The sequence below is a fragment of the Brachionichthys hirsutus genome, chromosome 7 (genome assembly GCF_040956055.1).
Source record: "Brachionichthys hirsutus isolate HB-005 chromosome 7, CSIRO-AGI_Bhir_v1, whole genome shotgun sequence".
NCBI classification, from domain to species: Eukaryota; Metazoa; Chordata; class Actinopteri; order Lophiiformes; family Brachionichthyidae; genus Brachionichthys; species Brachionichthys hirsutus.
The window spans coordinates 7,486,307-7,627,304 of NC_090903.1; the positions used below are offsets into that span (position 1 = coordinate 7,486,307).

The 140,998-nt window shown below is 42.7% G+C and overlaps 11 protein-coding genes across 12 annotated transcripts in view; 8 read left to right on the top strand and 3 right to left on the bottom strand.

Annotated features, from left to right (window-relative positions):
• Nucleotides 1–12,505: 12,505 nt before the first annotated feature.
• On the top strand, nt 12,506–26,122 carry ercc6 (excision repair cross-complementation group 6). The gene is made up of 21 exons (XM_068741330.1): nt 12,506–12,689; nt 12,784–13,012; nt 13,125–13,245; nt 13,729–13,843; nt 14,490–15,198; nt 16,471–16,602; nt 17,061–17,219; nt 18,116–18,251; nt 18,426–18,596; nt 18,817–18,993; nt 20,208–20,324; nt 20,722–20,817; nt 21,542–21,760; nt 22,169–22,279; nt 22,779–22,898; nt 23,104–23,198; nt 23,650–23,795; nt 23,936–24,523; nt 24,621–24,789; nt 24,886–24,964; nt 25,060–26,122. The coding sequence occupies exons 1-21, from the start codon at nt 12,506–12,508 to the stop codon at nt 25,498–25,500; spliced, it is 4,314 nt and encodes a 1,437-aa protein (XP_068597431.1). The 3' UTR covers nt 25,501–26,122.
• Nucleotides 26,123–27,829: 1,707 nt separating this feature from the next.
• drgx (dorsal root ganglia homeobox) lies at nt 27,830–32,073 on the top strand. The gene is made up of 6 exons (XM_068741172.1): nt 27,830–27,887; nt 28,642–28,742; nt 29,240–29,341; nt 30,976–31,148; nt 31,476–31,588; nt 31,694–32,073. Exons 1-6 carry the CDS (start codon nt 27,830–27,832, stop codon nt 32,071–32,073), a joined length of 927 nt encoding a protein of 308 aa, XP_068597273.1.
• Nucleotides 32,074–38,458: 6,385 nt separating this feature from the next.
• On the top strand, nt 38,459–50,164 carry c7h10orf71 (chromosome 7 C10orf71 homolog). Its single transcript, XM_068741608.1, has 2 exons — nt 38,459–42,177; nt 42,739–50,164. Exons 1-2 carry the CDS (start codon nt 38,459–38,461, stop codon nt 49,238–49,240), a joined length of 10,221 nt encoding a protein of 3,406 aa, XP_068597709.1. The 3' UTR covers nt 49,241–50,164.
• A 1,318-nt stretch (nt 50,165–51,482) lies between these two features.
• vstm4a (V-set and transmembrane domain containing 4a) lies at nt 51,483–58,462 on the top strand. The gene is made up of 8 exons (XM_068741462.1): nt 51,483–51,531; nt 52,549–53,010; nt 55,631–55,684; nt 55,778–55,885; nt 55,979–56,012; nt 56,282–56,430; nt 57,290–57,357; nt 57,968–58,462. The coding sequence occupies exons 1-8, from the start codon at nt 51,483–51,485 to the stop codon at nt 58,115–58,117; spliced, it is 1,074 nt and encodes a 357-aa protein (XP_068597563.1). The 3' UTR covers nt 58,118–58,462.
• Nucleotides 58,463–60,365: 1,903 nt separating this feature from the next.
• Nucleotides 60,366–95,335, bottom strand: wdfy4 (WDFY family member 4). Its single transcript, XM_068741000.1, has 64 exons — nt 95,288–95,335; nt 94,427–94,678; nt 93,383–93,494; nt 92,632–92,759; nt 92,407–92,535; nt 92,060–92,249; nt 91,341–91,530; nt 90,958–91,118; nt 89,240–89,472; nt 89,027–89,166; nt 88,724–88,854; nt 88,457–88,555; nt 88,120–88,310; nt 86,532–87,238; nt 86,313–86,406; nt 86,019–86,233; nt 85,816–85,901; nt 85,434–85,662; nt 85,183–85,259; nt 84,888–85,106; nt 84,627–84,805; nt 84,310–84,541; nt 83,165–83,304; nt 82,976–83,087; nt 82,692–82,882; nt 82,445–82,597; nt 81,995–82,068; nt 81,562–81,720; nt 81,388–81,479; nt 81,178–81,274; nt 80,849–81,051; nt 80,434–80,600; nt 80,215–80,334; nt 79,947–80,120; nt 79,729–79,863; nt 78,861–78,987; nt 78,598–78,749; nt 78,158–78,396; nt 77,960–78,078; nt 77,640–77,831; nt 77,444–77,550; nt 75,048–75,125; nt 74,735–74,926; nt 74,587–74,653; nt 74,269–74,498; nt 72,581–72,729; nt 72,374–72,488; nt 72,050–72,135; nt 71,915–71,977; nt 68,882–68,924; nt 68,271–68,390; nt 68,056–68,179; nt 67,873–67,982; nt 66,784–66,934; nt 66,047–66,138; nt 64,960–65,169; nt 64,736–64,856; nt 63,248–63,405; nt 62,883–63,041; nt 62,608–62,787; nt 62,197–62,379; nt 61,650–61,737; nt 60,903–61,032; nt 60,366–60,703 (listed from the first exon to the last, which is right to left on the bottom strand). Exons 1-64 carry the CDS (start codon nt 95,306–95,308, stop codon nt 60,640–60,642), a joined length of 9,681 nt encoding a protein of 3,226 aa, XP_068597101.1. The 5' UTR covers nt 95,309–95,335; the 3' UTR covers nt 60,366–60,639.
• lrrc18a (leucine rich repeat containing 18a) lies at nt 71,010–71,795 on the top strand. Its single transcript, XM_068741001.1, has one exon. The coding sequence runs from the start codon at nt 71,010–71,012 to the stop codon at nt 71,793–71,795; it is 786 nt and encodes a 261-aa protein (XP_068597102.1).
• Nucleotides 95,336–97,421: 2,086 nt separating the features above from the next.
• On the top strand, nt 97,422–101,948 carry si:ch211-223a10.1 (uncharacterized). The gene is made up of 10 exons (XM_068741747.1): nt 97,422–97,542; nt 98,064–98,199; nt 98,305–98,415; nt 98,526–98,658; nt 99,089–99,267; nt 99,398–99,471; nt 99,625–99,787; nt 99,871–99,953; nt 100,230–100,420; nt 101,463–101,948. The coding sequence occupies exons 1-10, from the start codon at nt 97,422–97,424 to the stop codon at nt 101,946–101,948; spliced, it is 1,677 nt and encodes a 558-aa protein (XP_068597848.1).
• A 3,723-nt stretch (nt 101,949–105,671) lies between these two features.
• Nucleotides 105,672–113,752, top strand: arhgap22a (Rho GTPase activating protein 22a). The gene is made up of 10 exons (XM_068741167.1): nt 105,672–105,705; nt 108,194–108,390; nt 109,102–109,189; nt 111,054–111,182; nt 111,261–111,471; nt 111,550–111,682; nt 111,762–111,835; nt 112,210–112,331; nt 112,436–113,447; nt 113,533–113,752. Exons 1-10 carry the CDS (start codon nt 105,672–105,674, stop codon nt 113,750–113,752), a joined length of 2,220 nt encoding a protein of 739 aa, XP_068597268.1.
• Nucleotides 113,753–116,359: 2,607 nt separating this feature from the next.
• mapk8a (mitogen-activated protein kinase 8a) lies at nt 116,360–124,270 on the bottom strand. Of its 2 annotated transcripts, XM_068740961.1 has the most exons (12): nt 124,120–124,270; nt 121,437–121,596; nt 121,165–121,294; nt 120,986–121,044; nt 120,738–120,876; nt 120,195–120,360; nt 119,906–119,977; nt 118,968–119,150; nt 118,752–118,876; nt 118,573–118,636; nt 117,493–117,570; nt 116,360–116,535 (listed from the first exon to the last, which is right to left on the bottom strand). In XM_068740961.1, exons 2-12 carry the CDS (start codon nt 121,556–121,558, stop codon nt 116,360–116,362), a joined length of 1,314 nt encoding a protein of 437 aa, XP_068597062.1. In that variant the 5' UTR covers nt 121,559–121,596; nt 124,120–124,270. The 2 variants fall into 2 exon arrangements, with proteins under 2 accessions (XP_068597062.1, XP_068597063.1); XM_068740962.1 differs by lacking the exon at nt 124,120–124,270 and having other exon boundaries at nt 116,360–116,486; nt 117,495–117,570; nt 121,437–121,588.
• A 932-nt stretch (nt 124,271–125,202) lies between these two features.
• On the bottom strand, nt 125,203–127,799 carry LOC137896080 (zinc finger protein ZFP2-like). Its single transcript, XM_068741609.1, has 4 exons — nt 127,769–127,799; nt 127,352–127,378; nt 126,451–127,162; nt 125,203–126,366 (listed from the first exon to the last, which is right to left on the bottom strand). The coding sequence occupies exons 1-4, from the start codon at nt 127,797–127,799 to the stop codon at nt 125,529–125,531; spliced, it is 1,608 nt and encodes a 535-aa protein (XP_068597710.1). The 3' UTR covers nt 125,203–125,528.
• A 5,444-nt stretch (nt 127,800–133,243) lies between these two features.
• ptpn20 (protein tyrosine phosphatase non-receptor type 20) overlaps nt 133,244–140,998 on the top strand; it is an 18,108-nt gene continuing 10,353 nt past the window's right edge. Inside the window, exons 1-23 of the mRNA XM_068740994.1 lie at nt 133,244–133,367; nt 133,561–133,724; nt 134,583–134,648; nt 134,737–134,993; nt 135,078–135,151; nt 135,707–135,787; nt 135,920–135,995; nt 136,163–136,316; nt 136,446–136,517; nt 136,746–136,920; nt 137,039–137,174; nt 137,298–137,436; nt 137,549–137,701; nt 137,882–138,067; nt 138,146–138,308; nt 138,396–138,663; nt 138,744–138,814; nt 139,096–139,173; nt 139,262–139,369; nt 139,488–139,604; nt 139,764–139,972; nt 140,144–140,245; nt 140,542–140,635. Of these exons, the coding sequence (XP_068597095.1) occupies nt 133,244–133,367; nt 133,561–133,724; nt 134,583–134,648; nt 134,737–134,993; nt 135,078–135,151; nt 135,707–135,787; nt 135,920–135,995; nt 136,163–136,316; nt 136,446–136,517; nt 136,746–136,920; nt 137,039–137,174; nt 137,298–137,436; nt 137,549–137,701; nt 137,882–138,067; nt 138,146–138,308; nt 138,396–138,663; nt 138,744–138,814; nt 139,096–139,173; nt 139,262–139,369; nt 139,488–139,604; nt 139,764–139,972; nt 140,144–140,245; nt 140,542–140,635 (3,067 nt within the window). The remainder of the gene's footprint in view (nt 133,368–133,560; nt 133,725–134,582; nt 134,649–134,736; nt 134,994–135,077; nt 135,152–135,706; nt 135,788–135,919; nt 135,996–136,162; nt 136,317–136,445; nt 136,518–136,745; nt 136,921–137,038; nt 137,175–137,297; nt 137,437–137,548; nt 137,702–137,881; nt 138,068–138,145; nt 138,309–138,395; nt 138,664–138,743; nt 138,815–139,095; nt 139,174–139,261; nt 139,370–139,487; nt 139,605–139,763; nt 139,973–140,143; nt 140,246–140,541; nt 140,636–140,998) is intronic.

Consider the following 140,998-nt stretch of genomic DNA (forward strand, 5'->3'; position numbering starts at 1 on the left):
TTGGCTGGTGAAGTCATGGTGAAGCAGAGTGATCTGGGCTGGAGATGAGAATCAGGATTGTCTTTGGACTTATGTATGACTTCATGGTATGCTTTGCTGGACTTTCCTAAAAAATGCAAGAGCAAACATCATCCCTCCCACACAGTTGCAGTACTCTTCTACTGGCATTGTGTGTTTCTTGCCTGTACTTTATTATCTTCATTGTATTTGGCCGCTGTTGGGATGCTTCTGGGTGTGAAATCCGGAGAAAGATTTCTGATTCTCATTCAAAGGCCGGAACTGGCTGGAATAAGATATACAATCAACTGTGTTTCTTGCTGTCTGCAACTTTGAATGTTGTGTTTGCAAACAAGAATGGACAAATCTTGCATATACGTTCATGGTTCATCACCGAACACCGCTCTACAGTCAGAGTAAATGTTTACAGAAACAGAAATGGCTTAGTTGGCTTGCAGGAGAGTGTTATCAGTGTCTCTCCTCAAACCGAATTCCAGCTCAAAGCTGTTTGGCCTTCTGCTCAAGATGACTAGATTACAAGGCATTTTTTCAGTCTGACCTCCATTTTTTAAGAAAAGCAAACAAAGGTTCTGAATTACAGTGTAAGGGAAGTTTAGCCCTTTTGCAACGGGGAAAATGCATCATGTTAAGTGGATGCAGAAGAAGATGAGATTGGTACTTCTGGGATGAATCTCCTGCAGAGTTTATTTTGCCCCAGAGTCCATCCAGCCACACACGGCATGTAGCTTCTGTCTTGACAGACGACCACAAGCTTTCAGAGCCGGAAATGTTTCACAGCTGGTTTTTGCAACGATGCTTCACAGTCATCCAACAGCCACATCCAAAACCTACAGAGTGGTGATTAATCCCCACTGGAGAAAAGCAAAGCATTTGATGTTGAAATTGTTGAACACAGTCAGCACAAAGAACAAGAGAGGTCGAACTCGTGGCAGAGAAAGCTTGCAGCTGAGCGACTGACCTCCAGGAGATGGGAACCTGTCTCGTGTTCTCATGTTCCAGGGGAGAAAAAAAATACTCCACCAAGAAGGTTATTGGTTCACTTAATTTTATTGTAGCAGGATTTCACAAAAACCTCCAAACTTGTTTTGTCAACCAGACATTTTTTCTCTGCTGCCAACATATTACAGTATTTTGTTTTTGGTAGTTATCTGGAATCTTTATAGAACTAGCAATATGCATCATATACATGCAGCACATCATTATTTATTATATATTAAAAATACTATGATGGGAAATATATGAAAAACATCCTTTTCTCCAGTATGAAAACAGAACCTAAAGTTATGGCACTAGAATTAATTTACAATGTTGTTCAGTGATTGAAAACTAAAATTGATATGTGACATTAGGGAAATATTCTTCACTTAAATGTTTGCTTTTGCACTCATGTTTGCCTCGTCTGAATGAAAATCAGATGAGAAAATGACACGTTTATCAGATGCATTACTAACACTGTTCTGGAAGTGACCTGGTCGGCTTCAAAGCTAAACACGCTGCTACCTATTAAAGCCACATGTCCGTGCGTTTTGTATTGTGCTAACCTCTCTTGTATGATACTCCCAGTTATGACTGGAGAACAGAGGCGCAGGACTGCCCATTGCACCGGAGGGATGAACTCCCTGGGGAGGCCAGGTATCTGTGAAAACAGATATTAAGTTTGTTGTTGCAGCTCCAGGAGGGGGGAGAGGATCTGTTTTCAGATGTAACCGCGGGGTTGCTGTTGTGGATGTTTGTTTGTCTTTCTCAGAGAGACAAGCTGCTATCAGTCACTGAAGTTGAGGTCCGGAGGAGTCACTGACCACAATCCAATGAATCATCACCTGCAGAGGATGTTAGATACGCTGAACTGATGCCACCACACCAAATATGAACAGCGTACGATGCTGTGGGGACCAATAATCTGCTTTTACTTTCAATATCAATCATGATGCATCATAGAGGACTAAAGGAAACTCGGAAACATTTTGATCATGTGGTACAAAAATCACCACAAATGAAATAGCTGCATGCGGGAAGAGTCTAATGCTAATCGGAGACTGGGTGATGTTAATGGGAGATATAAAACACATTTCTTCCACTGTTGCATTTTCCAGGTTTTTGTCTCTCTCTCTCTCTCTCTCTATCTCAAAGAATCAATACCAAAATCAATACCTGCTCTGGGATATGGAAAACAGATCACATAAAGATATTATGGTAAGTGTTGCATTATGATATTAAATTGTAACCCTATACCGCTTCATGCCGGAGGAGCCTTGTCCAAACTGAGGCCGATACAAAAGGCCCGACCGGTTTACGGAATGTTTAGATGTTTCATCTCAGGACCAATAATCCCTTCAGGGAGAAGGTTCAGGACCCTGAAACCTCACTGACCTTTAACCTCTCAGAGGGGCCCTGAAAACATGGACACTCAAGCTTTTCATCAAAAAAAATAGACCTATAGGTTCTAAGTGTGAAGAAATGATGAAGGGAAGCTGAGAGGAAGAGACAGCAGGAGTCAAAGGGAGAGGGCAGTGGAGGGGAGAAGAGAGCGGGACAGGAAGGCCGAGTGGCCTGCAGTAGGTGTTAAGGATAATAAAGAAGAGGGTTTGAAAGCTGTTGGTGGATAACAGAAGTACAAATGAGGGGTCCTTTCCAGCAGCAACACTTGACTGACCCCAGCTGAGTCAACAACATCACTACGGGAATTCTGACTACCTGGATGGGTTTAGGATTAAGGGGGATGTTACCTCTTCACAACTGTGAAAAAATTCTTGTCAACATAGATAATGTTTATCCGTTCTGTGTTTTACAATCGATTAAAAATGAGCTACAGTGCATGGGAGGGAGGCATTATAGTAAAGAAAGTGTCACTGAAATAGCCTCATATATTATTCTTATCTATAGATATAACACTTCAGTGTTAGTGTGGAGTTGTCGGCAACGTGTCAGGAAGGCTGTACTTAACTTGAGAAATGTTGTAGATTATATCCCGCATTTCAGACGATTAAATCTCTCCTAAAGGTGTTGACATTTCCACAAGCAGAACTTCAGCCTGCAGATAATTCGTTCACACAAATCACACAAAACTAAATAATGGCCAGATGGGGTTTCCCCCCCCGAGGTCTGTAAATATCAGTAACAAATTGAAGTGAATGTATTTTTAATTTGTTTGAAAACAACAGAAATTCATGCAGTGCCAAGGATGTGATAACCCAAGGACTTCAAAAGGAAAGGTCGGCAGATTTAGTAGAGGCCATTTAAAAAAAAAAAGATGCCACATTTGTGCATTAAGATGTGGAGCTGCAAGCTACTTTAGCTGGGCACAGGAAATAGTGGAAACAGCTGGTCTGGATTTGCACAAAAGGTGACGTGTAAAATTCACAGTCCACCAGATTGACATCTCTGGCACATAAAACACATTATTTTTTATTTGCCTCTTTGAAAGAATCCTCTTAACTCAATGTCACTTTCAAAGTTCTAGAGGTAGAGATTATTAGAATGGTGTTAGTGTAAACCTGCTGTTGTAGACAGATACTGCCAGAAAGCAACTAGGAAATGTTCTCTTAATTCTCGTTTCCATGCAAAATACAAGCAAGGGTTATAGAAGGATAAAATACTTTTTGTATTATATATTTAATGCAGCACAATTCGTCCAAGACCCATTTAAGATCCAGTCCGAATTATAAATTGCCAATTTATTCGACCACTCAATCACCATCAAGTTTCTGTTTCCAATCCTTTGTACGATTTCTGGATGCTGTATTTCACTGGGCATCAAGCAGTGGCGATCCTTCCCTCGATCACATCATGAAGAGCGTCTGCCAACTCTATGAAGCAATGAGAACGCAGCGGCGCCAACATTGTCGTAGTCATACTACCACGTTATTAACTGACTAATAGACCTACAGAGACATGATAACTCACTGGGCCAGATCGCACTGCAGAGATGTGTGTGGCGATGATCCAGATCGGATCCTGGACTCTGGATCACTTTTAAATTTTCATTAACATTGCAGTCAATGGAGCTTCAAAATGTGTTCCTCAATATCTCTGTTGATATCTCGATGTTTATGGGATTTGAAACAGTCATGTAGGGTGGAGACCTCTATCTCACCACCGAGTTTCATCCGGACCTGATCCAAAATGAGATCAGGCAAATATTTTAACATTGAAAACCCCATTTATGGATTAAAAAATCAGTTAAAAATACACTTCAACTCCGATTCACTTTTACTTTTCAAGAACAATTTATAACCTTTTGGTGATGATCCAAATCACCATGTGGACTGTGCAAATCCAAGTAGGAGGGGAATGAGCTGCTTGGTGGAGGTCTGCGCTCTCTGAGTGCTTTTCTAGTTATTTATAAATCTTTTGTCATTCGTTTAAAATTAGCAGAATCTAATAGCAGTAAATCTTTTTAAATGCATATGTTTTTTCACATGCAGCAGAGCTCTGGCCAGTTTCTTCAGAGAATCACTGTTTATACTTTTGATGAAGTGATACATTCTTCTGTTGATCCCAATTCATCATATTTGTCCTTTTACCATGTGTCACCACCCTGAATGTTTCCACTGAACGGACACCAGGTCACCAGAAACATGTGGCGAGATAAAAAAAAATAAAAAAAGACCTCCAGTATCCAAGACCATGGCTTGCCTCAGGATATCACAAAATGGAGCAAAATCCTTTCTGGGAAAAACAAATGTCCCAAGACAGGAAACGCAGTAACCTGTGCCGAAAAGTGACAATAAAAATGTCATGACCTTGATGGCTCCTTACTAAACTTAGAATAAATGGATGGGTGTTAGAGTCACAAAGTCTGACACAATAAAGTTCAGTGTTCGCAAAAAATGTTCAAGATGTCAGAAAACAACAATAAAAGACAAGATAAAAGATAAAAGAAGAACCTCAAGAGAAACAAAATAATGATGATGCCTTATGCAGCAATACAAAAACGATCCTGTGATTCTTCACATTGTGAATAATGAAACTGCTTTCATTTTACCATAAGGCTTTTGCTGACAGTGCAGAAACACACATTCACGTTTTGTGTCTTGTGTGAGTTAAATAAGAAGTTTGGCACGTCTCTCGTCTTTTATACAATAAATAGGTGAATTTGCTGGGAGGCACAGAAAACATCGTCAAGAAGTATTTCAGATCAGTGGCTGCTGCTCAGCAGGTAACCTTATCAGCTGAACAGTGAGAATCAGGGAATGTTGTAGGGGTATGAAAATAACATGAAGTGAACCGAACAATGTGATTTCATTCAGCAATCAATAGCGATTGATTTCCAGCTCTTCTGCTAGTTTTCACTCAGAAGCGAGTCTCCTGCCCACTGCTTCAATTAATGATCTCCTTTAGCAAAAGTCAGCAGCGCTGAATGAGGACAGCCAGGAAGGAAGGGCAGTTGTGGGTAAGAAGAGGAAGGGGACTTGGTTGGCAGCAGAGGGGAAGTAGATTTTCCATGGTTGGATCCCTTCTCTGTATTAAAATGTAAAATGACGTGACCGCGGACGTGGCGGAGGAAAGAAGGTGCACAGAGGAACAACAAGAAAGAGAAGAAGCAGACATTTATTCTCTTGTTCTAAAAGCTCCCCGCTGAGCTGTATTACGTATAGAAAGCATTTATTTTTCCTCTCTGACACAACTTCTTCACTGACTCTTCAGCTCAGAACCATATCAGATTGGGTTGCGCTGCGGCTAATAGAATCTTGGCTCTCATGCATGGCACTTTATCTACTCCAGAACTGGACTTTCATTTTCCCAGCAATGCTCCTCGTTTATCTACATCTGTCTTTTGGTGTATGTACATAAATCTACGCAGCTTTAGTCTTGTGCACTCCTGGCAAAAGGTCACTTATCTGCCTCAAACGCTGTCATGAAGGGCCAAATGATTGTCACGACCTCAGCTGCTCTCGCACTGTATGTCCGGCTAATTCAATGTACTTTCCGTGCATTGATGGGACACAAAAGATTCTAATCAGAGCCTGGGGTGCTGTGGATTTGCCAAGTTTCTGTTGAAACTCTAGAAACCAGAACGCAGCACACATAACACTTCATATATTCATCGAATGTCCTGGGTTGCTTTACAAGCTTGGTCGTTGCCTCCCACACGATATCTTTGTGCAGCTGGAAATGTTTCTAACTCCACGATCTATAATTGTATCTCAGAAGACGTCGATATGTTTGATTTGGTCCATTAAAGGGTTAGGATTTTCTCGTTCCAATTTGTTTCCGCTCTCGGCTTTTCTCGACGGCACATTAAAAACTGAGCTATTGTTTCACATATTCTTTCACAAGTTTTAATTTATGGTGTCAAATATGGCTTATTTGAAACAGATTTATTGCATTTGTGAGCGTTGATTCTGTTTCTTGTCTGCTTTGGACAGCCAGCTTGGCTTCTTACTAGATACAGCCAATTACATTTACCCTGCAGCTCTGTTTGCTATGGGCTTCCTGGCGTGAGGTGCGCCTCTAATCACGCTGAGTGAGGAGAGGGGCTAAGTTATTGGGGATAAAGGGTAAGTGTAGCAGAGGGGCAAAGTGGCTAACAAAGCCTTTGGCTAATTTATGACTCCCAGAGCAGATGGGAGCCTGGTCCCGGGTCCTTGGCCCTGCCTAAGCACAACTAACTGTGATTCCCTGGAATAAATCAGCCACTCGAAACACTGACAAACTGGGAGCCAACCAAAGCACCAAGTGGTCTTCATGTAGCACCCCAGGCCTGGGGAGAATCAGCTGGGTGTCAGAGGGAGGGAGAGGCAGGCGAAGGGAGTGATGGAGAATGGACTCCCTTGAGTCCGACGTCCTGAGAGACACAAATCTCTCTGCTGTTTGTCGAGGTGCCGTTTTGTTGAGCATTCAGAGATACTCAATACCTGCCTGAATATCATTTTACACCTGGATAGTATAATTATAATGCCAGTTTGTATCTGGATTAATAGATCGTGACATCAGACGCAACAGCAGCTGTCAGGGTGCCTTAATCAATGAAAACCAATGGAGGGATTTTAAGACAACTGTTTATTCCTCCAATAAGCAATGTGTCATGTGTGTCATCTGCCAAATGACTGTAAAATATTTACATAACTACAGCCTGGATTACATTCCTATTGTTATTTTAATGTTATACAACTATTAAATAAGGCCAAGCCATTTTTAAAGGTCCTGAAAAGTTATAATTTGGCCCCTGCAGCAAAGACACACTCAAGTTTGAACATATTATTTGGTTCAATCTTGAAAAACGTCAAAAAGCTTTATAAAACAAGACAAATAATCTCCAGCGGGTTTCTCGAAATCGAGCAAAAAATTATTTCTGCTGCTGTGGGTCATTTATTTCTATAACCGGAGAATCCTAATTCTTTTAACCCACTGAACTTGGCAGCATAATTTAACGCTCCAGGGAATCAACCAACTGCATGTCATGGATGTGCTGATTTGGCAAGCAGTTCTGAGATACTTCCTGTTCCCAGCTACCAGAACATCCACAGTTTGTCTTAACTTAACTGGAAAGGAGCATTTTGAACTGGGGGCTTGACTTAATCTTTGTCACCCAGGCCTGACCTGCCTGCTGAGCTTTTTGGGTCAGAAGGATTTCTTAACCCAACTTGGATTCAATGTTATTAAAGAGCAAATCTGTTTTGTTTATTTCTTAAAAAAAATATTTCCTGGCATTATTGTTTCCCCCCCTCATGAATATCAGTGTGATTACATCAGCAATGCTCTTGGTTCAGCACATCATCACCTCTGATAGCAGTTTACATGAACTTAGGTGCGTTATCATGCCTGTGATGCTAATTTCCCAGTGAGTGAGGTCACCAATATGCAGAGGCCCTGTTTAAAGGTGTGTGTATTCAGCACACATCTCTGATTAGACGAAGAAAACAAACAATGAACAACAGAGCTGTTCAAATGCTTTCAGGAGATAAAAGCCAAAAACATGGGGCAACTCGGGCGGCTTGATATTCATAATATATATATATATATATATATATAGCAGGTCTAAATTTAGTGGAAGGCCCTTTTTACACTCAACTAGAATGCATTAAAAGAATTAAGAAATGATAATGACAGTCCTGGAGATAAATGATGATAGTTTGGGGGTGAGGATGATTGTTGCTGCACACACACGTCAGAGGGCAGCACAGCACAGCACATAACGCATGATCACTCATTCCTTCGAGTGAGATTAAACAAATGCACCCTCATCCAGACTTCACATTTGTGAAGAACAATGTGGCAGCTATACCTGTGAGTTAATGGGAAAGTCATTGCTCAGTTTAATACATTTGGAGATGGAAAAAATAGCGTAGACTGGACGTTTTCCTTCTTCAGGAGGGTTCCATTTAACTAAATGCACATTCATCTTCTCTCTGATGAAACCTACTAATCTGCTCCCTGCCTGCAAGACTCATTTTTACGGGAGACACCAGCCCAGAGTGCATCTATCATCAGCTCGGCAACTGGGTATGCGCTGTATGTTTTAACAATGTCTGAAACAACACTGGATAACAGGCCTCGTGAAAACGGGGACCAGGCTGGAATGTGAAGATGCCGACCAAGTGTTTTCTGCATTTGTTGCTGTGCATTCTGTCTGTTGGTGTCAGTTTGTATTTTGGGCGACGCTCTGTGTTGAGGCTCTGCTGCCAATCTGCATCAACGTAATGGTCTGTGGTCGACATCTCTGACTGCCTGGTCCCTGGTGCCCTCCATGCCAAGTTGGAGAACTGAGTGCATTTATCACTGGAGAGCAATGCATACACTGGAACATGTAATGTGTCACTGTACCACACAGACCTCATCCGCATTCTTTCTGGTGTGGTTTGCTCCAGTTGTGGCTGAACTACTTCATTCTGTATGAATGTGGATTTGAGAGAAGGTTGTTCCGGCCAGAACCGGTTTACATGCAGGTGTTTTCCTGTCTGCCCTCAGGATCACTTTGAAAGGTTTTATAGGGAGATGAAGATTTCCTCAAACTCAATCAACATCTTAAAACCGTTACCCTCCTAAACATTCTTTTTAATTTTATTTATGAGAGCACACTTGTGCACAGTTACCATGTGCCCACCAACGTGCATAAACACACAACTGCTGTTCCTCGAAATCACATGCAGATGGAGGAGGCGTCTACTGCAAGCAGCGGGCTGATGCTCCTGGATGAGAACCCCACCCAGCCATGTAATTGTTCCCAGACAGACAATGCACAGATATGCACCAAGTGGGACTGGGAGAGCACATGGGCCGCATTACTACCAATATTGCCACACATATAATATGGCTGTAATATGTATTAATACAGGCATGATGAGGCTTTACTCATGTTGACCCCTGAGACAAATGTCGCATTCAGCTGCACAACAGTGCAGATGTCACCTGTAGAAATGCCAACAGTGTTTGTGTGAGGATTTATGTTTGCTGTGACACATGGAAAAATTGTCACACAGAAACACTGAGAAGCACAAGTGTGCCATCAACCACAATTGTGTCGATGATATCAATGTTGAGATAATAATATTGTTGGGCTGCAACTTACAGACTTAATTGACAATCGCATAAATCAGGAAAAAAAAAGAAGAAATATTTATATTTTTTTGCTAAAATCGGGGGAAAATAAATCATATTGATTTCAAGGAGAGAAATGGCCACTCACTTTTCACTTTTACTGGGACAACCACTTCATGAGGTCTCTTAAACAACATGGGAGTAAAAATATGAACCCTCCTTCCCTGTCTACCAAGATCAAATGCAACAACAAGACAAATCACAGCCTGGCAGTGTTCATCAGTGTTTAGTGTGTTATAAATGTGAAGAAAATACTTCCTCTGGTAATACATTTTTTTGTAAACTGATTTCCCATGTAGCTGATTGTGGATATGTGGACTGACACCCCATTTGTCAAGGCGAGGGGGACAGTATACAAGCGATAACAGATTTAACACAACTTCACACTCCATACACTCCCTAAGGAATTGCGCTACATTTTCTCATTTTAGCCCTCCAACCGTTTATTCACATAGAAGCTCATGAATGTCAAAGAGCCACAAATCAAAAAGAAAATGCTACAAAGGCTTCTTTTATGCAAGCTCTGTCATCCTTTGCGCATGCCAACTAAACATGCAATGTTTTCTCCTTAAATCTAGTCCCAGTTATTATGGTGCTACCAGAACGTAAAGCAGCACAGAGCAGCAGTGTCAGCATCAACAGCACCAGCCGGGATTGGATTCTACCCTCTTACACCCCATGAAGCTATAGTTACCCCCTGCATACAGTGAGGCAGAGTTCACACATTAGGGCATGGACACACATAAACCTCAGATGGACATTAAATCCTGTGAATCTGCTGTGGTCTATTCATGATTTTTCTTAAATTATACACCTACACACTACAACCTTACTAGTTCCTCCTTTCCCGCTGTGATTACAGTTGTAAATTATTACCGGTACTTGAATAAACTGAAAATGGAGAACTACAGCCAGGCTTAGCGTTCTTCTCTGAAGTGCAACCCTACAGTCCTATCATTGCGGGACTATATAGTTTATTTCCCATCATATGTGATTCACGTGAAGCTTGTGGCTTTATTTTATTTCATATTCTGACTCCTGTTTCTGTGCCTTTATGGCAAATACACAGACAAAAAAACAATGACAAAGAAAGAATAATGATAACTGCTGGCGACACGATCAAAGCGCTGCACACTGTAGGTTTCTCTCAATTACACTATAAGTAAAGGCCTATTTCCTACCAAGAGACACGTTCCTTTACATTCAGTAAAGAGTGTCTCTGGCATGGTTCCAAATAAAACAGAACAGTGTCTCCATCTTTCTACATCGTGTGAGCCAAGGGTGAGAGCAATGTCTGCCCCTGTAAAGATATGTCTGTTTATACAAACATCAGTGTTTGGAAAGATTGTTGGCCTTCGCTCAGACACTGCAAATGGAGGCGGAGAAGATTTTTTTATTAATTTGTTCATTTATTGTTGCAAAACACTGAAAATAAACTTCCTGAGACAAAAGCACTTGGCACGGCTCACATTTGTGAGATCCGTGAAGGGCGGGGTTTTTTTCCGAAACTTGGACACAGAAATGTATTTAAAATAAGAATGTTAGTAAATAAGGAACCAGGCCCATTTCTTCTAAATGGAAAATGAGAATATAAAAAAGACCAAATGGAAATGCACTATTAATTAAAATATTTCTGAAATGTCACCCCTTCCTATCAAAGATCTGCAGTGATACATATTAGTGAAATCAGGCTTTTGTGGTTCTTTGAAAATAAATCAGTGTTACATGTTTGTTTTTCAAAAACACACATTTGTTTTATGATCAATTTTGCAAAGATATAAATATATGCTTAACTAAGTGATCTACAGTGCATACAATCTATAACTTCTACTAATTCATACTATATCTTGATTTTAATTTTTTTTTATAGCAGTGTCTCAAGCAGAGGTGCAATTTAAATATTGCAATTTAAAACGTGCAAAACACGTTTATTAAAAATGTAAAGGTTGCCTGGTATGCAGTCTGGTGATCGCTCTGGATACGGCTTTGTGGTTTGTTTTGTTTTTTGCTAAATATTGTTTGCAGCGGTTGCGTATCAAAACCTTCTCCAGCCCATTGTGCAGGAGATGTTTCACTACATTCCTTCGCTGTTATCTCTTTGTGAAAGGCTGTTTCGTGGCGCCATCTAGAGAGCAAGAGTTCGTAACCAACGGGAGGCTCTTAACCAATAGTTCGATCAATGAAACAGTATCTAAGGATCCTACTAAAGCGAAGCTATAACCCGCCCTATTCTGTCTGTGATTGGCTTACTCTGGCACGTCCTCATAATACTATCCAATAATCAGCCAGCTGCGCTAGTCTTGACCAACGAAAATAGCCATGGTAAGAATATTAACCAATCAGAGAAGTAAAAAGGGGTATGAAACACCTTCGCCATAGTATTCAGCGGAAATGAGGCTACGTTGCACACTGGTGGTAAACTGTAGCATAATTCAAGTCAGTGACATTGTGTCAAAGCGCGGCTTGTAAGTATTTCCCGTCATTGTCACCCCAACCCTTGGTTTAATGTACCCATATTAACACACAATGAGAACATAGTAACTTTAAGTGGTTGTAGTTTTTAATTTGTATTTTTGCACTAATTTAAGGCGAACTGCTCTTTTAAAAGATAACCGGCTCACAGTTAGCTTAGCGGGTTAGTGGAGACCGTGAGCGATGGACGGCCGAGAGATTCCTCCGGGTTTGATGTGGGCATGTGGCGTTAACGCTTGCTGTACAACTATCAATATCAATTCGTACATTATCTGTTTAGAATGGTTAGTGTATCCGTCCACACTGTAATTAGCTTAATCAAGCTAGCATACAAGGTAGCAGAGCTTTAACATTCAACGTACCTTTTATATCTGTTATGAAATTATTAGAGAGGGGTTATTAGAGACATGAGCCCTTTAGATTTCACCATCTATTTCACATAATAACCCACTGACCCCCGAACAGCTGCATCGCTATGCCTGTGGAGGGTTCAGAGGAGCAGATGCCCCCCACCCTATCCAGCCCTGCTACCCCCGGAGGGACAGAGGAGGATGGAGCTGCAGGAGGATCAGCAATCTGCGCTTTGCCTGAAAACAGTCAGGGTTCAGAGGCTGCTGCAGCCTACCGCGCCACCACTGGTCCTGGGGAGGGCAACAGCGGTGAGCCATGTAATTACTCGCACCAAAAACGGAGCAGGCAGAACACGATGAATGGCTTTGAGTCTCCGTGTACGGTCATTGTGGTTCGTTACAGCTGGGAAGAAGTCCGGCGCCTTGCTTCACATCAACCGGCAGCGTATCCAAGCAGCATCCGCCAGTTCTGGAGCTGATGAACTTCAGGGTCTTGGCGTGGCTGTGTATGACCAGGATGTCCTTGAGCAAGGAGTCCTGCAACAAGTGGACGAAGCAATCCATGAGGCCGGTCAGGTTGCTGCTAAAGCCGAAGCCGAGAAGGAATACCAGTCTGTGCTTGACGATGTCAGGTAAAATACATTAGCTCTCATAATTGTAACTCTCCGCTTGTTCTCTATTGATGCGTTCCCTCCATGTCTGATGACATATTTGCATTTCTCCTCATTTTGTTGTGTGTTTCAGGTCTGTAACGACATCTCTGAAACATATCAACAAGATTATTGAGCAGCTGACTCCTTACGCTGCTTCCAGTAAAGATATTGGTAGAAAGATTGAATCTGTCAAAAGACAAAAAGAAAATAAGGTATGATATTTAATATGACAGACTTAAGATAAAGTTATTTGTTTGATATACAGACGTACTAGTTTAACAAAGGCTCGAAGTCACGACGGGCTTTCGGAAATGTAAAGGTAATTGCTCTTAAGACGAGCGGAATTCACTGGCAGCGGAGTTGTGAATGAGTACTTACATAAGTACAGTTTAAATGGCCTATACGTGTGCAAAAAGAAAAAAAAATTCTATTCATTAATTTTTTCATGTCCGCTCATGAGTGTTGCTGGAGCCGATCCCAGCTTTTCTATAAGCAACAGGCGGGGTTCACCCCAAAAGCATCGGCAGTGCCATGCAGGGTCCTTGACCACATAAAAATGTTGGCCAAGTTGTCGGTCAATGGGGGTTTTGTTTAACTCCGAAATCGTTTAGCGTTTGGTGGGGGCCGCCTGTATGTGATAACGTTACATATGCCATTGCATCGACTGTGATTTTCATAAAAACACTTAAATTCAGGAGAAACAGCTGAAGAAAGTCAAGGCCAAGCAGAAGAGGCTCCAGGCCTTCCTGGGAGGAGAGGACATCCAGCGGGTTGAAGCTGAGCATTTGGCAGATGAGGACGGAGAGGAAGGTAAGTCTTCACTTTGATCTTGTGATTCCTTTTTTAGTGCCTCACTAACAGAGAAAATAGGCTGCGTCTCATAAAGCAAAAGATTTAAAGAGATTTGACAGATGCAGTTGTCTTCTGTTCAATTTAATTGCACTGATTATAACACTTCATGAAGAAGAAGACTGTCGCCTGAAACCTTCAGTAGTGGTACTTTGTATGGATAGACCAGTTCAGTGGACTGGGTGAGGTGATTGATGGGGCACGCATGGTGCCACATGGTTGAACGACAGACTTTGGTCCTTGCATGGTGGCCGTCGCTTCAGGTCCAGCTTGGCCCTTTGCGTATATGCATCCCTCTCTCTCGCTGCCATTTCCTGTCAGATACTGTATCTGTCCCCAAAAAATATTGTCTAAAAAACATTTTAGGTTTGTGGTACGAGAGGTTTTGACCGCTATAAAATAATTTCTGTCACAATCACAGCGGCGATCAGTTTTGCCATGTAATCGGACACTTGTGCGGGTTTGCATTGAATGTCGGCAGTTGTGATTTAATTAAAACAATAATTAAAGTTTAAAGCATGCATTTCATTTCAACACACTCCTTTAACACAGATTGCTTATTATTGCAATTAACAAAAGGTATGTGTGTGTGTGTGTGCTCTTCCAGAAGCAGGGCCATCCACCCTGGGCAGCATGCTCATGCCATCTCAGGAAACTGAATGGGAGGAGCTTATACGGACAGGTCACATGACTCCTTTTGGAACACGAATCCCGCAGAAGGAGGTAAAGAAGGAGCCTCGAAAAGTGATGCTTGCTGAGAACTCGGCCTTTGACGAGTACTTGGCAGACCAGGCCAAACTGGCTACGGAGAGGAAGAGAGGTCCTCTTCTGAAGAAGAAAAGGAGCGCTGGAGTTAGTCCTGATGGCGGGGGGGAAACCAACAGGATTACGTCCTCTTCCAAGGATACAAAAATTAGGAAGCGCATGCACAAGCTCCAGATGACTGCTCTGAAGGCCCATCCTAAGGCTCGGCCCAAGGCAGAGCCACGGCCGCCAAAGCCAAGAAGGAAGCACAATGAGGAAGAGGAGGTGGACAGTGAAGGGTCAGAGTACCTCCCCAGTGATGAGGGTATAGATCCCGACCAAGAGGAAAGACGAGGAATGGAGGAGGGCTTTGGGGAGGAGGGTGAAGAGGAGTATGAGTTGAAATCATATCAAAGAAAAACTGAAGGGAAGAGGAGGAATAAAGTAAAGCCAAAGGAGGAGAGCGAGGATGACTACTGCCCTGATAGTTCAGATGAGGATGAAGACGAGAAGAGGAGAGACAAAAAAGGCAAAGATGACGGCGATGTGGAGTGCTACAAACAGCGAATAAGGTAAAACTTGTGCAGATTACAGATCATTGTTGTAAAGGTGTGATACGTTTTCTTCAGCCAGCATAATGGTATGTAGCTGACATGCTAACACCACACTGGGCTTTTAACTTGGCATCACATGTTGCTACGGCAGCGGTGTGAATGTGCTATTTCCGTTCCCTTTAGCTGTGGAGGAAGGCAGTGGTGCTCTGCTGGCTCCATAGTGCAGAGAGGAGCGTTAATCCCAGATGAGATTGGCAGCTGTTTCTTGACTAAGCAAATTCGCTGCCTGCTCTTCTTCTCTCGCTGCCCTCGTACTGGCCTAATTATCCTCCTGCACATGGTTTTACACACTCACTCGCTCTAATGCTCAAAATTAATGGAAGAGCAGCCCTAATGAGGTTTCATATTTATAACTGCCAAATAAATTGTGTTGGCACGTGTCCTCTTTCTTCACGGCAGTGACTGGATGTCAATCCGACAGCAGACAAATGGGCATGGATGGTAGGCCTGGCTTATCTGAGGAGTGATATTATTAGAGAGGGCGTAGATGTAGATGGGTGGGGGGTTGAAGAGGGGCGGCAAAGTGTAATTAACGGAACCAATGCTTAGTCTTGACTTAATTAGAGCGCGTGGTCTCCCAGGCCCAGCTAAAGGACCAGCTTCATGGCAGGGTGACAGGCCCCGGCCCAAATGAAGATGGATTCTTATCCTCTCCACCTCGCACCTTTCTGGGGAACTTGCACTGCTAATTGTCTGTATCAATCTTCATTTCCTTCGTGACGACTGTGCCTCTAACTGCCCTCTCTCCTGCACCATTAGAACTTCTCCTTTACATTTCCCTTTTTTGCTGTAGATATTCCACCACTCAAGGGAATCGCGCGCAAATCAAAACATTTGCTACCCGTACACCTGTGTAGGCAAGTCTTTAAATAAATCACGGCGTGTAAGTGGCGCAAATGGAGCACTCATCCAGCCGCCCACCTGTCCATTCTCTGTTATGTGTAGCTGGGCCCAGTGCGCATGGCGCTGCAGGGTTCACCCTGGACGGGTTCCCATTCGTTCACTGGCCTCATCAATATCAGTGGGAATCCAATGTGGAACAAATTTATACTGATATATTTGTAATATTTATCTTGGATCCTCAAATTATTTCAAGTTTTATTCCGTTTTAATATCAAAACTTTCAAATGAGTATGCTTGTTATTTAAATTTTCTGAACCTGAGGATTTAGCAGCAGCTCAGTGGAGGCGCTTGAGCTTCATGAGCAGCATGCACTTGTGTTCCGGCCAGGAGGTGGAAGCGGCAGCGTCTTCGGGAGAGGGAGGAGAGGAGAGAAAGAGGCGAGGAGCTCACCGATGACAGTGATGAAGAATTTGATGAGGGCTTCAAAGTGCCCGGTTTTCTCTGGAAGAAACTTTTTAAGTAGGTTCAGCATGAAACGCTCGGCATTATGTCAATATCAGAACAATTAGTCACGACTGTTTGACTGATAGCTGTAAAACAAGCAAATCCTTGTACTTTGACTGGAATTGATAACTCACCAAAGATTAGTTGATCCAGAGACCATAAACTTAATTGAATGTTACTATAGGTCACTGCTGACTTTCATGACTTCTGTTTTGAGACGAGCTGCCACTTTGAGTTAAGCTTGTTTGGTAAATGTAGGTTTGCCCAGCCTACCTCTAAATATGATTTCATCTATTGAGAAAGTCTTGTGTTCTGTTCCTCGAGCTGGTGGGTTTAAATAGTTTGTTGTAGTGTCTGCTGTACCATGACCTGAACCCTAATTTTGTTTGAAATACGGCGTGATGATTGGGTCACCTTGTCCAGACTCTACACCTGAATGTGAACGCATGCTTACCTGTTCATCACATGGTCAGGTACCAGCAGACTGGCGTACGGTGGTTGTGGGAACTTCACTGTCAGCAGGCAGGTGGCATCCTGGGAGATGAGATGGGGTTGGGGAAAACCATCCAGGTCATCTGTTTTTTGGCTGGACTGAGCTACAGCAAACTAAGGACCAGAGGATCCAACTACAGGTACACAGACACGCACACACAAACAAATTGTGGCCAGAGACTGTGTGTCTGTGTAGTATGAATATTTGATTAAGGGGATTTCTGCTTGAGAGTGTTCATCTGAATTATTAAACATGTTTCAATTATCAGACTCTTCACTGTCTTATTGCAGACATCAGAGGAAACGCTGACACTCTTTGTGCGTGTGTGTGTGCGTGTTTGTGTGTGTGTGTTGCACAACAATTGTACTGGAATAAATGCGTCTTTGTGATAATCTGAAATGGGCTTTGGACTCGGTGGGTGTGGAGCAAGTCTGGGACAACAGATCAGGCCTGGAAAACACGACAGCGGTGGTGGTAATCTGGTTTTACTGCACAAACAACACTCACGTTTAGGAAGAGCTTCCCTTCATGGTCGATACTCTGTCTGCTATAGACGCCCACAAATTGATTGCTTGCAAACTCAATTATGGCCAAGTATCAATAGCTTCCACCCGGCAGAGCCCAGCCCATTAGTGTGTCCTTTTTGTGTGTTTGTTGTGAGACAAAGCTCTTAGAAATGTTCCGAGGAGCTGAGGATGTGTCCACGCACCTCCTCCGATTCATTTGTAAGGTGCAGGTCGTGAATGGAACTCTGTCCAGGGATGATGCTTCTGCTTTATGAGACCTGGACAACCTGCTTCCTCTGTTTCCCTTTTGTCTGAAGGTGTCACACATTCATATGAAAGCAAAGAACGTTTCTTCCTTAATTGGGCAAAAGCCTCTATTTTCTATAGTTTGTAGAGGAAATGATGAAACGGTAATATTCTAATGACGACTTAGAAGCTATCCAGTTAAGTGAAATGAACACGGAGTTTCTTTGTTGCCCTTCTGAACTCGAGATTGAGGCTAAATGTGGCTGTTCTGTATTTGTTTTAGGTACGCAGGCTTGGGTCCGACCATCATTGTGTGTCCAGCTACAGTCATGCACCAGTGGGTGAAGGAGTTCCACACTTGGTGGCCTCCTTTCAGAGTGGCTGTTCTTCATGAAACCGGCTCTTTCACCAGCAAAAAGGTAACTGATGCTCTGTGTTGTCTTAATAATTCACTTAGAGCTTCCTACAGGGCATTTCTTTCCTCTGGGGGGCACTAGAGATCTGTTTATGTGGTCTTGAGGAGAAATTGAGAAGGTTAGGAAGCAAATGTAAAAGTTACAATTACAAAAACCTGTAATTGTTCTCTGTTGCAGGCAAAACTTATTCCAGAGATAGCAACATGTCATGGTGTCCTGATAACTTCATATTCAGCTGTGAGGAACATGCAAGACATGTTGCAGCGCTGGGATTGGCACTACATTATTTTGGATGAAGGCCATAAGATCAGGAATCCAAGTGCTGGAGTTACCACTGCCTGCAAACAGGTATTGTTTAAGACAAATGTTCGTATTCTCAGTGTAACATGATCACCTTTCACCTTGCCTATGCACATCTGAAAAAAGCAATGCAAGCCTTTCCATTTATCAGACATTTTACATTCCAGCTCACCATACGAGCTTAAGGGCTTACCTTTGAGAAACTCTATATCTGGTACGCCACGCCAATCATTTGAAATATACAATATAAATTCTCTGTTCTGTCTAGTTTCGCACTCCCCACAGGTTCATCTTGTCAGGATCTCCCATGCAGAACAATCTGAAGGAGTTGTGGTCTTTGTTTGACTTCGCCTTTCCCGGAAAGCTGGGTACTTTGCCTGTCTTCATGGAGCAGTTCTCCGTACCAATTACCATGGGAGGATACAGCAACGCTTCACCTGTACAGGTACCGCAATAAATCTGCTCCCAAACCCATTTCTGTATTGAACAATGGAGGTTAGATTAAATAGGTTCGTTTAGTTAGACGACTGCATGGTGTTTTTATTTCAAGTTGACAATTTTTTAAACTGGCCAAATGACTTTAAAATAATAGTATGATTAACAAAAGCCCGCTAGAAGTTGCATAACACGCATACAGGCGGTTATTCAGAAGGCCTGTCAGTAAACCTCTAACTGGAGCACTGGGTGGGACTGATGAAGAGTCAAAGTGTCAAAAACACCAGTCACACGCGTATCCTCGTCATTTCGGAACGTTTGATGGGAGCGAATCAGAATGAGAGACAGCGGTGCACTGAAGCCATTAAGTGTGGGATAATGTAGGCCCATGCAAAGGAACTTCACTCCATCCCTAGTGTGAGAGAGGGAGAGGCTAAAGTGAGCTAAATCGTGGCCCTTTGTCATTAGTGTTCAGTCGTTAATAACCCACTGACTGTATGGATTTAATTATTTAAGCTTGCTATTGATGCTTCTTCCGCTGTCGATAATAAAAACCTTTACTAATTATTAATGTTATTAAATGGTCAGAGAGGGCTAAGCTCGGCTGCCTTATCCTCTTTTGGTAGTTCTCGGCGCAGCAGAGCGGGTCCTCGATGTTCATGTGCACAAATGAACAGTTGGAGGAGCTGGGCGAGCGTGTGGATGCAGGATCCATTACTGAAGCATGCGTTTGCACCCCCACGTGAATCCACTCAGCAGCCTGTGCACAGATCCCTGGATCATCTACTGCCCTCCTCCTCTTTTCCACTCTGACCTCCAGTGAGGTTATTGTCACCTCCGGCCTCACGGAGAGTGCCTTTGATCCCTCGGTGGGTTCCTGTGGAGTTGATGTTTGAAACGGCTAACAGGCCTTTAGCACTTACTCGGAAGGGAGGTGTAGCAGCACATTTACAGGGGGCGCAGTGTTTCTCAAGCAATCTTTTGGAGCTGTCCCATAGTAGAAATAGTAATAGATGAAAGGAGAGGGCTCCCTCCCACGAGACCAGCAGCACTCTGAGCCGTGTTTGATGGCTGTGCACTGCTGGGAGGGAGGGCTAAAGAAGGGGCTATCAAGCATCGAGAGACGTCCAGGAGAGTGGGGTGTTGATGTTGACGTTCTCTACGCTGAGATGACATTGTGTTTCGTTTTGAAAATGGTCTGTGCTCAAATGCCGTTTTTTCCAGGTCCAGACGGCTTTTAAGTGCGCAAGTGTGCTGAGGGACACCATCAACCCTTACCTGCTCAGAAGAATGAAGGCAGACGTGAAAGACAACCTCTGCTTACCCGACAAAAATGAGCAGGTAGCCATCATACAGGAAGAAGACGTTTGACCCAGTATGTCCAAGTATTGAAATCATAACTGGGGAGGCGTTTCTCCGATTGGACGTGACTGTCTGTGTTGTGTCTAAGGAGTGTATTTGATGAATGGCCCTCGTCAGGTGAAGCAAACTAATAACGTCTTGGTAAAGTAAAAGGAGCAGGTATTCATTAAGGTGGGCAGTCCCTGGTCTGTCCTCGCGCCTGACGCTGGTTGACTCATTAAGTCAGTCCCTCAGGACTGCAGTGGCTCCAAAAAACAAGTTGCTTCCCACTAATTTCTCCACACACACACACACACCGCTCTTCATCAGGGGGCTTTAAAGCAGATTTTCACTGCTCATTACAGACTCTTGCACTGTTGTGTGTGTGTGTGTGTAGGTTCTCTTTTGCAGGTTAACAGACGACCAGCGGCAGGTGTATCAGAGCTTCATAGATTCCAAAGAGGTCTACCAGATCCTAAATGGGGACATGCAGGTCAGGCGTTCTTTCGCTGATCCCATTTCCTTTGTGCCGTTTTCATTTTTGCTCTTTGTGGTGCATTACAAGGACAAGGAGGGTAAAACTCTCAGTCAAGGAGAAGGCTTCCAAGAACCAGATTTTCCTCATTCATTATTTAACCTGCTAACTGATGAATATCAGCTGATAAATATCCCTCTCACTCACGGGCATTTGTGTGTGTCCCCTTTATGCCCTCTTTTACACTTAAGGAACAGAAAACTCAAAGTGGAATTGAAGCGTGTGAATTTAGTTAAACCCTTAATAGTTTGAATCCCGTATTCTGGAAGAGAGTCTCTTTAAAGACTTTCAGTTGGTCTTCTCACATTAGCCAAACCCCGGAGAATGAGTCACGACCATTTATCACCACTGACCAAATGGACGTGGTTGGAGGAGGCAGCGGTGACCACAGCTGATTGCATGCGCACGCGCGCACACACACACACGTGCACGCACGCACGCGCTTGCAGTCAGTGGTCACTCTCGGTCCATTAACCACCATTACTAATGCAGTGACCGTTGGGCCTTCATCAAGAAACGTGGCCTTTAATGTCTGTAAATAAATTATGTAGCTCATTCCTGCAGACTAAAGTAAATGCGTTTATTTGTTTAAAGGTGCGACACAGAAAAATGCAGAAGGTTTCTGTGTTGGTCAACAAAAGCGTCTATAGAATTCTTGTTCTCTTTGTTTTGTGCCGTCCAGGTGTTCTCGGGGTTGATAGCGCTGCGTAAGATCTGTAACCATCCGGACCTTTTCTCTGGGGGCCCCAGGATGTTGAGGGGAATCCCAGAGGACCAGCTAACTGAAGAGGAACAGTTTGGCTTTTGGAAACGCTCAGGAAAGCTTATAGTCGTGGAGTCGCTGCTGCGTCTCTGGTTCAAGCAAGGCCAGAGAGTCCTGTTCTTCACACAGTCGAGACAGGTGAAGGTCAGGTCGGCGTAGAATCCCTCTGCAGCGTTAGTCACTTTTCAAATCAAACATTATTACTTGTGAACGTTGTCTCTGCCTGTACAACCCCTGTGCTTGTAACATTGGGTTGGTGTGTGTGTGTGTGTGTGTGTGTGTGTGTGAGAGAGAGAGAGAGCGAGAGAGAGCGAGAGAGAGGGAGAGGGAGGGAGGACCCAGCTGTTGCAGTCAATATCAATGAGATTATACCTCAGAGAGAACCTGAGACCCTCCCTGTCGGTATCTCTGTCCATGTAATATTAATCTGTGCTAATCCTTTTAGAGCTAATCCAAACCTTACCCCCCCCCCCCTTTCCTGGCTCTGTTTATCATCTCATCTTCCTTTACTCACCATCTATCTGCCGTGTTCTCACCCTTTTCCAGATGCTGCGTATTCTTGAGGTATTTGTGAGGGAGAATAACTACTCGTATGTGAAAATGGACGGCACCACCACCATAGCTTCCCGACAGCCCCTCATCGCTCGCTACAACGAGGTAAGGATTAGTCCTCTCTAATGGCTCTGAGTGTTTCCCAGGAAAAGCTTGTCCTAAGGGACGCAATACGTCAGTGGGCCGTGCACACCCTGAGGTGGAAATGCTAATTGGTGACAACCTGTTCAAAGTGGGCGCGTCGTATGGTCTCAGTCAATGTACATCTCCAGAGTGAGTTATTCAAGATCAGTTCATAGGTTTTCATCAAATCCTTGGATCATCTTCAAAGGCATGGCAAAATTGACAACTAAGGATGTAATGTGTTGTTATTTCAATGTGAACACGGTGTATCTGAAATGACTACAGTTCACTGCAGATCGAATTAAATTGAAGAGGTGATTTAATTCAAGATTCCAGATCAGCCTTTCATATGATAATATGAGAAATGATTGGTCAACAATTAACTAGTAAGCTTTATTGATGAGATCGTATCCCAAAGTGACTATGAAAACGAATGTAAAACGAGTTTCATTAAACTGTGACATTTTCTCAATTTTGACAGGACGATTCCATTTTTATCTTCTTGTTGACGACTAGAGTCGGAGGTCTGGGAGTCAATCTGACTGGGGCCAACCGAGTCATCATCTATGACCCAGACTGGAACCCTAGCACAGACACACAGGTTAGACACACACACTGGAACCCGAGTACACACATACACACACACACACACACACACACACAATGATTCAAGTAAAACCAAATTTATCAAGTGTGTCGTTATTTTTATGCAACTTGAAATCTACCTTTCCCAAAAACAAACCATGACATTGTGCTCCAGATCATTTATTGTGATCACATATGTAAACATTTTGCACCGCTCGTAGGCACGGGAGCGGGCGTGGAGGATAGGTCAGAAGCAGCAGGTGACGATCTACCGGCTGCTGACTGCAGGGACCATTGAGGAGAAAATCTACCACAGGTCACACTGCGGCTTTACGTTATGATGTTTGACTGCTAGCAATGCCTTCGGACTGATATTCAAATCTCGTCTTTGCAGTTTAGTTGTCTTTCCGTTGGCTTCGCGTGTCCATGAATGTTGGTAATAACATGACTAATTGCTCACATCACTGCTGTATTAATACTTGCACTCTCCCAGTTCTCAGTAATTGAAAAGCTTTCCTACATTATTAAATGGCCAATCTAGGACCTCTAAACTGTTGCTCTGTTTGGTTTGTGTCTGTAAAGTGCTTTAAAAAAGCAAGTTGGAAGAACGGCAGGGACTCTATTTTGGTACCGACAGTAGTGCGGTTAACTAATTTTCTCATCCATCAGCCAAAGTACTCTGTGGTGACAGATGAATGGCGTTGCCTGCTGAAGTAAACTAGTAACTCACAAGAACCTAATTCTGTATTTATTCCGTTGCAATTCAGGCAAATCTTCAAGCAGTTTCTTACCAATCGTGTTCTGAAGGATCCCAAACAAAGACGATTCTTCAAATCTAACGACATCTACGAGCTCTTCACCCTGTCTGACCCTGATGCCGCTCACGGGACGGAGACCAGTGCCATATTTGCAGGTCTGTGGATTTTACTTGTCTGTTTTAGTTTAAAAAAAAAAAATTAGCGTGCAGTTGTTGTATTTATTTAAAATCCCCCCGAAAAAAAAACAATTCACAGACTTCACCCAATAAGTTTTGTTTCTTTCTTTCTCATGCAGGCACAGGGTCTGATGTCAAGGCACCCAAGAAAACTGAGAGGCCAAGATCATCACACGCATTTAATCATGGCGGCCATGTGTATAGAAACTCCCCAGACTGCAATGAGGCTGGTGCAGACAGTAGACACTCCTCAAACCTTCCTGCAGTAAGAGAGGGACTCAATTCTTACAGTAAAAACCCTCAGGATAAATTAAATATCCCGATAGACTGTCAAAGCACCAAACAAAATTGTGCTGATATAGAGTCAGATATTTTAGCAACTACACAACTAACAGGACAAAATAATAGAGACTGGGATTCGGACAAACTAGTATTCAAAAGCCCAAAGTCATCCAGCTGTCGCCAGCACAGAGACAAGTCTCTCCCGACGCGTCCCCGGAAACACCGGGAAAAGAGAAAGCACTGCAACTCATCTGACCCAGACAAACACAGACATAAGAAACGCAAGCACACCCAGGATGCTCGTTTTGAAGGCCGCCGCATCTCTCACCTGGTGAAAAGAAGGACTCACAGCAAAGAAGACCACGAGCCAGGCGATCAGAAAAAATCAGACGATTACGTTTTGGCAAAGCTCTTCCGGAAATCTGGTAATTATTTTGCGCACGAAACTCACCAGCCTTACCAAATGTTTATTTTCTCAGTACGCTGAATTTATTTATTCTTCTCTTTCTTCATCTTCCTCAGGCATTCACAGTGTGATGCAACATGACACCATCATGGAGTCCTCCAACCCTGACTACGTTCTTGTGGAGGCAGAAGCCACCAGGGTGGCCAAAGATGCCCTGAAAGCTCTGAAGATTTCCCGCCAGCAGTGCAGGCTGCCCTACAACAGAGCCCCTCCTCCACCTGCAAGGTACGCGCTCTCACTCTCACACAGTGTGCTTCCTGAGAGCTTTACTTCCCTCACTTAAAACAAACGTCTCAATGGTTCCCTTGATTGCACTATCAGGAAGCGCTTCGGACAAAAGAAGAATTCTCTCCTGGTCGCGCCTCCTGTTCAGTCTGTCCCCACCCCGAGCAAATGCAAGGTAACTGCTGTGCTCCGGTGACGAAGAAAGGCGGCGTGGTTACAGGTCTTCTGTATTTGTGTTGACGTGCGGCTTCTTTTTTTTTTGTCTTTTAGGATGCTGCTATTATAAAGAAATCTGTGTCAAAGAAGCCTGGCTCAAGAGCTCATTTCAGTGGGGAGGGGCTGGAAAGTGAGTCAGACTCGGCCCCACTGTCCTCCTCCGCCCTGTTGGCGAAGATGAAAGTCCGTAATTACCTCAGTCTTCCCTCCAGCCAAAGAGATGAAGCAGAGGAAACGGACGAGACCCAAGGAACGAGCTCCTCCCCACCTCCAAACGCCGAGCATGATGAGCTGCTGGTGGATTTGCGCAACTTCATAGCCTTCCAGGCCAACGTGGACGGACAGGCCGCCACTGGAGAAGTGCTGGAGTACTTCAAACCAAGGCTGACTGAACAGCAGGCGCCTGTGTTCAGGGAGCTGCTCAGGAGCATCTGTGACTTCCGCAGGATGCCAGGGGAGGAGGGAACGTGGAGACTGAAGGAACACTTCCGCTGAGCGAAGCACGGACTGGACTCGCACAGCCGACTTTTATCAGCCATGCTTATCGGGATTCTTTGTGTTGCTTTGTTTTTTGTTTTTTTTTAAATATAGATGTTTGTCTGACAAATGCATCACACTTTATCACACTCAAAATGGGTAATCTAATAATACCGCTGTTTGTTACAAACAGTTATTTCCCTGTACAATAGACACCTGGTTGAGACACTAAACTCATGAGATTGTCAGTTAAGGTTTTGACAGTCCGCTGCCGTTGAATCAGTTAAATTTATGCTTCTGATTTTTTAATACGCTTAAATTCACATAACCTGTGCTTGTGTGAAGGCTATTACTGCGTTTCCGTGAGTAATTATTTACTTGAATATGTTTGTTCTCAACTTATGCTCCTCAACAGTGTAATTTGGGTCACGTTCTCAGAACATCTCCTTTAAGGTCGGGGATTATTTTTCACATTGTAAACCGAATCGCCATTGACAGGTAGATTTTGTAATGCTGACTGTTCTTAGACTGTGTGTAATTGTTGAAGATGTATTTAAATGATCTACCTCCAATTATTTGTGAATTATCGGCCACATTTAATGTTGCCACTTTTTCCATGTACAGTATTGTATTTAATAAACCTTTGTAATTGTTTCACATTTGGTTATTTTAGATTCAGCGTACACCAGATTATGTTCAACTATAGAGAGTTGATACTAGAGAGTTTGAAATCCTGCAAACTGAGGTTAAAATGATGTGCCAACCAAAATAACTGATAAATATGGATCTTTAAATGTGACCTCATTTAAGACTCCCAGACATTAGTTTTACTTGAGCGCTGTCCGAGGTCCTGAATTCTGGTCGCTGCAGCTGACAGGCGAAATCATGAAGTGAGATCACGGTTAACTTGTCAATTTGTTTCTATAACCAACGGAGATGAGTGTAATTGAATCGAGACACTTAAACAACCATCAGGATGGAGCGGAAAGGCGCTGCCGGGAAGCGGATTCGCACTGCGGGCCTTCATCTTGTCAGAGTTGTCTACGCCAAATATTGAGATAAAGTTATCAACCGTTATTTGATTTCAATTTTCTCCACGCACCTCGCCGAGGTCATAATAACAACTTTATTTTCAGTGGTGCATAAATTAATTACGCGCATTTAATAACTAAAATATCATTATATTCCCCCTTTAATAACATAAACGCTGCACGCCAGGGAAACCCTTAATAGCGCGGGGCCCTGTAACTGGCCATTATCCGCCTGTAATGATATTACAGAACCAATTACGCGCCATTAGAAGGGATTTTCTGCACTTTATGTGGTTTACTCCAATCCCGCACTCCTCTTCTAAATTTCAGCTGCTTCTCGAAGCCTCATTTTGCCTCCACCTCAGAGACGCATGGCGTCTGCGCTCTGCCGTCCCAGATGCGCTTTAAAACTAATTGAAAGGGTCCCGCAGCAGATCATTTATCTGAGGAAGCGAAATAAATCGCGGGACCCCTTGCTGTGAACAAAATCAAAAATTTGGCCTTGTGAGTGCTCAACGTGCGCAAGCCCTTGTAAAGCGGAGCCCCTAACGCACCCTGACGAGCAATTAACCCGCCCGACAGTCAATCTAAAACCCAAAAGCAGTCATCCTCCTTTTTTTAATATATGAAAGAACCAAATAAAAAAGTGCAGCGGGTATGTGTGCATGTTTATGGTTAGGGAATATGCCTGACTCTGGAATAACAATCACTTGTGATGATTTTTTTTTTTTTGGCACCAGAGAAGAGCTGCCGTTTGCCACCCTGGGTATCTCTCTCTCCTCCCTGTCTCTCTCTCTCCATCTCTCTTTTTCTATCTCTATCTCTCACACAAGCACATTTCTCTGGGAGTGTCCAGATGTCTCTATAACTGTCTACGGAGTGCATGTTAAGGCTTTCGGCTATAGTGTCGCAGAATCTCACGCCTAATTGGTCCTAATCGGATTAACACGGCTTTGTCTCGCTCACCCCCCAACCTCTGGTGAGTGCGTGTATATGTTTGTGTGGGTGGGAGTGGGAGTGGGAGAGAGAGAGAGAGAGAGAGAGAGAGAGAGATCTGGACACTCCCAGACAGTGCTTCACCCTCCTCCCTCCAGAGCGAGAAGTCACTCGCATCAGCATCCTTACTGCAGGTAGGATGCTGTCGCGTCATCTTTGAATCCTTCCAAACTTCCGCCTTGTATAAGTACGATTTAATTTGATAGATTTCCCACCATAGGTCTGAATTGCACCGCAGCAGCTGCATTCCATCTGCGGCTTCAGGGTGAAACTTTTCTCTCTGTTCTAGGTTCAGATTCGGAGCTCAGCGGCGCGCAAGGATGTTCTACTTTCACTGTCCGCCCCAGCTTGACGGAGAGTGCTGTCGCTCCAACACCTGTAAGTTTCTGCGTGAATTATTTGTCAGTTTATTTCCTTTTCCGCTGCAGTGCATAAAAAAAAAATCCTAAAGACGGATTGTGAAAAGTTTTGCGCCGTGCGTTTCAGCGCGTAAAGTGTCTGCTTGTTTAGCACATACTGCTCCATGCAGCAGCGGCCAGGCCCGAGAAGACGTTATCTTTTCTTTTCTTTCTTTCCCCCCCCCCCACGATGATCTTTAGTTAAAAAGTGGAACAGCCTAAATTGAAAGATTTCCACGCGCTGATCCGGTCCGTGATTTGATCAAAGGAAAACATTTCCATCTGCAAAATATCAAACAAAAGGCTATCTCTGTAAATATTTGTACCCTAACCCTCATCAAACTATATTTCCCCCTGAATCCAACGAGCATATGGAGGGTTAAGTGTTATTTTCGGCTCTGCGGAGTCAGCCTGCTGGTGGTTCGGCCCCGGGGCAGAGCGGCGTTTTGTCCCGGGCACAGATGTTAGGTGTCATGCCTCTTAGTCCGTCATGGTTCCCCTCAGACACCCGACATCAATGTTTCATGCATCTAATAGAGATTCAAATTGTGCCAGGAAATACATTTTTGCCAAAAAGCTTTCCCCCTGCTTTTCATTTTCAGACATGCAACCTATACGTTTTCTTTTATAGACACATTTAGCCTAATGGATTTTTTTATAGGCAAACATTTAAATAATAAACTTGATTTCGTGAATTGACAGAAATCTCTCTCTCCTTTTTCTTTTTCTTTTAGTGAATTCCAGCGATTTCGGCAACCACGCCCCGGCTGATTTTGATGATGGATTCCTACGGAGGAAACAGCGCAGAAACAGAACAACATTTACTTTGCAACAGGTCATTCTCCATTACAATTTTTTTTTTGTGAAAAACAAATAGGCTTAAAATGGGGCAGGTACATGTAAAATAAAATAAAATAAAGGCAAATTAATGTGAATATTGGTTGCCTGACGTTTTCAAATTTAAGGTTTATGACAGAGAGCTGTGAATTTACATAAATTATAAAAACTCCTTAATTGGTTCGATGGGGAAAAAATACTCAAAAAACAGAAATGCATTTAAGAACATCAATAATTTATCTTAGTATTTGTCTTTTTGATGATTTTGTGAGGGCATTATTTTATGACTTTATATATATGACATTTTGAATACTTTGCTTATTTTTCCACATCAATTGCATTTATAATATTTAAGAAAATATTTTTTAAACAAAATAAAACTGATGAGTAAAATAAATAAATAAAGAAAAGCCTGTCAAGTTAGAAAAATGATAAATAATCCAATGAAAAATGAATGTATTGATCCTGAAGTGTCGCTGCTTCGCCTCCGCGCAGCTGGAGGCTCTGGAGGCGGTCTTTGCCCAGACTCACTACCCGGACGTGTTCACCCGGGAGGAGCTGGCCATGAAGATCAACCTGACCGAGGCCAGGGTGCAGGTAGGCAGCAGGCTGCAGCAGCTTCGTGCGTCCTGGGCACGTTTGACCACGCGGAAGAGCGAAAATTAAGCCACTCTGTCATCCCCGCCTTACTTTAATAACATCAACATAATGATGAATATTAGATTAGCCTGATTAATCGGTCATTCATAATTAACTAGCGATAATGTTCCTCACTAATTTGTCAGCGTCTCAGGAACAGGCTACGTCATCCATGCTGACCCTTTTTTCTCAAAACCTGCAGAATCTAAAACTCCCCACACTTCCTCCTCTGTGTGTGTGCGTGTGTGTGTGTGTGTGTGTGTGCGACTCTCTGTCTCACACACTTCAAAACAGAAACACACACAATGAAAAAAAAACACGCACCTTAAATTTGCCAATTTATATTCCGCTTCTGCCCTCCACATATGCGCCTTATAAACTTGGCCAGATGTAATTAAGTTACGTGTCCTGTATGTAATTTCCTGCATTCCAGATTCGCTTTTGGGTTTTGTTGTGCGCGCAGATCTAATTGTGGGAAATATAATAGTTTGCCTTTTGTTCCCCAGGGTCATCTTACTATCGCGTAAACCCAATGGCGGGGTTGATAATGGAATCCAGCGCTGTAAATTAGGGATTGTAAACAAATTATTCCCCTCGTAATCCGATTACCACATTCCTATTATTAAATCTGAACATGAATCCGCCGCAGTATGCAGGGATATTAAACTTACATTATTATTAGAAAATAAATTTCCTTTCTGTTGTAGTGTTGTTGCCCCCCTTTTTGTAAAGTGTCAATGGGCCTCCCCCGCATTAAGAGCACGCAGCAAATTGAGATTAATGGAGCAATTATAGCCCATTCAGAGAGGTTTTGCGTGAGTGTGTGTGTGTGTGTGTGTGTGTGTGTGTGTGTGTTGGGGGGTGTATGTGTGGGGCGACTTCTAGCTGGAAGGTGCAGGGGTGAGATAAGTCCATTGGTTGTATTGTCCCTCCACCAAAACATTGTCCTTTCTTTATGCCGAATGAATGCATGTGTTTTGTTTGGCTATTGACATCATTTATACCACCGGTACAATGGGCGGGACGCAGGGCACATGCACACCGGCTCCAACCTCCATTCACACATCAAGATTAATGCCTGCTAGAACCAAGTCCTAATCGAATCTGATGTTGTCAAACAATCACTAAATAGGGAAATAAACGACTTCATCATAGCCGCCTCTCTCTCGGGCAGCACAACTGTCAGTGGGAAGTCATTAAAATATGATAATGAAAAATTGCTCAATTAAATGTTGTTATAGGCAGTGACCTTCACTCGATTAAGACACAAGAACTTGACTATATGTTCTCCTGTGCGGGTGGTGTTTTTTTTTTTTAGATAATTCAGGAACTGTGGGACGTTGCAGCGTTCATGTGACACATCCAAATGCCTCTTGGGGTGTGCAAACAAAAAAAGAAAATAAAGTTAAATAAAATGAAGAGTTGAATTGCATTTATGACATGCCTAACAAATAAGTATAGGAGACTATATTTTTTTTAAAGGCATGGATATCAATAAATAATGTAAATGGTTGCAGACCGATGAGGTTCAAGGAAATGTCATTTCTTTGATTGCTTTTTGTCTTTGGGTTCTTTTGAATCTTTCTGTGCAGGTTTGGTTTCAGAACCGCAGAGCAAAGTGGAGGAAGACAGAGCGAGGGAGCGCAGACCCCGAAGGAGGCAAAGAGCAGATGAGAGAGGGCACGCCTCCGTCTCGCAGCATCAACTCTCAGTCCCCAGTGGACCACGGCCGAAAACTGAAAGAACCTCTGGAGATGCAGCAGAGGTGAGTAAAATAGCAGTGATCGACGTAGGTGAGATCGTGGCGAGTGTTTTCGGTACGTAAGAGTAGCTGATGGGCGATGGAAATAATTAGGAGGCTGCAATCACAAAACTCTTACAGCCATCGAGATCTTTCTTCTTTTGCAGTATCCTTAATAAATTGTCCAAATTGAAATGTTGATGCAAAAAGCCACACGGAGAGAAAATGTCTATGCTCAAATGTTTAATATACACTAGTTAGAACCCCCCCCCCAGCTGTTGATGTTTCTAGTAATGCAGGTGCATCAAATAATGTATTTGTTCATTAGCAAATTGGTTGTGTTGTCTCCAGTATCAGCAGGACAGTTGGTCCAAGTGGACCGTTCTTCCCCTCCTGTATACCGGGCACCCTCCTCAACTCTGCCACCTACGCCCAGGCCCTCTCACAGGTCGCCACGCTGAAAGGTAAAAAGGATTCTCCTTCATCTGCAAATAGAGATGGCAATAAAAATGACGTAGAATCCGTTTTTCAAGGGTCTAAATGTAAATCCAACTTTCATTATTTCCCAGGTAATGGTTTGTGCTCCTGCTGCGTCTCTGACCCCATGGGCTTGTCCTTCCTGCCGCCCTACGGTTGTCAGGGTAACCGCACAGCCAGCGTGGCTGCCCTACGCATGAAGGCCCGCGAGCACTCCGAGGCTGTGCTACAATCTGCAAACCTGCTCAGTGCAGCGACCGGACCCGGAGCCGGCGTGGGAGTCCTGTCTGGAGTCGGGGCGAGCAACACCGGTGTGCCAAGGCCCACGCCAGGCCCTGCCATTGAGGGGCCTGGCACTGTGGGAAGAGGGGCAGACAGCATCAGTCCTTGCCCCGCCAACAAGGTCCAAGTCCTGGGTAGCAGTCCTGAAAAACACCCTCACTGCTCTAAGGAGTCACTGGCGAAAAAGTGAGGCGCTGCACTTCAATGTGGACGTACAGATACTCTACATCTGTGTGATTGTGCCTGTTGTTACTCCGGTCCTGCAAGTAACGAAGCACAACTACTGACTGACTCCAGAAACGGCCTGCGGAAGACTTTTGCTCACACCACAGCGTATGGATGAAAACATTAAATTATTTATTTGGCTGTAAATTATTATTGTTTGTGAGAAATGCTAAATATTTGAGGAGTTGTTATCTCCTTAGAAGCACAAGTGTGTCTTTGGCCGTGTCTGTGTATTTTGTGGACTCTTGGACTCTATTTGATGGACTAACATAGACGCAACATGTGTGCAACAAAGACCTATTTGATAATGTGAATATAAATAAATCCTGATGCATTTCCTCTCATTTTCATGAAGAGGATAGATGTTTACATTGTGAATGTTAATGCATGTAAACTTCAAGTGTTGAACTGATGGCAGGACGATGAGGATTTTGGCAATATAAAGCTTATTACCGTCAGGTTGGCAATGGGCTCAAACAATCTGTCATTGTTCTGATTTTTAAAGTGAAAGTGCACTTTACTATCAATCAGCCATTTTCCGTGTAAACGTGTACAGACTGCAGTGTGTTTGTGTGAATCCCGGGCAGGCGGAGGCAGACCCGGAGCGGTGGCTGTCCCCTCCGCTCTGTTAGCGCATCTGTAGCACCGGCAGACAGGGAACACACCCGTCCTGTTGTGACATGTTCTTTAAAACAATTAAAGATGTAGTCGCTCATGTTCCTCTCCTGTTGCCTCTCACTCCAGCCATCTGTTCTGATACATAATTGATCAGTTTCCCTTAAAGCCGGGAGAGGAGAGCAGCGGTGACTCTTATTATTTATTTACTTTTAAGAATGTGGATCGTCTTCTCTCTCTCTGAGCATTTTTAAAATAAAACCCATTAAGCATGATATATGCAATTTATTAATACGGAATGTAATCTTTTGTTGTAAATAAGCCCCATCACCTTGGGGCTCCTTGTGCAGCAGTTCATCACCAGCAGTACATGTGTCGATATATTATTCCTAAATATCCCTCCTGCTAGAAGGACTCTTGAATAAAGGAGCCACTGATCATATTGAGAATACTTAACCGCCGAGCGTACAACCAGTAGTTGGACTGATTCAATTTGCGTCCTTGAGGATTTTCAGGAAATTACTTTTGATAGTCAATAACACAATTAAGTAAACTACACACACATTACCATGAATAATTGATAAGAAATTATGTATTACCATGAAGTACCAGTTCAATAATTGATGAGGCGACACCCTGGTGACACAGAAGAAGGAGATAATGTCAGTGCCAGGCTGTTCACGGAGTACAAGCACTCACACTATGTGTGCGTGTTGTAAATACCGTACAAATATTCCAATAAAGTGATGCTTTCACTCACTATGAACCACCTTCTGCTGACTGACACATTCTGGGAACTGATGGGAATGCCATTTTATTGAAACACATTGTTTCCAAAGAAGAAAAAAATAATAAAAGAACAACAAATACAAATCCATAAAAATACATCCAGATTTTTGGGAGAAAATGTCAAAATACAGTTTAAATTAAAATCCAAAATCAAAGACTATTTTTAACATCTTTGCCATAATATCTTGCCTGCAATACAGCAGGTGCTGTATCTGTTCATACCCTAAATAATATTATCTAAAACATCATGTCCTAATATAATGATTTTCCTTTAAGTGCATGGAGAAAGAAAAGATGTTAAGTCCCCTGACATGGCAGGAAATGATAACACAATATCCTTACACAAATCAGGTCCTTTTCTAGAAATATTCCAATATGGATGACGGAATCCGGCCAACTCACACAAAAGATGCGAAAAAACATTCAATCTGCCCAAAATTGAATACAGTGGTTGTGGAATTTAATCATTAGCCAAAACAAAGGATGCTGAAGTTATAATGACTCCGATCATCATTAAGTTCTGCAATGGTGCCCATAATTCACTGCTTTAATATTTGATAAACAAGTCAAGTTGGTGTTGACATTCAGCTGTGCATGTGGCATCATTGATAATTTTCTGTCACCTAAAAAAAGTCCTGAGGCGGTTTTGTGGAGCATTGTTATATCAAATTAGCTGGAGAGCGGCCAGAAAAGCAGACAAACATAGTGAATATGGGGAACAGCAGTTGAACTCTGTTCTTACAGTGCAGTTAATGGACTTCTTTTGTTACAGTAATGAAATATTTTGCAGGGTTGTGGGGAAATATGTCCTGAAACAGGGAGATGCTGTGCATATGCAACCACAGACAATAAAAGGCACATGGAAAGAGACTGTCGGAACAAGAAAGACACATAAATACAATTCTCTTCTCGACACTGGGTGCAACGCCTAAATTTTAGTATTCAAGGACCCAACTGCCAAAGTCAGACATTTAGGGTTGGTACACTGAAGGGCCAAAACACTCTACAACATCTCTGCAACAAAGCTGATCGATCACCAAATCAGCTAGAATCAATTAGGCAACTCTCTGACCGGAGATAATACAAACAAAGCATGTCTTAATGCAGCAAGTAATGTCCCTGTCTGCTGCCTCCCACATAACCACAGCTCTGCACCTCCTTACTCAGCACAGGGAAGAGCATCCTCAGCGTTTGTGATCAATGCTTATACTTCTCAGTAACTCCACAATACAATTACGGATCGGAGGGGAAATTGGAGAGTTGCACTGTGCAAAAACTCAAATGTGATATAGATTAAAAAAAAAAAAAAAGAGTTACAATTCTCTTTTTTAGCAGATATCCAACTGATTTTGGACGTCTGCTCTCACATTGTCCACTAGAGAGAAGCAGTGAGCAGGACACTTGCAAAGAAATATTCAGCAGCCTTCACACTTCAGAGCCAAAGACGATATGAGCATTTAAGACAAACATGGTCCCAGTAATTATTGCAGATGGCGGTATTAGTAAATTAAATTTCATCAATCAAAAGCATTTTGTATAGGTGATAAGTACTGAGAGCCCAAAAATAAGAAGTAAAACAAGATAAGGCAGCAAGTTGAGAATCCCGAATGAGATCTGTCAAGGTAATTATTTCCTCTGTATGGAAGGAATCTCGTGATGGATGTTATACTGACTGACGAGAGTCCAGGGTGGAGGGAAAAACTGTGCATGAGAAGGGCCTGTGGGTGGAGGTTATTCAGAGGGGAGGGACGAGATTAGTTAAAAAGGGATTACCTCAGCCTTTCCCATAATTCAGTGAGCTGTATGCAAAACCATCTGTATGTGTGCAAGCTTGTGTGGGCATATGTGGAGGAGTGCGTCTCCATTAAGGCCCATGTGTGTGTGTCCATCATCCCACCAGGCCGCTCTGCACCCGCCAAGAATCCCAGGAAACTATTTGCTACAGCAATCTCCTATTATAGCAGTAGGCAGCAGGAGGAGAGGGAGCGAGGAGAGAGGACGAGGGGAGGCACAGTTCCTTCCCTTCCTCTGCCCTACGGCCTTTCCTATTGGAGGGTGATCGAAGCTGTAGCCGGGTAGATTAGACTTATTGTTTGTAATAAGTGAGATCAGAATATGTGTTGAAATGAACCTCATGAATAAATGGCATTAAATGGAAAAAACTAAAAGAGAAAGAGACAATTCCGCATTTGATAATGTGATCATATGCGCAACAGAAAGCTTTGTTCAAGTGTGTGATGATCACAGCAGGTGGCCAGTGACCCGGAGCCACCCGTCGACACGGCATATAGCGCTCGTCAGTTCAACAAAGAGGGTGGCACTGCCATATGAGCCAATCCAGTTATTTCTGTCTCTCAAAGGAGCACCCAAACTATCACCCAACCACATCCTACTCTCCAGCCCACCCCACTCACACTGAGAAAACTAATCTCTAGGAAATTATGTTTTCTCTCCTGGTTAGGATCCCCACAACGTACCCAGAAGCACTTTACCACTGACTGCTGGCTTTAGTTGCTAATGGCCAACAGTTAGCTGTCCAGATATATAAATAGTTACGAGGCTGTTTGTTTCATCTGTCTGACACTTGACACCGAGGGATCGTACACTTCCACTTGCTCACTGAAGCCCTCATTCTGTCCCCCAGCCTGGACACTCTCTTTTGGACTAGTCTTCTATTTCTGTCTGGTCTCCAGCGCCGAGTCCTGCTGCCTGTCTGTAGAGGCTCTGAGACCTGAACCCTGTAGAGGTGTTTGCTTTTGATTGTTGTCAATAGACAGCGCCAGACCGGCCAGCGAGGGCTTGTATAAGGTGACAGAGCGGGGATCAGATCAGCAAGTCTTTATTTGGGGGTGGGTCGGGGTGGAGAGACAGAGCATTTTGAGGAGTTTACAAAAATAAGGCCCAAATTATGGATTATAAAACTGAAGGTAAGAGATGCACTTGTTCTTTTTCTTATTCTGACTGCAAAAAGTTTGCTCTTGTTTTGTCCCGTTGTCAAAATGGACATTTGCTTAAAGTAAAAAAAAAAAAAAAGAACAAATGAAAGAATAGGACAAGAATCCTTGCATTAATCTGAAAAAATAAATGTGCATTGATTTACATAAGGTACAGACTGATATTTTATTCTATTGGCAGTTGTTGGCATAAAAAAATTAATCACTGAAATGACAGATTTGTTGCTTTTCAGTCTCCATTTTCACCACACTTCCTCTGAAAACCAAATCCCCTCGGTGTCAGGTTTTAGAAATCACATGCCTGTCACTAGACAAAAATAAACCCATCACATTCAAGAATGAACAGAAAGTCCCATGACAATTTGATGAGAATTTGTGTGCAAGGAAGGGCTCAAATTAGGAACAAATTCTTTCCGTATGATATGCAGATTAGTATCTCTTCACTGAAGAGACTGTGTTGTTCATGAAGGTTCTGCAAACTTGTTTAAGTAAAGGTCCAGCATGAGATTATTGGACTTCCTTTCATTTTTGCAGCAGTTGTATTTGACCCTGACATTGCCAGTTGCTGCAGGCCTGTATTTAGACGATGCATGTAAACTGGGTGGCTTCCAGGTCAGAGGATATTAATGAACTATTGGATATTCTGAGAAAGGTGACGGTTGACTGGGATATAATTTAACCATAATATACCCATGACGTTACCGTGATGCCTCTTAAAAAAAAAAAAAAATCATTATGAAAGCACAGAAATGCAGAGGGAGTATATGACAAGAAGACTTAACACGGATCGTTCCTCAGGTTGGAAAAGGCATGAATTATTACTGCAGTGTTTAGCATTATTGTTTTTCATCCTTGAGACTTGATTATTAGCTATGCATCTATCAATACTGTGAGCGATGAGTGGAAGTAACGAGGCAAGTCATGATGTCATCAAGCACAAACGTGTCACCGTACTCAACGTCTTTCACATTTAGAAATCTGAAAACATTGATTTCCGTCGTGAGAAGATTTTTGCACAGAACGTGTCACTAACTACATAACAAACGCAGATCAAAGTGTTGCACACCATTTATAATGTTAATGTTTTGATGCCGTCTAATTAGGTTTTTATGATCTCATGTCACATTTGAGCATTTTAGATGAGAGATAATGCACCGGTGCATAAACATTCTGTTTTCAATTATAGGATCTCAGTTTAGCAGCCATTGTTTTTAAGAATTTTTATAATTGGATTTTCTCTCTCTGCTTCAGTAAAATCAATGTTTTTTTCCACGTAGGAATAGATTACACTTTAATGCTAAGTTTGACTGATCCAAATCAGAGGTTTGAATCTTTGACTCAAAGATTGTCTAGCTTGTCTGTTCTAAAAATCACCTTAAGGCTTTTTTATATTTGGTAGGTTTCAAACTTGTAAGAATATCAAATGGCATCATTTAATGTGAGGGTCTGGTAATCATGCTTTTATAGATGCATCCTGCTCTCCCAAAATAAGTCACGTGAGACTGTGTTTACTGCACCTAGCAACTGTGCAGTTTTATTCACGATGTGTCTCTGAAGGTCACAGTGATTAAGCAGAAGGATTTACAGGGCTGTTTTCAGAACTACATACAGTGCATTATTGCTTCATGCAAAGGCTTCTTACCAAGGCCTGCAATCAAAAATGAAGTACAACGTCGTTTTTAAAGTATCTCAAATGATAAGAAATATATACGTACAGCTCATGTAGCATGCAAAAATGTTTATTCTATAAATCTAATTAATGGATTGAAGAAATAAGACAAGATTTAATAAGATCTAATTACGGGTTCTTTTCTCTTGTAGGAAAACGACTAACTCCAGGATTTTTTTGTACAACGCCCAATTACGAGGCACGATGCCTTAGGAACTACTAGCTGTACAAAACCCTGAGTTGGGCCCTGTAGCTTCAACAGCAGGCAGCGTGTGTAACTGAGGACAACTGAAGACAGAGCTCTGCACTAGCAAGCCTGCACCATGAACTCAGTTAAAAAGCGACGCAGCGGTCGAAAGAGTGGCAACCATCGGAAGCACAGTAATGGAGGCTACAGCGACACCTCTAGCGGGGGCTCCTTCCTGGATGAGACTGACCGGGAGGTCAGGAATCTGACAGATCGAGCATTCAGGAGTCTCTGCATCGGAGACGAGGCTGTTTATAACGACACAGACCCCTGTTCATCTTCACCATGTTCCCAGAGAGACAGACAACAGGCCTTTAGCCAGAGGGGTCAGGGCTGTGACAGGGAGGACAGAGGGAGGATGGACCTTAAGCGAGCCGCACATGAGAGCTTCAGCTTCAGGGTGCGGCAGTATGGGAAGGACTGGATCCATGGAGGAATGCATGAGGGTGGGATCCAAAGAGATCCGCATTGGGCGGTTTATGGGGAAAGGACACAGGGGAGGGTTTCTGCAACATTCCAACAGTCCTTTGCGGAAGCCTCTCAACAAGGGGAATCTCTGAGGGCAGAGCAGTCGTCGATCCTCACCAATGGAGCCCCAGAGTTGAGTTCGCAGCATCGTAGAAGTCGCTCCAGAGTTTCCTCTCTCATCCGAGCTTTTAACTCCGAGGGACACCAGGATGGAACAGAGTTAGATGGTAAATTCAAAGAGTGGAACGATGAGACAAGCTGGGACAAATCATATTTGATGAGCATCAAAAGGGAACTTTCTGAATTCTCAACATCGTACCAACAACAGTTTAAGAGCAACTATTTCCCGTCCGCTGGTCTGTTTTCATCCCAAGACACCAACCTGTACTCCTCAGAAGTAGCAGCAATGGCACACATGAATCCTGAACCCTCTTTTATTGGTTCGTCCCACAGAGAACACAGCATGTCTTCACAGGGCAGCTGCAACTCCAACTTCTTCATACACAGCGAGCTTAGTCCTTTCAAGGTATGGAGGGACCACAACAGGTTTCCCTTCCAAGAAAGAGAAGTTTCAGGGTTTGTGCCATGTTCACAGTTCCCGAAATGGTATGAAGCACCAATGTACAAGGATATTTCACTGGAGGCTCAACCACAAGGTCTATATAGGTTTGACGAGAGAAATATCGCACACCAAGGGACTAAGCTGGCATCAGCTTCTACTCCTTCTCACTCCACCTCAATGTTGCAGAAGGCCTTGGCTGTGGAGAAACGGTGCGAATCAGAGCTGGTAGGTCAATATCCTCACCGGAAGAATACCCGGAGCCTGGGAGCTAACAGACTCCCAACACGACGGCCATCAACAGCATCGCCTTCAATCGAGATGTCTCGGCGTGTCCAGGACACCATCAGCTCTGTCAAAGCCCTTCAGCAAAAAATTAAAATGATGACCAAGCAAAATATCGCAACTGGAATGACAACGAACCAACAAGAAGCATTTTATGGGAAAGAAAATGTTCCCTTTGACAACAATCTAAATCCAGTCCTGCCAAATGTCAGCCAACCCCTCGCACCTTCAGTCCATGGACGTCACAATGTGGAGACATCAGCGATCCATCAGCAGACTGCAGCTTCTCCCCAACCTGTAGAACATCCTCCAGTGAGAGCAGGCAGCAGGGGAGCCACTCCTGATGTTAGGATGTCCAGGTACAAAACCAGAGCCACTAATCTTCTCTTCAATCTCAAAGACAACAGGAAAAGAGTGAAAAGCACCTACAGCCCGAGCAAATTCAAAGGCTTGGAGACACTGCAGAAAGCCAAGCAACATTCTATGCAGGAGGCTAGAGACGTTGTGATAGATATCCCCGATTTTGAAGATCCAGAAATTCTGTTTTCCCATTTGGAAGAATCCAGCAGCACAAATGCTGCCTCAAATCAACATGCAGCCCAGTATCATAACCCTGGGTCGTCATCAGCAACATTAAATTCTCAGCCTGCAACAGAACGTAGAGGCAATTATTCAGAATACACTTACCAGCCATTTCAAATGCAAAGTGAAATGGTTCATCACGCTGGACTCACCAGCTTCAAACCTTGTCATCAGATGGCTAATGGGCAGAATCTAGAACAGGATGTTTTACCAGTTACTCCAGCTAAACAGGTCATGGCAGCTAATGCAGAATCTATGAGAGATAAAGACCCGTATGCAGCTTCAGAAATACCGAGGCGTAATGTTGACAACAGCCAAACCAGAGAAAATTTAGAAGGTCAGGTCAAAACTGAGCAACACATAAATGAAACTGCTCAAAGGGGATTCACAAATATGGACAAACATCAAGGACTCAAAAAGGATTACAGCAATGTGTCCTCACAGCATAGGTGGAGACAAAGAGCAAGCCAAGACATAGAAAATCCACAACTTCCACAGACTTGTGAAAGAGCAGGTACGATGAAGGAGGAACTGAATTCACCAAGAGGCAAAAGCACCGGAGAAAACCCGCAAACTGCAGGTATAGAATTTACTGAAGCAGATTCAAACAAGAGCGTTTGTGATGGAACTGCTCACCATAATACAGAGTCGGTCAATTTTAACATTTCAAACCAAATGGGACTGAATGCTCCATTTAGTAATGACACTGTAGAAAATCCAGCACATTATGGACAGCAGCAACATGGGGCTCTCGAAAACAAAGATCTTCTTCAAAGGTATCATGGACAGATTGTTGAGGTACGAGGACAGGCCATGGCTGAACACATACAACCGCAACACAGCCAATCAGAGCGGTCAGGAGAGCATGACGTTCAAGGGGAGTTGTCACAAGTGCAGTCGGCCAGGCTAATTTTAGCAGGGCAGACTGGTCCAGAGAAAGTTGAATCAGACGAGGCCCAAGAAGAACTAACACAGGACAAGAATGTAAACCAGGAAAAAGTAGAACGTGTTAAAGACAAGAAGGGAAAAGAAGAACGGGGAGAACAATCCACAGAAATGCAAGCAGATCCATGCAGAGAGGAACAGACTAAGAAAAAGCAATGCAGCGTAGAGAAGGAGACAGATGAGAAAAAAAATACAAGAGAGGAAATAACAGCCAAGCAAATAACAGAGGCTCAGGATGAACATGTGAACGCAGAAGAAGAGAGGCTAAAAGGAGAACACATAAAAACTGAACTGGCCAAGTCTGAGAAAACTGGGCAGTCAAAAATAAAGCAAACCAAAACGGAGGAGGGAAGAAGACAAGGGTTCAAATCAGAACAGCCTGAGAAGCTGGGGGGGAAACAAATGAGGATAGAAAATGTTAAAACACAACAGACTGAAGAAGATAGCAGACAAATAGAAATGATTAGACTAGAGGGCACATTAGATCAAAAAACTAAAGCAGAGCAGGACAGGACAAAGGTAGCTGAAGATGAGTCAGTTAAAGAGGGTCAAATAAATGAAACGCAAAAGAGTAATTCTCAAGACAAAAAGGTTGAAGCTGAGGAAGACGAGCCGTCAGCGTTGAAACAAATCAAAGACGAGGTAGCAAAACCAGAGCTGACAGAGGACTTGCAGGAAAGTCCAGCCAAACCTGCAGCAGAAATAAGAGAGGCACAACAGGTCAGAGGAGGGACTGATAACATTGAGCAAGTTAAGACAGAGTTAGCGAAAACTAAAGCAGAATTGGCAAAAATTAAGGAGAAAATGATGTTTGAACAGTCAGACAAAGTCAGAAATGCCGTTTTCACAGGTGAAGATGGGGCAAAGAAAGAGGCTCAGGTAAAACTAAACATCATCGACAAGGACAAGGCAGCACCAAAGCATCGGCAGAGTGAAGACTCGGTTGCTGACAGCAGGCATGACGTCTATCAAGTTCACAGAGGGGCTGATGATTACGATCGCCTCAGAGAGAAATATGGCTTTATAGACACAACCTCAACAAACAAAAAGACATTGCTGGCTGGAGGAATGTTTTCTTCAAATGTTAACAAGGAAACACAAGTTTTACCTCTTGATAAAGTTGAGGCAGTAAAAAACAAGCAATCACAGAACAAAAAACACAGTCCTACTAAAACACTTGCAACAGCTGACATAGATGAGAAAGAGGGGGGAGACACATTGAAACCCACTGAGGTGACAGCGAGTCAATATGTTTACAGCGAGTCATCCAAAGAATTCAAGTTATCCAGTACTGATGGATCACTGAATCATTTAGACAGAACAAATGCTAATGCCCCAACTGATAAAGTGAAGAACATCATTGTGGAAAAACTGGAACAAAGTGAAATGCTAAATCTTACTAACATTTCACAGCAAAGAGATTCTGGTTGGGATAAATCGCTCCCCCTTGAAAGAAAACTAAAGTCAACTGAGCACAGTTTAGGTCAAGGCCATGACTCAAATTTCCCCCCTGCAAGATCATTGTCCCTAAAAGAGAGAGCTCAAACCAAGCAGGAGATTCTAACCTCAAGGATCAAAGCTCATGCTGAAAAAGAGATTTCCGCAATGAAAGAAAGGGGCTTTGCGATGCGAGATGGGTTCATAACTAAAACATCAAATAAGCCATTAGCAGGTAGTCAAAGCACCAACATACGACAGAGGCCACCATCACAGGAAGTGTCTAAGAAGCAGGAAAGTACAATTTCAAATATCACTACAGCAAAACCGCAGATGGAGCTTCCAGGAGTACAGACAGCACCGGCCATGTCGGTTTTATCTCCCAGCCCTGCTACAATACCAGTAAAGTCTGCAGCAACCTCCAGTGATTTTGTAGACCATTCACAGAAAGAAGTTCTAAACAAAGAACTAATAAAGAGCCATGAATATGTAGAAAACACACCCATAAATGCAAAGCAGACTGGAAGTTCTACCATGGGTACAGAGGAAGGCAACCAGTCTGCAATGAAGTCACCCATAAAATGTAAGGAACAGGCACCAAAGAAGGAAGGAAGTGCAGAAGAAGACCACGGTCAAATCTCTGGAAAGCAGATCGAAAGACTTAAAGACAACATTGCTCTAAACAACAATCATCTCAAGAAGAAGAAAGAAGATCCACCACTATCTGCATCCCTGGTCAGAACTCAAAGCTCAAAACCTGTGGTGACTGAAAACAAAGTCGCTAAATGTGACACAGTTCACGAAGACTCAGCAGCTCAAGCCGAGGCCCCCGTGGCTAACGGCAGCGTCGAGTTCACAGGAATAATTTTAACTGAAAGAAGAGCACCTGCGAGCCGTGGCCAGATGAAGGACTGCACGCAAAAACATTTGAATGTGCAGCAGAAAGAAGCCAGCAATTCAGAGCTGGATAAATGTCACACCGACTCAGGTACAGAAGAAAATAAAGGAAATGCATTTTCAAGTGATGTTATAGAAGCAAAGGGAGAGGACATTGTTGTATACGATGCTCATCCCACAGTGACGGAAGCTCAAGCAGCAATTGATATGAATATCTATTCTGAGAATGTTCAAGAAACTTCAACCCAAGAAAAAATACTGGACAATGTATTTGAGAAGTTCACTGCGGCAGAAACTACTTTCCGACAGGAGAGTTCTGGCAATGAAAATGTCGACAACAGAAGAACCCAAAGAGAAAAACATAATCAAGAACCATCGGCTGAAAAAGGTGGACTTTCCACAGTCTCGGTACCTGTTGAGCGCTCAGCTGATATTCAGCCTGGTCTCTGCAAGCATAAGACAGCTCAAGAAGCCAAAGGCTGCACAAATGAAACTGGAAAGACCAGAAAGAAAGACGAAGTAAAGAATAATTCCGAGGAGAAAAACACACACATAAGGGAAACTGCAGAGGGCAGAGAGCATGTCATAACAGAACTAATGACCACAGGACTCAATTCTACAAATGATTCAAACAGAGGCCATGCTGAAATGCTGATGAATCAGGGCACCCAGCCATCAATGAACGATGATACAACTGTGGTCATGAATCCTGCCCAAAACGGGAGTATAGACTGCGAGCGTTTACTCCGGCTGGACGATAAGAGACATGGCATAACACCACCAGAATCAAGATACAAAACCAATCCTGCTAACCATTTAACTGGTAATGAGCATAGACATGTATCTGCAAAACATCATTATAAAGAGACTCCCCTCGGAGAAACGGACTCTGATGTGCACATTGGCAGAATTGCTATCAGAGTTGTACCAGCAGCAACTGAACATGATGACCTAAAAATGGTTGGAAACCAACCGCCCAGCCGTAGCACGACTGAACCATCTAATGTAGTTGCTGCTAATAACCATAAACCCCTTAATTCATTGATTCATGAGGAAAAGGCGAACACATTATACACTGAAGACAGAACCAAAGGATTCTCTCCAGCAAGCGACGAGAAGCAGATGAAAGATGGTGTGGAAGACAAGTTGGGAGAGCAATCTGTGGTATCTGCGGAGAAAAAAGTGGCTGATTCATTGAAAATCAGCAATCAACAGAACATGGTCAATGCAAACAATGATAACGCTCAAGTCCAAAAAGGAAACCCTGAATCATCTGATGAAAGTGGGAAATCGATGAGTGAATCAAAAGTCCAGCTAATGGAAGGGGATTACTTCCAAGTGCATGGAGCAGCAGAAGCCAACAACAAATCACACAATTGTACAAGTGATATAGATGCATCAGATGCTGTTTTAAAGACAGCAGAACTTCCAGGAGTAATCCCAACAAAGACAGCCATCAGCAAAGAGTCATGTAATGAAGGAAAACCGGACTCTGTCATGGATCAGAGCAAAATGAAAGCAGGAGAATCAAGTTCTATAAGTGATGAAGACACAAATAGGAAAGTCAGGAAAGCTGGAGAAGCTCCTACTTCAAATAAGAGCTCTGGACCAGAGATACAAAGTCAACTAAATGAGGCAGGTCAAGTTATTTATAACAGTAAACAACACAAAGAGAACCAATCGGCGAGGGAAAGACAGAGCCTAAGAAATCCCAACAGAACTCGAGAAACTTTGGTTAAAGAAAAACCCGAAGTTAAATCAAAACCAAAACAAAGGGCATCCACACATCCACCGGAAATATCAGCAATTGCAGACTATGCCAGATTAAAAGTGATTGTATCAGAAGACAGGGAATACACAATTCAGGAATTCCCACCCAACAAAGAGGAAGGATTCTTTCCTTTGATACAGAGTCGTCATAGCAGACGTCCAGTGTTTACTGTTGACCCACAAGACCTGTCTGTGAAAGAGAAAAGTGTGCCTAATGAGACTGAGATCAGCTCAAAGGTGAGCAAAGAACCCAAACCATTAGTATTTCCCATTACAGTGAAAGAACATCGAAGGACTGGGATGTTCAAACTTGGAGAGAAAGACAGACAAGAGAAAACCAACGACAACTCATTAGACAATGAGACGAAACATCTCCAAGAGAGGAACAAATTACCAACAAAGCATCTCAAACATCAGATAAGTGAAGATGCTGTGAAATTAGCTGATACCCAGAGCCTCCGTCTAGTAGATCATGTCCATCAGCCAAATAATCGTGATCTTCAGGCATCTTCATCTTCTATCGTCAGCAGGCCTAGAAACCCTCATACATCACAACAACCAAAGTCAACTGATAGCGCCAACCCACTCGGAAATCCTGAAGAACTTTCCTCAAAAGGTGAAACAAAGCCATATTTTGATGAAAACGGCCCTTCAAGACTCACTTCGGCACAAGAGGAAACCAACCCCACAAAGGTCAAAAAAGATATGAGGCACAAAAACACAGTGGGCAGGACTGGGGAAGATAGAAAAAACAGGCTTACATCTCAGCATGAAGATACCACAAAGCAGAGGAGAGCAAATGAGTTGGAGAAAGAAAAACCTTCTGGGATGGATGTAGAGAAAAGAGGTGAAGATGTGAGAATCAAACACATGATAAAAAACAGCAGAGCTTCTCTGGCTGAAGAAGAGAGGAGAGAAGCTCAAAGAGAAGTGGAGAGGAGAGCAAAAGAAAGGAATTCTATAGCTAATGAGATCAAAAAGAGGCGGGACAGTCAGAGAGAGGCAGGGAGAAGAGCTGAAGAAGGAAGAAATGCAAAACAAAGCAAGGAAGTGAATGCTGCTGAAAAAGAAAAGGTGATTGGCACAGTGCAAGAAGTAAGGAATATAAATGAAACTGAAAAGAGGAGAATAAAGATCGAGGAAGAAGCGAGAGTTCAACAAAGCGAAGAGGAAAAGCAAATAAATAAGGATGCAAAAGCACAGTTGTTGAAACATGGTGAGGAGGAGAGGGGTCATCAAGAGGAGCAGCAGAAGAGACTATCCCAAGAAGGGCAGCAAAGAAGAGCTGCTCAAGAGGACAGGCGGGGGACAGCTGCTCATCAAGAGCAGCAAAGGAAGACTGCAAACTTGATGGGGGACCAGAAAAGGAAGCCTGCTCTAACTGAAGAACAAAGGCAAAGGAGAGCGGTTCAAGAAAAGCACCGAAGCAGAGCTTTTCAAGAAGAAAACCAAAGGAGAGCTGTTCAGGAAGAGCAACAAATAAGGGCTGCTCAAGAAGCTCAGGAAAGGAGAGCATTTCAAAAAGAACAGCAAAGCAGAGCTGTTCATCAAGATGAGCAAACAAGAGCTTCTCATGAAGAGCAAAGAAGGGCTGTGCAAGAACAGCAAGGGAGAGCTTCACCGACTGAGGAGGAGCAGCAGAGCAGGACTGCTCGGACGGAGGAGCAAAGGCCAGCCAAACAAACAGAGTTTAAGATACAAGAAAAGAAGAGGAAGCATAGAGAGGCAGAGGCAGAGGCTCCAAAGGATGATATGATCTATCCCATCCAAGAGCAGGAGAAAGCAGAGCAACAGATGGAAGAGAGGAAGAGTGAAAAACAGAGAGCAGAGGACTGGTTAGGAACCCAGAGAGAGGAAGAAGAGAGAGAAGCTGTTCAACATGTTAAAGCAACTGTAAAACCAAGAGATGGGAAGAAACTCAACGAGGAGGACACCGGATTCCTTGAGGAAAGTCAAACAACACCAAAAGAGGGTACCAGAGAAGCAAAAGAGACAGATGATGCGATCAGGATTGAAAAGAGAGAAGAAGAAGAAGAAACGTTAGGAGATAGAACCACTCAGGTAGAGGAGGAGAAACAAGTGGCACAGAGGATGGATGCGCTCCAGTACTATGCCATCACCTCACCAGAATCTGAGAGGAAATGTAGAGAAAAACAACTTAGTTCCCCTTTACCTTCCCAACAAAGAAGCAATCCATCCGGACTCGAGTCACCTGAGGACCCCCACCCGAGGCCGGGGGGGGCACATACCCCAGCATCTCCTGCATCATCTCTGCCGCGATCCAACACTTCCTCCCCTGCTCTAGGAGCAAAGCCTTCATTGTTCAGGGTGAAGGATAACACCGTCCGAGGTTCCTCGTTCACCAAGTCAGTCAAACCACGCTTCCATAAGAACTTTGCAGGGGATTTCCGAGTGGGTTCACCCATGGGGGCCGAGAGAGCAGAGGAGGAGCAAGAGAAAATCAGACTTAGTGCTGCAACTCCTCATTCTGACAAAGGGTTAAGCAGACTTGGTGCTCTGAAAGAAACCTTGACTTTTCCTTCATCACAGAATTACTCAACGCCTCTCCCATATCACAGGCCTGGCACCAGAAGGAGCATTGCTCCGGATGAAGATGACTCCCGCTCTGTCATTAGTACCGTGTCAGAAGACGTGGAAAGCTTTACCACCAGTGTAGTAGACCTTGCAGATGCACATAGAGGCCTCTATGACGGTGACAGGCCAGAATCAGCCTGCAGCTTCAGCAGCGACGTGTCGCGTTCTTTGGGCAAGCCTCCAGTTGTTCCTCCAAAGAGCGAGAAAGCATTGCTCAAGGCAAAAAGGTTGGCAACACGGAGAATCAAGAAGGAGCTATCCAAAGTTAGAGAAGACAGTCGTTCTCAAGAAATGTCCAGCAATCCTTCCTCCTCCTCCACAGAGGTACGCCTCCTCAGTCACCATGCTGTGGCTTCCCCTCATGTTTCCTCACCTGTCTCCCTTGTTCATATTCCAAGATTGGAGTCCAGCTCATCTCCTTGCCACACATTGAATTCAAGCCCCCCCAGCTCTTCCTGTGCTTCCTCTCATTCTGCTGGTCCTAGCTCCCTCCCAGTTGCTTCAGCTCACGCTACTGCTCCTGTTTCACTCCCTGTTGCGTCACCTCATGCTACTGGCTTTACTAGCCACCCTGGTATCCCTAATGCAATTGTTGATGTTCACTCTTCTCCTACTCTCCATCATGCCAATCACACAGCTCCAGTGACCCAGTACCATGTAGCCAGTACCACCTATCCCCAATCATATCCGCTGACTCAGCGCAAGGTGCTGCAAGACCTTGGCTCTGGTCAGTATTTTGTAGTAGACGTGCCTGTTCAAGTGAAAATGAAGACATTCTTTGACCCAGAGACGGGCAAGTATGTTCAGCTTAACGTGCGCGAGTCTACCAAAAGCACTTCCCGACCCCAACCTCCGCTCCAACCTCAAATTCATGTAAATGCACATCAACAGACTCCCTCCCAGGACGCTGCAGCTGGGGAGACCCTTGCACCATTTCAAGGCTACCATGGGTATCCTCAAAGCTACCAACCTCATCACAGGACATTAGCCCCCGTGATTCTCCAGCAGACCCAACAGCCGGTCACCGAGACACACATCCACAAATATACAGTCCCGGATATTGGACAGAGGTCTAAAGTGCATCACTGCAGCCCAGAGAAGACCCCATATATGGACACAGTCAATGACACTGACAAAACATGTAACACAGTATACAAAACAGACGGCCCCCATCAGTCGTTCTCAGAGTGTGACGTAAACAGTCAGCTTGCAGGAAGCTCATTTTGTGAAAATGATAGCGCAGCCCATCCACGGTATCAGGCCCGCGATATAATATCCATGAGTGAACTGGACGATTTCATGGAGCCGTCCGACTGGTGACAACATGGGTTGATTAAATAAATAAAGTGCTTGAGCAAGTATAGATAGGATCAAACACAATATGAATGGATCATTATATGGGGAATATCAAGTGTTTGTAAATCTATTTTATTTTATTTTTTCAAAATGAAAATAGTCTCAATATTTTTTGATTTTTAGTTTCAAAAAGTCATAATGTTGTGTTGTTGAACTGCTGCTGTTGATTTTGAATATTCAGTATTAATTGTTATTTTACGGAGAAGTTCGCCATTCCATTTGACTTTTAAATGTGCAACATATTTCCTGTGTATACGTTATGATCAATGTCTATTGCCTCCTAAACTCAGAGTTATGTTATCCTAGCCTTCAAAGAAAAGCACGCCAGTTGTGTCAAGTTGCTGGTTTTTGCTTTAAACACTGGCAGCCCTGGCTAAGGTGTCCTTAAAAGTAGTCGTCCTACTTTTGATATTTTGGGATGCATGAAATAGTGAAAAGCAGTTTGTGTATTCACCCATTATGTCAAAGGGAAACCATAGCGCTGACATTATTACTCTTTTAAATATTTAATTTCATACAGTAGACAATTTTTAATGTTTGTTAGGTGTCTGTGTTGCTGTGACATGAACATTAATAGCACACTTCATTCAGTCATAGAATTTCTAACCACAGTGACAATGTTTCCGAATCACCTTATAAATGGTCAAAAAAGGAAATATAAAGTATTACAATAAGAAACTGATTTCATTTTATTTCTCAAAGGACTGTAATAACTATATAACTTTACTGTCATCATTATTCTGCTCTGATTCTTGAAATGTACCCTGGTCTGAAAATGAACAGTCGCTTCATGGAGTACATGATTATGTGTAACGGTATTAAGAGTGCATGACAATATTTCCTGAGAGACCACATTCAGGGAAAAGAAAATAACACTTTTTGATGACATTTGTGTGTCTATGTCCTTTTTTTGCTGTATGGATAAAACCAAATGCTAAAATTGTTTCCAACATCTAATCTATCATAACTAATATCCTATTACATTTAATGGATACAATGATAATACAGTGTGAATTTTTTTTTCTCGCTTTTACTAACCTTGATAAAGAATAGCATTTTAAATTGTCTCTGTTGCATGCAGCATAGACTCAAGCATCGCCCCTCCCTTGAGTAGCAGTAACCTGCTTTGGCCACTGCAGGGCAGAGGTGAGCGATTCCTGCACAACAGCAAAGAGCAAAGGGAGGCCTGAAGGAAATGATGTACAGTCGTAAAGAAGAGATCATATTTTACATTCATCAGAACAATCATTTTACAGATGATTCTACACTGACAAATCTTGCACTATGGCTCCAATATAACCTGTGGATATATGATTAATCATTAATGTAATTTCAAAACAAGTTGTCAAGTTGTTTAGGTGAGATCAGACTTTAGCCATCATTTTCCACTGGACCCATGTTTTTCAAGAGAATCTACATTAGGACCTGGAGAGTTAAATCTGTTGTGTAATTCCATTTAGCTGAGCTCGGACCGCCAGCAGAAGTCCTGCCTCAGCAGTTTAGCCTGCCCAATAAAGCAGCAGGCTTCATACCACTGGGACAGTCTGACAACCGCAGCCGGAGACAAGCCCATGCCACTCCGTCCAGCAGCCAGACGGGGAGACATCCCGACAAACACACTCATAGAAATATGCATTGACACACGTATAAACACAAGAACTAAGAGTTCAACAGACGAACATTTATTTGTATTTCCTCTTTACAAACCTGGAGGAGATACAGGATGAGGACCCCCCTAAATATTTTTGGAAAACACGTTCAACTCTTTATTGCATATGCTTGTCAAGATGACACAAAGTGTGACAGATGCCCCCCCCCACACACACACACACCCCACACCCCACACACACACGCAAATATTGAGAAGTGACCATTGCTAGAGGTCTGGGGTTTTTAGGACACAATCCAAGACTCCTCACAGCAACACAGGAAATCACATTTCCTACATGTTGCAGGGCAGAGTCGGGGTGGGGGGGGGGGTGCAGGGAAAGAGAGCAATAGGGAAAGAGAGAGAAAGAGAGAGAGAGAGTTAGAGGGAGTTTCTAAGTGGAAACAGAGCATTTACTGTTTCATATTACACAGAAAAGAGGAGAAAGAAGCAAAGAGTTGAAGTCTGGTGGGTTGTGCAGTCGGTCTCTCTTCAGTGTAGCTGCTTGTGTAAGTGTCGTGCAGTCGTTTGGGTTTATGGATTCGCTGACTGTGGAAAATGCACTTCTCTGTAGTGGTTCTTGTCCTGACTAAGGCCCTGGTCACAGGTAAGTTCACCTTGTTTTCAGCAATATAAACCAGTATAAAAGCGAACAAGCAGACAAGCAGACAGGGAATGTGTCTGAAGTATTAGCCAGTAACTGACTTTTAACATTTATCATAATGCAACAATAGTTTGAGTTTGATTTTGAGCTTTTGCACTGAGAATATGTTGTTTTTAAATGCAAGAAACTAACAGTCATTTATTTCTAAAAGTTGCAAGTTCATCAATGATTTCTAGATTATTTCAACATATTTAGAATGAAATGAAATACAATCAGTTGTGCGGTTAAGATTAAAAAAAGAAAAAAGAAAAGGAAAAACAGCAGGCCAGATGGTCCCTGTTAGCTCATTTGGCTTGACCCGGTTCAGGATGTACCGTATTACAGACGAATGTTTACCACCTGTAGATTCTCTTTGCGTGTCAGTTCACACATATTGCATCCAGACGCCATGACACAGCGGGCAGCAGGATAAAATACAAGGCTAGAAATAGAGCCACACAAATTATGCTTTATTTTTCCTTTTCTCGGGCCTCCTTCGCCGTTACAGACTGAATTCCCTTCCAGTGATGGAATGACAAATACAAGTAGGACCGGTGATTGTGAGCTCTTGCACCATAAATCCAAGCAGCCACTGTGGGTTTGCACATAAACTTGCTTTGTCTCAATGCTACGATTATGTTTAATTGGCAGGAAATCAAACATCTTGCAAAAATGAACAGAATACTTTTTTTTTCCATGCGGGGCACATTACCAGCTCTAGTTAATTACTAATATAAAATACATGGAGGAGTCACACATGTTACCAGATGATAGTACTCTGAGTATTTGTATATTTGTAAGTGAAAAGGCTTAATGGTTTGATTTCATCATGTTACAAAACACTACTAGAAAAATATGAATAATACACAAATGCTAATGTCCAGAAAGGAAGTCATATTCAGAGGAGGATAGCCTATGTAAAAAAAAATAAACAGCTGTACTGTACATGACATTTGTCCTTTTTGTGTCATGTGTCAACAGAAGTATGCCACGCCCTAAATGTCACCGTGACCCCCGGGCCTATCGTCACGGTACCAGACAGGGACAACATGACACTCTCATGCCTGGTATCTCAGAGGAAGAGGAGCGGCAGCGTCCTCATCCTCCGCTGGTTCTTCTCTCCTCTTTCTGTTCCCACTTACACACCGTCTCCCTCCTCTCCATCTCCTCCACCTCCCTCTTCTCATGCACTTGAACCTTCTCAATCTCTCATTGTGAAGATGGGCATAAAGAAAACGAAACTATATGGAAACTACACCCGCCGTTTCCCCCAGCACAAGTTTCGTTTGTATGAAGAAACGGAGGGAGAGGTGTTCTTGTTACGGATTGTCCATTTGACAGGAACTGACCAGGGTTTCTACACCTGCCGAGTCCAGGAAATTCACAAACATAGAAACACATGGAGAGCATCATCAAATGGAACCAGCACCACACAGCTGACAGGTAACTACAGCCCTCTACTCTTCATATACAGCTTTCTGCAAAAAGACTGTTTTAAGCATTGCGGCATTTCATGTAGACTTTTCAGATTGTGTGAACAGTTTTTTGTCAGGGGATTTTATTTATTATTATTATTTAAGATAAATATCTCATCATCAAAAGACACAAAAGTAAATTATGCTGCACATAATCTGACCTTTAACAAAAATTAAGGAAAAATTAGCTGTAAAATAATTATTTTTTTTCAATATATGAATAGTTTTGGTCATTGTCAAGAGAGGATCTAACAGAGGGGGGATTTCTTGGTCCAATTTTTTTTTTCCAGAGAATATTCCACTGACAGGAATTCCCTTACAGCCATAAACATTCAGCCGAGACACGTTTCATCTGACAGTGGAAATAACCAAATAAAGGAGAGGCAATAGCTTTTGGGTAAACAGAAATGTGTTCATATATGTCTTTGGGCTCTGAAGAAGCCATTTGCTGTAAGTGTGTGAGTGTGACCCCAATCCTCTGGCATTTCCATGTCAAAACAATGATGTCAAACGGCCAAACCACACTCAACAATATCACTCTGTGTGTGAGTGTGAGGAGTAAAAAGGTCGAGTGCGGCTGAGCTGGCTACTTTCAAAAACTGAAATACATGACGTCAGCATTCTGGTTTCACTTTTATGCAAGCCTCAGGAGAAAATTTACTGGGGAATTCAGCTGCAGTGGAACTTATTTAATCTTTCCCAGTATGTAGCCACAGTAAACAAGCTGAATAATTCAGGCTAAGAGCTCATTTAAATCACATGCAGTTTTTAAATATCTCTTGTAAATCTTAAAATCCTTTTTCTGATTTTGTTGGATTGATCACCAGGAAGGCCTTCTGTCCCTGGGAGGCCTTAGAGGCAGGGTTTAATTGAACTTTAAGATGATGCTATTCTGTGACAGATGTAGCTACACCTGACAGAATTACACAGTTTTAACTGTTACTTTTTTTAATGGCAGAAAAGTACATTTTTGAGTCAGACAGAGCCGTCAGACAACGCCCTGCCCTACATGCAGGGCAATGTCCCACTAAAGAAGCCACACAACCTCAGGCATCTCCAACATGCATCGGCCACTGCACCAGAAACACTCGAACTGACATTATGAGGGTAAACAAAGGGAAAAAAATTAGTTGCAACTGTAATGCAGGGAACCTTTCAGTCTGCAGCCATTGAGAAAATCCGTCTTCCTACATCTTTAAACTCCAAAAGTTAACATTTAGGTTCAGAGAATTCTGCTACTACTTGAACGAGTTAAGATCATCAACCAAATTGCATGATTAAGCCAGATCTGTACAGAAACTGATCAGTTGCAGGGCGTTTTTCTGCAGCTTGTCTTCAAAGCTGGGTTAGACAATAGCAGATTATGTCTTCGCTGTCTTTAAGGCTTTGCAGTGTGCTGCGTGTGCAACATCTTAGGCAGTCTGTGTACTGCAAGTACTAACAGCCAACCTACGACTGAATGCGTTAATCAGATGCGACGATCAGCATGTGGTTAACCACAGCGTAAAGGTCAGCTATGCGGTGCTTTAACAGTTAACTGTTCACTTTAACAAGAGATGGCTGTTATTTGCAGCCCGTCACTTCAACGTTTTAGCACAAATCTGCTGCAAATTGGCTGTTTTAAATCTTTTTTTTCTTTGGGTTTCATTACTTTTAGATTGTGGTAAACAGTGGGTGTAGCAAATAATAGGAAAGCCATACAATTTAATGAAGTCCAATAAAACATCCTAGATATTCAATAATTAGCGCAACATTGAACTAGAATGGCACACACCTTTGCTGAGGCAAAACAATCCCACACATTTCTGCTTAGCTTCCGTGATTCACATCCCACTCCTCCACAAAGTTTTGTGGAAATTGCTTTAATAGTTTTGGTGTAATTAGGGTAACTAAAAAAAAAAAAAGAGAAATTTGCTTTATCTCTTACTAACATTAATTCCTGGCTCCACCCTGTGATCTGGGTCCACTCTTTATTGGATTCTTCCTTGATGCCCGACATTAATTAACGTGATACTGCATTTGAAAATTTAGCAGCTCAGTGGTCTGGAAACAGGTAGTCAATTATAGTTAATATCTTATCACGCCTTTTAATATGTTTATCAACCGAGTTTCAAAGACATATTAAAAAGTCAGAAAGCAGACTAAGTAGTTCATGCACACGGCCTCTGTTCACTCCCCTCCACCTCTTTTTAAAAGCCCCTGATCCACAGGATACACAACCCATCATTCAGGAGAACATACTGACAGGTAGCAATAAGAATTCTACTAAGTTCTTAAAGAAAGCTGAAACATTTAGCGATAGTGAAGTGACTGACTAAAGGAAGTAAAGATGCAGAGCTGTGGGGAACCCCCCCAAACAATGTCCAAGAACAGCGTTACAGCTAGGCGTGTGTTTTTGTGGTGGGTTTGGCTGATGAAGCAGAATCTCCCTTCATGACAACAGTCCTGATATTTCTGGAAACCGCTGGCCACATACTGGGTTAGTATCTTCAGAAAACAGAAATGCATAAAGAAACCCAGTCTGGGCAGTTTGCTTCCCTCGTCATGCTGCCGTCTAACTTCTTAAAAACACTTTTTTTTTCCTCCAGTGCGTCTTACTCTTGCAGATGCCACTGGTGACGGACTGTGGCGTTTATTTGCAGGTACTGATTTAGCCTTGAGCCCAGCTCCTACTTCACTTCATCAAATGCAAAGTTTGCTTTGACAATGCCTCTGTCCTCATGTTTGGCTTGCAGATGTGTATCTGTGTGCTGTGATGATTTGCTCGTTGGGCCTGTTGTCAATCTTCCTGTTCACCCTGGTTCTCATTTGTCAGTACCTTCACAGAAGACACAGACTCAAGGGTAAAAACAACAGCATTTTCTCATCAAAAATATGTCTAGATGACTTTTATTCTTCCACATCAACCTGAATTATTGTTGTCCCTTCATTTACAGCAAGTTACCTTCTGGTCAAGTGTCCAGAAAGCAGGTAACTTTGAGTATTAAAGATATTGCTTAAGTAATTAATGGACTAAAATTGTGTTTGTAATTTTGGCAAATTGTTTACATCAATGCCAAACAATCTCATATTTGAGACCTTTTTTTTTACTTGACTGTAATTTGCCACAGAATTTCTCTTGTTCTGGATTGCTGATTATAAAACAGATCACATTTGGGTCTGATAACGTAATAAAATAGTTTTTCGACGTTTTAATGTGTGGTCGTTCAAACCTGTGTTTGTGTGGGTGTTCCATACAGCTCTGGAGAGACTGTAACCAGCTCCAGCAGCACCTCCAGTTCCTCACCAAGTGCTCAAAGGAGAGACACAAGACAGAAAATTGACAGGGGAAAAACTGTAACACCACCTAAACCACCCAGCGAACCTCCACCACACATTCCAGCCAAAGGTAAAATTATATTTACAAGGCAGGGGGGCAATCTCGCAGAGAGGTTAAATTCTTTGAAAGGTCAACTCAGCCTTAGAGTTGACAACCTTTTTGGGTGTTGACCTTAATATGAAGCGAAGTTTGACCCTTCATCCCAGGTTATGGTATTAGTATGGATATGAATTATGAGCCATTTAATCAAAGTATTTATAGGGATGAAGAGGTGAAAAATTGCAAAAAAAGAAAAGGAGATCCTGGCAGAGGTGACTTCTGAGGGATAAACAACAAATGTTGTGACTCCATTGATCATTGCAATCGATTATAGATATGATTAGAGCCAAGATATTTTCCTGGGCTAATATTCAAGAAGGCAACATTGTCTCAGGGCTTATTAGGGTCATCTCAAAGCAGGTCGGAGTCTTGTCCTTGTTTCTCTGCACACAGCTCGAGTTTCCTCTCAAATTCCAAACGCACTGGAGGCAATAGAATCACAGGAGGCCAAAAGAGCCTCCAGCTCAAAGAAAGAAAGAAAATAATCAAAATCAAAAAAGGGAGATATCCAGGATGTACCAAAGCCGAAAATGATATCTCCTGTATAATTCAATTCCTGTGACAAAAAAAACAGGATAGTTTGACTGGGAGGCGAGAAGAAGACGGAAATGAAACTTTACACTGCATTTGGGTAAAAATACTCCTGAGTATATTATCCGAGGTCAAATCCACAACAGCGTTGAAGATGACAATAGAAAGCGCTCATTTATTTTTAAAAATTACTGACAAATTTTCACATTAAGTGGTTCTGAATGGTGAATTTGCTCTCAACTGCACAGCCCACTTTTAGGCATTTGCCCATACTGAGAGAGGATGTCTCTGTTTTCAGTCCCCGTTGCTGCAAAGAGACCTCAGAAGCCCAGAAGGTTAAAGACTCGTCCAAAAGGTCCTGCCCTTGTAAGTCTCTTCATTCTCAGCCATCATTAAAGCAAAACAAACTACTTCTCGTGTAAAACTATGTGTCGAAAACCGTTCAACAGGTACATAAGTGTCGATGTTTATCAGAATAAAAAAAAACAAACAATGTTTTTATTGCGCACAGTATCATTATTGAAATCCATTCAAGGGGGAGCTTGTCCCACAACTGTATGAGTTTATTGCCATCTCCTCATTTAGTTACGAGCTTGATAATTATATTTAATTTTATTGCTTCTGAAACACAATTATTTATTTAGAGTGCCCCATTATTTTTATATCTACAATAAAAATGTCAAAAACAAACAAAAGAAAAAACTACATATCATCCGTATTTCTACTGACTTGAGTGAAGACATGAAGCTCTGGAAGTATGACCGTTTCATTTTTGTATTTTGGCATGACCATACCGTTTTAATGAGCAAACCAAGATTAATGATGTTGGCTAGAATTCTTATTCTATTTTATTAAATGTTTTTCAAGTGAACATTCACAGTATATTTTTCACACATAGTAGGGAAAATACAAATACTTTGACTTATCCGATGACAAGTTTGTTTATATTTATCTCACTTTTCCCTGCCTCCTCCAGCCTCGAGCATCACAGGAGAGTCTGACCTACGCAGAGCTCGAGCTGGTCAGACCTAGACCAGAGCCCCCAGCCTCCTCTGTCCCCGACCCCACAGCCACCAGCCCGGACACCGTTTATGCTCAGATCCTCTTCCAGGAAAAACAGTTCTGAACACGTGGATCATGGTCATGGTGTCTACTGATCAAGGCTCTCCAAACTGCACTACATCCAAATGACTATATTTCAAAGTGCTATGACATTTAGCATTCATTAAATTGTCATATGCTATAAAGATTTTTCAGTCTCAGACTTTCATGTAGCGACTTGCTGGTCTGTGAGCCAGATGCTTATTAGAAGGCTGTTACGCAACTTATTTTTGCATAAACTCAGGAGATTGTGTGAAACAATTGTGGCTTTCTTACTGTAGTGTCATAAGGCACTGCAATGCTTTTCAACTGTATTTATATTTACGGCACTACATTACAGTAAATAAATAAGCTTTTGTCTGACAATAATAAAGGTATTGATTTAAATTTAAAAGCTGTTTCCTATCATGTATTTCCAAGTGGAAATTCTAGTTCAGATTCACTTTGTCAGATTTTAAATAATCTGCCGGAGTAAAAAATAGCATTACGAACAGCTTCAGTGCATGCAGTACTTGATTTATGATTAATTGATTACTAGGTGAACAGGTTAGAAATTGTTAAAAATATAACAATTAGCCATATTGAGAGATTAAAAATTAATGAGATCTGTAAATCTTCAAGAAGTTTGTTTTATAGCTATTGTTATACTCTGCGCTCTCTGAGTGCTTTTCTAGTTACTATACATTTGTTCTTCAGTCCATTTATAGGAAAGGGTCCATATATAAAAGCGTAGAAGGGAAGTTTTGACATCCACAGCAACCAGAAGAAACTCCATCTGAGAAATATTCTATTGCATAACTCCCAGTAAAACTAGTGTTGCAAGTTTTTACAATCAAGCCCTTTAGTGCCAAAATGTTGTTACCTTCAGAGAGCTGGTTAGCTGCTTCCACCCGGATCCTCTGCTTCTCGTTTCTAAGTCGGATCATCATGTCATGAGCACAAAGAGCAAACATGAATTCTGAAGGCAGCAGACATGACACTCACGGATTCCAATAAAGGTGAAGGGTGGAGGTCATTTCATGAAGGTCAATGGCACAGACACACACTCGAGAAGATGGAGAATGACACACTTCCCTTTGTGAGTGGGAGACTCGACAGAGAGAGACCGTCATCCCCCACAGCTCAGGCTCACCGACTACGATGAACCTGCTAATGACTACATTTATTCAAATTAGACTAATTATAATCATGGTTAATAATTAGCTTTACAGTGCATTATAATTGGGTTAGGCTACAAGATGGTTCTGCCTAGGTGCAATAATTTATTTGATTTAATTATTCTGAGGAACCCAATGGTTTGACATTTCATATCATAAAACCAGCGGTGCAGAGAGAATGGAGATGGCCGTTGTCTTTAGAGAAGGTCATTGCTCGCTCTCTGGGAAAATTATGAGGACTATTTTCCACTCTATTAAGCTACTCCACTTAGCACAATTAGCCACACACACAAAGGTTAAAGAGAAAGACCTCTTCCTTTATGACAGAGGGAAGATGCACATGTGCGCCTAAGAGGCAAAAGAGGCGCCTCCACAATCTACTGCAATTTAAAACAGTATGTATCACTTATATTTGTAATTTTCTGCTTCCCTTTGAAAGAGCAGGATCAGCATTGAAAGGGTTCACTTTCATTTGATTATTAAAAAAACCAAAATCTTCTATGCAACAGAAACGATACCACAACAAGCAACAGGCACCCTTTACATGATCAATTAATGTCTTGAATAATAGTGAATAATTACAAACCAGTCAAATGTTCAAATACTGATGCCCTACTGGGAAACAGATTGAAAACACATTTTGCGACAAAACAAAGAAAACAATTACCGGTAACTATTTACCACTAACTAAACATCCTGCATTGCTCATACCACAAACATTCCCAAAGCAAAACACCACAATCCTCGCGGCATAAAAATGCTGACATGTGCATGCCATATTTTATGATAATGGAAGCTTCTTGTGCAGTTTGTGAGGAATGAACCGCGCCAGGTCTACAGCACTATTAAAAAGCTGCATTTCTCAGACAGTTTTGGCAGAGGATGTTTGTCATTCACATAATTCTCCTTGCCTGTAGCTCAAAGTTCCTCCGTTCAACCACACAGGCTTTTGTTGGTGATGACTTCAGCAGACTGCTAGTTCATTCTGCTGGCGCTGCAAGGGTTAATTTGAAGTTTTGAACTATAGCGAGTATCTTTCAGGTCTCACCTTTAAGACTTCAGAATAAAATAAAACATTTCAGCGATAAATCACCCAAAGGAGCACATTTATGCAAATAATTAGTTTTTATTCAAATGTGTTGACATTATGTATTTACAACAACAAAAAAAGGATCTCTAAATAAATAAGAGATTCTTTATTCTACATTGTCTGAGATATATAAAATAATGCAACACAGATATCCCTGAATGTTTGTATGCATCTGAACTGAAATATAGAGAATTAGATTAGGCATCATCAAGATACTGATTTGCAGTAACTCTAACCCAATTGAGAAGATTAAGTGAGTGTAGAAATGAGGGCCAGAGATGTGATTGCCCTCAAAGCCCGTCATTCACAGGTCCAGGTGAAAACTCTGCCCCAGGCATCGCCCACCAACAGAGTAGCATGACTCCTACATGGAAGACATGGCGGTTACGCTGCTGTAAAGCACGCACTAAATCTACATGATCAACATGAGCAAATTCAGTTTCCAATAAGTAGATGTTTAACATCTTAAAATCGAATTAATTAGTAAAGATACAGTTCATATTTTTCTGAAGCACAGCGTAAAACGTAGTTTGAAGTTGTTCTATTTGCAGTAATTCCTGTACCTGGAAATGGCCAGCGCTGTGATGGCCGGATTTTTCTTGTAGCGTCGTTGCGACACAGAATTACTTCTGTGCAGTTCTTGGCATAACACCAGATGTCTCTTCCAGCCTTCGACCTGGCCCGAGTCCCTCACTGTGAATAAATCATTTAAATATAATCAAAACAAACGCCGAACCGGATCAACAATAGGTGTGCACTCTGTAACCCTGGTCCAGCGGATCCTTGAAAAAAAAAAAAGAAAAAGTGTATTAACAGTGTTTGTTGTCAGCAGGCCGTTAGTGGTAGAAAAATCCCTCGAATAGAAATGCTTCAGTGTTATGTAAACTCTTGTCTCAATGTAATTTAGCAAGCATAAAACTCCTATGAGGTGACACGATGCTGTAACCAACGTATGCCAAATTGGATCGGGGTATTATTGCTTTCTAAATTATACAAGCACACACACGTCAGCAGAATTACTCATCAGTGTTTACTGCCTCTATGTTTAATAACTTTATAACAACATAATTCCTGCTAGCCCTAATGCTAGTGAGGGAAAGGGGTAAGCATTACAAGCTCTCTTCTGAAAACCACAGCATCGGTTAAAAATAATCATCTCGCTCTTAAGGATTCATCTAATTAGACTGATTCCGTTCAGTGTGTCTGCATCCTAGTCTCACACTGTCCCTTCTGTCAGCCGCTCCCATAATCTGGGCTGCTATGAACATAACACCTCTATGCATATCCCATTCTGCTGCCTGTAACATTACCATCTCTCTCCGTTCGGTCTTGCCCTGGGGACACAGGCTCTTCTGGAGGGCCAGGTAATTGTGTTCTGGTGTACTCCGTCTTCCATATCTGTATGAAAGACACGTAACGAGCGGGAAAATCAGCCAAAACTCAACATAATAGCAAAAACTCTCGGACACGCACCGGTGCACACATATCAACTAACTGAAGGTAATAATAAAGAAGTAATGCTATTTGTGTTGTTGATGCTGCACAGGTTCCGCGCAGAAGTGAAGCTCATTCTAGAGTTTGCCATTTTGATTGCGGAAAGGCAGCATAATGCGTATACGCAGCCACACACACACACACACACAACCCGTGTGCTGTTATTAATACCTTGTTGGACATCCAAGCTGCTATTTGTGATGCTGATGCCAAAGTAATGACTGCCACACTGGGATATATGAATATATGGATAAAACAACCACTGATCTCTTAGAGAGAGCTGCCTGACATTAACTTCAGGGTCATACGTTTTCTCATAAACGCACAACTAAAACAATACTGCACATATTACAAAAGCTTCACCCGTATGGTCCCATCTGCACAGCCAGTGACGACGACGTTCTTAGCATCCCACTCCCGTCGCTGTGTGAAGCTGACACACAGGATGTCTGGCTGAGGCCCAAGGGAAGCATCAGTGCATGTCAGCAACTGACCGTTCATGTTCCACAGGTAGAGTACCGGGCCGGCACATGAAGCAATCTCACCCTTGGACAAAATAATATGGTGTTGATACTCACACGGACGAAGATAAAGAAAGACATGTACAAAAAACCCCAAAAAAGGTCAAATGCATGCATAGAGGATGTGCATGTCAACAGTATGAATCCTTTCTTCCTCATACAGGAACAACATGGAAACAGGGAGCCAGAAAATGGCAACAACAAAAAAAGGCAGAAAGTGAGAGATTTTGAGAGATCAAGAAGCTGAACCTACAGTGAGGTCATTGATAGCCAGCGCAGAGATGTTGGTGATGTGTCCCACTAACTGAGTGATGTAGCTCAGCTCCTCCATATCCCACAGGATGCAGGTGAGGTCACTGGAGCCGCTTACAATCATGTTGTGCACCTCAGACACAGCAAGGCAAGTCACTGCGTCTGTGTGCCCATATAAAGGCTATGAAGCAAAATTGGATTAGTAGTTTGTAGTATTATATATTCTGCAAACATATTCTATAGATCTGTTGCACATAGACAAGCAGAGGAGCTGACCTGTCTGAGCTTCATGAAAGCGGCTCTGTCCTTGTCGAGCACTACGTCCCACACACACACCACTGTGCTGCTTCCTGCAGTGACGATGGTCGTCGGGTCGGGTGAGGCAGCACACAAAGTCTCCCCCCAGTCACATGAACTTTCACACACCGCAAAGGTCTAGCGATGGACATACAGGAGCAGATTATTGTGCATTCCCGACTACCGTACTTGTGCATAATTTCAGAGACAGTGAATGCATCATATGTGGCGACATTTGTTCAAATGTTGCAATGCAACTTAGTGTAGCTGGAAAGTTGTGGAATAAGACAATGACTGTAAAGTGGATGTATTGTATATCCTCACATACATGCGTACGTGAATACCTTTTCTGTGGTATTGTTTCCAAAGGCACAGCTGTTGTCAGGGAAACCCCAGCTGAAGGTGCATTCAAACTGAGGTGGCAGGGGCAGGCGGTTTTTCTCCAGCACCACAACTTCTTTTTCCAGACACAGTATCTGACCTACTGGGCCTCTGGTCAGCTCTGCAGAAAGGTTTACAGGGTTATTGAGCGGCAGACCAGCAAGACGTTGTGGAACAAAGTAAGAGGATGGCGTTTTAAATTGTCCCTCAAAACATATGCACCCATTATTAGGTAAAAATAGAAAATGGCCTCATTCTGCCATCTGTGTACTTGTATGAACTTGTAATATCTCTTCAAAAACATCACATTAAAGAGTTTTGTACCTCAGTAAACTTGTTAAGAATGTCATTGCTTTGACCATTAAAGACTGGGCAATTAAAACAGCTATTCCCAGGTTTCAACAAGCTGAGTCTCTGTCCTGGGGGGGGGGACACCAGCATCCCGGACAGCCGTAGCTGTTCTACTTTATGTGTATAGCGAGAGAGGGGCTGTAATTGTGCCTGTAATTGATCTATTCATGCAGGAGCAGACAGAAATCATTATATCCTAGAGTCAGTTCTGCCTCCAAAAAACACGGAAAAGGGTTATTTGTGCCAGTATTGCTTTCTGCTTCCTATTCATCTCTATCTGCTTATTGATCAGATCAGACAATCTCAGATTTAATATGAAATGTAATTTGCAGGAATCTCTCCCCGAGCATTCACAGATTCATCTCCTCTCCTTCAGCTGGCCTGTAGGGATATTCAGATTATTAAGTAGGGCTCAGCGGAAGAGTCGTCTCCATATTTTGGCTCTAACAGATAGCGCCTTCTACTCCTGGATCGTGTAAATTAATCTATGGATGCTCCCGCTCTGTTTCAACGATTCCCATGAGACCCGGGTACATTTCGTATCTAATAACTGACTACTAAAGGTGTGAGATAAAATAGGGGGGCGTTATAAAATTGTGTCAAAGGCAGATGACTCCAATTTATTGAATTTTGTTTACTCACCAAAAAAAACGCACTTATAGTTCAGTTGTTTGTAAATACATATTGGTTGAAAGATTACAATGTAATCCCAATAGCAGAACATACTTTATATAGTGATACATATTTTCTCTCTCTCATATATACATCATTTTAAAGCACACACATCCAGCATTCACAACTGAGCTATATTATTTTCCTCTTCAACATGTCATTAATCAGAATGAATGCGTCTCAAATGTGTACAAATGACCCCCAGAGGTTGTCAAAGGTGTCTTTTTATTTTGATAATTCTGGACAGAGCTTATCCAGACGTGACCCCCTTCCAGTCTTTGCAGTTTGCACTATGTTCATTATTAGCATCAGACGGTAGATTTATATCCAGCACACAGACGTAAGCGAGGGATTGGTCTTTTCACCAAACCTTTGGAGAAAAAGCATATATTTCCCAAATATCTTAAAACCAAGATGGCCTGGTTTACCTCTGAATGGCTGTTCACTGATCTTCAGTTTGTCCAATTTGAAAAAAAATGGAGTCGGATGGGACGATGACAATCTCTCTTTCTTTGAGCCACAACGAGGTGGATGCGGTTTAGTGAAGAGCTAAAGGGCGGACAGCAATGATGCAAAAAGATTTATTATTTTTACATAGGAGGTAATGTTTTTTTTTTGTTTGTGCTTCCACCAATTCTCATATTATTTTTACCTGTTTAGGAACCTGGCCGAAGTTGCTGATGTATCCCAAGATTGTGCTCTTGATGATGGGGTCCTTAATGTTTTGCCAGCCTCTTTGAGCGTAGAAGTAAGGGTGGAATGTGTTCACACTTTCTACAGCAGCAGGGCCTTGTTGGCGGTATCCAAAAATCAGGTCAATCCACAGATGGAGGTGGGAGCTCACATAGTCACTTTCCAGGGCCTACAGGAAACAGTACCACCAACAATTAAATATTACAAAACTACTGTGCAGTCTTAAAATACAGTGTGTGCTGCTCAGAGTTATTAAAATGGGAGAAACACCATCAGTCAAACTGTTAATGGGAGAGTTTAGAAGCACAAGAAACTTCTGTGAGGATGCACAACTAGCCAATCAAATTACTCCGGCACTGCATGATTTCTTCCAAAAGTCAATTTAGAAGGTGTTCGCATTACATAGCTGTACAGCTGTGGTATGAGCACAGCTCAATGTTTGAATTAAAGAAAGATCAGGGTGTAATTACCCACAGATTGGTTTTGAAGCGTTAATAAGCCAGAGTGGACATTATGACCACCATGCATATCCTTGCACCCAATCATATTAAACCCATACAAGGAAAACAGGAAAAAAAGAAGAAGAATATATTGGCTTGAGTTAATTTGTCTATGTAAGAAAAAACTATCTTCTAAAGTCACTAATTTTATGAGAATGGCAGGCAATATGAGTAGTTCAGTAGATTACAGAGGGGTAACTATTTTAGATGCCCCGGGAATAAAAAAAAAAAAAAAGGTAGGGCAAATAGAGAAAAAGAGAACAGCGACACACAATAACCACACAAAGGAAAGCTGAGAGAAGAGAGAAAATATAAATCCCATAAATAGCTGGCTGAAATATTACACTATTATGAAGCAGATGCTTCCGTCTGCCCAGAATAGTGTTAAATGGGCTTGTTGCTCTTCTTTATGTGATTTAGGCACTCAAACATCTTATGTGTACATACATCAGCTGTTATTGGCAAACATATTTAATTCTTTTGGGGAAAGTCTCAGTGAATAACAATCAAAAACAGACAGGCCTGGTGTGGTCAGGTGTCACTGACCTCTCGATGGATCCTAATGAACTCCTGGGGGTCGCCTTTTGCCCATGGAGGCAGCTCCACGTCTCCCAGAGCGGTACCATCCTCCCTGCAGCCTAGAGAGGATTGAATATGCAATCAGTGAAGTTCGCTGGATCACATCACAGTGTGCCATCCTTCAAAGGAAAGGAAATGTCCCCGGAAAGACTGATGCACAGGCCAAAAGCAAGAACACTGGCCATTGTTTTGTTGCGTTTAATGAGTTTGAAATGGTTTCAATCGTGAATAAAACAAAACATGGCACATAAAGGTTTACTCTGATAATATTTTTTAAATAAATACAGTCTTCGTAAAAAAATGTATTAACAGTTCATAAACTAATTACGCTTATTCCTCTGTGCCATTCACCTCCAATGTTGCTCGAAAACATTTAAAAACACATCAGCAAGACAAACTGTCCCATATGTTCCCTCATTATTATGAACATGGGTGCTGTACAGTTTGATTTTATGCCATGTTTTAAAAGGATCCTCATCATCATTATTTTCAATTCCAAATGCACCATTCTGTTGCTGTAAATACTCAGGAAGATCCAAATGTGTTTTAAATAGTCCAACAACTTCATTATCTAGTCTTCTATAAGTAAATAATTGCCAAAGAAATGTATTTCAAGGAATTATTTTATTGCTATACAATATATTGTTGACCACGCTTGTTGTCTATTAGCTGGAGAGCCAAAGAGGATGGTTATTGTGTCTGACCCATTTGCATGTTATTGGAGTTGAGCAGGAAGTCAGGCAGGTAGAAGAACTCTGGGATCAGCTCTCGGACATCCCCCATGTTGTCTCTGGAGGACGACTCCCACTCCTTCTTCACGCTGAAAAACATCCGCTCTGGTATATCGAATCCTCCCTGTGGGGGAGACGAGGCACAGTACTGTCAGACTCTCAGGTCACTGTTGAACCAAAACATGCAAGAGAAATATTAATAAAAGCAGTAATTCTGATTGAGTGTAATGATTTTATCATCCTCATTGTGTTATGTAAGCAGGAATTATTTGCAACTACAACATATTTCAAGGAAGCTTTTCGGCTTTCTGTGAAATTCTATAATCTTTGATATAAATCTCCTGAGAGAATACATAATTTACACTAAAACAATTACGGCAATGAATGAAAATAGCGTATACATACTGGCAAACGTGGTTATAGATGTAAATCCAGTTATGGATATTACTGCTGCACACACTAGTCACTTCAGAAGACGAAAATGCAAGGTAATTCACCAGACTATCATCTTTATTGCTTTATTCTGACTATCAAATATGCATGCCTTTTCATTATAATCAATTGGGTGCTGTATTGCAAATTGGCAAGATCTGTGGCTATTTGCATTTGTCTCTTTTAGATGTATTTATTTACATATATATTGAAATCTCCATATGATGTGCTTTCATACCAAAAACAGAATAGAAAGCATTTTTGGAGCGCTCAAGGTATCTAATATTAGGGTCATAATATTAGCAAGATTATGTTTTCAAAAATAAATAAATGACGGTGATGATGGTGTCAATAGGCGTCTGGAACACTAGGTTTATTGATTAGAAGACGGACAGACTATAAACGTAAATGACATTATACCTTCTAACATTTAATTGTCCACGTTTGCCCTGTATAACATGAGTTTTTGTTGACATGTTGCATGCATTTAACTGTGCATGGGCCAAGACTTCTGCAGAGCTACAGACAAGTATTTACATAAAAATACATAGATGTACTAGCCTCTCACACTCTAGCAAGTAAGATTTATTTAAATCATTAACTCGCCTCTTGAAGTGCTGAAGACCTCACCTGCAATGCCTGAAACGTGTGTGAAAAGGGCTCCATTCTGACGAGAAAGGAGGCTACAATCATGGCTGAGGAGTAGTGAGTGCAGTAGTGGCATTGCGTTGACATATCGCCTGCAAAGATAAAATAGGCCGAGTAAAAAAACTAATGTTACGATTAGGGAGATGACAAGTGCAGGACACAAACCTTCGTTCATGATGTTCTGTACTTCATCATATCTCTTTACGAACATCTCCCTCCTTTTCTCTGTCTGAGCTCCCATTGGCAGAGACAGGTCACGGAAAGTTTCAGGGTTTGACAGATGGAGTTTCTATCAATGGCAGAAATAGATACACTTAGTAGATTTTCATTACAGTTGCCTCCTAAGATATGAATGTTGGGAGTCTTGAGTGCAGTCGTACCTCTGACTGGTAGTCGGCCAAAACCCATGGGAAGACTGGATACTGCATCAGGTCATTGTATGTCCTCCCAGCGACGGTGTTTAGATGCATCAAGTACTCAAAGTTGCTTATTTCTCCTTTCTTGATGACAGACACATTGCAAAGCAAATCATTAGAAACAATAGTGGAAGGGGATTATTTATATAGCCAGCTGTTTTGTCTAATGAAAAGCTTCACATTACACAATGAACATTTTACTATATTTTAGATTTGGATGAACTGAAGTAGATTACCAGTATAGTATCTAAATGTTATTTTTAGTACATAATTAAAATTGGCTTTAATATTCACAGCAGTTAAACATGACATACACATTAATATTAATATTTAAAAAAATATTATCATTATCTCCTTGGTGGAGATAATGATTAAACAATGAAAGATAATATTTTACTGCACAATGAGTACTTTTACTTTCTGTACTTCAAATTCTACTGATAATATTGTAGTGGAGCGATTAATAGTGCGATTAATACTTTCATGTAAATTAAAGGTTGTGAGTGCCTCTGCTGTTCAGGCACAAATATCTTGAACTAAGCAACTAGGTTGACATTCCAGGTCCTTTGCATTACCTGCCATTCAACAAGGGATGCCTTTTCAACCACGGGGGCCTTCCTAAAGCACAATAAAGAAAACAAACAGCTTGAATATGCATCAGAGGCTGATCACTGAGCAGTCCTTGCCAATGCAAAGTGTTTTTTGCTTTCTCTGTTCCCTGGCAACCATTGTTGAAATAAAACACAGAGGCAGAGGTGTGTAGAAGCTGAGTGGAGGTGAGCGAGTGAAACTTGTATGTACAAAACTGGAGAAGCTGTTATGGGATTGAGCTGAGCTACAGTAGGTTGGAAAAACAGTGAGCAGGCATGTGGAGGAGGTGACGGATGGAGCCATCCGTCAGCGGTGAGGAAATGAACTGTTACACTCTGTTACTTGACTGACTAGACTGCAAAAGTGTCGTGAACCGCTTTAAACAGGAAGCAGTATATTTTCTTGTTGTAGATGTGGCGCAGAGGTGAAGAATTAATTAATAAGAACATCTTTGTTTCAAAATTCTGTCGAGGAATAAGATTCTATTGAGGAACTCTCACATTTGATTTCTTCCTAATAGCACAGCAAAAAGTAATCCTATTTCTCAATGACATGCTGACACTTGTAAGTTGTTTAACAAATTGTTAAATAATAATACCAAGAACAAGTAAAAGATCCAACTCAAACAAGAAGGATCTTCTAAATGTCAGTGTTGCTGAACATTTCATTGGTATTTCACTCATGGAACACCGGTTCTAAACTAGTTTAATCTAAATTAGGAAAGCACTAAACGGATCCTAAAATCTCTTTTCCCTCTGTGGCCAGTATAACGCTGCAATAAAGTCCTGGAGCTAAGCACCCCAGTTGCTAAGTAACGCAGTTAAACAAGAGGAACCTTGACTTTCCCCGTTTGGTGTAGGGATCCTAGGGTCTGATCTTTCCTCCTCATTGCAGAGCCTCGGTTTGTAAAATACAACAAGGTATTGTTAATAAAGCTTCTACATTAAAATGTAGGTTTAAGGTGTTCTGCGATCTCGGTGACAGAGGTTTTCATGTTTTCCTACATAGATGACAGGCTTTGTGCTGAATGGATGGTTCCCAGTAGATGGTATGAGTCTAAACCTGGAGACAATTTCATCACTTGATTAGCAACAACTGGGAGGAAAAGCGCACCGATTCTGGTGAGTATATGTCCTCATGTCCTGCATGAAAATGCAAACACAAGCTTTAAACTAAAACACATCAAACCATCTGGGGTTAAGAGAGCAAGCGGCGACAGAGTGCATTCAATTTCTAACACCAATAACTTCCTGACCAAATTATTTTTGTAAAGCTACACTAAATCAATCATTGCATTTGGCCCAGTATGTGTTATCTAATTGCTAGCAATAATTTCATGCAATAGTTTTCTATAGGAGGTTATAATAGGAACAAGCACCGGTGGATAACCCCTCTCATCCTGAGGATGATGAATGAGGCGAGAGAGGGCCTTGGGGTGTAACACAGACGCAAACAGACACACACCTTGCTCTTTTAGACAGGGAGGGGCGAAGAGCAAAGCCCTCATCACACTCCCAGCACTCCCCAACTATCATTTATCAAAGTCCTGATTTGACTCTTTATGTTTGTGGATAAGTGTTGTCGCACAGTAAAGCCATGTCTGTCAACACGCTTGCATGTCATACATGCGTGCACTCGTGCACGCTCACACACAAGCGCATGCAGTTCTTGTCTGAAGAGCCAAACAGCTCAATCAGTTGAATGCTGAGGGAGCATCGGCACTCATTTGTTTTTGCTGCATTACCCAGTGTCGCCTCACTCCTATTGTTCCCCTGCATTAGCCTTAATTAGAGAGTCATGCTCTTAAATACCCCCATGGGCAACACTGGTGAGCATGCATGGATGCTGACATAACACTGTGACACGCACACACACACACTTTAGAAACCATGATTTCCCTGCTGCCCCAGGCCATACAAAAGCTCTTGTATCTGAATAAATCACATCAGCCTTGTATACTTGCCTGTATAAATACAGCACATTTATTTGCTATAGTACTCTGAGTTGGTGCAGATTAGATAAATTATTATAAATCAGCCTCTTGGTGGGGCAACTATCATCAAAAAGAGGCTGAGTTGAAATTTATTCAGTAACTCTGTGCGTTGCAGTACCATGGCCAAAGGGAAAGAAGCCAAAGGAACACAAGTGACCCTCCAGACTGCCAGAAAGGCAATACGGATGATGCCGAATGGACAGCACAGACTCACCCTCAGTAACATGGGAATTACCATCTTCCCAAAGTGTCTCCTCAAACTGACTAACGTGGACGAGTTGGACCTCAGTCGCAATCTGATAGAAAAGCTTCCAGAGAGCATTGGGAACTTCTCATCACTCCGGCGGCTAGACCTCCACAGCAACAAGCTGGAGTCTGTACCAGAGTCCATCGGCAAACTGGTGGGACTGACCCACCTAAATCTCTCTAACAACTGCCTGACCTCAGCAGGATTACCCTCCACACTTGGTTCTCTCGCCAGCCTGAAGAGTTTCAATTTAGGGCTGAACCAGCTGGACGCACTGCCCCCCACTTTAAAGGGTCTTGAAAGCCTTCAAGAGTTGGGCCTGTTTGATAACTTCTTCACCATGGTGCCAGAGTTTGTGACAGATCTCCGCAACCTGACAAAGGTGAACATGAAACAAAACTGGCCATCACATTGTCAGGACGATGGTGAGGGGATGATGAAGAAAATCTCAGAATCAAAGGAAGAAGTGTTCCTGGTCCGTGAGAGCAATCTGTGTGAGACATGCCTTAAAAGATGTAAAGAGCAGGAGGAGAGGTTTACAGAAGGAGAAGGGAGTGATAAGATGGAGAATAAAAGGATAAGGACCTATTCAGGACTGATGGTGCCAAACTCAGTGGCTCGAGTCCATCAAGATGTGTGGAGAATAAGGCCTTACTAATACGGCTCGTGTCATAGTTCACTTTTAAAGTTGCCCCAAAAAGATTACTAAATAAAATATGTGATGGCATGTTTCCGTTTCTAAAAATTGGCATTTCATGACTGACTGTGGACACGTACCTGGCATTAGCGATGACCTCGGCTGCCCCTCTGCCTTTTAACGCAGGCACTACCGTGCACAACCTGCAGGGAAAGGCAAATGAGTAAGTACCGGAGTAAAATGCTGAAAATGAAAATTTCCAGAGTATGTTGTACCTCATGAAAGCAGAGACATGATCTCTATTCACAAACACCAAGAAGGCCGAGTGTCCATTTTTCATGAAGATCTCAATAGCATTATCCTGTGAGTTAGAGGCATAATGGCCTATGAGTGAGCTGGAAACAGTTATATGCATGTCAAACCTTGACTTAATAGTTTGTTTGATTTTCACAAATAATGTAAAACCACTGCAAAAGCACATAAAATGTACTCAGAGTAGACAAACTTTATAACTCTTTTCCAGCTGAATCCTGTGCAGTTATAAAATAATTGTTGCATGCATGTTTATTTAAAAAAAAAAAGCATTTTCCCCATCTAACCTCCAATAGAAAGCGTATGAAGCGAGCCTCCTTTATATCCCCATACAACCAGCGTTTGCACCTGGCTGACGGCAGCTCTGTACCCAGCATGCTGCAAATAAAGGGATCCTTAACACTAGAGAAATAAAAAGGACAGAGGATGACAGACGGAAGATTGAGATTGTTATGCACATGACATTTATTTGCTTCAACAGCACACAGCTGTACCTGCTAGGGTGGTGCGCCCTGCAACATACATCTCCAGCAGGACTGAGGGTGAATCCCTCACACAAGAGCAGGCTCTTCTTCCCAAACAGCAGCACCCCCTCTGTTACTTTGAGTCCACTCACCATCACTACACACATCTTAGCATTTACCTACAGAGGGTTAAAAACAGAGCTATATTAAGCCCCTAGAGAGAAGCACAATACACATCCGTACATTTCTCTCCCAGGACATGACATGGCAGCAATGCAACCTCTTCAGGCTTTACGTGATTGATCATTTTAATCACATTTTTAATCATTATTAAAAAGACACAGTTGAACACTTCATTATGCGACCTGATTGATTGGGAGGCTCAGCCCCTTTTTCAGGGTTGTGATTGTCTGTTTCATCAAGTGCCAAGGTGGACCCACATGCTGCTTCCTGCGCCGGCTGTAGCTAATGCTAACTGCATTGAGATAATGCGTGGCTAATTCTATCGTCTCCCCTCATTTCACAGTGAGTGTGTGCACCTGGCTTTCTCTGTGTGCTGGCACCTCTGCAGGTCCTCTGGGAGACGGCACCCAAAAACCATATGGGGCCCCAACATGGCCGCAGGGCCTTCACAATTTATACTAATCAAATCAGCCTCCCTGCCCCCAGACATGCAGTCACAGGCTTGGTGCAGAAGGAGGCCCTACCTGGCCATTATTAGGAGAATTAATCACTGCCACACACACAAAAGGAAACCTGCTAAGTGATCAGAACGTCTTTTCTGAATGCAAACATAGTGGCCTATTATGATAGATGATGTCACCTGGAATCCAAGGTGGAATCAAGAGGAGCGAGTCTCAGTCACATGGTATAAAATATGTCCATTGAGCTGTATCATGGTATGTTAGTAGTTTCCACCAGAGAACACAAACCATTAGCAGACACACTGCCCCTGACAATAACTAGATTTCAGGAAAAAAAAAGCTACATTTATTGTTATCAAAGATTAAATACATAACAATAAATGTGTTTCCTTATCTCTTTACTGTGCTCTGGACAGACGTGTGTTATCAGTCTGTGGGTGATTTAGCTGATGATGGGAAGGAGGAGAGAAAAGGAGGACTTTTATTGACTGAGAGCCTAATGTCAGACCATTGATTTCTCCCCACACACATTACTGTCATAATCACACTATTGGTGCTGGCAAGCTAATTATGAGTGGGTCTCCCTTTGTGTGTGCGCGTGTGTGTGTATGCCTGTGCATTTTTCAGAGTTAATGACTGTGTTCATCTGACAGGAAGCTCAGCAGGGCTCACACACTGAACACTGCAAGGCAACAGGACACACATCACACACACACTTACTAAGCAGATGCAAGACAGCTTGCATCACCACCTACTGTTTTTATTAATACTTCTGTCAGAAACATTAAAAGCCGCGGCTGGTTGCCGGAGCGAGGAGAGTCCCTGTCAACATGTGCCGTGGTTTCTAACTCGCTGGAAGAATGAGAAGAGCCGAGCTGGGCCTCAACATTAAAACATTACACTAATGAGGAAAGATGAAATTCTGATAGCAGCGCTGGGTTACTGGAATCCCTTAGTCTACATCAGATAATTATGATTGTGAATATTAGCAGGGCGAAGAGTTACGCTTTGTGTTTAGGCCTGTGGTTTACAGCCGAGCATACCCACACACCCTCCAGTGCTACAGTACAGTACCTCCTCTCCAAGGTGAAGCTGCTGCAGGATAATGCGTATGTCAGGGCAGTCTTTTGTGTGGGAGCAGGGTTCAGGGGTGACAGGGTTGGGAGGACCCTCGGTGACGGCAGGCATCTCATTCAGAACAGGGAAGAAAGTCAGATGGTTGCAATCTCGTGCTTCCTGGTCTTCAACCGCGTTAGCTTCTGCTCCAGCTTCACACAGGATCTTGGGATCTGCCATGAAGGAAACTAATGTTCCCACTTATGTGCTTACATTCGACAGCCACAACCTGGTGAAAGATTGTAAAAATTAAAAAGGAAACGCTTCCCTTCTTACCTTCTGCTCCACTTTTGTTCTCATTGGTCGTGCCGGCTGCTAAACCCAAACACAGCATTCCCCGCACCTGTTATGGCAGAATGAAAATAAGGATGAACACTGTGATGGATCGTACAACACGGATTCTTCTTAATCTGAAAGGACATACTCGTTTGGTCCGTCTCAGAGCCTTTCTGCGGATGCGTGATCTGGTCCGGTTGGGTCCTTCGGCAGCATCTTGTTCCCAGGCTTCACTAATCAGCACCCCTGGACCAGGACCAAACAAGGCCCTCTCCCTCAGCAGCTCAGCCTCCACGTTCAGCCAATTGGACCTCACTTGTTCCCACTCAGTGGCTTGCAACTGGGGCACAGACAAGGACAGGGGAAAGCATGAGACAAACATAGGCATTCTTAAAGATCTAAATGTAACATTTTGATAAGATTTTTATAGCATTAATGCAATTAAAACATTTCTGTCAAACCTGCAAGTGCTTTGTCCTCATATTCTCGAACATGTTGTAGCCTCGCTGTTGATGCGACTCCATGTAGGACAGAAACTCCTACAGACAAATGAAAATAAGGTGATGGGTACAAATGAAAAGAGCAGGCTCTTCCTCTGGCTCATATTGTGCACCCACAACACACATCATGTTCACAGAGGCTGTATATTCATAATGGTATTGTTGTTTCCTCATGCAATTACAATGCATTCACACAATTACATCCGTTCCAAATTGCATTCACTGGGCAAAATAAGCTAGTGGCTAGAATCTTACAATAACCCTGTCAGGAAATGTAATCATTTGTTGGTGTGATCAAATTAACATAAACATTAATATCACTGAGGCACGCCACAGTCAAGGGAAAGGTAAGTGTGCTTTTATTGTGCGCGAGTGAGTGTGTACACGTCGATTAAAAGAGAAAAGAAAATAGAACACATGGAAAAACCCAAAACAGAGCCGTACTGGCACTGCAGGATGCTCATGTTCAGAGGACTCACTGGGATCATATTCTGACTGTTAACTGCTTCATTAAGCCCATCATCACAGCAGTGCTCGCTGAGAGACTAGTGAAACAACATGTGTCCATTCTCACAGCTGACCCAGGAAAGCCATTTAATTGACTGAATGAACATGCAGTAAGTCTTTATATCTGGTCTTATTTACAGATGCTAATTCTGTGTTTTGTGGTACAACCCCATGAATGTAATAATTGATTCCAAGCGCAACCTGAAAAAAATTGTTCTGCAATACAACAGATGCAAATAATAAATAAAACACAAAAAAATCGACAAGATTTCAGAATAAAGCCCACGAGTAAAAGTTGACAGCAAACTTTGACAAGCTCTCTGGAGAATGAAAACTATTTCTCTAAATGTCTGACTGACTCTCCAATTTGTGCAGAGAAGAGAAAGAAAGGAGTAATTTGAGGGGAGATTATAGAAATATTACAGACAAAAAAAATAGGGTAATAATGAAGTTTGCAAACCCGAGCCATGTTGCCACAGATAAACAGCAAGTCGGCGTCATCGCCTCCTAATTTCATTCCTTCATTTGGACAAACATAAGTAATATATAGCATTAATTACCCTATTTAGCAGATAGGAACCTCGCCAGCTTCTTAAATGCAGCATTAAATACATAACTCATCTCTTCCCTCTGCAATTAACATCAGAACATCACACTCATTTCCATTTTAATGACTTCCCAACAATACGCCACCTTTGATGATAAGGCAACATAATGTCAACTTCATTCTGGGCAGGCGGTGAATGCGTAATGAACTTAACTTGATCATTAGTGCTGTTAATTATCTTTCTAATATGAGGACATAGATATGATTATGGAAACTGCATTCGGTGATGAAATAAATCTCTAGAAGGATTGCACTGAGGCTTGACTGAGGACACAGTCTTGCCTATCAGTCTCTTTATTCTTATTCATTACCTACAGTGGGCTTTACAACCCGACTCCGCTGAGGAAGAAGGCGACGTCTGCCCAGCAATCTGCAGAAAAACATTACTATGGATCCAAATACTGAAAGGAGACTCCCCACAAGCTTACGACTCTCCAACTAAAAAGGTCATAAGTTGATGATCCAGACATTAATTAACGAGTCACTTGTCTCTGGCTGACCACTGCTGATCATTTCAACATCAATTTCATGAACACTCGCTGCTTGCTGCTACCTACAACACACACCAGAGAGGGAGAAAGCAGACATCCCCTCTTCTCTGCCTCTCAGATGGAAAAAACAATTCATCACCCTCTCTGATAGCCTGTCAAAGAGTGATATGATAAAGAATAACACCAAATGAATAATGTTTTCATCAGATTGGTACCTCTATAATTGCCAACCCGATTTCTGTCGGCAAGAGATGTGAACAAACAAGAACGTACACACTTCGTGGGGGGTGAGACAGACACACAGACGCGGTAATTTCATGCCTGTGTGCCTGAGTAATATGTCCCCGCTCCCTGCTCCAGATGGCTCAACGTCTTAACCGTTGTGGGGGAACTAATGATGTGAGCCACGTGTTTCGGGGGTAAAAACAACAATAAAGTCGTCTTTAACCTTCAGCAGGAAACAGTGTGTTGTAGCGAGTGTTCCCATGGATAGGCCTAACAGATATCAATTACTAGGCCCACTCAGGGGTAATCAGCTGTGATAATCCAAATCCATTTAAAGAAATCATCAAACACCCCCATAGGGCTGGATGGCCCACAGCACAAACACAGGAGTGACTTTGGGAAGACTGTTTGGGCACAGCGGTCTGGGAGATGGCAACAACCCCAAACTCATCGAACAGGAAACCGTCACAGACATCCCCAAGTCCTGTCCCTTGTAAAAGCAGCCAAACATGAGGGAGCGTTTTTACCTCTACCGTTATTGACGCTCTGCCAGATCTACCCAAAGCTGAGCGAACAGCGCTGCTGATCATGTTAAACCTCGTAGAGCCGCTGGCTACCTTGTTCTTCTGAGAGTCTTGGAAGAGATTAAAAAAATGAACATTTTAAATGTAAGAATGTGTAACATTCAAACATTCTTCGCTTAGGAGTAAAGCGAGAGCCAACCTGTGTATAGCAGCCAGGTCTTGTGTGCAATTTCCTCCCACAGGGGGCTGATGTCAGTCATGCTGACAGGCTTGGTCTTCCCTGTTCGACTTGCTGACAGTTCAATCTTATATGTTTCTTCAAGAGTGTGTTGCCTCTCCATCAGGACCTTATACCAGCAGGACTCTGCCAAGGACAGTAGTTCTCCATCATCTGGAACACGGGAACACATTTGCTCTGAACTCTCCAGTGATCCAGGAAATCTCCCCAGACTTGAAAACTCCACAAAAATATACTATTGTGGTGAAAGTAAATAAACTGTCACATACTGGACCTCATACCTGCGGTAACGTCGGCTCCCTCAGTGAGGGGCACAGAATGTTTGGTTTTGGGAAGCACGTGGGATGGAGTTTTCTTGCCGTATACTTTTTGTGCTACACATCCAAAACCTTCAGGGTAGCTATAAGGGGAAAAAATGTGCGATTGCGTGAGCTACATGTTAGCACAGATATACATGCGGGTCTTGTTTTAGCCATTACCTGCCAGATCGTATCAGTGCCAGACAATGAAGAAGGCATGTAACAAAGTTGACGTTTGAGTTGTAAGTTGCCATGACGACATCCCAGCGGTCCATGAAAATGTGCAATGCCCTGATGATCTCTTCCTTTTCTTCTTGGGAACGTCGTGGTTGAGACAAGAAATAAAGTATGACTTTATTGCTGCAGGAGTAGAGGGCCAGCACGGCCCTCTCCCTGTGAGCTTGGCCTCTCTCCAGCGCCTAGAAGAACACAGCAGTGTGCATGTCAGTTAGCCATTCACTCGTTTAGGTTCAATATTAGAAAGCTGTGCATTGATTTTCACAATTCGGAGCTCTCAATAATTAAAGGAGATTATTAACAGATTGTGATTAACTTAAATTGACGGGTTAAATAAAGTGTGCAGCGCTCTATGTACAAGTCTCTCCAGGCTTTTGTCTCACCACCAAAATCTGATCCGCGAGGAAGTTGAGCAAACTCTCAGAGTCTCCTGAGAATGTTCCACTGTAAAGATTGTGCTGCAAGCTCTTACTGAAGACCACCACGTTCTCCAACATCACGCTAACCTGACCTTCAGGCCTCTCATCCTGGCAGTCTGAGACAGAAAATATGAATGGAGCACAATTCAAAGGGGTGATCATTTTGTGATGCATATATGTGGCCGGACCTGTTGGAGCTGTGTGTACAGCAGGCATCGTAATTCTACCTTGTGAGCTTAGATGAGTGAAGTTTTTGACCCCATGGCTGAGCATGTGGATGATGTCCATGATAAAATCCAGAAGCTCAGTCTGGAAGCTCTGTCTCTGTTCCAACGATGCACCCTCTGGTGAGAACTGTGGTATTTAAGCAGAATTTCGGTTTGTATTTTTAAAAAACCATGACCCTTTAATGTGAGGTTTTTTGTCGATTATGCTAGATAGCCTAATGCAGACATGGGCAAACCCAGGCCCGGGGGCCATATGCGGCCCGTTGGTCTTTTTAATCCGGCCCGCCGAACTTGTCCAAATTATATCATTAAATATAATTGTATTATAATTAAACCTCATTCATTTGACCTTTTCCCTGTAATGCTAGCTGTAAAAGGCCAAATCCTTTAATGCAATAGCTTTCATGTGTCATTTATATTCGCTCACACAAATACTCCATCCATATGTTCTTGGTCCGGCCCCTCTGTCAAATTTTAGAACCTATTGTGGCCCGCGAGTCAAAAACTTTGCCCACCCCTGGCCTAATGTTTCAAAAGTACTTGTTGGTGGTGGTGCGTCTGTGTGCATGCTGGTTTGGCGTATCCATCTTAAAATGCCTTCATAGAAAGCTGTAGCTGTTGGTCTACTGGTGATACATGATATCATTAGCAGCACTATTGGGTTTACCTCATTTAGAAACTGAGCAAAGAGTGGCACCTTCTGGAGAAATGAGTGTTTTGCAAGATAATAGCATATGGATCAATAGTATGTGCAATGCACTGCATTTTGTTCATTTGACGCACACGAGTTGATGACTGAATGCGATATGTGAACTAAAAAGAATGTAGTAACGAATGAATTATACTCTGTATGTGCGTGTGCATTCACCTCCAGCAGCACGATGAGGGGATGTGTGTTGGTGTTGGCAGACACGTTAAGAAGACTGTCCATCAGCAGAATACGGATGAAATCACACACCGGCTTCCCTTTTGTTTGACCCCTGAAGCAAGTCTCTACCTCTCCCTGAGGGAAGCAGACAAACTAGTGTCCATGACCAGAGAGATGAAAACGGTTTAAGCTCCCTGAACTCAGAGTAACAAACAAACCTCTGCACTGTCCAGAGGGAACACAACTCCAGCAAGTGTGTGGAGAAATTCTGTTGATGCCCACAGTGGGTCTCTGGGACGGAGGTTATGGAGCAGACAAAAGAACTGCATCACACTTGCTGGGATATGAAATTCCCACGATGCATCAGTGTCTGACATCTCCGTTGGTGGAGGCTGTTTGAACAGTTTAAATAATGTAATAATGCCCGATACATTTCATTAGAAAAAAAAAGTAATACTTAGAATATGTGCCATATAAAGACCTCACTTGAGTAATGATGACTTTGACCAATTCCAGCATTATCGTAGCAGCTTCAACACATAGCTGCTGAGAAGGAGTGTCTGCTTGGCTGTCAATCAATGACTGTAGGGCATCATCCAAATGCACCTGCAGATTGCATGTAATATATACAATATATTGATATAATTCATCATGACAGAGATGAAGAGGATGGTTCATGAAATAAATAAAAAAACAACAACTCACTTTTCCCTCTACTGTGTGAACAACTTTCCTGCCCAGCAGCAGAGCAGCCAGGGCTTCATACACCTCAGGCATGTAAGAATATCTGCTCAGCATCCTGTGCAGGATATCAAAGCCTGGACACGTGGTGCTGATGCACTCATAAGACCAGGAATGAGCTCGAAGGTTGTCTGGAAAGGCAAGAAATCAATAACATGATAATAATATTAATAATAATAATAATTTTGAAATACTGACTTGCATCTTTAACGACTGACTTCTGGATGCTCAATCACATGACTAAATCTATATTTTCATATCGTAGTCACACTTACTGTAGCTCAAACTAACATCACAATAAGTTTCCAACAAAAGAGGGAAATAAAAAAAAAAAAACATTTCCTGGCTTCACTGCAAAAAATAATAAAACTTTGTGTACCCATGACAGTAAAAGGCTCATCCGTTCTGTCTATGAATTTTACAGGGAGCACCCCGTCTCTGAAGCTGGTCTGCATGCCGGGGCTGAGCAGAAAGTGTGTAAGCAGGACGAGACCCAGTTTCAAGGTAGAGGGGTGAAGGTGGGGCTGAAGGAAGAGCAGGAACCAATCATTGTCCAGGGCTTCGAACATGGCCTTCTGCCGACTGTTGAAGGGTCAGAACACGAAGGATTATTTCAGTTCATTTTTCTGAAAAAGACATTGTAAAAGATGAAATACTGTGAAAATGTGGGTTCATTCTAGGTTTGTTTTAGTCATTGATGCTACTTACTCTTTTAGAGGAAGACAGTCCGAGTTGAGGGTTTCACAAAGAGAGAGTAACACCTGGTTGCGAATCCAGATGAGGCTGGCTGGACCAGAACTCTGAGCTGCAGCAGTAAGAAGACAGGTCAAGATCAGCTCTGGTAGCATCTCGTGTCCCTGTGATGTAATGTATACTATATACTACACCGTATGTGTGGTTGTGTGTTCTATGATGTACCTGGTGTCTCTTGTGAAAGATTGCTGCCACACATGTTGCCTTCATTTGAGTTACTAGGGAAAGGGAGTGTGTAGACCAAGAACAACCCAAGTCTGTCCAAACACAAGGGACAGATTTGAACAGTGATATTCATAAACCTGAACTGAGATGATATTTTAACATGACAGGCTGTACCTGCTGATGCTCTGAGGGGTGAAGCGAGCTTTCAGAAGGGATGTGATGACATCAGAAATGATCTTAACCTTCTCAACGGTTATGGGAGGATCAGACAGCTTGAATAGAAGCTTTGGTAGAAGGACAGTGTGCAGGACTTCCGCATTCCCATCATCATTGCTAACAGTAACAGAGGATTCATAAAAAACACAATCTGTTTGTGAAGTCACTTAAAGCCAGTAATTCATGCACAAACACACTCTCACACACACTCTTTTCTTCATCCCTATGACTGATGCTTTTAAACAATCGTTTTACTATTTCAGTCACAAAGTTCTGCAACATTGCCACGACACTCCAGATGTTGAATGTTAAAGTGTTAGTGATACAACTTCTGCGTCAACAGTAAGGTGAATTAAAAGTAATAACACAGTCTGACGTGGTCAGATGTTACCTTGAGGAATTAAGGATTTCACGGAAGTGCATCAGAACTGACAGATCCAGATTATCTGATGTTTTCTGCCACACCTGAAAACACAACAAACCGCAGCAGTGAGCTACAAGGAAACAGATGCCATCTTCTTTAATACGCGAGTGCTAAGAAAATAGTCCGGCATGCAACAAATTCTTACCATAGGTATTCATCGGATATGTGTGGGCGTGGCTATATTACAATTTACCAGTAATTTGTGTTTTGGTTTCCTGTATGCAACTAGTCAGATCCCCAGTAAATGTGAACTATTAGTCAAAGATTATGATGTTTTGAGATATCTCGTGCACAAACAGAGAGGCAAGCATGACGAATACGATGTTTCCAACTCCAGTGGTACGGTAATTTAATAAATGCTACAAAATATATGAAAAGAACCCACTCCCAGCCTCCTAAAATGAGTCGAATATTTACCTCCAGGTCACATAGCAAGGCCTGGAAAGCGGGTGCATTCTGTTGGCCACCAGCCCCAGCAATCGCGTGCACTGAACTCGAGAGATGAGTAACCAGCTGAAAGGTTCTATGACTGATCAGACTGCTCTTCATCTTGAGCAGGAAAGCTAGCAGCTTTGAAAAGAGAGCGGATCACAGCAGTAAGAGAACAGAAAGTTCTGCTACATAATCTTCAGCCCCTCGTACGATTTTACACTGCCTAACAGACCTTATATCCATTGATGTGGTTAATTTCCTTCTGCATGGCTGGGTTGGTCTCCAGCACGCAGAGAAGGACTTTTACAGCTGCATACGTGGAACTATCATCTTGCGCCATTGCAACTAGACTGAGCGCGACTGCAGGCCCACCGATGTAGAGGAAACTCTCAGAGGCATTTCTGGGAGTGAATGTTCGCACGCCTAGAAAGTGGAGGCAACACACTCGTCAAATGTGCATGAAGAATCAACTAAAATGTGCCGTAAATAAGGGCTGTAATATAAAACTTATTGTACCATATTGTCCAACTAGTGCTGCTCCTATGGTGCGAGCTGTGCCACTTAGGTGCTGACTGATGTTTTTTGCCAAAAGCACAGGGGTGGACTGATCCCGAGAAGTTACCCCCATCTGCAAAAGACACACAATGATAGATTGTTGTTTGGATACAGACTCACACACAGAGCTTCAGCATGGACTCGCCTTACCTCCTTAGCAATCAGCCTGCAGTCTACCTCATCGTAATCCTCTCTGATCTCTGCGACAGTTGTTAAAGTGAAAATTGCTGGGTTGATTCCAAATGAGATTCTCTCCTCTGGAACCAGTCTTGGAGGGAGTGTCTCAGGATCTGGATTAAGATCGAGGACAAAAATAGAGAGAAAGAAACCACACAGATACATTTAAATTGTGTTATAGTTGAGAAATATTATTTGAGAAACGATTTGTTTCGATGTATAAATTGGAAACTGGCAAGCAGTTACTGGTCTTGTAAATAATCAACATCCACTATTCAACATTTTCTGAATATTAATAGGTTTTTTAAAACTGCATATAAAAAATACTTAAAAATAACTACTGGTATTTGGTTTTGTAGGGAATTCCCGTATTAGATGGGATTCCACGACGTGATTCCACGCCGACATCACAACAGTATTATTATCACTGATAACACTTGAACGTCTCATTGGTGACGACACATAATGACGCTGAATAACAGGGGGTAAGATTGGCTGGGGCGGGCCCCACCCGCTCAGGGGATGGGCCCATGGATATGTACACACGGAAACAGAGGGCGGCCCTTTGTTCGGACTTGAGACACACACAAGGAACATGATCGAACCTCAGCGCTGATAATCTAAACCAATTTGTACTGATCTGTTTGTTATATAAATATTTTAATCTTTACCCACGTCCTCCTCATTGACTACGCGCCCATGAAGAAGAACAAAGAACCGGAAGAGGGTTTGGTAAAACCCTACAGTTTCAAATATTCAATAGTTGAAGTGATTCTGCATCCGTATGCAAGTGAGTTTGTAAAAAATAAAGCCTGGAATGAGCACTATAACTACATTTTCCTGAATGCTTAAGTATAAGGGTGAAATGCACAAAAGACCATAAGACAAAGGATCAAATGATAAAAGTGGACTCTAAACATGTCTCAAAAATATGTCATTGTATTCGCTGATCATATTTCCCACAAATCACTGTGGAATAGCTCAAAACTGACTCAGCAGGGATTGAATCATGTACTCTTATCCAGGATGACTTCTTGGAAGTAAACAAAATACCTTTGGCTCCCCCGCCCCCCCCCCCCCCCCCCCCAAAGAAAATTGCACAACAGCATGCGACGCACCTGTGCAGTGCAGAGCGAGGAAGTTGCCAACATAAGAAGTGCCTTGTGTGTAAATCACACCCACAGCCTCAGGGCTCAAAGGCTCTTCAAACAAGTAAGCCGGACCCACTCGCCACACGAGAGCAGCATGCTGCTTCCAGAGAGCTGGTGTTCCTATCAGTCCGTACACATCGATCACAGCTGTGGGGTCCATGGAGGCATGTTGTCCAGGGAATGGCTGAATATACCTCATCTGACAGAAAAAGCAAAGACTGGAATGGACGAATAAGTGCAACATCAGACCAAGAATTAGTTCAATCAGAGGTCTCCTGTAATACTTTTCCTGTCCCAACTGCCTTGCCATTGAAGTAGGCGGAGGCCAGACAGCTCTTCTTCAAATCTTTGGCTATGACCACAGCCAGATGGTGCCATTGACCTGGGACAAGCAGGCTGGAGCAGTGGAACTTCAGAAATGAAGGCAATGGAGTGGGACTGCAAACCTCTGGCTCCAACATATCTGTCAAAAACACATGGATGACGACATTCAGTGAATCGGTGCTGTAATGCTCTAAATTGTTCTATTTCCTTGTCAGTCATACCCAAGTATGTGAATGCTTCCTCCTCCACAGAGATGACCAAACAGCCATCACAAGATGAAAATGAGATAGACATGCAGACGTAATGTTGTTCAGTCCGGGACATGTGGCGAACCACTGACAGTAAACGGATCGGGTGGGAATCACAGGCGGCGCTGAACTTGATGATCCGGAACCAGCATGAAAATGAGAGACCAGCTGAAGGTGGGAAACCCCGGCAGTCTGAAAAAAGAGAGAGAGATTGCATGCTCCATTCAGACGTCATCGCATGGGAGAATGTTTAAAACTCATTGCTTACCTCCACCGATTCCACCTGTTGGGATTGAATCTGAAGTCACTCCTTTCACTGTGGCCAGAGAGGGAAGGAAAAGGCAGCTGCAAGGAAACAAATAATGAATAAGTAATTACATTAAGTTTACATTACATAGCATTTCTGCAGTACATTTATCATATTTGTGTTTCATGCACCAAACATCTTCTTTTTATCCAGTCTGGCATATTTGATACTGCAAGACAACACAGACAAGAAGTAAAAAAAAAAAGACTTACCCATAACCACTCTCACTCATGTCAAACTCTACAAAGGCAGGTGAGGCAGAAACTCTGTAAGGCCTGTTGGTGCGTGGTGATGTCATGGACACCAGACTAATAATCTGGTGGCCTGGGATTGCAGAACCAACAGAGGATTCACTGCAAGATGTGGACTGTAATAAACTGAAGGTCCGCTTGAATGTCTTGACTGGAGATCCTGGGAAGGCATCTCCCTCTGTGCCGAGACCTGGTTTGGGTAAAACAACCAAAATCAAAGGAGTTACTTGATTAACGTGTGTGTTTGAAAGGCCACCTTAAAACTCAAGCAGACTGAATATTACATAAAAAGAGGCGGCAAAACAGAACGCTTTAAAGATCATCATAAAAAATGTCAATGTACCATTTTTGAGAAGTGGAAGACCGTGTTGTCGCTTGGCCATCTTGTGAGCCAAGGACATGAGAGGGTGTCCCAAACACATGAACTTTCTGAAGAGGAAAAGTAAAATACATTCAATCACATTCAATATTATAGCATTAAAAAAATGAATCCATAATGAGCAGGACAGAAATACATACATCAGAACATCATACACCCTGTTTCACCTGAGCTCTGCATGTGTGATGGCTTGGGAAGAGAGGTTCTCCAAGATTCGCGTAACAGGCAGGTGGAATGGGTGATCAGCAGCCACCAGCATACTCTGACAGTGGGTCAGAAGTGTTGAGATCATCCCTGCCTTGCACAACACCTGTCGGTTTCGCTCGGGTTTGACCATGGCCTGGATGTGGTGCACCAGAGACAACTGGATCTCCATGGAGAGCTGGGAATTAGGGAAAGGAATTATTGTGAATTATATGGAATGATATATTAGAGACTATAGGATGTTCCTAGGAAGGTACCTGTGGGTGTTCAGGAGTAAACACTGATGGAAGGAGAGTTATCATAACTCTGACTGCTCCCGGATGAAGAATAATATTACCGCAGGTGAACCTACTGCAAGAAAGAAAAAAATGATTCCGCTCACATTCACATATGAATGCATGCATGAACTATTTAGTATTTATCTTCAAGAAGTATGGATGATTTTCAACCATTTTCAATTGGTTAGAAATATCCACCTGTGTTGAAACTCTGACGAGACGGTGGAAACGCTGGCTAGTTTGTTTCTGGGTGTTCCCTGTGCGTCCTCCGTGGAATGCAGTCCTGACTCCAAGTGGACTATGGAAGATGCTGAAGACATTCCTTCAGGCACGGCCAGTCCATTTAGTTTCTCTTTTTCTCTGTCACACCTGTCATCATACTTCAGTCCAACATTCAAATCCGAAGGTGAGTAGGTCCCTGTGGCAAACTTGTCAAGATAGAACAGCAACTTTATACATGTCTGAAGACCGACAGGCAGGCTGGGCAGCGGTGAGATGGAAGGAGAAGGGGGAGCTTCAGAAGCCTCAGCCAACTCAATAAATTGGTGAAAGCTCTTTCTGGGAGACTGGTTGCACTTGTCTCCGTCAAACGTCTCTTTCTGAGGAGTTTCAGCGTGGAAGCAGCCCAGCTGAAGTAGAGCTTCCCCAAGCCTTTCATAAAAGCCACCAGACTCAAAATGGTGCGCATTTACTGAGTGAAGATGCACAGCCAAGGCCAGAATGTGAAGACAGAGGAGGAGGAGGTCCAGAAGTGGTTGATGACCCATGGACTCCCACACTGCTCCCTGAGGAGGATCAGATAGAGCTCCTTCCATTTCGATCACCAGAGACAGCAGTCCGGGGAAGCCTCCGGCTCTCCGAAAGGCATCCCAGCTGTTTGGGCTCTCCAGTACCCTCAGCACGGACTGAAATAGAGGAGAGAAGGGTCAGACAGACGATGCGAAATTAAATCATCAAACCCAACCTCAAATGACCCTGGTCCAAACATACCATGCCATAGTTCAAAGAGAAGGCGTTCTGATAGACACTCTGCTCTGCTCACAGCCTCAGCTTTCAAAAGTGTCACCTCAGTCAATTAAAAATAAATGGCATGAAAAATAAATGAAACGTATAGATATGTCATAAATCATTTCTGGTAACTAGTTTTTGGAGGTGAACGAAATCAGATTATCTTTATTCGATTCAGAGACCTAATCCATCAGGCAGGTAATGTGCTAGGCTGAACGCAGAGGGAAATGTGATTAACTGAAACTGGAGTAATCACAATGGCTCTTAACACTTGCCAACCCAGGTCGTACCCAATCTGATTGCCACCTGCTTTAACTGCATTAGCAAACGGAACACACACACCCCTAAAAGCGCCAGGACACATGCACAAAAATGCATACACACTGAATACAAACAGTATCTGCACAATAAGTGTCCCTCTCACGACCATCTATAAAGACGGACACTCAGTGGGCGTAACGTAGTTAAACGTAATAAGATTTCTGTCCCTTTCTCTGATCTGATAGAGGCGGCAATCTTCAGCGTGCCACAGCACAATGCCGATAGCCCAATCAAATCAGCCATGAGTTAACAGATTAACCTGTTTTAGCAAATCAATCTATATTTGTCAATAATGTAATCAGCGTCCCACATGCTAAGAAAAGTAATTCACTAGTTTATGATTTACATTATTACAATTTGTCATAATTTGATGCAGGGTAGAGACTTCATTTGCAGTTTAGCTTATTGCATATCTCAGCGTTTCAGTATGTGTGTCTGTGAACGTTCCACTAAGTACCTGCAAAAGGTCCCGCTTTAGCTCAACCTCCTGATGCGTAGAGGAGCAGAGAGCTCCGATGGCTGTGCTCATGAACTCCTCCGGGCTAAGCTCTGCTAGATGCTCCAAGATGCTCAAAGTGGGACCACGATACTGATCTTCATCCAGGAAGATCTTTATGTAAGGAACCATACCAAGGTCTCGCACTGAAACTGGAACGCACATATAAAGATTAAGTGTGAAACAGGAGTTTCCAGTCATGACATAAATTAAAGACACGGAAAATGATCGCAGTGAGAAATAGTAAGGAATGTAACTTTCTGTCAAAATGGACATTAAAAGATGTGCAAGTCAATACCTGTGTTTTTGATTGAACACAAAGTAAAGGTTGAAACAAGTTGAAGCATACAGGTAGTGATACATTTTTCACTGTCCTCCACACATGGCAGCTCTGGATCTAAAAGGTTCAAGAAACTTTAGTTACAAAATCATAGCATAAAATAGAGGAAGACCAAGATTGAACATTGACTGCCGAGGTCCATTTTCACTTCCACCAAATAATGACTGCACATATTGCTAAATTCAATTCCACAGCGGTTGAAGGAAAACCTAAGTTGGTTCATACTTGATTGGGAGGAAGAGACAACTCCAGCCTTCCTGAGGATCTTTGCTCTCCTACGAAGTTCATAGAGCAGCAGGTCCAGCAGACCCCTGTCACTCAGTGCATCAGTAAGCATGCTGCTGCTCACTGTCATCCTGGAGGGAGGGAGGCGGATGCCACTTGTAGTGTTAGCCATTCATCTTTAAACAAAGATTCTACAGGATATACTTTTATATTATATTATAGATTTGTTCAAATTAGCCTCTAAGGTTATATCAGAATAAAATGCTTTGACAATTTCTTATATTATGCTAGCAGCTGGCTCACCTGTGAAAACACTCCAGAGCTGCCACTACATACTCTGCCCTTGCCATTCCCCCAGCCAGAGATCCTGCCCAGTTCTGCTTCAACACACCCAGCAGTGCCCAAAAGGTCTCATGGGGGATGTAGTTCAACTTAAATACCACCTGTAGGAAAACCAGATATTCCATCAGGCCGAAGAGATTGTGCACAGGGACTAAGCTGTATCACAAGTCATACCATCTCCAGCAGTGAAAAGAAAAGTCTTTGTGCAGGTGCTGGTTTACGCCATATACAGGAAGCCAGCTGGGTCATCGACTGGACACTCCACTCCAGAAGGAAGAAATTAGCTGGATCTGTCTCCCATAGTGTCTGTAGAGTTCGAAGGAGCTGGCAGCACAGCATAGAGTCCTGAGATTGCAGCAAGCAGGCTTGCAGCAGCTGGAAGGCGGGCAGGTTCTTCACTGCCAACCCTGGAGACAAAGGTACAGTCGGAGGTGAATCAGAAAGTCTCTTAACTTGTCGAAGAAGGCTTTAGCTCATAAACACAAGTCATACTGAACATAATGTTCGTTTGCTTCTGTGAATAAAGAAGTAAATGCATCCAATTAGATTGTTCACATGAGACAGACAATCTCTTAGCACACACAAACTAGCAGATTAAAATAAACTGTAACACAAAACATAAGTTGACTCCCATCGGTCTACTGAGTTATGTAGAAGTTATGAAACAAGGGGACCTAAATGATGAGATTTAGAGATTTATTGCTGCAGACACGAGGATTTAACATTTATTGACAGACTTAAAATAATATCTGGGCAATGCCACATATTCTCAGTACGCTTCTCTCGTCTCGTCTTAACTTCAGTCTAGGATATCCCACACCGATTAGTTAGTAGCACCCTTAAAACAAGCTGATGACGTAGGAATAGTAAGACATAGGTAAGGGACACTTTCCCACTAGGATGGATGGAACGGACATGTTTTCTGGGAATCATTTCCCAGCTGTTCATGCCAAGTGTACAACAGTCACCTCAAAATAGTATGTGTGTGTGCAAATGTAGAACAAAGGAAGCGTTTGTGTGCGAGTGTGTGTCTGTGCTTTGATTCTCTTGCAGTTACACATACATAGACGGACTAAAAAACAAAAGCGCACAAGCTGCTTGGATGCAGGCAAGAGGAAGAGTAGCATAATCTGCCCTGATAGAGTATCTTTGTTTGACTGTCAAAATATTAAGAGGAGGCCTTAGATTAAGGAGCTCAAACACACTCATGGTTGTTGTGAATAAATATATACCTGCTTAGTAATAGGATTCATTTTCACACTTAGTCAAAATCACATCAGAGCTAAATAAAATTAGCACATAAATCTGCCTGGTCCCTCCGCTGGGAGGAGAGCTACTCCTTGATGTGATGGATGGGTGCTGTGTGTGTGTGTGTGTGTGTGTGTGGACGTACAATGTGTTTATTATGAACACTATTTATGAGTGTTGGATGGAGAGGGGTGCGCATCCATGATAGATGGCTGCTTGCTGTAGGCCAGTGGTGAATGGATGTGGGGCATCCTAACAGAGTTAGAGGGAAGCCTCCACTTCATCATCGCAGACATAATCACTTCAGCTTCCTGTTAACCTGGGGGGGTGTTGTACACAGCAGCAGGGTAGTGGTGGAGCAATGGGGTAGTCAGATTGTGTGGGAAATCAGGGAAAAGCAGCGGTGCAGTTTGGGTGGGTTTATAAAAAGGGCAGAAATGTCAAGGCTGGTAAACTGTGCGGTCACATGGGGGGGGGGAGCCCAATTCTCATCCCGAAGCTCATCTTTGCTGAGCTACGCATTTGGTGTTAATTAGATGTTTTGGTGCGTGATATTGGAATGGATGACTCGAGAGTTTAACCTTATTGTACAAGTGATCATTATAGAGCAACAAAGCAGAACTCATAGTGAAGACTTGACCTACCTTTGGTGAGAGGTGGGTCAAACTTAAAGGCTGGAGGTTGAGGATTGGACACACAAAGAATCACTTTCAGCTCACTATTTCCCAGCAGGGTGAAAGATGCAATGAGACCCAGCAACTCCTCCACAGGCTGGAATTGATCCGCAGGCACACCTTTCTCACAGCTTGGATTGTTTCATAAAGAAACAAAAGGAATTTCAATGGAAAGCAGGGAGAAATAAAAGAATGGATTATTTACACTAGTACTGCATCCTGTGAGAGGCTGTATCTGTAGACTGACATTTCCACTTAATTTATAAGACGGTCCGTTTCCCATTGCCATGAGAAAAATCTAAAGTCTATGAAGACACCTGATCCTGAACTGTGTTCCATGTCCTTCATCTCACCGTTTTAAGATGTTCTCAAGGGCCTTGTAGCCATTGTTGGTGTCAAACTCCATGAAGAGGGCAGGACTGAAGGTATAGGTGTCTCGAATAAAGCTGAACACGGCCACAGCTACTTCGGCCAGCAGTGGTCCAGAGACGTCATCGCTGATGTGCAACAAGTTCTGGGTGCAGAGTCGCACACAGTTTTTGCCTATACCGAAGGAAAAGCCATAGTGCTCCGTTAATGAAGCAGTTCTTGCTCAAAGATTAACGGTGCATGAAAATAAGACCCTCTGGACAATCAAATGTTCCCATTCAAGTTATAATAATTTCATGTAGACAGATAAAAATGCTTCTATTGTTGGACTACAAGGTGGAATTAACCGCTTACATCCACCCAGGTTTGGTAAACTGCAAATTCAATTCTGACTATGTGGCAAATATCTGTAGAATCATGTGAGAAAAGCTGTTGAAAAGGGCCCAAGATTTGACAATCTAAGTAAATAATCTGCACTGACGTCATGTAATGCGCTGCAGCATGTCTCCATGCTGTCATGTGTCTCTGTATAATCAGCACAAACAACATTCCTGACCAAATGTAATTATTGACTTGCCCGAACCATTTAATGCCTTTGTTTATGTGCTCAGAGGGACTGATGGAGCACATTCTTGTGTCAGAGGCAAATAGCTGACAATTAGGCAAGAGATATTTTACTTCCCACAGTTGTGAGTTTCGTCACCTAACAAACTTGGGACAGTGTTGCTGGTTGCTGCAGCCGAGACCGCTTTAAGTAGACGGGAGGCCTGATGCCTCCAGGCAGCGCTGGGCTGATCCCACAGTGATGTGAGGCCGATGATCAGACACTGCAGTTCCTCGGCTTCCACTAGTATTTCCACATTGGCTGGCTTCCTACAGAGTTGGAGGAGAACCTAGGAAAGAGAGGGTAGATGAAACGTACAGTGAGACATAATCTTAAAAAAAACAATAGAAGAATGGCAGATTACAGACGACTACGCTCTATGTGATGAAAAGGAAATATTCAGAGTCAGTAAAAATGTGAAATAAGGTTTGAATGTTTCAGCTGACCTTTGTTAAGGGCTCCTGAATGGTCTCTTCTCTGACCACATTCTCCTTTATAGCTGGAAGGCACACCAGCAGGTAAAGACATTTCACCAGAGCAACAGGGAGCTCCGGGCTTATGGAGGACAGAACATCCTACACACACACATTTTTATTTTCAGTATATTTATTAAGGCAATACAAAACAAACATGAATAGTTACGTTTTCCATTCAAAATGTTTATCACTCACTGAGCTGTCGGCTGTCAGCAGCAGCAGAGACTTCAGCAGGAGCCCCCCGAGGTTGTCTCTCGTCTTGCAGTTTGTCTCCTTTAAATCTTGTGTGTGGAAGAACTGCACCACTTCCTCCCGAGCCCTCTCTGAAAGCACAGAGCACCAACTGTGTGCCAATACCAAAGGCTAGAAGACTGCCTACATTCCAGAAACGCTCTCTACATTCACAGAAAACAGTACATACAGACACAAACATATTCCTTCCTCAAGTACAAAGCAGCATGCATCTCTACAAGAGTTCGGATCAGATTTCTCAAAGTGTTTCATTTCAAATGTTACAGGAACTTCGCATTTTGATTCCTTTTTTTTGTACAGCACAAGTGCCAAAAGGAGAAAATATTTCAATGTCACAGTGGTGTGAACTTAAGCTCTGGAAAAACATACTTTAATTTGATAAAAGATTCCTTAAAAAGTATTAAATAATCAGAAAAAGGAATCATTTCATGGTATTTTACTAGATTTAAACTGAGTAGCTACTTCTCTAAAAATAAAACAGAAATCATTATCAGTAGACAATTGTGTAACAGACCGTGAATTTTGGCTCTCTTTTTTCAAGAGCACGACAGGAGGGAGTATTACTATAGAGGGAATAACAGAACACATCAGCGGTAACAGCACAATGAAAAGCGGACGCAAACCGATGAGCTCATAAGTTCCTCTACCTGTAATATAACGCACTATTTTTCCTCGTGTGAGACGTTCTTGTTACCTGCTGGCCTTCCTTTCAGTCGACTGCAGACATTATGGATGACAGCGTCAGCAGTAAGTGCTGCAAGCCCCTTTATGTTCAAACCGTCAAGCCTGCTGCCGTCCTCACAGACCTGAGATCAGCAAATAATAATCCATATTGTAAAAATGCAAAAAAGACACCTTAATCTTACATTTAAATATTAACAGAATTCATAATAATGGCGGGTTTACTGCAAAAGGTATTTTTAAGTGAAAATGTGCATCTGACAATAAAATTTATTTCTGACTAATAAATTTGACATAAATATTATTGCATGCGTTTTACGTGAAGGTTTCTTCTCTATTGTCTTCTGTGCATTATGAAACATAGTCACCATATGCTGGTTTGGCTAAAGCACTGCACTACAGCATACATTATAGATATAAATGCATGCCAGTGCCATAAATTAATATTGTATACACTGAGTTTGCTGTGAGCCCCCCCCGTGTAAAGATCATGAAGCTTATAGACACACACATGCCAAACCACACACACACACACACAACACAATGGTGATTACATATGAACCGAATCAATGATTTTAAACACACATACAAACCAGTTATGCTGGATTTTCTTTTTTTTTTTTTAGTGGGACGGTTTCTCATTCAAAAATAAGAAATGTGTTTTCAATAAAACAAAGTGGGGCCTGAAGCTGTGGGACTAAATCACTTTTACATTTCACGCAACAGCGTCGTAAAATTCCTAGAAAACGCTTGCAAATTCATTGAATCTACGCTGATGCAGTCAGCTGAGGGCCGAACATTTGACCGGCACCTCATGTTGCTTTAGTTCTGGAAGATAACGTGTCCTGAGAAATCCATTTCACATTTTCAAAGAGGTATTAATTCGATCAGTGGCTCTGATTTAAATTCCACTGCTCCAAACCATTATCTATTCTCCAAGTTATTCTTTTCTTTCTTCTCTTCATTAAAAACAGAAAAAAGGAATAGCTCTTTACATATTAAAAATGATGACCGAGTCAACAATAAGCTACAAATAGACACATCATTGCCTGGGTACCTGGATGTAAACAGGCAGGACTTCGATGAGATGTTCCTCTCTTTGTTCCGTAAGAACATGATCAGTGCTGCAGGTCGGGCTGGAGAACATGTGAATTCCCAGCAACTGGAGTTGTTCTTTTAGTTTTCCTGTGAGTTGGGGTGTCCTAGAAGAGTCCTCCACTTTGTCCTGCTTCACCTCCTCAGAGACAGACAACTCCCCCGAAGCACTCAGCTCTCCAGTTTCCTTATTGATTCTTTCCACTTTATTAGACTGGTCCGGACAGGGGGGTAAAAAAACGTATTGATTACAGCAGAAATACATTTGATGATATAAAGGGGCACAGTTGCTGCACTTACAGCTGCAAATTGGGGCACATTGTTCTTTAAATCCTAAATAAGTTCTGCCCCATTTATTGCTGCCCTGTTGAGTCCTTCACACAGGACGGTGCTAATACCAAGCACGACACTACCGTATTACTCCGGGCGTTGATGAGCCCTGTTCCCAAGCAGCAATGCTGATGTATGACTGAGGCTTGACTTGAAAACTGTTTCCTAATTACAGTGACATTATTTTGGTCACCGCTTAACAAGAGGCATGCAATCATGAAAAGCAGTGAGGGTTTAAGCAAATAGAAAATAAGTTCCAATTCATTTCATACTAATGAATACTGATTAGGAGGTTTTCTCATGTAAATCTGTGTCATTTGTAGTGAAATGGAAACAGCACGTGCCTATATCAAGTCTTACACTGGTGTAGATTAAAATATGTCAAAGTGAAAAATGCACGCATGATCACAGTAAACACGTCTGCCTACTTCAAAATCTCCTTTTAGAGGAAAGTCAGTCATGCAGCACCCACATAAGACCTTTTATTTCCTACCTGTCCTTGTGTTAGAGCCATCTGGGTACTTCCCTGCTCCAAGAGGACGCTGTCATCTGTGCTGTTTTGTTCAGATTGCGTCGTTAGTCTGTTCCGATGTCAGGAAGAAAGACAAGTAGAGACCTGCTAAGACTACAGCACAGACGCAGCTGTTAGACTTGCTGCCAGTAACTAATCTGCAACATGTAGGCTGAGCTTTGAACAAAGCAGAGGAACTCAAATCAGCTGACCCAGGTCATGTGTCCCATTTCCTGACAGAAGCAGAAGCGAAAAGAACTGTTGTCTGACTGGTTGCATTGGGCCTTCCCGCGACAGCTCAAAGAACACTGCGTTCGATTGAAGGCATGCCGAGCAAGGCTGGCGTGACGCGACTCAAACGGACAGGTTCCCATGATTTAACAAAGACGTCAGGAAAGCTTAGACTTGCAGGTTTGCGTGGAAATTGAAGGTTCTGACCGACAGGTGAAATAATATAGAAACAAAATGCATTACATGCGTTTGCCAGCCGATAACAGCGGGAGAGAGACCGCCCTTTCTGTCGTCTGACAGCATTTTAAACAGTTTAATGAAGAGAACAACACGAAGCACCATAAAACACTCCAACAGATGTTGTTTGTGCTATCTTACTTCTTTTTCTACATGTGGCTTAAGCGCCATCTTGTGGGGTGCCATGGCAACGGATCATGGGTGAAATGAATCGTTACTAAGCAATAACTAGAAGGGCATAAGAAGCTCAAACCTCTGCCAAGACCACAACGTTTAATTCATTAATTTTCCTAATCACTTAATTTACTGGAGCCGATCCCAGCAGTCTACGGGTGAGAGGTGAGGTGATGATGAATATATTTATTAGATAGAATGATTGGGTACAAGTACAAGAGGTGAGGTATACCCTGGGCAAGTCGCCAGTTAATCGCAGGGCCACACATAGACAGACAATCATTCACACACTCACACCTATGGACAATTTAGTGTAACCGATTCCGATACGTTGTTTTTGGTAGTGGGAGGAATCCGGAGAACCCGGAGAGAACCCACGCAGACACGGGGGGAGAACATGCAAACTCCTCAAGGAAAGGCCCCAAGTTGGGGTCGAACCCGTGACCTTCTTGCTGTGAGTCTTGCCCACCCAACATTTACTTTTAATGAGATTGAAGTCGAATCCAGATACCAAAAAAACACGCAGAGTGCCAAACGGTTGACCTCTGGATCATGTTAAAGTAAGTGAAAAAGAGAATGGATCCGGATCCATTCCAAAATTGAATTATGATTTGTCCAGTAGTGACTCAACTCAACTTTATTTATAAATCACTTTAAAACAACCGTAGCTGACACAAAGTGCTGTACATGTGCAGATTAAAACAAAAACAAGTGAAACATATTAAAACTAAATAAAAACAGGACACATAAATACAGAATAAACAAGGAAAGCTCCCAAGGCCACAGTCTCACGCCTCCCGAATGCCAACGAATACAAGTGGTTAAAATGTAATTGAGACTAAACTCTTATCTATCTTACAATATTGTAAAAAAATGAACATAATAATTTTGAAACAAAATTGTTTTATGTGTTGTTCACTGTCATTCCCCCAACCCTCCCATCAGGTGGAATAAATATGTGATCCTTTCAACAGCCATGGAAACACAACAGAAGCGTGATGGAGAACATTACCGGAGCTCTGCTGCGTGATGGAGAACATTACCGGAGCTCTGCTGCCGTCGCCCATTGACAGATAAACTCCAGGAGCCGCCATACCGATGATATCTCCCTCAACATGAGCGTGAACCTGCCTCAAAGTGCGTTGTCTTATTTATAGGGACCCATGTGTTTTGTTGACGGAAGTGACGACGGTACCATGTGACCCACTGCAGCCAACCAGGCACCCAGGGCGTGGCCTGCCTGGTTCCGTGGAACGCAGTGGCAGAGAGCTGTTCCAGCAGCGACAGACGATCTCCCGTCTCCTTTTGCACCATGAAATCGTAGCGCCTCCTCAAACCGGCTGATTTTGTTTCCGTTCCACTTCCGTGGAAGTGATTACAGGCCGCTGCGGTGCGGGGCGGGGCTGTGCGGGGCGGTGCGGGGCGGTGCGGTGCGGGGCGGTGCGGGGCGGTGCGGGGCGGTGCGCCCATCACAATGCATCCGATGCCCGTGTGCTCCGTTAGCGGAGGAGACATATTTGACTGTATACAGAGAGGAAATATTGAACAGTGCATAGATTTCCTTCAAAATGACCGGTCTGTCCTCAAAGAGAAAGGTAAGAAATGAGGTATGATAAAACAACAACCAGTCAGCGTGCAGATTTAATTCTAACTGGGACTATAGTGATGGTCCTGACTCCTGAGCATTTCACATGAAGGAATCGGTCCCGTTACACCTTTGTCGTGTGTCTGTAATACACATCCTTCCGCGTCATGTACATATTTATGTTATGAGATTTAATTATTGTGAGTAAAAATGCTCTTCTGTCATTTTCTAAAGGATCCCTTTAAACTTTAATCATACATCAGTCTGTGCATCCTGAAGCAAATGTTCCACAGTAGCAACAGGAAACTAAGCCCTGCTGTGGTTCCTCATTGAGATAACCCTTCATGGTTCCAGTTAGACACATCCTGTTACATCCTGTAATAATGCAGCCCAAAGTCAACCTTCGCTAACAGGAGTCCTGAGGCGGGCAGCCAACAGGCTCCCGCATGCACATTTGCATCCGGGTTTTCTTGCTACTCTTGGAGCATCAATTTGAAGGTCTTCAGAAATGATATGTTTATCTCCATCCAGGCTGGGGTGGATTCACCCCGCTGCACTACGCTGCCCTCCACGGTAATCGCGCCCTGGTTGATCTTTTCTTGAGTAATGGAGCTGACCCTAACTTGGCCTGTGATGCAGGTCAGACGGCCTTACATTTCGGCTGCAGGTGAGCAGCCGCAGTACTGAGAAACATGCTGATTTCTCAGTGTGACAGTATTAGTTATGTGCCTGGCCCTTTGTTATAACAGTTCGTAACTGTGACTTCTGTCAGGCAGGGGAACATCTATGTCATACACCAGATGATGCAGCACGGGGCTGATTTGCGTCTCATTGATCTGCAGGGGAAAACGTCTCTGCATCATGCTGTCACGGGGGGTAACATGTGAGTGGACGAACAAAGCAAGCAACCATGTTTTTGTGCTGTGCGTGTGTGACTCTGCAGTCCCATAGGAATACATCATGCATGCACTCACTGCCGGTTTTCTTCCCCAGCGTTGCAGTGCAGTATTTGTGGGAGACGGGAATGTTTCGCTTCTCAGACACAGACATGCACCATGTAACTCCACTCCACCTGGCTGCATCCACAGGCAACACAGAGGTCGTCCGGTACCTGCTCAGAGGCCAGGTACAATTTAGGCACCACTAATCTACACATTTATCTTAAAGTTTAAAGCCCCATTAAAATGTTTTGAATGACAACATTGTGTAAAAAAATACAAAAGAAGACTTGACATGAGACTTTTAATCAAACAAAGAGTGCCTTAATTCACTTTTGGCTTGTAGGTTAAGCATCGCTTTAATCAACCACTCAGGAAAATAACTTTCATGGTTTTAGTGCCTCCTTAAAGTCAGTAAAAGCTTAACTAAGCTGCTGGCTGGTGCTGAAAAGCAGCAAGTGGTTCGCCAGCGCTATATTTATTTGAGAATTGTGAGAAAAAAAAAGTTCACAGGTTGGTAATATTCAGTGATCAATTTAAATTTTAATTAATGATTTGGTGTAAATTGTGATTTTTTTTTTTGCGACTGTGCTTGTCAACCTCCTTTGTTTGCCTCAGAGATGTGCTGTGGATGCAGCTGACCAGCAGGGGGCGACAGCGCTTCATGTAGCAGCAGAGAGGGGCGCAGTGGAGGTGTGCTGGGTGCTGCTGCAGATAGCAGGGTGCAGGCTGCTCCATGAGAAGAATCACAGCGGCCTCAAACCGCTGGACCTCAGCAAACAGGGGAAAACATTTAGGTGAAGCTCTTTAGAAATACCTGGTTAAAAGAAAGGGATGTAACATGGTAACACCCCCACTACCTATAAATATCGTCATCTATTTGGATGCCGACAATGATGAATATACTGTCGTGCTGTTTATCTCCAGACATCTGCAGCTCACAAAGCTACTGAGCCGTTATACTAATGAGCCGATACACCGCAAGCCGCGGGAGTCTCACGGTAAATGTCACTGCATTGTTTCATTCAATAATGAAAGCAAGATGCTAATGATGAAAATGTTGATGACAGCAGCAGCACTGCAGCATTGAAAGTATTGTGTGTGTGTGTGTGTGTTCATGTGTGCATCTCTCCCGTTGTGTCTTCTCTAAACAGCGCTGCATTGCTGGGCTCTGCTTTTTCCAACCCTGAGCGCCGCCGCTATCCTGCTGATTGCAGCCATGTTAGGAGGTTACGGAGGGATAACCTGCGGGGTGCTTTTCCCCTGGCTGGCCAGAAGCATCTTCACTCAGTTCCACCGGATGACCACTTATCAAAGGTTTGTAGTGTGTGTGCCAGGACGTGAACACATTTCACTTTGTTTCCAGTGGTATTAAGATTACGCGTGTGTCCCTCTTCCAGGTCACCCAATCCGATCTACTTGGGAACCCTCATAGCTGGATTGCTTCATTCCCTGCTCTGCTTCTATGGAAAAATAATGCCTAATATCCTTATTAAACATCACGCACACATGACGAGATAATCTAGTTTTTTTGTTTGTTTGGGTTTTTTTTCCCTGCTAGCCAGATGACACAAGGATCTCAGTTTTGTTCCAACTGTCAGTCATTTTGGTCAATCTTAACATGTTCTAAATACAATAGTTGGATTTTGGTTTTGTTTTTTCATACCAGCTGCCTTGCTTGCCCACATTTACAAAGCAAGGAAGATGAAAGCAATTGTGCGTATTCAAATGTCAAGCATTCATCCTTAATCGTTTGAACGTGTGTGGCCAATCAGTGCTCTGGTCCAGCTGTCGATGATCCACTTCGCCCTAGTCCTTGTTTTGTTTTGCAAGGTTCTGACTCAAGACCCAGGGACGCTGCACAGAGAAGATGCAGATCCTCGGTTCTCCTGCATCGCTGACCTTGTGGAGAACAACCAGAGTCCGCACAGGTTCTGTCCATACTGTGAGGTAAGACATCCACACAACCCCTGTCTGTCTTCACCCATCCATAGTCTAAATATAACAAATGTAACACATAGCCCCTCTGTTCTTGGTGTGTGTGTGTGTGTGTGTTACCATGGGTTTATCCTTCAAAATGTTCTTGATAGACCTCTGCTGAAATCTGTCAGCTGTTCCATTAGCTCTGTCTCAATTCAGGGGCCACATCTTTGAAAGGATCTACTTAAAGATCTAATGACATCCCGTTTCAAGGGCTCCTTCACATGCCTGCCTCCAATCTGGCTTTCTTTTCCGAGACACCCTATTCCAAGAGTCGTTTGGCACCAGCAATATTTATATTTTATTTACAAAAAACAGCCTCCGCTAGAGTAATGGACGGCCCTCAACAAACGTTACCACATCCGCCGTTATTACTACTGCCACAGCTACAGCTTTGATTACGTCTGAATTTTGCACCACTACTGGGCCACAGACTTAACAACAACGTTTTAAAGAAATGCAACAGTTAGCCAAAGCGGCCCGTCACTCCAACTGTCAGTGTTACTAAGGGACAGGTGTGGCATTTCGTGATGCTGGGATAAAGAGCTGGTGAACGCCGTCACAGAACAGGCTGCCTCTTTTAGCGGCTCTGAATGCAACATGACCCAAAGGACATAGAACGTGTCCTTAGAAGAATGCAGCCCCCGAATCGAGACACAACAGACGAATGAACGATGCGACGATAAATGTGAGTAACGGTGAAATAGACGACGTTCGTCATCGGCAGATATCAACCCGGAGAACCAGGACCTCTGTGTCATCTTATGAAATGCTCTTTGTTTAACAATAGCATGAGGCAGCTTCAGATCAGGTCACCGTGTGCACAATCCAACTGTCTGCTAGTCGGTTTTCATCTCAATGTGAAATTCAAGCAGCAGATGTCAGAAATGCAGGTCAAAAAGATTTTGAATTTGTCTGATGGTGAAGTTTGTCTCACATTTTATCATTCAGAGAACTGTATTAATTAGTGTTGCTGTTTTGCGCTCCTTGTCTCCCTATCTTTGACTCCCAGCTGTTTCTGCCCGACTACACCAAACACTGTAAGCTGTGTGACGTGTGCATCAAAGACTACGACCACCACTGCCTTTTCCTCAACCGGTGCATCGGTCGGGAAAACCACCGTCTCTTCATCCTCTTCATCCTCTCCATGGCGATTGCCCATCTTCTTTTTGTTGCCTCGGCAACGACATACTTGCTTGAGAAGATGCCCGCGCGTGGTCGTAGCCTATCCTTGTGGCTCACGCTGTTAGGCGAGGAGTTCTGGGTTGCGGTCCTGATGAGCATGAACGCACTCACGCTCCTTTGGGAGGCGTGGCTACTGATCGAGCAATTTGACGCCATCGCCAGCGGAACGACCATTTACTTCAGACACTGTGAAAGCTCGGCGCGGCAGAGGTCACTCAGGCAGCGGTGGGCCGCGGCGCTGTCGTTTCTGCTGGACGGTCGACGACTGCTGGGCAGTGGAAAAAGAGAGGACAAAACTGCCGTCAATATTTAACAAAAATACAAATATCAGTCTGTCTTGTGTCCATCTGTTTCATCACTGCTCACATGTCTTTACAGAGTCTTTAGTGTGCATTCATGTGTAGGAATGTCCTCCTAGTCACAACAGTTGGCCATATTACATGCTGTACTTGAATGTAATATACCAGCGCGTTATATTTTCAAAGCAGCCGGGTTCATCTGTTTGCAGATTTGTCCTCCAAATGTCCGGCAGCTTAGCACCAAGTACTACTAGCTCTTAAAGACCTCACTAAGTAAAGTGTGTGTACCCTGTATACTTGATATTTGCAAAACTGTGTTTTAGGTTTTAGTCAGGACGTGCCTCAGAATCAATGCTCACACTCACCATTGTTTTTGTATTACACAGCAGCCTATATATTTTTTCAATTTCATTGTTGATGCTTCGAATAAAAACATGACGGCGTAGAAACACTGTTCAACATAGATTTGTTTGCTCAGGTCCTCAGCAAAGCCTGTGATTAGCCAGTGCTAACGGTTAATAGCAGGTGCACTGAAAGTCTTTGTTTCCAGCATAATGCTATTATCTCTCTGATGTGCATTTGTCATTTGCACCATGGCACTTCCTCTGCTCTCGCTGATGAAGACATGCTGTTGTCATGCCTTCAATTAAACACACTCATTTCCTATCAGACGGACGGACGGACAAACAAACACCGGCGATTACCTTACCTCCGTCTCAGCTGACGTAAATATATTTAACTAGAGCGGCCCTCAGCTTACCACACCAAGATCCAGTATTTAAACAGAATCCAGAATTTAGCAAGACTTGAGCAAGAATGACAACGAAAATGCAGCAATTTCTGGCACATCTGCCATGTTTAATGGAAGAATGTACTTCATCAGGTAGTTTATGTGTAAATGATTACAATTCTGAAAATGCACTATATTGCAAAGGTAAATGATGTGGCAAAAATTCATGGTCCCTTTATCTATATGTGCACCACCCTCTCATGATAATCTGCCATCTAGTTTAAAGTTTAATTGACAAAAATAAAAAATCCTGAAATTAAAAGAGTAAAATAAATTTCTAACACTGCTTCTTTATCTACACTACTCAACTCAAGAATAGATAGATAGAAAGGATTTTTAAAAAGCCCTTGAGTGTTAAAAAAATATAGGTTAAACAAAAACTTAAACCCCTATATTCTGATTTTCACGTAAATGTAACCTTTCCACCAAGTTCATGAATACGAAAGAGGATTAGGGCTACAATTTCTTTTTCAATTTTGACTCAAATTAAAGGTAGTATTCTGAGATTGAAGTCAGAATGTATGTGGATAATGTAGATGTACAAGTAACCTATAATAATAATAATACATTTCTTTTATAGAGTGTTTCATGATGCACAAAGATAGTTTAATAGAAAAAAATGAAAAGAAAAAACATATAAGCATAAAAGCTAACCCTAATAACCAAAATCCAAACATCGATCCAGCAGTTCTGAACAGATGGGATTTGATGAGTGACTTAAACGTGGTGTGGGGAGTGAGTTCCAGAGAGAGGGGGGGGGGGGGGGGGGGAGGTCTGGAGAAACATCTATGCGCAAGAAACTAGAATATTTTTAGAAGTCAGCAGTTTTCACTTCTCTGTCAAGGCAGCTTGTTTCCCCCAGTGAGAGACAGGCAAGAGGGAAGGACAGTGAGAGCACAGCTGTGTTTCATTCTTCTGTAAAGCAGAACCTACAGTCTCAGTCTCTCAGAGCAGCAGCTTGGGACCACGCAGAATTGTGTTTTTCAGAGCTCTCTCGTCTGCCGCTCCCAGATGGCATGGCAAGTAATACTCGCATGACTGTTTGCTTCCTTCTGTCACACTCTGTTCACATCAGCATTCTTCAGGCAAATGTCATTGGTTCGCTGGTGTCTAAACGATGGCAGCAACAGTAGCCAATTCTCTTTGGGTATGCGGATGCCATTTGATTTGCGCCTTAGTCATTTTCAATTAAGTAGAGAACTGAGATTTCAGTACTGCTATTGTTTAAGCCATTTGCGTGCGCGTGTGTGTGCAGACATGGACATGGCCCCAGTTAAGAAGGAGTGTAGACGGGCTGACTGCCATGAAAACATCCAGGACTCCTCTCATTCGTGATAACCGAAATTAATTGTCAGGTAAAATTCTTTTCAATATTATACTGTATCATGTCTATCAGAATGAGCCCTCTGCATGTCAGGGTATGAGCTGTTTATATGACAATATGAGTGAATTATTAGGGCTTTTTTGTCTCATAAATCCCTCATGAAGCCAGGGTGGCTGATTGACTGATTCTTGTGTGTGAGTTGAGTATTTTCTTCTTCATTCAGCTCTTCCCTCTAGCAGTGCCTCTGCATGGTATTTTAGTCTCATCCAGCCTCTTGAACTGCAGCATCTATCTGCTTTATCACATCCGCTACAACCCTACCAGGCAGAAGAGAGCATCGCTCCATTGAGTGAACACTTTATACGCACCCGGTAAAGCCGGGTTGGGGCGCCACTTCCCCTCTAACTTTACATCTCAGGTGAACATGTTGGTGTCGTGCGCTGGAGATTCTCAGTTTCAACACGCATCCTCCAAAATGTGATTAAATAGGCGTGGAAAAGGTTTGGCCAATTGATTGGCAACAAACATTAAATGGTAAGACTCGTGTCGCATCAATCAATCAATAAAAATCAACAAAACTATATCAGGCAATTTGCATTTCAGTATTGAAACGCAAGTCGGGTACTGTGTAGAGACTAATAACATTTAGAGACGAAAGCAACAATAACACATAAATAGTAAAGATGAGAAGAGATTAATAATAAAAGATAACAGGTAACAAAATATGATGAAGAAATGTGAATAATAAATATTACCACTATTGTTACTATTACTACTACTACTACTGTTATTACTACTGTTGCTATTATTATTGAATGAAATATATTAAGAATAAAATTCAACATAGTAAAGACTGATATAAAAATGTGTTGAATGTACTTAAATACTTAAAACTATATTATTGAAATATATGACAAGAAAGAGTGAATAGATGCATTTACAAGCATCAGTGTTTTCAGCCCCAGCATCGTCTCTGAAAGCAGCATCAACAAATGTTTTGTGCTGCTTTGGGAACAGTTGAAACAAAACAGCCGAGGGATCATTTATGAGCTACAGTGCTGTGTCAGATCATGTGTAGAGTAAAGATGAGGTTGTCCTTCGGCTCCAGAGGAGACCATAATCAAATCTCCGTGAGCAAACAGACTGCACAGTGGCGTGAGAACCAGTGTAACAGAAAAGGGTGACGAGACAAAGGACAAACAGCCAGACATATTTATAGACAGTGAGAAATTGATACTGAGAGTGTGCAGCAGATGGCAAAGAGACAGGGGAGAGAGAGAGAGAGAGAGAGAGAGAGGGAAAGAAGGAAGGAGGGCAGGGCTCTCAGTGTGAACTGCATGTTGGGCCACTGGGACAGATCGGTGGAGTGAGATGATGAGGAGGAAGAGGAGAGTGTGTGGTTAGGTGCTCCGTGCTCGTAAGCCTGAGACAGACAGAGACAGTGTCCGAGAGAGAGAGAGAGAGAGAGAGAGAGAGATGCTGGTGGAAGATGAGGAGTAGCAGGGCGAGGCAGCAGCGAGAGGTGCTGAGCGTGTGCGTGTGTGTGTGTGTCGGTGGAACAGTGTGTGAACAGAGGGATGCAGTCATGTCTCAGTGAGAGGGAGCAGCACAGCAACGGTAACCATGCTGAGCCCCAAGATAAAACAGGCACGCCGGGGTAAGACAGTCCCGCCTCCTCTTTCTCATCCCTCCTCTGCGCTACATTCGCTCTCTTTTTTCCCATTTTCCACCCATTTCTTTCTTTCACCCTCTCTCTGCCTCTGCAGCAGCAGTGCTGCTGTCTTTGTCGTAGCGTTACATGCTGTTGTCAGGGTTTCTGATAATGACATCAAAGAGGTGTAACAGCGCCATATTAGCACTGAGTCTGCACAAAGGTGTCATTCTGCTTCCCACTGACTGTCGTCATCAGGAGCTTTATTGCATGACCAGAAGTATCAATATCTGTAGTATTATTATAAGTGTCAGTATTATCCTCCGTGTCCAATGCTAAAGCAGAGTTAACCATCTTTACTACCGGGTGATGCAATCCCTCCTGTCTTCTTCCTCATTGCTATAACATTAGATCCTCTTGGAGATGGGGTGCAATGGCTGCTGGAATAATCCTCCACCAATGGCTTGCATCCTGACATGTTCACACCTGAGTCCCCCGCTTTGTATTTTGGGTTTATTTTGTAATAGTTTCGGTTAGCTTCATTCTGAGCAGGCAGCAGGTCAGAGGAATGTAGGGGGCCTCCGCTTCTGTTAATCTCAACAGCTGACTGTCAAACATGGTTCCTTTAACACAGGATAAAATCCACTTTCACCCACTGAGGTTGATACGTGACAAATGCATTCCTCTCAAATGACTGCGTGAAGGCGAATGAGGAAGTTGTGAATCACAGCAGCGACTTCTGGCACCCAGATTTATCAGGACGCAGCGTATAGAGACTTGCTGATACTTCATGGCAGGTGGTTGCCACTGACAACTGACGCATACTATTTCAGGTTGCCTGGGAAGTTATGACGGGTGCCAACTTGTCTATAGGAGAGGTTTTCAGAAGCAGCAGATGCTTTTCCATACATCCAGGAGGAGTATTTGTCATCTGATTACAATAGCGTCCCATATAAGTTTAAACATTAATAGATAAGGGAAATATATTGGCATTCTGTATTTTCAAGAACTCTCACTCTGTGAGGTAGTACCATAATTGTATTATTCAGATTCAGTGGTTAAAAAAAAAAGATCATAAATGATGATGGGAAGGAGAAGAGTCTCTCTCCTTCACAGCTGGAGCGCAGCAACAATTTCAGTTTGCTCGCCATGTTTCGTGCGCTTGCCATTGCTCATTTGCTGTAATGGTATTCTCCTTTGATTAGATTTCCAGCTCTGCTCTCCTCTGACCCCTTTAATGCAGCATCATTCAACTCAATCTCATACAGCATTACAGAGCTGGATCTGCACTCAGAAGCATCCGTGGGGGTGAATCCTACAGCGGTTAAGTAGTTAGTGTTACAGGAAGCTGCTTTTGGTGTTTGAGGCTGTGCTCCATTATCCATGTGGTAGAACAGCATGAGGACCTTTAAATGAATATCGAAGGGCTTTAGCCAACAAGACATGATCCTTTTGAGAATAATGCCATTTTATAATTTCATCAAAAATCCTAATTAATGAGACTCCCATGGAAAAACGTTTTGATACTGAAATTGCAACACAATATTAAGATGGTTCTTAAATAATATGTGTTTGGGAAACAGCATTCATCTGTGTTTCTATTTTATGAAGCTTGACATATTCTGTCACAAAGTACCGGTACAACAGTAATGTTACTTCCTCACTAATAAATTAGTACTAATAACTGAAGAATATTATCTTTATAGAGGGCATTTTTCTGCATAATCACTTATCCTCTAAAATAAGCCCTACTAACATAAAAGTGTATTTTTTAACATTGCTCATTCAGATATTTTATCCTTGTTTAATTCTTGCCTGGAAGTAATGTCATGGACCGACTGGGCTCCCCAGACAGAAAGGGGCTCGCGGAGAGACGCTACCCATAGAGCACTTTTATTAATGACTGCTTGATGTGTCATCTTCTTCAGTCTTCAGTATTATTGAAATGAAGGCTGCCCCAAGAAGGAGAAATAAAATGAGGGTTCCAGAAAGAGACCTGATAAGAGAACATAGGAGAGATTTCAGTCCAGGCCCCTTGCAGATACCTTCCCTGCTGTGCTCAGCAGAAAGCAAGATGCAATTAACAAGAAAAAGATGCCATTGATTTCTCTCTCTTCCACTACCTTTGGTTTCTCTCTCTCTCTCCCTTCAATTGACTCCAAGGGATCATTTCACTCCATGCCACCGGCGTACCAATGCTAAGATAGAGTATAGTCCATCATTGTCATCCGTCTTTAGCAGTTAAATCATCCACAGCAAAACTCCAGTTGTCAAAAGTTTTATTCAAAACTATGATATCGTCTATAACATCTGAAACATAATAAAATGCATTATGTCCATGCATCTCCAGCATGTATCTTCTGAGAAAATGTATTGGAAGATTTTTGCATTTAAAATAAAAGGAAAAATACAACGCATCCTCTGTTTTACGTAACAAATTTTATGTTCCTCTTAATCGTGAGACATCACTGTATTTCTACATGCTTTTGTGCAGCACGGTCCAAAAGCATGGTGCTTGGCGAGTTGTCCCGGGTCTCCAGGCCGTGTTCGCCTCTGGATCAGGAGAAAGAACTGAAGGCAGGTTGGCTGAAGAGACAGCGGAGCATCATGAAAAACTGGCAGCTGCGTTGGTTTGTCCTGAGGACTGAAGCACTTTATTTCTACAAGGACCAGGATGAAACCAAGGCTCAGGTGCATGACGACAACAACCTCTGATATGTTTGAATTCCAAGGCTGATAAGTGTTCAACCTTTCATCCACCATGCGTTATCAGTCTCTGAAAAGGCTTTTAAATCCTGATTTTAAATCCTTTTAAATCAGGCAATAAAACACATTTTGTCATTAAATTAAGCTATTTTCTGCATAATATAACCATAATTTATGAAGATATATTAAATTATGTTTATATTTCTTTGTGTCAAACTTTAGCTGTCTGAATATTCAATTACATTTCATACAAAAATGATTTAAGACACCAACACATCCCCACACGCTCTATTGCAGCTGAAGTGTGTTGCCATTGCCCTGACAACGCACTAATAATGTGGTAACAGCATCCATGTGGTTCTGCTGCAAGCACTTAGTGACATTTGACCTTCTCCGTGCTCTGGAAGGATCAGTGCAAGTAGGAAGCGCCGGAGGGATAAATAGATGAAGAGATGTTTCCCTGAGTCATCCCTCCCTCCATTATCATTACCTCCCTCTGTTGGACAGATGCCGAGGAACCAACGTACTAAGAACTCTATCATCTTTAACATGCACTTCACGTCCAAGTCCATCCAGAGCTGCTAACTGATTCCTTGTTTGTCCTTTAAATACTGATATGTGTGTCTTCCTCAAGCCTGCCTTCCAATCTGCCATTCTATCTGTCCATCTCACACCTTCCTTTCCTTTCTCCTGCAGGGTTGCATTCCTCTTCAGGGCAGTCAGGTCAATGAGTTGTCTGCCAATCAGGAAGAGCCTGGTCGACACCTATTTGAAATAGTTCCAGGTGAGTTGCCATGGTGACAAGAATAAAGAATTTACAAGAATGAATACAGTCAACAATGAGAATAGAAGGCTTTCTATTCTATTTCTAAACAATCGTAGCAGTAATAAAAGAACCAGGAGTGAAAACTTTCCTTTTCATACCAGAAGGTACAATTAAGGTAAACCCGAGAAACTACAGGTCGGCATCCTCAATGACATCATCAGCTTATACTCATTCCTACTCCTTTTCAGCCTTGGTTCTTTATAAGACCTAGTTTGCTGATTCCAATGTGTGTTATGCTTTTGATTTAATTCTGTGTTTGCTTTTTTAACTCTTTTTTTAATATGTAAAAACATGAAGTAAATGTTTCTATCAATTATCAATCACACAATGGATCAGTGAATCAAATTTGTCAAAATTTGACATTGTTCCTAATCCTGAGCTATTATGAAGAACATGGAGGAGGAATGCAGGAATATGACGAAAAGAATAAAGGAATATGTAAATGGTTCTAAGATATTTTATTCCAAACTCAAATAATGAAATAATTTAGAAATAGATAATTAAAGCTTCAAAATTCTCACTTAGTAGGTGTTTAGTGGGTGATGATCAGATATTGCAGGTTCCGGGCACTCCGCTTAAAACGTGCAAATAATATAATTAATTAATGCATTTAAAAATAAACCCATTATGAGTGGAAAAAAACAGTAAAACACAAAGAGCAACTGCATATGAGTCGCAGGCAGCAACTCACATATAAAATATTCAAGAGACGAGAAGGGATGAGGCTGTTTTGAGGAATAAACAAGGACTTCATTCATAGCTGCTCCACCATGCGTGTGGTCAAAACAGAAGAAAGAAAGAAAGAAAGAAGAGAAATTCTGAAACAATCCCACAATGGCATGGTTTTAAAAGCACATTGAACTGTTATTGAAAAATACAGATGTTACGCTGGCTTTCTATGTTGCAGTATGGACAAGCTGTTACTGTAAAACAGAGAGAACCCTTCGATGTACTGAATCAGAGGACCTGTAAAAATAAATTATCCATTCCATAGAGCACTGTGAACAGATATGACGCTGATATTTTTATGTCTGACGACAATGGCATTTCAATTGGCTCCTCTTTTACATACACATGCATTGAACTGCAGTAAACGTGCAGCTGCTGCAGGAGTGGATATTGGAAAAGGGGACACATCGCTATTAGCTGGTACAGTCACATCTATATGGCCTCTGAGTATGTGCATATGCTTTATAGTCATTTACTATGGAAATACATCAGAATTAATGCTAGCGTGACTTTGTGGAGTTTGTTAGTGAAGAGATACAAGGAAAAGAGAATGGTGGAGATGAATGGTGTCCACAGGACTGTTTTTCCACAGAGTAGACTTTGTAATAGTTATACTGTACTGATATACTTACAGTGTTGTAAACAAAAGTCCTCAGTTTTTCTGATTGGTCTTTGAAGTTTTCCCCTCACTTTAAAATGCAAGAACATTTTTGAACAGCAGTTTTGGTGCATTTATCTCCGTCTGTAATTCAAAGCAAGCCAAAACAAAGTAAAAAAGAAAAGAAAAACAGGGAGAGAATTTCACATGACATAATCAAAGCTGAAATGAAATAAATGTAAATGTCAAACCGAATGGTATCAAGCCGCATGCAGCCACAGGAGGGAGGGGCAGCACAGCATGCTGTAGTCTTTGTACTTTCCAGGGGCCCTGAAGCCATTAAGGTTATCAAAAAATCCTCATCCGGATGGTGGATCCCAGAACTTTGCTGCTGCTGTTCAACGCATAAATCTGCATGTTTGTAGTACAGTGTTTGGAAGATATTCTGGTTTGTGCTGTTTATCCAGAAAGTTGTGAAATGTCCTGTGACTCCAGGGGGTACTGCAGAAAAGGATCGAACTGGTGTAAGCCATGAATCTTGTCTGCTGATGGCCACCTCTCAGAGCGACATGGAGGAATGGGTCCGTGCCATACGCAGAGCCATATGGGCGCCAATGGGGGGCGGTAAGACTCTTAAACATGCGCATACAAAGGTGGATCAGTGCTATCAGTGATGCTATTGGTGTTCATTTCTGACTGCAGGTATATTTGGGCAGCATCTTGAGGAAACAATGTTGCATGACGCCCAGTGCGACCCCCAGCGACTGGTTCCTGTGCTGGTTGAACAGTGTGCGTGCTTCATGCGTGAGCATGGCCTCAAAGAGGAAGGCCTTTTCAGGGCCCCCGGACAAACCAACCACGTTCGAGAACTGCAGGATGCATTTGACCGAGGCGAGAAGCCAGTGTTTGACAGGTGACACACTGTAGGGGGAACTTTCCTATAGCAGCAGTCTGTGCTGGATGGTATTCTTTATTTCTGCCCTCTTTACAGTGCCACAGATGTCCACACAGTGGCATCACTTCTAAAGCTGTACATACGGGAGCTGCCGGAGCCAATAATTCCATTCTCCAAATACACACAGTTTCTGTCTTGTGCTCAGCTTCTCACCAAGGATAGCGTGATGGTAATTACTAGCCTGCTTCACGCTTACTAAACCTGCAAACTCTTGCCCAGGCATTAAACCTGCCCTTATTTTGTTTAAGGGTGTTGTCGAGCTGGGCAAACAGGTGAAATCCCTTCCTCAGGTGAACTTCAACCTACTCAAGTACATTTGCAAGTGAGTAAACAACGTTTTGCACCGCAATTATCACATGTTGTTCAACTAACTCGAGTGACATATTGAATTTACTGTAGCTGCCATTTCCCATTCTGCTTGACGACGGAGGCTTTGACATGTTGTTCAAAAGAAACTTTCATTTCACCCACGTCTTCAGCATCAGTGAATGTGACATCACATTGTCTCTGAGTGTCTGTTTTTCAGCTGAGCCCACGCACCAGTCAGAATCATGGATCAGTTCTCATTCTTATTTTTATTTTTTTATTAGTATGAATTTTCTAAGTAAATAATTAAATAAAAAGGAGCAAATCTGTCAGCGTTGGTTGGTTTCAAACATATGATAATGTGTTCCATCTTTGGCTTGGTCTGGGTAGGTTTCTGGATGAGGTGCAGTCTCATTCCAATGAGAATAAAATGAGTGTACAAAATCTGGCCACTGTGTTTGGACCCAATATCCTTCGGCCAAGAGTGGAAGACCCAGTAACCATGATGGAGGGTTCGTGATCAACATGTATTGAACTTGATTTCCACTCAAAATATGAAGTCATGAAACATGTCTATAGCAGATGTGTGCAAATGTGTGTTTGTCATTATAAACAGGAAGTTCACAGGTGCAGCACCTGATGACTGTGCTGATCAGTGAACACACGAGACTTTACCAAGACGAGGAGCTGGAATCTGAGACTAAAACCACTTCAGAGCAACAGCAGGGTAATGCTCAACGGCCCAAAGTGGAATGGCTCGCACAAGAAGACGCTGACGCCCCACCCTCCACAGCCAGACAAGAGAAACCTCCAACCCCTTCCACAGACAGTGGGCCAACTGCCCTGAGCATCACACAAACAACAACAACAACAACAACGGTGAAGGATGGGGACGGTCAGAATGAAGTGAAAAGCAAACATAAGACAGAGGAGAAAGTGGACAGAACAGAAGAAAGTAAAACTGAAGAGAAAGGCGGCAGTGAAGTGGCTGGTAGCCCCAGTAAGCAGCCCAAAGCTCAGCCCTATTGGAGGAGCTCCTTCAAAGGCAGTGCAGCATCTGGGGGTCCAAGAGGGAAAATAGGGGGGTCAGCAGGGGATGTGTCAGTAGCTGGTGGGAGCAACTGGTTGATGAATGGTCTGTCATCCCTCAGAGCTCACAGACGCACCACTTCATCAGGCGAAAGACTCAAAGACTCAACGGTGTCGCTAAAGGATTCAACCCTGTCCCTAAAAGAGACCACACTTTCACTCAAGGACTCTCAGAGGAACTCTGACGAAGACTCCCCTCAAACATCCCTGTGTCACAGAGCTCTTCACCAATCCCACAGACTTTCTGCCTATGATAATGTTGCCCCCTCCAGTCTTAGCCTGCCTGCTGACCCTTCCTCTATCTGGACGTCCGTTGAGATCTCATTGGCCGAGCCAGAGGGAAGCGATAAGGGCTCGAAATTAGGGCAGGGTCAAGAGAGACCCGCAGAGATGAGTGAGAGTACAAATACCCTGGACCACAGTGCAAGTGGCCCTGAGGATGATCTTGCAGGAACTGATGCAGGTCTCACTATGATGCTGGCCGAGCTCAAGCAGGAGTTGAAGAAACAGAGGACGAGTTATGAAACCTGCATTCGCAAGTAAGAATGAGTCACTTCCTGTTAAATACCCAATTAAAATCAGCTTGTTATTCATGACGTCTTTTTTTTTCTTTTCTTTGTTCAGGTTGGAGGAGTCCTGTGCTCGGTACAGGTCCCAGGTAAACCACCTTGAAGAAGAGCTGGACCAGGAGAAGAAGAAGTTTCAAATGCTAGAGATCCGACTTAGGAACTCAGAGCGAGCTCATCAAGATGCAGAGAACCGAAATGTTCTCCTGCAACAAGAGATGGAGGAGTTCTTCAAAACACTTGGAGACCTGACAACAGGGGCCACACGGACCAACTAGACCAAACCGACCTGCCTTCAATGAGTCCATCAGAGGAGGAGGAGCTCAAGTATTGGGAAGATCAACCAGTCCCAAAGCTGCTTTTAAGACCGAATACCTCGAGTGCAGTACCACTTGCCATCATGTCCTCTTTAGTACAGCCATCTTGTGCCTCCTCTGAAAAGTGCCAAACAAGAACGCCTCCGGACCAAGAAGCTCTTACTTAACAATTTCACAAAATCCATCCCTGTTATACAACCCTGTTTCCAAATATGCTGTGTAGAATGTTTCTAAAAACAGAATGTTTTGATTTTCAAAAGAATGAAACTCCATATTTAATTGACCATGCAAACATATCAAATGTTGAAAATGAAAAATTATTATTTATTTTTACTTTTTTTCAAGTTTTGTAGCCATTTAGAATTTGGTGCCAACAACACATAATAAAAGACTTGGGACAGTGGCTGAAAAAGAATGGAAAAATAAGACTCAATATTTAAAGAAAGCAGAGGCCGAGGCTTTGTGAAGAAGAGATGGGAGGGGTTCACCACTCTGTCAAAGACTGCACTGATAAATAGTTCAACATATTTTGAATGTATCAAATTCTAACTGTGGATGATTTTGAAGTCTGACATTTTTTTGTTTCAACATTTGAAATGTTGTGTTTGTGCTATTATTTTTACAGTGTTCCCACTTTTTCACAAACAGGGTTGTAGACCATAAGACCTTTATCCTATTATTTATTGACTCAATTCCTCATTGACAACAGAAAAAAACATGAACCTTATATGATGTAGATTCCTCTGTTCACCTGTCCCTTTGAAGTTCTGGAAAAAAAATACTAACAGAGCAAAAGAAATAACAATGCAAGACATTAAAATTCAACTCTTTTTATTTGTTGGAGTTGAAGAACAGTTTCCATTTGGGATGTATGTAATTAGTTTGAAAGTGAGGCGATTTCAGATCCAAAGGTTAACATTTACAGAACTGACCTTGCCAAATGCACCAAGGCAGGTTAACTACATGCCGTCAATCCCTGGCCAAGTCATCAGAGGACTGCTTCTGAAAAGTAGTGCTTTCCTTTCTTTCTTCTAAACGTACCCGCACGAAATCAGATTTGCTCAGAAAATACGCAAGGGCTACTATTCTGTCTAGAATTTCTGTTTTTGACTGCATTTGAGGAAAAGGGAACCATAGAAAGAGGAGGCCACTACAGCCTGTTGGTGAGAACATGCATCAAAATCTCCCAAGTGCATTCTGATGCGAGAGGTTACTGTCCAACCAGGAAACGGGCAAATGGAAAGGTTGGGAATTTGAGCCTTCGACACATCCAGAGGTTATCAATACGTGAAGCAAAATGCCTGCTTCCTGACTCTCCGATAACTTACATAGATCTAGAGTAAAATGTACAGATACTGACGATACTAATCTATATGAAATATATTGCACAGAGAAGAAAAAACAAAATGCTTATAAATAGCACTTCTGAATGAAATGTACATGTAACACAAGACACCTCCTAGCTTGAAATAAATATATAAATAAATTACACAAATACAGAAATAAAAGGTTGCTTTTTTTGCCATTCTTTAAAATGATGAGTACCTTGACATGTGCATGCATGTGCACGTGCATGCATTCACATTCCAAATCTTGAATGTGCATGCTTGTGTGAGGTAGCACTCAGAAAGACGCGCCACAGACTTCAGGGGCGCCTGCCGTAGACGGGACTGAAAATCATTCAACTGAGTAAGGGCACTTAAATCAATAAATATCCTAAGTAGCAAACAACCATCAATAATGTTGGAAACAGCCTGTCAGATGCGAAAGTGACTGATTTAGACTCTGGTGAAAGAATGCATTTTAGCCCATGTTAACTAATCGGTGCTAGTATAGTAATCCATGGATACTCCCTGCATCACATTTCTATTCAGTTACATTCATCCTGTTCTTCCGCATCCAACAGATCAACAGCTCGAAATGACATCCAAATAAATAAACAAGTTAAAAACAAAAGGTTATTTAACAGTAGGCTATTGCAAATAATATCTATATCAGGGTAGCAATCATTCGACTGCTTGTCAAGATGAGATGGACACAATCAGAGGTGACATGAACAAATAATTTAGCTGTAATAAACAAAGGGATGAGCAACGGTATCGAAATTATATCCGATTGCATTTCGGTTCTATATTACTTGTACGTTGGCCTACGACTGAATAAAACTAGCGTTGAAATTTCCCCAAAAGTTCCAAATGAACATTTCAAAAATATACTACCGGTAAACGTCATATTGCAAAGCTAACATTGTATTTAACTGTGTAGCAGTAGCTAAAATAAATTGCAAGAAAATCCCTGTCTTTCGTCACACACATCACAAATTCACCTCAAAGCATACGCTGATTCTTTGCAGCAGAAAAGACATTAATAATGACACAATTTCAAACCACAATCCTTTACAGCAGTGTGAGAAGAGGGAAATAAAAACAAGCTGTACAATAAAAGCGCAGCACTACCAGTTAACATGAATAAATCAATTTCTCTGACCCCTCTCCAGTCACACAAACACACAAACACACACACACACACACTCACGATGGAAGGTGTCTTTATATGTGTAGGTGTGTGTTATCTGCAGCAAGCCAGCGCACCCAGAGAACTGTGGCTGTCTAAGCTACTGTCTGTTTCAGAGGTCATGGTGGGGTCACTGCTCGGGTCAGTGGGCTCTGTGGACATGGACGAGACATCATTGGCCGAGGAGGAGGAGGACGTGGGCTGAGGGGGACTGTCGATCACTGCTGCACCTGTGCTGCGACAAAAACATGTCAACATGACAATAATAATGGCTTTATCTGAAAAGTGTCTTGTAATTTACAGTTGATTTTAAGATATTTCCTTTCAGGAAAAAAAGATTTTGTCAATATATGCAATATTTTGATAAAGAGTAAACTAAAAATTATGACATAAGCAACAACACCAGTAAAGAAATATGTCTTTGAAAACAGAATAGTATGACCTAAATGGCTAGACCGGCTTACATTTACGTATATTTTATAATCCAGCCATCGCTGCCTTAGCGCTGTCTGACTTCTCCTAATCTAAATCTTCAGTCGCAGTAGCCACACCATAAAATATTTAACTAAGATTTTCCTTTTTTGTCTCTACATTAATCTTTATTTACCAGACTCTAAATGTGTTACAGTCTGTGTCAAATATGGGTTATGCTGTTCTCTGGAGTCAGCAGGTGATCCATGGAGGACCTATATATTTTATACTTGTTTAATTCAACACCATTATTTTACTCTTGAAACATTGCAGGCCTATTTTTTGAAAAATTGCAACTTTATCTTGGAATTATTATGTTATTACTTTTCATCTTTATTCTCAACATTTTGACACACAACACCACTCCAGTACATTTCCTATTGAGATATTGAATGTTTGTGGGACAAAAATCTCTTAATTATAGATTTAACATAAATGTCTTGGTTGAACCAAACAATTCCCTTGAATAAATGTTGGGTTGTTTACACAACACACATAAAATCATTCTGTGACCTCTAATATTAAATTGGTTTGGAGTATTTTTGTTCAATCAGTGTAACTTAGAGAATTAATTTTGTGGAATAATACCTTGTTAAAGCTCTTTGAAAACTATCATTTGCTTTGGATTTTTTAAAAATGTAGGAAAAAAAATAGTACTGTAATACTAGTTGATTCTTTCAATCTGATCTGATCGCTTGCAGTCAGTGACTACTCACCTAGAGGAGGTGGCTGACCTCTTATGACTCCATTTCTTTTCCACTCCTCCCATTCACTCACTTCCTTATAAATGAGCCCTACAGAAGAGAAAACCGGAGCAGCTTAAGTGGGGCATTGAGACATGACTGATGCACCTAAAGTGGTGTGATATTGTTCAAATCAGAGCATAGTGTATCCTGTAGAGTCCAAACAGCATCATGTTTCTGTTATGTACCGACAGTACAGTGTGTCCCTTCTAAAAAAGAAGTGAGGGGTCATTATTGCCCAGTTGGGTGTTAGAATTAGCTCATCCTCATGTTCAACTGGAAGTGATATTTACTCACAGTGTCATATGTCACAGGAACAGGTTCTTGATGGTGTAAAATGTGAACTGAAAAACGTTCAAAAGGCTAATGTATCTCCTAGCAACCACAGCATAGATATAGATCTCCTTGGGAAACCATGTTTATGACCAAACTAAGCATTTTGAGTGGTTGCTGCTCTGGGTTCCTTTAAGCATGCTGTATTTCTGTGACTTCCATGAGTAGAAAAACTTCAAGTCACCATTAACAGATTAATCACAGAATCTGACATGCATTCCTTTTCGTCATTTCAGTACACCTGATGTAAACAAAACTGTTTTTATTAACAAGAGAAAACAGCTTTAATAGTCATTAGCCTCAAATTAATATAATGTTATTATATTATTAATGATGTTCAAATATCAAAGGGAGCTCTCCGTTATACCTTTGTGTTTTCTGGAAAAGCCCTGAGTTTGTGAAAATAATCCCTTTAACAAAAAAGAGCCTAAATTTAACTTCTAATAGAATAAAATTAAAACACCAAAAGAAAAAATCCCTAAATAGCAAACAGCACCACTTCATGTTATGATTCAGATTCAGATTCAGAAATTCCTCTGGATTAGGCAGCAATGCGTTGATGCACACAATTTGGTGAAAAAGCATTCAACATTTATTTTGTTTTTTGGGGATGACTAAATCCTGGTGCTTGAATCCTGTGCTATATCAAGAACAACGAGGTAAATATGCTAAAACAGACATTGAAAAGTGAAGTGCTAACGATCTTATTCTGCGTCTCACCTTTCCACTCTTCCACGGTATGGTCCCTCTCTTCCAGCTGTTTGTCCAGGATCTTTGGCGGAGGCTGGGAAAGAGAAAGCGGCTTGAATGGTTAATTGCAGATACGAGAGCGATACCAGCTTTCCACTTCAAGCGATGTAATGAAACTCTCATGCGACTCGTTGAAGGTGATCACTTACAGCTTCCACTTCAGCCGGGTCATACCAAACATTAATGTAGGGGTGCTGCAGGGCCTCGTCTACAGAAATACGCTTGGAGGCGTCGATCACCAACATCTTGGATAAGAGATCTCTGGCTTGGCTCGCTGAGAGGATGAACAACAAAACACATAAGATGGGGGAGTTCTTTCTAATTAATGCTCATGAAATAACAACGTATGGGGGAAAAAAACCTACCTTTCAGTTTGTTGTGGTCTGAATCGGCGGGGAAGAGCACGTCTGGGAAGAGCTTCTCAAAGCTGTACCCGGCATAACGTGGCCTGTTTTCTACGTAGGTTCTTACTGACTGGTTCAGCTTCATCAGAAAGTCCTGAGATGGAGTACCTAGCTGCTCTATGACCTTGTTCCACTGGTCGATGTCTGTGGGGTAAATGTTAAGGGAACACACACACAAACACACATACTGCCCTGCACACATAGTGGCAGCGTGACATTTAATAGCCACCTGCTCACTATCCCAAGCAGCTCACACACACACACAATGCATACAACAGGTGGATGCAGCAGAGCAATAATGGAGGTTGTGTGGGATCAGGTAGAAAACAATGACAGAAGCAAACTCTCTGAATGGTGCTGGAAGTGTGTCTGCATGCAGAGTGGCGTGATGAGTGAGTGATTCACCAGTGACAAGGAAGGGTGCGATCAGTGGCGGGGAACAACACACCTCCCCTGATAATCTCAGCCACTATGCAGCCCACTGACCACACATCCACTGGGGGGGGGGGGGGGGGAGTCAGACGACAGGGACGTGAGCATGCAAACAAAAGGGTGAAAAAACAAAACAAAACAGAAGGCATAAAAATGAACAGAATGCAAACTAATTGGAGGATGTGTAAAGAAGCACAGACATGAAAATAGGAAGCATGTGGCATCAGACAAATGTAAGAGCAATGCCATTGTGAGTTAAAACAATTACTTGGGGGGGGGGGGGGGGGGTCAGGAGGCTTTAAATAACATCCATGACCCATCAAAAATACAGCATTTAGGGCCAAAACTGATGGAAAAACAATATGTCAGTCAGCACAGCATGATGCACACACACACACACACACACACACACTTTATATAGAGTCTACAGATTAACAGTGTGAAGAATTGGAAAGACCCAAGGATACAGTCCCTCCCCGGGAAGAGGATTTTATGGCGCACCATTTCCGCCAGTATGCAGCCCACAGACCATATGTCCACTGGTGGAGTGGGGTACGGTAAACACAGCCAAAAAAGAGGCGAGAAGAATGTACAATAAATTAGATTTATGCACCAGTTTATCCCTGTTATGTGCAGACGCACCATGCTGAGTTTACATTATAATGCATGTGTCGTCAGTATAATTTTCATGTGCTGATCATCAACAAGGATTTATGCAATACAATGCCAGACAGGTGACATAGATCAAACACAAACCATTGGCTTGGTAGCCCATGCCCAGGATAACCTCTGGTGCCCGATAGTAGCGAGTCACCACATAGGGCGTCATCAGGAGACCCGTGGCCGCCGTCCGAGCCAAGCCAAAATCCAAAATCTTCAAGGTGCAATCTGACTTGACGACGATGTTGCTGGGCTTCAGGTCCTGCAGAAGAATTCACAGCAAAATGGGACTTTTCAGATGTTCAGTCAGTCAAAAGGAAACAATAACCATTTAAAGGAAAGAAGCCATAAAAGCAATGAGAGGAAGGAACACCTGATAAACCAGCTGCATTGTTTAAACAGATTATTCACAGCTTTTAGCTTGTATTTGAGATTACAGAATTATTCAAACACGTTAGAAATGATCCATCATGACTTAGATCAAATTGATAGCCAGCAGATTCCAGCTCCCGTTGCAGCTGTTTTTTTGACCTTTTGCCCCTTCCACATCAGTGTCAAGTATCGCAGCGGATTTAACAGCTCCTCTTCGGGACACTGGCCTGGCATCGCCCTGCGTGGTCACAGCCAGCTGATGATTACCCTGTGAATGATGCCGGCGGCATGGAGGTGTTTGATGCCGCACAACGTCTGATAGAGTAGATAAGACAGCCTCTCGTGGTCCAGCTCCATCTGAATGACCTGGCACAGGTTGGCATCCATCAGCTCCATCACCAAGTACCTGACGGAGCAAAGACAGCGCAAGGCGTTCCAGCAGAAAGTAAAAGAGGGAAAGTTCAATCATGAAGCTGGAAGACGCAAGCATCGGAACCAAAAAAGATACGACTTACACATCTTGGAAATCTTCTAATGATTTTTGTGGCGTAAATACATTTAATAGGCCAATGATCTGTGGGTGGAAAATGGCATGAATGAGAAATAAGATAAGAGCGCATCGGAGTGCTCATTAACATGTTTTCAATCAAAAATCCCACTAATGTAAAGAGGCTGAATATATTAGCATACTTACATTTTTGTGGTTGACACATTTCATTAGCACCAGCTCCCTGAACGCCCTCTTGGCGTGCGTTTGATTTTGAAACGGCCGACTCAGCTTCTTGATGGCAACATTGCGTTCCAGGTTTTGGTCGTAGGCAGAGCTGGAGAGCAAAGTTAATGAAACACAGTCACAAATTCAGCGTGTATAAAACGTCACGTTTGCGATGAGTAGCTTCAACAGTGCAAAATAATTCTATATTACTGTATAATACACATATACAGTATTTCACCAGGCAGACTCACCAGACAATTCCCTGTGCTCCAGAGCCGATGGGTCTCAGATTCTGGTACCGCTTCAGTACCGTGAACGTCGAATCTCCAACATCGAGACTGTAGAACTCTCTTTCTCTCTTATTTTTGTTCATGGCAGAATCTTTGATCTCTGTGCATCTAAAAATGTCCTCTGTGTTAAAAAAAAAGGGGGGGGGGGGACAAGTTTAAATATTTTACAGACACCAAAGACACCACAATGGCTGCTTAGCAGCACAACCAAAAGCGATGAAGACAAATGAAAGATCCCTCCTCCAGAGAACGCAGTGAAGGACAAAAGCCACTGCTGAATTTCACACTTGAAGCAGTTCTTTATCTCAGCAGCTCGGCGAACAAACCAAAATGGAAGATTTGTTGTGATGAGCAGAGGTGTCAAGAGGCAGCAAGAGACAGGAAGGTCCACTCCATCGCAGGAAACATGATTCACAGAGCGACTCTGTCAAGCCGGAAAACCGAGACCAGTGATAATTCCTGTGATTCTGGACCCCGGCCCAGGACTCCAAGTTACACAAGCAGATCTTCCACAGGCGCATGCATGCTAACTCGGTCAAGTTGCACCTTGAGGCTGCGAGCGCAGATAGCGCACAACACAGAGATGCCCATTTGTGTGCATGATTTTTCCCTGTCATGCTGCATTCTGCATTAAATCGGGATGGAATCTAAAAAGGAGGAAACTCCAACGTTGGCTTATTTCCGTTGGTTGTGCTCTGACGTAAACAGCGTAGTCATTCCTCATTCCTCCCCATTCCTCCACTTTTCTCCGACACACATCCCACATGAGGGATGTGACTGCCAGAATGAAATGAGTCAGCCCTCCTTCTGTTCCTGCAACGTCACAAAGATGCATGCAACACCCACCTCCCTCACAACATGAAAATAGACGTGCCACATCTCTTTATGGATCAGAGAGGTAAACAATTGAGCTTGTCAGAGTGATGACGGCTCAGATGCAGTGGAACGAGTGAGCGCGTAGTGCTCTCAGTGGTGTGCATGCCCTGTTGTAATTGTGTCGGGCCCCAATTGCTCTAAATGAGGATCATTAATGTCAATGTGTTACCATCCCCGCAGCGAGATAACTACTACCGATGCGTTCAAGTACTCACCGCATCAACAACTTCATCCGAAATCAATGGCAAAACGGCACTTGTATGTCGGCTGCAGTATTTACGAGGCAGAGACTTCAGTGGTCTCATGCAGCACCTGAGAGGACGACCTCTCAGGTCGGGTTCTGTCAGACATCTGGATTCCCCGTGTATCTGAGCCATTTTGTGGAATACTGTGCTTTCCCGGATAATAACAACGTTTTTTTAGGAACAGCATCCTGAATCATTTAAATATCACATATTATGCTCTTTTTCCACAAGGTATCACAGTTCCCAGACACTTCTATGAAATATCTGTAAAGGTTTTTTGTCAAAATAGCAAACAGATGCTGCAAGACAGCGTCCCCTCTTTTCTGTCTCAAACAGCTCTGTCAGAAAAGCCTCTGGAAACGAAACTGAAACTAAGTTCATTGCAGCATGCGATGAATGTGCATGCATGTGCACGGACATCTTTTGCACGTTTGCCCTCTGTGACATCACAAGGGGTGAGATTTTTGCCAGACGCGTTTCAGTTGGTGATTACAGAACTATGCAGGATTGGCTTGATGGTTTATTTTGCTGTTCTTGGGGGTTGGTAGCGACCCCAAAACAGCAAAATAGTGTAGAAACACGGGGAAAGTGAGTTTTTCATAATATGTCTCCTTTAAGCTAAGGAAGGGTTGTCATGTTTATACGACACTGAAAATCCGAGCAAATAACATTTAATAGTTCATAAGGTTTATTGTCTGTGACGTCACAGTTACACACATATAAGTAATACAAATATCCTGGATACATTACCCTTGACCGTCTGACTGCATTCAACCCAGTTCCAACACGAACATTCGTTTATTACGCATTTATTACAGTCTACCTCTCTAAACCACAAACATTCATTTATTTCGCATTTATTACAGCCTACCTCTCTAAACCACAAACATTCGTTTATTACGCATTTATTACAGTCTACCTCTCTAAACCACAAACATTCATTTATTTCGCATTTATTACAGCCTACCTCTCTAAACCACAAACATTCGTTTATTACGCATTTATTACAGCCTACCTCTCTCAACCTCTGTACCTTTGCACACTGTCATCATTGCGTGACACGTTTCACGTGTAACCTGTCAGAAAAGGCGGAGGGAGGGAGAACGCAACAGAAGACCCCTCCGTTACAGAGTAACGCGGGACCTGCGTGGGGGGGGGGGTGATCAATGAGCGATCTGATCCTGATTTTCCTCCGATACGGAACTGATGACCTTGGCCACGCGACCTCTCTGCGCCCTGCTGCGACCGAAACACGCACAGGCAGCAGAGAGAACCGGCGCCGGCTCGATGACAGCGCCTGTTTTGAGGAACATCGCGCTGGCGGTGTTCACAAAAATAAAGGAATAAAATGTCGGCTCGGTCAATTGTGGTGACGACAGCAGTTGTGTCGGTAAGTGAGATTTTGAAGGAACACGGCCGTGCGGCCGCACGCACCTAGAGGCACACGGCGACATGCAGCACGACCCTCCCCCCACACGGCCAAACAATAAGCACGTCAGCGGAGGAGCAAATCCGCGTCTTACCTCTGTCGTTCGATCACACGCACGACTGATCGCCGAGCGGGTCGATCAGCGGAGGAATGTTCCGGCGGCGGCGGACTATTTGTTTCACCGCTAAAGGATGATTTATTCCTTTGTGCGGCTCAGAAATGAACGACTTCAACCAAAAAACGCACTTGCCTACGATTCCATCCGGATGCACTGACAGGCCGGGACGCGCAGTGCGCACGGGCCCAGTGCGCACTGCGCGTCACTCCTCATCGAAGACTGGCCCGACCCACCCCTCTCTCTCTCTCTCTCCTCTCTCTCATGTCAGTGTTAGAGACGCTTTGTTCAATCTTTGGTATTTAGTGAAAATGAGTCATGGGTTGAAACTTTGCTCTTCTATTTGTGTAACGTGTTATTCAAACAAAGACAAATTCATGCGTTCATATTTATCCAATTGTGTGCTGTTCAGTATAGTGAAGACGAACGCTTCTGCTTGGCGTGCAGCAACAGCATTTCTCATCAGTGATTTTCCACGGGATTAATTATCATTTCCAACGGGGCCGCTGCACTCACGAGCTCTTTGTTTTTAATTAAAATAAATACTGGCATGCTGGTCACTCGCTTCGGTGTGTTTTCTGGTTTCTTTGGCGTGTCATGTGGCGCAGGAGGAGATGTGGACGTGCGGAGTTCGAGGCATTCTTCGTTTTGAAGTGGACGGCATCATTCCAGGTGGTGAAACCGATTTGTAGTACTGCTCCCTTCGGTGGCGACGGTATAGCGGCATATTTTGCAGATAACCGTACTTTGTTCCACGTCTTCCAGATAGAGCCAGTCCTGTGATTCTTTTTGGAACCAAGTCCTCCGTCTCCATCTTCAATGAACGCCTTAGTAACTCGTAAACTCGCCTGGGGTCGTAACCTCCTTCAGCTCTCTCGAGCACTAATGCGAGGAGGAAAGATTACCAAACGGACGGGGTGGGTGGGGGTTCTGGTTGGTTGCCATGAGAGGTTCAGCGAGAGAGAGTGAGGGAGGGACACTCCAAAGAGAACTGCGTAGCGATGCGTTAAAACATTTACGTTAACAATTTGCGCTCGATACATTTCATACATCGCACGTGGAATAACTCGCGATGCATCGAGTACATTCGATATATCGCCCGAATTATTCGATTCAGATGGGCAAATACATTTTTTTTGTACATTTCATTGTAAACGGCATATTTTAACATGAACCACAGAAACTGAACTGTTGCCTGAAAGGGATCTTCTGCATTGAGTCAAATCATCTACACAATATATCTTTTCAACAAATCTTTCAACTACACTGGTCCTCGCCAGTAAGATCTCCTGTAAGGTTCCCCACTAATTTAAGGATTCTGTGTGGGTTCTCATGTGGCCTGTCAAGTGACTACTTCGTCTAAAATGCTCCCCACATGTTTCAGACATCTAAGGTTTCTCACCTATGTGGGTTCTCATGTGGACTGTCAAATACCGACTCAGTCTGAAATTATCCCCACATGTTTCACAGCTGTAAGGCTTCTCATCTGTGTGGATTCTCATGTGGGCTGTTAAAGTACTAGCCCTTCTGAAATATTTCCCACATGTTTCACATCTGTAAGGCTTCTCATCCGTGTGGATTCTCATGTGGGCTGTCAAATTACTAGCCCTTCTGAAATTATCCCCACATGTTTCACATCTGTAAGGCTTCTCATCTGTGTGGATTCTCATGTGGACTGTTAAAGTACTAGCCCTTCCGAAATATTTCCCACATGTTTCACATCTGTAAGGCTTCTCATCTGTGCAGATTCTCATGTGGGCTGTTAAATTACTAGCCCTTCTGAAATGTTTCCCACATGTTTCACATCTGTAAGACTTCTCATCTGCGTGGGTTCTCACGTGGACTTTCAAATACTTCCTCAGTCTGAAATGACTTCCACATATTTCACACCTGTAAGGCTTCTTACCTGTGTGGTTTCTCATGTGGACTGTCAAATGACTACTCTGTCTAAAATATTTACTACATGTTTCACACCTGTAAGGCTTCTCACCTGTGTGGATTCTCATGTGGGCTGTTAAATTACTAGCCCTTCTGAAATTATCCCCACATGTTTCACATCTGTAAGGCTTCTCATCTGTGTGGATTCTCATGTGGACTGTTAAAGTACTAGCCCTTCCGAAATATTTCCCACATGTTTCACATCTGTAAGGCTTCTCATCTGTGTGGATTCTCATGTGGGCTGTTAAATTACTAGCCCTTCTGAAATGTTTCCCACATGTTTCACATCTGTAAGACTTCTCATCTGCGTGGGTTCTCACGTGGACTTTCAAATACTTCCTCAGTCTGAAATGACTTCCACATATTTCACACCTGTAAGGCTTCTTACCTGTGTGGTTTCTCATGTGGACTGTCAAATGACTACTCTGTCTAAAATATTTACCACATGTTTCACACCTGTAAGGCTTCTCACCTGTGTGGGTTCTCATGTGGCGTGTCAAGTTACCACCATGTCTAAAATGTTTCCCACATGTTTCACAGCTGTAAGGCTTCTCACCGGTGTGAATTCTCATGTGTTTTATACAGTCTCCACTTCTTGTAAAAGCTTTGCTACATGTTGGGCAAACATATCGCGTCCCTTTTCCATCCTTTCTGCTGTGGGATTGAAGTCTGGGCTCAGATTCAGCATCCTCTTCACATGTTTCACTTCTCTCATCATGGCTTGCATGACAGCCGTTAGAGAACAGCAGCTGATCAATGCCTGCTGCTCCGACCACAGAGCTAATAACTGGCATGTTACCTCCAGACTCTTCCAATGCTGCATCTTCCTCAGATTTCAGGTACAGAGTCTGATCGTTGCTGTTGTATTTTTCTTCACAAGTAGGACTCAGCATGAAGCTTTCAGTCTCCTGCTTCAGTCCCAGCTGCTCTCTCTCCTGACTGGTGGGGATTTCCTCCTGCTCCTCTTTCACATGTGGAGGCTCTGGGTCCTCTTTGTCCATACTGGAGTTCATCTCCTCCTTCCAGAGCTGCTGATCAGCAGGAACCTCCTCCTCCTCCTTGCAGACGTGTTGCTGTGGACAATCTGGAGGACAGAGAACAGAAGGGATTTGATGCTGCTGTGGTGAAACAAATGTAGACATGCGAGGACATACATACGTATTCTGTGTAATTTCATTCCTCCAGGTGATATATAGCAGGCTTCGCTGATGATCGATCTTCAGTTTTCTTTACAGGCAATTGTTGGACGCTTTATAAAAACTCTCTTCATCACCTGAAGGCATCTTTTTCAGCTGAATACCTGCAGACAAAACAAACAAAGAGTTAATGTCATCTTCTGCTACAGCTGATTCTCCTTTTCTATTGATTTTAAATTAACGGGACAATCGCCTCCTTTATTCCTCTCAAAACATCAAACATCAGTGAAAGAACAGGAATACCACGGAATATTTCACGGAAAAAAGAAATGTACATATATTCATGCAATATAACTGGAAAATATTAAACACTAATGACATCACATAAACCACTGACATCACTGACTTTTAAACCCATTAGGCTACTTGAGTAATTATCTGTTGTATAAATATAATAAAGAAATCTCGACGCCTAATCACAATTGGGTTCATATTGATGTCAGTCCACGAGTACATCACTTTTGTAAATAGACACTTAAGGCACACTCACATACCCTTGGGAGGGGTGGGCTGGTGGGGACACATTCTTGTCAAAAATTTGATCAAATATCGCGGAGTTTGGATAACTAAATGTGCTGGTGATCGTAAAAAAAAAAAAAGAATATTAAACAATTGGCTCCAAAGGGATTTAACGCTGTTTGGTAGGTGGACGGAAATGGAGACATTCTTGAACTGAAGGATTTGATTGCTAAATATAGAACATCTTGCCCCATTGAGATCTTTTGAAACGTTTCACAGAATATCCCACAAGTTTAAATCCAATCAATAAAGAATAATATTTTGATTTTTCCAACTTCAAATTTACACAAAGTGAAGATAGATGGTCTCGACCTTGTAAACAATAAATGTAATAGTTTTTAAGGCAGTATTTAGTCAATACCTTATTTCCAAGTAGGGCAAAAAGTTCACTCGCTCTCAATTATAAAGGATCTGAAATTTTATCTATTCGAACCCACATTTTTCTGATGCAAAATGTAAAGAAGTTCATTCTAAAACCATAAATAACATTTATCTTTCAAATGAATTGATGAAAAGTAGATTTAAATTAGTAGATAACTGCTATATTTGTAATACAAATCTGGAAACAACAGAGCATTTGTTTTATGATCGTGAGACTGTCCAAAGGTTATGGAAATCTCTGATTTAATATCACCCAGATCCAAAGACATTGATTTTATATTCCTCACTGTTAGATTTCCTATGTTGTTCTCTGAAGATGTGAATGTTTTGTGTAATGTCAAAGGGTGAGATCTGTACTGTGAGTTATGTTAATAACCCTAACCCTATATTTTATTTTACACCCGAGCAAAGCACACAAGCATTTCATAAAGTTATGTTAAGTTTATTCGGAAATTGTGGTGCCAGAGGTTTATGCTCATAGTGTAGTTTGACCATAAATAAAGCAGCTAATGCCTGCTAGCCTCAGTTGCTAACACAGCAGGTTGTGAACGCCGTAGCAGTTAGCAAAGAGTCACGTTGTAATGTTAGTGATCTTATGTTGTACTTTAATCGTGTTCAGTAACTAACTGCTATGTATCGAGCCACTAATATGAGTAACACACGCGCATTCGACAGACGGGCAAGGCTGTACAGTTCTACTTACGGTTAAATATTGTCTTGGGCAGCCCTTCTCCACGCTTGAAAATGATTTAAGCGGTTTAAAAAGTCTTGTAATCAGACATTTATCTAGAAATAAATTAAAACAAAGTTTAAAGAGACCAGACTCTGTTCAGGAATCTGATCTCTGTGTTGCGACCGCATGAATGAGACGCTGTCTCTTCTTCTTGGTGTTTAACGGCAGAACGGCCACCTTTACGAAGGGGCATTACCGCCTCCTACTGGTCCGGGGTGTGAATCAGGCTCCCTCTAAATTCAAGTCCACCACCCTTGATGATGATGAATATATTTATTAGATAGAATGTTAGAGTACAAGTACAGTCAAACAGTAGCATGTATTACAGTACAAATAAAGTCAAACATCCTGTCTAAGAGGAGCATTTCAAAAAAGCCCTTGTGGTCTTGTTTCTTGTTTCCATTGAAAGTCTTTAGTACATAAATCATCGACATTTAGCAATACAAATAACATAAAAATAAATTACTCCACAGATGCAAAATAACAATAAATTAAAAAGACACATAATATGTACAACGTAGGCGGACAAAAAATGGGGGGGGGGGATTTATCCGGAGAGAGTCATGATGACTATCTCCGTTTCTGCCCCCCTGAAAGGTGAATTTTTTGGGCCGTTTTGAAGGCCAAAGAGGTGCATGTTTTGAGGGCAGGAGTCAAACAGTGTTCCACCCTTGGGTGGCCGTATTGTAGAAGGATGATTTAGCCATGTTTGTCTTATAGGAGGGGGTAATCAGGTTGTTGTTTGAGCTCCCTCTAGTGTTGTGGCTGTGGGTGTCACTAAATCTTTAAAGGTGTTTAGCCTTGATTTCGCTGCACCATCCTCGCTACGTATTTCATTGTTTGATACAATGACAATAAAAGCATTTGATTGATTGATTTGATTTGATTATTTCATCTCAACGTGTCCCTCATGACTTCTTTGGTCTTCTACGGCTTGTTGCTATACTTTTCCTGCATGCTTTTGGGTCAGCTGGGATGAAAGTATTGGAGTTTGGTCATGAAGTAAAACGAAAAGTCTATGGAAGTCTGTGAAGTTTGGCACAGTGTTTTAACAAGATGTAATTTAAAATCGTGTGTTCTAATGAGGGATGTTATTCAGGGCGTTGAAACATTTTAACACTGCATCACTGGGTAAAAGTATTTGTGTTAAAAAAAAAAAGTAATAAAAGGGGTTGTTCTTGTGTTGCATGAGATATTTAAACTGATCCTGATATCAGATGATAATAGATTTGCCTGTAAACCAAATATAAAATGGGTGTTTAGCTGCAGTAAATATCTATGGGGGGTCATCGACAGTGACGCTACAGCTGAATAAACTGAAGACTATTAGGGAACATATGATGATGGCGTTGGCATCCAAGTTCGTAGATCTCAGCTCGTGTTCGGGATCACGATCATGTAATCGTGAAATGCACAGGGCGCTGCACAAAAAAAAAAAAAAAAAATCAAATCCGTGCCATGCGCCTTGCACGACATCCGGTAAAACGCCGCTCAGCGCTGAGGTGTTTAATTCTCCCCGCACCCACCGGACACCCCGGATCGCTGTTATTTATCCGTGCCGCTGCGCAGACTCCCCGGGCCCTGCAGAGAGAGGAGCTGGACGCACCGTCCCAGCACCGACTCCCCGCCTCCTCCGGGATCTTACCGCTGCTTCGGGCAGCAGAGCCTTGCAGGGTAACGGATTCGTGGTGGAAGCCCCGGGGCAGCGGCAGCAGCGTCCCCGTTTTGCCTGCGGCTGAAGGCGCCCCCCCCCCCCCTATAGCGCACCTTTTTGTCCCGTCAGGCGGATTAGTTAAATCGGCGTGTTTTATCTGATCTGGCACCCTCCCCGGCTATTGGCGGCTCTGACTTGTCGCTGTCAAACCGCGAGGTTAATCCAATTAAGTGTTTAAAGGCGAGAAGCTAAGAATAGAACCAATTACCGTAAAAAAAAAAAAAAAGAGAAAAGAGAAAAGTTTCAGATCAGCGACGCGCTTTGGTGATGATGGAGCAGCGAGCGATGGTCCCGGGGATCGTTCCGGATCCGTGCTGGGAGCAGTGAAGGTAAACACGACGTGGTTTACCGGTACGTGTGGTAGCAGGTCATGTTTCCTCTGCTGAGTGTTCTTTATCAGATCCCAGTGTCGGTGTCCTCCTGCATGGTTTAGACGATGCGGGGTCTAATCCCAGATAAATATTCTCAGGGCAAGAGCTGAGAGACATTTAAGAGTCACACAATGTTTAAGCGCTGCAGCAGGCGTGGAACGTTTCTCATATCAGGCCTGTGCGGACAAAAGTCATCTCGGTGGAATGTGCTGCTTCTTTAAAGGATGCTAAAGCTGCAGCTCCATAATTTAGACTCTGAATGCACACACACACACACACACACAAAGATGGTTATGAAAATGTGCTGCCACTTTGTAATCTGTGTTTTAAGAGTTGTGACAGACCAAGATCATGTCGTTTTCTGCTTAATGCAAGATGGAGTGTGTCTGTGACAGGATATAACACGACTGGTTCATAAATCATTGCATTGTTTGTGAAAAGTTCAATAACAGGGTGATGAAAGTGTTTTTTACTCCCAACGAGGTGAGAAGGAAATGTCTATTGTGTGTTTGATTGATGTGCATCAGATGAGAGGGAGATTCTTTCTTCTCTGTAACTCTGTTTGAAGTATATGAATTGTAAACAATGTGATTTAGCGACTGCATTTAGCGACAATGTTTGGTCCAGTCGAGCAGCATGTCCAAATTTAGGGGCAAACCCACATTTTTATGATGCAAAAAGCACATTTCTTCCTCTGAAATCCAACAATACCTGATTATCAGGTGTCGAGACACGGTCCATGTCTTAAAATCAATGCTCCATTACACTTACACCTGTAGGTGGACCACACCGAGAGAGAAAGTTCTGCTGCTGAAGTTTTGAAGCAGAATGGAAGGGCAGCGTTTTCATTGGCTTGTTTGAGCTTTTAAAATATAGCAGCAAGTCAGAGTGCAGGGAAACAAGAGGAGACTTCTCATCAATGCGCTGGTTTTATTGCTCAAATAGTCTCGCAGTAAAAAGAGACTGCATAGTCTCAGTGTCGTTGTGCTTTAGTTTCTTTCTTGTTTTTTTGCCACACACTAAATCTTGTGTGACTTTCCTCGTATCCAGTGGACAACATTAGTGTCACAAGTCAAGAATGAATTCGGTTTCAGTGAAGGATTTAATTAGACCTCCAGTAATTGGTTGGTGTTCATCGGTGGAACCATGACGCTTCATTCAGCACTGATCCGCTCTGAGGAGCTATTGTATTACAAGTTGGGAACATTTAGAGGAGCAGATTGTCATAATAAAGCGACGGATCCGGTGGAATAAAAACACGGTGGTCGGGTTTCACATCTGCACCGCCATGCAGTTGTTTTCTCTGACTCTGTTAGAAAACAGATGAATATGTTGACAGTGTGTCTCATTTTGTCAAAACGTTGTGAGTTGGACATGCAGTAAAATGTTCTTGGGACTTTTTATACATTGATACGTTGCAGTTATTTATTTATTTTATATGAGCTACTGATGGAAATCTTCATGCTGCCTCTGCCGTCTTCGAAAATCATCTATATTGCACAATTCTGATGGTGGTTCTTCTAGATAAAATAAACGCCCCCCCAGACTCACAACAAAACACAATGCTATAGAAAAAAGAGGGAATGCTACACTGCTCTGAATGTGACAGAGGTTTTACTGTGCTACAGCTTTAATGTGTGTCTGTCAGCTATCAAGAAGCAGTAACAAGAAATAGTTATATAAGTAAGTGTATAATATAGTAAAGGTGTTTTATATAAGTTATGTAATCAGTGCATGTAAACGGTATGAAAATGTTCACGGTAAGAAAGCTTGTCTTTGCATTTATTAAAGCCTTAAAGTATCAGTGGACTGGAAAAGCCGCACACGCATCAACAATCAACCATGAGATCATGCTACGGTGGCTTTGGTGCCAGAGCACAGTTCCCTTAGAACTGCTCTCTGGTCACAATAAAGCCTATTAGCAAATGGGAGGGACAGCGAGAGCAGAGTGAGACTAATTGATTGAGATAATCTCATCTGATTTGAGTGCAAAGAATTGCATTTTCCCCCCAAGAAAAGCTCTTTATTTAAAAACAAAACAAAAACAAAAATGCTCTTGCTAAGCAGCATGAACAGCCGGAATGAGCCCACTACCTTGGCACAAAGAATGATGAACTTCCTGGTTTGTGCATGCGGCAGGAACCTGAAAAATGAAACTCCTCCAGAAAATCAATTTGAGCAAAGACTGTGTGTGTTTTGCATGTACGTGTGTGTGTTGCATCCTCAGGTGCGCCCTTGAAGTGTGTGCAGGATGAGCAGCACATTTGTAACATTAGCTGAGGTGCTGGAGGCTCGGGGAGGACCTCTGCTGGAGGAGGAGGTCTGGTCCCTGCTGCTGGGCACTGCAGAGTCTTTAGTGGACGTCTCCTATAAGGGTAAAGCAGTTTATAGGACTCCTTTTCCTGTAGGGTTATTCACACCATACCTTAACTCTGTTACCGCTCGTTATATTATTGCAATTTAAATAAACGTTAACATTCAGGCTTACTTTCCATAGTTTCACTAATTTTAACTTAGCATTGCAGCACCGGTAGAATCATTTAATGTGTTTTTACTTTGTTTTCCCAGGTCACAACAATATCTGTAATATCATAAGCCCCACCTCCTTACTGCTGTCAGCCACTGGCACCTTAGCGTTCAAGAACTGTGGCCTATCAGACGAGGTGTCCACCTTCATCGCCCCAGAGATGCTGCAGGGACGTGCTAGCTCAACCAAACCTGCCATAGAAAGGGTCAGTGCATACTCACTCCTATGTGCCAAGATATGTCCTGTAACGTTTGATGGTTGCTTGGTCAAACAGAGAAGAATGTCATTTCCTTTTATTTATATTTGTTATCAGTGACTTTAAACTCATGCCTTGAAGTGTGTCTTCCCTTTGAGTGTAAAATCAGAGGATGTCACTAGTGAAGGACGACCGAGATGTAAGCACGCCACCGCCATCTAGTGGCTAAATGGGGGAACATCTTTCCTGAATTCTGCAGCTGAGAGTCTAAATTTAACACTGGGGTAGAAAATAGCTTAAAAGATCAATTTCGAAGTCAAGTAATATGCATACAAATTTTACTGAATACAAATTGAACATTAATATCTTAATGAAATGGTTCTTTCATTTCACCACAATGAGACTTGTTTTGAATTATGACATGAACTTTGCACAACAAAATATAGACTGTTGCAGAGGTGCTCAACCCCGTTCACATGAAAAGTGAAAAGGGTCGAGTGAGTGAATTAAATACTGCTGAAGTGGCTTCCGTCATGTTGTATGATTTTGGACAGAATGAACAGCAAAAAAGAATTTTACATTTTAATCTTGTTTGTTAAAGATGCATATCACATAACGCCATCTATTAAACCCAAGTGTGTAACATCATAACTTAATAATTTAAATGTAATTATTTAAAAAAAATCTTAAAATATGTGTACGATTGGTCAAAGCTTTATACCGTTTTTCTATAATTACTCCGCCTTTGTCTTAGTTTTAAAAATTATGCAAAAAAAAAAGTAAGATAAAAACATATCAAATTGATATAAAAGTTATAGCACAATTTCCAGTCCACCCAGTTGTTAACAAGTCCGTTTTGTTCTCCAGATGCTGGTGTATTCACTGGGCATGACTCTCTACTGGTCAGTTGATTTTCACCTACCTCAGAATCAGGTCGGGAACCCGGATACCAAGCTTGTAGTATTCAGCTCAGACCAATGCTTAGGTTATTATAATGGTCTTCCTGTTTCATTCCTCTTAGCCAGTCCAGTTGAGTGACCATCTGAACAGTCTCCTCCTCAGTATGTGTGAAGACCTGGCCCAACGCAGGATGAATCTCAACTCCATCCTGGAAGCCTGCGAATCTCAGCACAAAGCCTCGAGCCTGCCTCCACCTGCCAACGTCATCAGACATCTGGTGGAGGAGGTGTTCCATGAAACGGTGAGTCGAACCAGAGGGCGGCAGGCCGGCAGCGTTCTCCGCTGTAAGCACTTCACATTCTCTGCAGACCATTGTTTCTATCGAAGAACATAAAGACGAGCTGCTTAATGGTCCACATTATGAGATCAAATAAGCATGGTGGGATTTCCTTTCCTCCAGACGGACCAGGGCTCTCTGCCAGACAGCAGCGTTCCTTTGAGCGGCAGGAGCCAGATGATCAGAGAGAGGCTTCATGGTGAGCGTTTATGCTGCTGTTGACAAGTGATGAGATAGTTAAAGAACTCCTTGATTATCTAACTTCATACATACAACAATCAGTTAATTTAATTTATAAATGTCATTAACAAACATGCATTTGTTTGTTTGCACTCCAGGATTCACAAAAAAACTGGAAATGCAACAGCCCCCAGTCTTATGTTCTAAAATAACTATTTACAGAATCATTTATTCTCATTTTGGAGATTTAAGGCATCATAAAATAAACCTGAAATATGCTAATTACATCAGTGTGTCTGTTCTTCCCTATTGATTGAATCCACTGTATTCAATTTGCCCTTTATACGAGTATATATATTAGTATATGTTCAGTCCCTGTACTTTTGACTCACGATCGTGTACAGATCAATGGGATTAAAATCTTAACCTAAAGCAAGCCCAGGATTAGCGCGCTCAGATCCAGGGAATTGTGCCCTCTACTTGCCTCGGTTCTTCCAGACATCAGTATCTCCGTGGAGCACCGAGACGGGCAGATCACACATTTGTCACCTTTCAGTTGTTACTTTGTTTACAGGAAAGAGAGGGCTGTTCTCAGACTTCAGTGATGGGAGTGTTGAGGGGAGAAGATACTCAACGGACTCAGACTCAAAGTCAGGTAAACATTCGAAAACCAAAACTGGGAGGAAAGAGAAAACAGTGATGCTTAAGAGAATCCACTAATTGTCGTCAGTAACTTCTTAAATGTCTGTTACAGCAATAAAATGCTCATTTTATGCCTGTTTTGAAGGGAGTTTACCTCACAGACCATGGCGTCAAAGACCACGGAGCTCTCCCACACCATTGTACCAATCATCCTTAGACAGGTTTGCGGTATATAAATGCATACTTACACACCACTTCCTGTTATAGTAAAGACATATGTGGCTGCGTGTTGACCTGAATAAACACCCCTCTCCTTGTGCTCGATCATTGTCTGCATTGCCTCTTTTCCAAATCATCTGTCCCTCCCGATCCTTCTCTCTCCCCCCAGACTCCCCCGTGGGGTTCGTCGCAGGGACAGCAACTGCAGCTGGATTGGTAAGAGCCCCCAGCACGACATCTCTCCTAAGGCATCAGGTCGATCTCACAGTCCCTCCATCACCTTCAGTGAGTCGTCGCTTAGCCTGAGCCAGAGAAAAGCCAAGGTAAGATTGGGCTTTTTAAAAAATCATGTGTTCAGGGACATTAATACACGTGAGATGTTTCGGCACTGGAGCTCAAAGGCTGAGGTATGCGCCGCTGCTTGGTCATACTATAAATGCTTACTTTGTCAGGCTCTGGGCCCTGAATTCATCAGAATGCCTGACGAGCAGCACACTGTTCTCGAGCTTCCAGGATCTATTGTGGTAAATTTACGATTTTTGCTCTGTTTCTGATCAAACGTATTGTAATTACTGGCTTTCATACTTTTTGATTTTTTTGGTATTTTTTTTGCATCCTATATGTCTGTTTGTACAACTGCATGTGCAGAGTGTGTAAATCTATCTATGCATGTGAGTGTGTCTGTACATTTCTTTATGTCTGTGTGTGTGTGTGTGTGTGTGTGTCTGGTCCTTTGTGTCTGTCCACCGCAGTCCAGAAAGGGACGCTCCTGCTCGTCTCAGCGAGAAGTGACTGTGGTTCTGTTGAATGGACAGTATGTGGTGGTTCGCTGTGACATTAAATCCAAAGCCAGGGACGTGTTTGACATGGTGGTGGCTCATGCCAACCTGGTGGAGCACTTCTACTTCGGTCTCGCCTTCCTTGATGGTAAAGCTAATGGTTGCGCTTGTGATGCTGTGACCTCTCAATTGGCATGAGGAGTGGCCCTTGAGATAAAAAAAAATCAATTGTTGACAAGAGCCATTCTTTCTCTTCTGTTCTGCAGATGATGAGTATTTCTTTTTAGAGCATGAAACCAAAATCTCCAAAGTTGCCCCCGATAGTTGGAAGAAAGGACAGATATCTTCCTTTCTGGTGTTTCTTCGAGTCAAGTATTTTATTGATGATATAACCTTCATTTTGTGAGTAGAGCACTCGTTTGTACTTAAATGTGGTACATTTATGTGGAGAAATATATACAGTAGTTAAAAAAAACAATAAGGTCTTTTTTGAATATTTTTAAGTTGTTTGTTTGTTTTTTCCAGACACAGACTGACTCGTCATGAGTACTATTTACAGCTGCGTAAGGACATCTTGGAGGACAGGTTTTACTGTAATGAGGAGACAGGCTTGTTTCTGGCTGCTCTTGCTCTTCAGGCTGAATTTGGTGATTACGTGCCAGAGGTACAAGAGGACAAGAGGAAAACTGATCATAATAATATAACTTCAAATAGCAATGGCATTTTTAAGTGTGTAATGGCCAGATCGTATTTTCCGTTTTTGTCATTCCTTTTAGTTGTACGGTAAGAATTACTACCAGCCGGAGCATTACGTGTCCAAGAGGATGCTAGAGAAGCTGGCCCTGCCCAATGTCAAGGAAGAGTTGCCAAGACTACATGCAAACCATATCCAGATGCTTCCTGAGGAGGCAGAGTCAGAGTACCTGAAGGTGTCCAGACTACCAATGCTGCTACGTTACCACTGCAATATGCAATACACATCTGTACACGTCTGAGTTCTCTGAGTGCTTTTTTTAGTTTTAATTGGTGATACCTCTACTGTTGTATTTTCTGTCAATTGCACACAAATGCACACGAGTCATTTTAACAATACTGCATGTGGCTTGCAGATTACTCAGCAGTTGCCTGAGTACGGGGTTATGTTCCACCGTGTGGGGAGAGAGAAAAGGCCCGTGGTGGGAGAGTTGGTTCTGGGAGTCTGTTCCAAAGGAATCATCGTGTACGAGATGAAGAACCACATCCGGACCGTCACCCGGCGATTCCTCTGGAGGGAAACCGACTCCATATCCACTGGGGTGAAAGAGAAATAGCCATTTTACTTTACACGGTGCTGAATTATGCCTAAATGAAGTGTGGTTGTGTCTCTCTTTCAGCGGCGCAAATTGATTATAGAATGTGGCGGGCCCAGTGGGAAGAAGCACAGTTTTGTTACAGAGAGCTCAAAGATCGCACAGTATCTCCTGAGCCTGTGCTCAGCACAGCACAAGTTTCACAGCGAGATGACGTCACGGCAACTCAACCACTTCACCATCCCAGGTGGGGAAGATTCATTTGTGATCATTCTTTTGGTATATGTAATAAAAAGGCCACAAATCCCAACGGTCTTGTACGTTGTTTATCCAGATGAAAGCGTGGATAAGTACATGTCTGGCTACCGTGGCCATAACTTGGACCTGAAGCGGATGTCGTGCTCTGAGAGCATGTTAAACCACGTAGGCTTGACTCCCGGCCAGCCAGACTCACTCTCCAAGTCCTGTGATGACCTAACAGCCAAGCTGGAGGAGCGGCTGCATCAGCAGAGGGAGATGAGGAGGGAGATGAGGAGGGAGATGAGCAGGGAGCTCCCTGAAGCAGGAGATTTCAGGAACGTGAGAGAACGACTCTGTTGGAGGTAATGTTTGTGTTCTTTGTTAAGAAAAATGTGTGTTCATGCATGAGAATGAGATAAATGTGTGCTATAATGTGTTGTAGCACGCCGGAGACCAGCCCTAGAATGATTTCACTGAAGAAGCAGGACTCTGATGCCTCTTCGTCCATACGGGGTGAATCTCTCTATTTTCATGAACAAATACAAATGGGTGATAAAATTAAACCAAAAATATAGATATTTAAATATAGATGTGTTGAGAGCAAATATTTACATCTTCAAACTCATCAAACCATTCAGTGATCCCTGCACCCTCTATTTATCCCCATGTATTGAGCCCTTTGGATTAAACTGTATGTAACTTGCAAACCTAACCCGTTTAAAATTCCACGACTCAAAATATGCAAACAAATTTACAATGGTCCATTTTCCTTAAGTAAAATACATGCCTTGCAGTTGATACACCGACCAGGACCCCGCCAGAAAGAGAAATCATCTGTGTGACCCTGAAGAAAGACCCAAAATTGGGCTTTGGTGAGTTTAGTGGACTTAATATAAATGAATGAATGAGCTGGAAGGAACGTTTTAAACCTAAGCTTTTTTCTCTCTGCTCCTGTTTCAGGCTTTGTGATAGTTGGCGAGGACAATACGGGTAAGCTTGACCTGGGGATCTTCATTGCTTCCGTCGTGCCTGATGGGCCTGCAGACAAAGATGGACGACTCAGACCTGGTACTGAACAGCAACGATGGAAACGATAGCACACAGCAGCTAACCTGTGGCGTGACACCGCTTTAGAACACTGACGACCAATAGCATGGCTTTTTTAATGATTTGTTAATGCCTGCAGGCGGACGTCTCATCTCCCTCAACAAGACGAGTTTGGAAGGAGTGACGTTCAGTGACGCTGCTGCGATCCTGCAGAGCAGTCCGGAAGAAGTGGAGCTCATTGTCTCCCAGCCCAAACGTAAGAACTGCTCAATGCTTTGTTCTCTGCATGCAGAGAAGTTCATAGAGTCACGCAAACGTTCATTCATCACTGTCAAACTGTTACCATGAATAGCAGCAACACTTGATCCAGCCCGTATGTGAGGTCCTTCGTCCCACCTGGTTGTTTTCCCAACAGGGTCTCTGAAAGCGAGCAGGAGTTCCTTGAGTCAGAGCACTCTCGGTTTGGCGCTGGAGCGGGGATTTGGGTCTCAAACCACACTGAGTGGCACAGAGTACCGTCCTGCCATGGACGAACTTGAGGAGGCCATGGCTCTGTCCAACATGGCAACCCCAAAACGGAACAGGATGCTTCACATTCCTGTTGTTCGGATACATGATGCCCAGGTAAGAACCCGCAATCAGCTGACTTTGATTATTAGACATAAGTGACTTTGTTTTTTTGTGGAATCAACAACATGAGGTCAGAACTGATAAACCCAGCCAACCAGGACATTGTCATCATTCATCTGCATCATTTCCTCAAACACCTGCTGTATTTTCTTCCTTTAAATTCAGGAGGTGTGTTCCAGGTCAGCATCTATCCTAAGTTTAAAATCAGGGGAGCACTTAATGGTGGAGCTGAAGAAAAGCAGCGGTAGCCTTGGCATCAGTGTCGCTGTGAGTGGTTTCATACAGCATTTATCAGATATATGAAGTCTCATTTGTGTGCATTGAAAGTCTCGTGATTCTTTCCACTGTTGACGTATCAAAATCCAAATAAATTGTTTCAAGAACTTATTGAAATTGCTGCTATAAGTGACCTCAGACCAGGCAAGCAGGATTAAAATGGAAAGGCTGATAGGCAATCAGATGTGATGCGCAGTAACTTGGGTCATCCGACGTGCTGAATCAGTGTATGATTCCAGAGTTATTTGTGGATTCTGACTTTGAACAATTTCTTCTCTGCCCAAAAGGGAGGAATAAACACAAAGATGCGATATGGGGGCGTCTACATCAAGAGCCTGGTGCCTGGAGGCGCTGCCGAGCAGGACGGGCGGATTCAGATCGGTAATCCTTTTATTTGTCGTTTCAATCTGTGAATGCGTTGCTGCCAGAAACTCGCTGCACGTTGTGCAAAGGTTTCATCATGACCCACGTGCGTTATTCTGCTTCCTTTAACAGACAGAGAAACACTTCTTACTGCATTTGTATTTATAACACATAAACCACTTGGTAAACTAAATCCAGAGGTGAGGCTCGATGAGGATTCATGATTTAAATTGTTACATGGTGAGAACATGACAGGAACATTTAAATGGGTTTGGGGGTTTAATTTAATGAAAAGGCATTGTTTGAGGTTTGTGCTTCTTTGTGCCCTTCTTGTTTAAGATTTTGTCAGCTGGTTTATATATATATATTCATAGATAGTGC

Coding starts and splice junctions, on each gene's coding strand:
- LOC137896080 (XM_068741609.1), bottom strand. CDS start 127,799: ATGTGTCCCCACCAGCCCACCCCTCCCAAGG. Junction 127,379..127,768: donor CCAGCCCACCCCTCCCAAGG/GTATGTGAGTGT, acceptor TTTTGTCTGCAG/GTATTCAGCTGAAAAAGATG. Junction 127,163..127,351: donor GCTGAAAAAGATGCCTTCAG/GTGATGAAGAGA, acceptor TCTGTCCTCCAG/ATTGTCCACAGCAACACGTC.
- arhgap22a (XM_068741167.1), top strand. CDS start 105,672: ATGCTGAGCCCCAAGATAAAACAGGCACGCCGGG. Junction 108,391..109,101: donor AGGATGAAACCAAGGCTCAG/GTGCATGACGAC, acceptor TTTCTCCTGCAG/GGTTGCATTCCTCTTCAGGG. Junction 112,332..112,435: donor CCCAGTAACCATGATGGAGG/GTTCGTGATCAA, acceptor CATTATAAACAG/GAAGTTCACAGGTGCAGCAC.
- lrrc18a (XM_068741001.1), top strand. CDS start 71,010: ATGGCCAAAGGGAAAGAAGCCAAAGGAACACAAGTGACCCTCCAGACT.
- mapk8a (XM_068740961.1), bottom strand. CDS start 121,558: ATGAACAAAAATAAGAGAGAAAGAGAGTTCTACAGTCTCGATGTTGGA. Junction 121,295..121,436: donor GGAGCACAGGGAATTGTCTG/GTGAGTCTGCCT, acceptor TTTGCTCTCCAG/CTCTGCCTACGACCAAAACC. Junction 118,637..118,751: donor ACCCGGCTGAAGTGGAAGCT/GTAAGTGATCAC, acceptor TCTCTTTCCCAG/CCTCCGCCAAAGATCCTGGA.
- ercc6 (XM_068741330.1), top strand. CDS start 12,506: ATGCCTGTGGAGGGTTCAGAGGAGCAGATGCCCCCCACCCTATCCAGC. Junction 17,220..18,115: donor ACCAGAGGATCCAACTACAG/GTACACAGACAC, acceptor TATTTGTTTTAG/GTACGCAGGCTTGGGTCCGA. Junction 22,899..23,103: donor ACCCTAGCACAGACACACAG/GTTAGACACACA, acceptor CACCGCTCGTAG/GCACGGGAGCGGGCGTGGAG.
- vstm4a (XM_068741462.1), top strand. CDS start 51,483: ATGCACTTCTCTGTAGTGGTTCTTGTCCTGACTAAGGCCCTGGTCACA. Junction 55,886..55,978: donor CAGAAGACACAGACTCAAGG/GTAAAAACAACA, acceptor CTTCATTTACAG/CAAGTTACCTTCTGGTCAAG. Junction 57,358..57,967: donor GTCCAAAAGGTCCTGCCCTT/GTAAGTCTCTTC, acceptor TGCCTCCTCCAG/CCTCGAGCATCACAGGAGAG.
- drgx (XM_068741172.1), top strand. CDS start 27,830: ATGTTCTACTTTCACTGTCCGCCCCAGCTTGACGGAGAGTGCTGTCGC. Junction 28,743..29,239: donor CAACATTTACTTTGCAACAG/GTCATTCTCCAT, acceptor GCCTCCGCGCAG/CTGGAGGCTCTGGAGGCGGT. Junction 29,342..30,975: donor TGACCGAGGCCAGGGTGCAG/GTAGGCAGCAGG, acceptor CTTTCTGTGCAG/GTTTGGTTTCAGAACCGCAG.
- si:ch211-223a10.1 (XM_068741747.1), top strand. CDS start 97,422: ATGCATCCGATGCCCGTGTGCTCCGTTAGCGGAGGAGACATATTTGAC. Junction 97,543..98,063: donor GTCTGTCCTCAAAGAGAAAG/GTAAGAAATGAG, acceptor ATCTCCATCCAG/GCTGGGGTGGATTCACCCCG. Junction 99,268..99,397: donor AAACAGGGGAAAACATTTAG/GTGAAGCTCTTT, acceptor GTTTATCTCCAG/ACATCTGCAGCTCACAAAGC.
- c7h10orf71 (XM_068741608.1), top strand. CDS start 38,459: ATGAACTCAGTTAAAAAGCGACGCAGCGGTCGAAAGAGTGGCAACCAT. Junction 42,178..42,738: donor GACTCGGTTGCTGACAGCAG/GCATGACGTCTA, acceptor CCCCCCTGCAAG/ATCATTGTCCCTAAAAGAGA.
- wdfy4 (XM_068741000.1), bottom strand. CDS start 95,308: ATGGCTCTAACACAAGGACAG. Junction 88,556..88,723: donor TGTCTCTTCCTCCCAATCAA/GTATGAACCAAC, acceptor TGAACCTTTTAG/ATCCAGAGCTGCCATGTGTG. Junction 82,883..82,975: donor AGCACTAGTTGGACAATATG/GTACAATAAGTT, acceptor TCCACTTTCTAG/GCGTGCGAACATTCACTCCC.